At 40.9% G+C, this 111872-nt stretch overlaps 1 protein-coding gene across 2 annotated transcripts; it reads left to right on the forward strand.

Moving 5' to 3' along the window:
* Positions 1-25359: 25359 nt before the first annotated feature.
* Positions 25360-96785, forward strand: nol11 (nucleolar protein 11). 2 transcript variants are annotated; one of them, XM_051706669.1, is made up of 18 exons: positions 25360-25528; positions 27870-27983; positions 28061-28117; positions 55956-56104; positions 72406-72460; positions 72559-72700; positions 72790-72993; positions 77783-77859; positions 77942-78065; positions 78173-78270; positions 78394-78456; positions 92485-92669; positions 92769-92894; positions 94044-94283; positions 94397-94475; positions 96141-96233; positions 96332-96439; positions 96542-96785. In XM_051706669.1, the coding sequence occupies exons 1-18, from the start codon at positions 25382-25384 to the stop codon at positions 96653-96655; spliced, it is 2175 nt and encodes a 724-aa protein (XP_051562629.1). In that variant the 5' UTR covers positions 25360-25381; the 3' UTR covers positions 96656-96785. The 2 variants fall into 2 exon arrangements, with proteins under 2 accessions (XP_051562629.1, XP_051562630.1); XM_051706670.1 differs by having other exon boundaries at positions 77942-78056.
* Positions 96786-111872: the final 15087 nt, after the last annotated feature.

Here is a 111872-nt window from a genome sequence, read left to right on the forward strand (position 1 = left end):
AAAACCAGAAGTGGCATTGTTGTTTTACAAGTCCGACACTCCACCTTTGGCATCTTAGCAAACTCCTCTGCTGAGAATGGCAATGGATCAAGACATAACTCATCTTGAAGAGGGACCATGTAGAGTGCTGTTCTTCCAGTGGTCATTGCCATCTTGATAAGACTGCCTGTATAGCCCTCTGAGTCTGGAGGGATAATTGTAAGCTTTCTTCTTCCATTGCCACCTGCCAATTCAAAAACACATTACAACATGTGCAGCGATAGTGGGCCCTTACAGTATAATTAGGTTTAACTCTGTAAAGTGCAATCTATAAACAATAATAATAATAATAACCAGGGCTTTCTACCCATATCCTAATATCCCTTCCCTGTGCAATGCTATAAAGGATTCAGTTCTAATGTATACATATGTCAGCTTAGGGATGTCAAGAGAAAGGTTCAATACTAACCCTGTGTCTATAACACCACTCAAGATATCACTTGTACAGTTTGCGCTAAAAATTTTGTGTTTAGCTCTTCACGAGCTGGGGTCTGGTTTGGATGACAATACAGTGCACCTGGGGCCTTATAAAGCAGCCAACCTCCAGTAATGATCTCATTTTGGGAAATTCAGCTTCAAGTAGCTTGCATAACTACAGAGAACATGAAACAGAACAAAGGTTCACAAACAAATGCACAAAATTAAAACTAAATGCAGACATAAAGCAATGTTATGTAAATGCATGACAAATATAAAACAATAAATTGTGGTTATGGATCTGAAACATTAGTGAATACATTAATAAAAATTAGATTAATTAAATTCCTAAAATGAATGCAACATTACAAAGCATAATATAAACATGCTATTCAGATATATTGTTCTCAATGATCTTATTGCAATTTTATCATCAGTATTTTTTTTTTTTTATTTAAATCATCATTTGAAAGAGTTAAAAAAAAATATATATATATATACAATAAGCCTTTCCATACGTCAAATTTGGAATGCCCAATTCCCAATGTGCTCTCATCTCAATCTGGGTGGCGGAGGATGAATTTCAGTTGCCTCCGCGTCTGAGACCGTCAATCCGCGCATCTTATCACGTGGCTCGTTTTGCATGACACCGCGGAGACTCACAGCATGGGAGGCTCACGCTACTCTCCGCGATCCACGCACAACTCACCACGCACCCCATTGAAAGCGAGAACCACTAATCGCGACCACGAGGAGGTTACCCCATGTGACTCTACCCTCCCTAGCAACCGGGCCAATTTGGTTGCTTAGGAGACCTGGCTGGAGTCACTCAGCACACCCTGGATTTGAACTCGTGACTCCAGGGGTGGTAGTCAGCGTCAATACTCGCTGAGCTACCCCCATACTTCAAATTGTTAACCTAGGGTAATTTATAACCAAGGGGATTCAGGTTTCACACTGCATATTTACAAAACCAGGGTTAACACTACTATTAGCATATTTATGAGGTCAAAATCACTGATTATGTAAATACAGCTTGTGATGGGCACACAACAACTATTAATAACTGCTTATCAGTGGAACCGCTCATCTATGTCACCAAGTTATTCTGTGTTTATTTCCTTTCTTTGCAACGAAAACACATGTAAAACATTTTCTTTACAGTTTCCCCTCAGACTATGACTATGTGCATAATTTTCCATAAACATAAATTTTTGGAGGGTTTAAAAGCAGATATTTTAAGATTTTAATTTCATAAAATCACTTACATTGCTTAGTCTTTTAAAACTTGCATATTATTTAAGCTTTAATGTTTATTAAATTGTAATTTTTACAGTAATTTTAGGGTTTATTGACATTACATCGTCATGGCAACAAAGTTGTAAAATTGTGCACAACTTCACAGAAAAGGTAAGTGATTTTATCACACTAAAATAATTTTTACATGCAAATTGTTTATGTCTTTTGTTTATACTTTTGAATCAGTGAGTAAGTGCCTTTCTGTACCCCAGAATTTTTCATTTATAAAGAAAATAATAGACGAGTCAAAATTAATTTCAAATTTTCAAACAAATGATGTTGATTCAGCTTAACTTGTTTTGAAACCGGAATATTCTTTTAATAAGATGTCAACCCAATGTTAACTGCAGTGTGAACAGCTCAAATGCTGCTTTGTTGTCAGATGGCACTGACATAAATTTACATTGGTACTGTAAAAATGTACTTACTTCAGAATGGTTCACGTTGGAAGAAATTGTAATAGTCTTTTTTCTCAGTCCTGCCTGGAGTAACTCCAACTCTTCGTATTGTGAACATGAGGTGTCAGTGTTTTTGTTCATGAGGTATATGTTAACAGAAAATGGCCAAGGTGTCACTTTCTGATTTATTTGAGGGTTTGCTATTTTCTTTTTTGCCTTTTAAACATCACGGGAAACGATCTACAAACAATAAAAGAACATCACTTATAAAGTTAACTGTGCAAAAGCTTAACAAATTGAACAGTTTGATTAAGAGTGGGTACTGATAACCTGGCTATATCCTGCTTTATTCGAGGCTGAGAAACAGCAGGAGAAGGCTGCTGCTGTTGTTGTTGTTGTTGCTGCTGCTGACCCTGAGCTGCCTGAATATGACCGAGGCTTTGGGTCAGAACACTAATAAGATTCTGTGCTGCCGTTACGACACCTGGATATTCTCTCTGCTAAATGTGACATGGCAAAATAATTACATTACAGTGAGCATCATAAGTTCTTAAGAAGCTGTATAACGCAGAGTTAAGAAAATAGGGGATGTGAACCTTTTAAAAAAACTTGTTTTGAAATATAAAAAGACAGAACACATGAACATTTGTTACGATCATTTTACTTTTTATTTGTAATCTATTTATAGTCTACTTCAACAGTGATAATATAACATCTATTTATTTATATTTTGCTTAATATGGAGTTTATAAAATGTTAGAAGCCAACATACGGGTATAGACAATAATAATTAGCATTTATATAGTAAACATAAGAATCCATCAATAGTCCAATCGAGAGAAATATTTCAGACATGTTAGCGAGTATGGCTAATAAATCCACCGCTTTAACTGATCTCTAACTTCTTTATCTGAAGCAAACACTGTTAATACACATTTGATGCTAGTTAAATAAAAGGAAACGATCAACTTTACATACCTGAGATCCACCCGCATGCCTCCGCTCGGCCCTGATGACTTGATTTGTTGTGATCTGATCCGTATCTCAAGCTAATGATGTAATTTCCAGGTAGGCATCCCTGAGCCCGTTGTACACGCCCCAATCCCCTGACTCCACCCCCATGTCAAAACAGTGCCATAAAGTGAAACGCACAGAAAAGTGAAGCGCAAAGGGAAAACGGTATCACGAGCTCACACTTGACGGAAATGCAGATTAAATGGAGCCTTGCAAAATAATTAGGAGGTATCGCAAAGGAAAAGATGTGTGGCAAAATCATTACTGATAAAAATCTGTTGCAGAGATAAAAAAGGATCAAAGTTCTTAAGTTCCTTTTACAACAGTCATTGATTTTTGCTATTAATTATTTCTTTATTTTTGCTATATTTTATTTATATTTTGCAATTCTTTATTTTTGTTTGCAAAACTTTATTTTTTTCTCAATACTTTATTTTACTTTTGTGATACTTTATATTTGTGCAAATATATGTGGCATGGATTTGACTCCATAATTGTATGCCAATTTACTATCACAAATTTTGCATGTTAATTGAGCAACACGTTCTCACTCCCAAGGCGTCAAAAACTGACGATTAGGGAATGAAAACGGGTTGTAATTGACTAAGTTTAATCCAAAGTAAAATACTGGCAGACTATACTGGAAAATGTTGTGGAGCGTGGAAGACTTTTCTTCCCTCTCTGTAAGAAAACTCTCAAACTCAGGAGTTCCAGGTGTCAAAGGTTAGAGTTTATTGAGCAAACCAACAAACCCGAGATGGCAGCTGAGATCTGACTCTCTTGGTCAAACCCTCCTTTTTTATACAGTTTGTTATCTAGCATTACCTCATGTCTACGCCCTCTTAATATTTTTTTGTATCCAATGGATTCTGTTTCCCACCATTATTTCACAGAGCCTCTGACCTCATTTCAGTGGTGGGAACCTGGCTCTTAGTCCATTTAAAAAAAATAACATTTTAAATTCATTTTGTCATGAAAGTATACATTCTGAGTAAACAATACATCACAATCTGAGCATAATATAGTTACTTTTGATTATTGGTTGTGTTAATCTTTAACTTTTGCTGTGCTTCCCAGAGTTTGCTTGTATCATTGTATCCATTGTCTCTGCTAAAGCTGAGGACACAGAGTGTTTCTTGCAACATCTCTGCTACAGCTTAGTGCACAGAGTGTTTTCTTGCAACATCAGCACTGTCAGTAACCTCATATGCCCTCTCCTGGGTCACACAAAGTCCAGGCTATTCTATATTAGTACTTTTCTACATTTGATATATAAAAATCTACTATAAAAGCAGATATGCTGAAGGGCTTGTGTGATTGCTTCACAGATGAACAAACGGAGCGGATATACAGATGCTTACGGAATACAAATGACTCAAGATGCAATCATTTGTAAGACTTTTGTAAAATTTTTTAGTGCTGTTAGACTTCTGAAATGTGTAGTAGTAGTTCAGTGGTCGAGGAAATAAACACAGTCCGAAAATACCAACTGGTTTCCCCGAAAGGAATTGACTCCAGCTTTGGAATCGATTCCCAGGCCTAGAGTGCACGAAGTGTCCAACAATCCACTCTCAGTTTTGATGGTTGAAAAAGTGCATCATCCGGATACTCATAGTACACTTCTTACTGTTGCATTTTCAGTGTAAACATACTACTTACACTTCAAAATGACATAAAATAGTGCGGTTTGGGACGCACCTATTCATTTCGACATGTGTGAGGTTGCCAGATTTCTACAGGTGAAATCCCTCAATCAGATCTTCACACTTGTACATTTTGGATATATTCTGCCAGGGTGACACATTAGTCACGCAATCTGGCAACCTTGAGCGCGCGAGCTCTTTCTTCACTGTGAAAAGATGCCAATGCTGCATTCAATTCAACTAGGAAAGTCTGATTTTCCAACTTCCGACTATAAAAAGTGTAATGGAACGCCACTTTAAGTCGGAATTCTAAGTTGGAAGCTTGTGCAGAAATTTTCAACTCCAATTTCGCCGAGATGCAGGTGCATGACATCACACAAACATATCGGCACCCTGGGAGATATACAAAGTAAGTGACATTCAATTTTATTAAGTAATATCGATAAATGAGATCAAGTTTTAACATAACATGATATTAAGTTTAATTTACCATGTTTTATACACCTGTTTCTGCAGGTGATTGTTAAACAAGCTTTAATATCATGGAATGTAGAAACTTGAACTCATTGTTAGTAAAATACGATTTGGATGCCTTCCTCGCAGTCCCTCTTCCATCAGGGGATGAATTCACCGGTGGGAAGAAATACACGGACACAGAGTGGCACAAGCAGTTCTTCGATTTATTAAAAGCAAGCAAGGGGTTTATATGGTTCTTGTCACACAAGGCTGGTTACACCCCCCACCTCGAATCCCTCCAATCCTCCATACATCGGGTTGTTTCCTCTCGCTTACATAAGTACATTCTTGTCAAGTACATGTTGTGCTCAAGACAGTGCCGAAAACATAGAAGCAGACAAGCAAGCATCAGCATAAAAAGATCACATTGTTCCATCTGAGGCCTTTTTCCTCACATTGCCCACTTTTGTCTCGAAGAGACGAGTGCCTCAGATGGCTATTCAAAATTCACATCCTGTTTACCTTACATTCTGTCTTTTACTCATTACCATCATATTCCTCCCAATGTGTCCCATAACCATTTCTGTCAGCAACTTCAAGGTTTATCAGTGCGTAATTAGCATTCAAAGCATTATCAATGGTCCTATTGACCAATGCTTTAGCACATGGAATCACACAACAAATCAGTAATGCTATAACAAGTCAAATTACTCCTATAGGTATTAAAGCATTCCAATTTTTTTTTTTTTTTTAACCATGTCAATAAGTCGCTGACATCATCTAAAGTTTCTCTCACTGTCAAGTCTGCTGCTATCTTTGTCATGTTTTTCAGGCCCATTTCTATGGCATGTCCATCTTCATCGTTTTCTGGAATGAAAGTACAGCAACTCGTTCCCACGATAACGCATACTCCTACACTGGCTGCTGTTAACTGGTCAAGCACCAGTCTATTTAGTAGTGCTGTTAATCTTAGGCCTTTTAGTTCTTGGCATACTGCGTCAATCATTGTTTTTATCAAATTTATGAATGATATCAGTTGATATCTAGTCATTTCAACTTCTTAACATATTACTGCAACATCCACTTGTGGGAACAGTGCTCCAAAGAATTTCTCTGTTCCTGTCCATAATCTGTGTTCTCTCGGTGTGGTATTGGGTCGACTTAGACTATTTCTTCTGTTTGTTGTTTTCTCAATAGCTCAGACCACCATGGTGCGGTTGCTTAATTCTTCCATTGCACATCTACCTGTCCACAATTACGGCAGAACAGTGTACAAATTATGACCACATCGCCAATATCGGTCTCCTATCACTCGTGTTCCTTGTTTAGTAGGTGTTATGGGGTTACCTTTACTGCTGGTGTAGATGCACTATGCAGCATATGCGTACATACATAACAACTACCTTTCTTTCCCGTGTTTTTGGCCGTAAAGTTAGCTAGTTTCCACCACAAATTGGCAGCATTGGTATGTGGTGCATCACCATCATCTATCCATGTCTCACCGCTAGATATACGAGTCTCAACTACGGTCATAAGACAGAGCAATATAATAAAGAACTTCATTCTTCATCCCTTCTAATTCTCAAGTTCCCGGTTAGGCACTGGTGCTGCATGTTCAGCTCCTCCAGTACTTTCACCGTTCGCTTTCGAAATAGTCAGGCTGTGGTTGCAGATCTGTCAGTACCCCCATCCTGGTTACTGCCAGAACTGTTGTTGGATCCAGATACTTGGGCTCACCGAGTTTCGTTGGTTTCAGACACTTCACTAGGACCTGCTGGTTTGGAACAAATGGGTGAATGGGCTTTTCTGTGGGTATAGGGAGAGAAAGAGAAACATCACCATTTATGCTATTCAAAGTTTTGACAAGGGAATACATGTAATCAGCTACTACTACCTTCAAATCACCTGTGGACAAAGAGCATGTGCGGCCTTTGGTATCCCATTCACCTATGTGTGGGCTATGAATTACTTCTTTTGCTGCCCACTTTGCTACTTCATCTGCAAGCCTGTTGCCCTTGCCTTCTTCTGAGTCACCAGTGGCATGGCCTGCCACTTTGATTACTGCTAATTTGGAAGGCAGCTGTGCTATTTTAATCAAATCAGCTACCACATTGTGATGTGATACTGGTTTTCCATCCGAAGTTTTATAATTTCTTCCCACAATTTTGCAAAATCGTATGGAGTGCTGGAGTGCACTACTACATATGCATACTTTGAATTTGTGTATATATTTATGCATTGGCCTTTCGACAAATGACAGGCTCTCGTTAGCACTACTAGTTCAGCGGCTTGCGCTGATTTGTATGGTAACGAGTATGCTTCTATAATTTGATTGGGTAGCTCTGTAATTGCATAACCACACCAGTACACATTGTCATTTGGTTTATAGCATGAGCCATCTACATACCAGTGTCTCCCTTCTTGCAGAGCGGATGCATCCTGTCTGCATGAAGTGGAAACCTATATTCTCTCCATACAATCATGTGAGTCCGGCTCGAAAGTGCCTTGAACCAACAAATCATGCAAATGAATCATTGGTCCATGAACCACACTGGTTGATTTTAGAGTCAAATTAGCAATAGATGTTAAAATAGCTTCACAACCAGACCGTCTTTGTGCAGTCATGTTTTGTGTTGAAATATTGTGAAATATTGTGCATAATAACACTTATGTGGTGAGTTGTGTGCACAGTCAGAGGATGTGAAAGCACAACTCGTTCTACATCCTGTACCATCATCGCTGTTGCAGCCACTGCTCGCAGACAACCAGGGAAGCCCTTTGCAACTGAATCCAAAGTTTTAGATAAATACGCCACCGGTAAGAACCCCCATGTTCCTGGGCAAGGATTGCAGCAGCAGTCCCCCCAGCCTCATGCACATACAGACGGAAATGCTTGCTGTAGTCTGTAAGACCCAGCGCTGGTGGTTTCCCAAGGCATTACTTCAGATGTTTAAATGCCAAGTCCATTTCCGTAGTCCATTGGATTGCATCATCATTGTTCAGGGTTGCGAAATTGTCTTGATTCGATCTGCAGACATGCGTACATTCCCCTTTGTTAGCACATGTCCAAGGTATTCAACCTTTTGTTTGACCCACTGTAGCTTCAATAAATAATTGATGCTTTTCTGCTTTTCTGCAATCCTTTGATTTTTTTCAGCAGTAACCAGGATGTCGTAGGCATACTGAAACAGGCATGTGTCAGGTGGCAGTTTCACATCCTGTAATGTACAGTGCACCACAACGGAGAACACGGCCGGCGAATCTCTGTACCCTTGTGGCAATCTCATCCATGTATATTGTTGTCCCCCGTAGGTGAATGCGAACAATGGCTGGGTCACAGGTGAAACAGGTACACTGAAAAAGGCAGAACATAAATCATTTACAGTAAAATGACCATGTGTTGATGGTATTGAATTAATAATTGTTTGTACATCTGGGACTATTGGAGAAAGTGGTTCAATTAAATAATTCTTGTGTCAATCTCCAAGTTCGTTAGCCTTTCTCACAGGATTTATTGGAGTATTTTATAGAGAGTGTGTTGGTGTTAGAATACCTTGTTCAATCAATTGCTCAATGATTGGCCTAATACCTTCTTCCTTTTCAATTGATGTGGATAATGCTTACAGTATACTGGAGTGGTTACAGCTAATTTAGCTGTATATGGTTTCACATCTATAAGGCCAGCTTCGTCTTTGTGCTGGGCCCATAGTCTGGGTTAATTATTGCTTCATTAGCCTCCAGCAGTTGCGGTCGGCTCACTTTCTCCCCCACATGTCCTGTAGGCACAGTAACTGAATACACAGCAGGAAACTTGAGTTGCAGAGAAGCATTGTCAAAAACAATTTGTGCACCAATTTTATGAAATAAATCTCGGCCCAGTAAACAAAATGGAGAGTCTGGTTTGATTACAAAAGCGTGCATTTTGAACAAATCTGGCAAAAGATCTTGTTTACGATCTGATAATTTTATATGTCTGAACATCTGTGGGTTAGCCCATTTAAAATCTAGTGTTCGTTTTAACATTATCTTACCGTCTTCCCCTTTTTGTTGTGATCCTAATTTCGTGGATTTGGCTTCTTCCATTTTTATTTCCGGTAGATCATGCGTGCTAGCCAATTCGGGGACTTCGTCAATTAATTCTTTATCGGTCACCTCAAACAATTTTTCATATATTTAAAATCCCATTCTGGGTTACCCCATCCTTTGTTCACCACTGAATTGCCGTTGTCTAAATCTATTGTGGCAGCGGGGGCGTGGTCAAGCATCTCTCCGGAGAGAGAAAAAGCGGTAAGGGCGCTTACACCTGAGCTAAATTATGTATAACACCTGCCTCTAATTTCAGTGAGCACGGGGAGAGCGGCATAAATAGAGACACACCGCAAATAGGAGGGGAGAGAGCCTGGGCACGACAGACCCGAGCAAGAAGCAAGGAGTTTTTGATGAGAGTTTATTTTTGTGAAGCGGTGTGTAATTGTTGATTAACTTTGTGCATAACGCAAAGACTGGGAGACCGTAATTTGTGCTGCAGAGAGAGAGAAAATAAACCCTTACCTGAACCAGGAAAACTGCTTCTCGCCTCCTCTTTACACTGGTGCCGAAACCCGGGAACTGAAGTTTTGGGTCGAAGATGGATGGCGGTCGTCCCGTAGAGTCCTCCCAGTTGGCGGAGATCCTCCAAGCCCTCGCCAGCCTACATCGGAACCACCAACAAACGCTGCTTGAGCTCCGGCAAGATCAAGACCGCCGGTTTGTCGAGCTCATGCATGCTCAAGCCGAGGACCGGCAGGCGATCCGGAGCCTCCTCATCCAGGGGGCATCCTCAGCCGCGACCCCGGACACACCCACGCCGTTACCCCCGCCAGCATTACAGAAAATGGGGGCGGCGGACGACCCCGAGGCTTTCCTGGATTTGTTTGAGCGGACCGCCGAGATCTGGGGCTGGCCGCTCGGCCAATGGGCAGCCCAACTGATCCCACTACTTTCCGGGGAAGCCCAGCTCGCGGCTCAACAACTGCCAGCATCGAGCCTCCTGGCCTACGGAGATCTAAAAAAAGCCATCTTGCAACGGGTTGGTCGCACTCCGGAGGAAAGTCGTCAACTCTTCCGGAGCTTGAAGTTGGAAAGCTCTGACCGCCCGTTTGCCTTTGCCCAGTGGCTCCGTGACGCCTGCCAAAGATGGCTGTTAGCGGGGGATCGCGATGTCCAGGGAATTATCGACCAGGTGGTACTGGAACAGTTCATAGTTCGACTGCCAAAAGGAACGGCGGAGTGGGTCCAGTGCCACCGCCCGGCGTCATTGGAGGAAGCTATCCGACTTGCGGAGGACCACATGGCGGCGATCCCGAGGACAGAAGATCCCTCCTAACTTCTCTCTCCTCCCTCTGTTTCTTCCCCCTCCCCTCTCTCTCTCTCGTCTGCTCTCTCTCCAAGTCCCGTTCCTGCCCCACGCAGACGAGGAGGAACCCAGCCCCTGAGACCAGTTCCCCGGGTGTGGGAGGCGACACCTTCCCCTACTCCAGTGGCTCGCCGCTCTCCCCCTTAGGGGCCGGCCTGCTGGAGGTGCGGAGACCCGAGCTACTTCCGAGATCAGTGCCCTCTGATGGAACTGGGGACGGTGGTGCGGGTCTCTGACCTCCCACAGGCTGCCCCCGACCGGGCCGGAGCATACCGGATACCGGTAAGTGTCAAGGGGGGTACTCGCCAAGCGTTGGTGGATATCGGGTGTAATCAAACCACTATCCACCAATGCCTGGTTCAACCCGAGGCATTGGTCACATCCAAAATGGTGAAGGTGAAGTGTGTACACGGGGATATTCACAAGTATCCAGTGGTGACCCTGACAATTTAATTTCGGGGGAAAAAGCATAGAGTGGAGGCTGCGGTTAGTTCCCACCTCACCCATCCGCTGATTTTGGGGACTGATTGGCCTGATTTTAAAGCTTTATTAAAGGGAATTTGTGCGGATGGGTCCTGTGTGAGAATAGGGAGATGTGTGATGTGCGATGCTCTGGCAGGGGAGGCGGAGCCGGGGCCGTCCTCGACAGCTCCACGTCATGATGACGAGAGAGGGGGAGAGGCCGCGGCCCCTCCCCTTCTCAGGGAATTCCCTGAGGGGGATTTCCCTTTGAAGCAGTCGCGAGACGAAACCATCAAACACGCCTTTGACCAAGTGAGAGTTTTCGATGGTCAATGACTCCAGACTGACATCGCACTTTCATATCCCTATTTTGCAATTATAAATGAGCGGTTGTATCGAGTGACACAGGACACTCGAACCAAAGAGGATACAACCCATCTTTTGATTCCAAGGAGCCGTCGGGAAATGGTATTCCAGACGGCTCATTATAATCCTATGGCAGGTCACCTAGGAGAAAGGAAAACACTGAACCGTCTAATAGCCCGTTTCTATTGGCCGGGCATTGGCGGCGATGTCCGCAGGTGGTGTGCGGCATGCCGCGAATGCCAGCTTGTTAACCCACCGGCCACCCCAAAAGCGCCATTGCGCCCTCTCCCTTTGATCGAGGTCCCCTTTGAGAGAATTGGAATGGACCTCGTCGGGCCATTAGAACGGTCAGCACGCGGACATCGCTTTGTATTGGTCCTAGTGGACTATACAATGCGATATCCGGAAGCAGTGCCTCTTCGCAACATCTCAGCACGCAGTGTTGCGGAGGCACTCTTCAAAATAATCTCCCGGGTGGGGATTCCGAAAGAAATCCTCACCGATCAAGGCACAACGTTTATGTCACGGACACTACGCGAACTGTACGAGTTATTAAATATTAAATCGATTCGCACCAGTGTATACCATCCTCAAACGGATGGCCTGGTGGAACGATTTAATAAAACTCTCAAAAACATGATTCGTAAGTTCGTGCACGACGATGCTAGAAATTGGGATAAATGGCTCGACCCCCTGTTATTTGCAGTACGAGAGGTCCCGCAAGCCTCCACTGGCTTCTCCCCATTCGAGCTGCTGTATGGGCGACGCCCACGCGGCGTGCTTGATGTATTGCGAGAAGCCTGGGAGGAAGGACCTTCGAACAGTAAAAATGAAATTCAGTACGTTCTTGATCTTAGAGCAAAACTCCACACCTTGGGGCAACTAACACAGGAGAATTTGCTCCAAGCTCAAGAACGACAGCGCCGACTGTATGACAGGGGAACTTGGCTAAGGGAATTTGCACCGGGAGATAAAGTGCTTGTATTGCTTCCCACATCGAGCTCTAAATTACTCGCCAAGTGGCAAGGACCCTTTGAGGTCACACGACGAGTGGGAGATCTCGATTATGAGGTTAAACGATCCGATAGAGGGGACGCACGTCAAATATACCACCTCAATCTCCTAAAATTGTGGAGGGAGGCGGTCCCCGTGACGTGACGAGAAGGCGGAGCTCGGACCGGAGGTGAGCTCAAAACATAAACAGTTCACCCCGGTCACTTGCGGAGACCACCTCTCACCGAGCCAACTCGCGGAGGTTGCCAGGTTGCAACAGGAGTTTGCAGATGTGTTTTCCCCTCTACCGGGACGTACAAACCTCATCCATCACCACATCGAGACCGAGCCGGGGGTGGTGGTACGTAGCCGCCCCTATCGACTACCCGAACACAAAAAGAAAATTGTTCGGGAGGAATTGGATGCGACGCTTGATATGGGGGTAATAGAAGAATCCCACAGTGATTGGTCCAGTCCAGTTGTTCTAGTGCCTAAGAGCGACGGGTCTGTACGGTTCTGTGTGGATTATAGAAAAGTCAACGCGGTGTCTAAATTTGATGCATATCCAATGCCTCGCGTTGATGAGTTGCTTGATCGGTTGGGCACTGCTCGTTTTTATTCGACATTGGATTTGACGAAGGGTTATTGGCAGATCCCCTTGACACCAATTTCCCGTGAGAAAACCGCCTTCTCCACACCGTTTGGATTACACCAATTTGTAACACTTCCGTTCGGTTTGTTTGGGGCCCCGGCTACGTTTCAGCGTCTCATGGATCGAATCCTCAGGCCGCATTCAGCTTACGCCGCTGCCTATTTAGATGACATCATAATTTATAGCAATGATTGGCAGCGGCATATGCAACACCTGAGGGCAGTTCTGAGATCGCTGCGCCGGGCGGGGCTCACAGCGAACCCGAAGAAGTGTGCGATTGGGCGGGTGGAGGTACGGTATCTGGGGTTCCACTTGGGCCACGGGCAGGTGCGCCCCCAAATTGACAAGACAGCGGCGATTGCGACCTGCCCGAGACCCAAGACCAAAAAGGGGGTGAGACAGTTCCTGGGGCTGGCTGGCTACTATAGGAGGTTTGTGCCTAACTATTCGGACGTCACCAGCCCGCTGACTGATCTCACTAAAAAGGGAGCTCCAGACCTGGTCCAGTGGACGGAGCAGTGTCAACAGGCGTTCACGCAAGTTAAAGCCGCACTTTGCGGGGGGCCGCTGTTACATTCACCTGACTTCTCTCTCCCTTTTGTTTTACAGACAGATGCTTCAGACAGGGGGCTGGGGGCCGTGCTCTCGCAGGTGGTGGGAGGGGAGGAGCGCCCGGTGCTGTACATTAGCCGTAAGCTCTCGTTAAGGGAAACTAAGTACAGCACCGTGGAGAAGGAGTGTCTCGCCATCAAGTGGGCGGTCCTCACTCTCCGATACTACCTGTTAGGGCGGGCCTTCACCCTCTGCTCGGATCACGCCCCACTCCAGTGGCTCCACCGCATGAAAGATACTAACACCTGAATCACCCGTTGGTATCTGGCTCTTCAGCCGTTTAAGTTCAAGGTGGTCCACAGACCGGGGGCGCAGATGGCTGTCGCCGACTTCCTTTCCAGGAATGGGGGGGAGTGGTAGGCAGGCCGGATGTCGCCCCGGCCTGAGTCGGGCGGTGGGGATATGTGGCAGCGGGGGCATGGTCAAGCATCTCTCCGGAGAGAGAAAAAGCGGTAAGGGCGCTTACACCTGAGCTAAATTATGTATAACACCTGCCTCTAATTTCAGTGAGCACGGGGAGAGCGGCATAAATAGAGACACACCGCAAATAGGAGGGGAGAGAGCCTGGGCACGACAGACCCGAGCAAGAAGCAAGGAGTTTTTGATGAGAGTTTATTTTTGTGAAGCGGTGTGTAATTGTTGATTAACTTTGTGCATAACGCAAAGACTGGGAGACCGTAATTTGTGCTGCAGAGAGAGAGAAAATAAACCCTTACCTGAACCAGGAAAACTGCTTCTCGCCTCCTCTTTACATCTATCTTTTTGAATGACCCCTCTCGTGGAAACGGATCTAATTGCGTTTTTCCCTCTGACCATCTGGCCAGGTTACTGACAAACGGTTCGGTTCCGAAACCTTTATTTCTAAACATCCAATGTACGGGCGTTTCACCTCGTATTGGTCTACTTATCGTTTGTCCCGTTTTGTTCAAACAACAAAAATGTCTCTTGTTGGAGGTCACATGACGCCATGTGAGGAGCAGAAGTGTGAATGACGAGCTCTGCACACTTTGCTAGTTTTTAAAATTATTTTCATGTTATAATCTGGTGAAATTCGATACACCTAGTTACATATTTGTACTGTGAGGTAAACATGGCAAAGAAGTCAAAATCCATGGGCTCTGGAGACAGTAAAAGACACTTACGTGCTCAAGCTGAAACCTCTGACGGTCCTGCAGACCGGGGACTCGATTTGGATGGCGTGGCAGGAGAGATTCAGCACTGGCTGTCTGGCATGTCTGTGGTGTTGCGGGGGTTGTTGCTGACTTGGAGGGTCTCGCTGTAGTGCGTTCGTTCCTTGTGTTATGCCTCCTGTTGGCTGGAGTATTTTTGCGGGACATTGGAATGATAACGTCATCTGCTGCACTCATAAACAGCTGGCTCACTGAACACTTGTTTGTCTGTCCGAGGAAACTGAACGGCTTTATATCAGCTGGAATTTGTTTTATGGAGGAACACACCTTCGAGACAGAACATGTAGATTCATTCATCGAACTTTGTTTATTCGGCCTATTGGCTGGGGTTTGTTTTACAAAGTATTTTCTGTTATGTACTTTTGCCTTAATGTGTGCAGAAGTACCGGACTTGAGCAGTCCGATGGCAAAGTTGTCACGGAGGCTCTTGTAGGTGTGCATGGACCTTTTGAGGGATTGATGCCGGTTGGCGCTGTCGTGAACAGGGTTAATGCGCACGTTTTTCTTTTTTCTGTTTGTTTGGTTCAGGGGGGGTTCGGGGTTTGATTGTTGCACTAATGTTGGAATGTGGTCTGTATAATCTTGTTTTTGACACACAATTTATTTTGTCTATTATATCAAAATGTCAAATGTTAATATGAGTGGGTTATCTTTTTCCACATGGAATGTGAATGGATTGGGGCACCCCATAAAAAGAAGGAAGTTTATTTCTTTTCTTAAGTGTAAGAAACGTGATATAGTGTTTCTTCAAGAAACGCATCTTTCCCCGCAGGAAGCTGAAAAAATTGGGAATATATGGGGTGGGCATGTTTTCTTTAGTGCTGGCTCAAGTAAGAGTAGGGGAGTCATTACATTGATAAGTAAACGCCTACAATTCAAATCTCTCAAACAGATTAAAGATAAATTAGGGAGAATCATTATTGTTTTAGCAGACATTCAGGGGCAAAGTTTGGATTTGGCTAATATTTACGCACCTAACATTGATGATCAGAGCTTTTTTTATTGATCTTGAAGGGATGTTGCAAGCCGCTGGCACCCCTCATGTTATAATATTGGGAGGAGACTTTAATCTTTTGATGGACTCAGTCCTTGATCATAGTGAAGCAAAAGTGTGTAAGCCCCAAAGAGCAACATTTACCCTTCACAGGATGTGTAAAAATCTTGGTCTTGCAGATATTTGGTGACTTTTGAACCCATTTGGTAGGGAATATACATTTGTTTTCATCAGTCCATAAGATTTATTCTAGAATAGATTTTTTTTTTTAATTTTTTTTTTTTTATCTTGGTCCCTCATTTCATCTGTTGTTGATTGCTCAATTGGAAACATCTTAGTCTCAGATCATGCCCTGGTGAATTTAGAGATGTTGCCACATATGGAGAAAAGGAAATCATATAGTTGCCGCTTTAATGTATCCCTGTTGCAAAATCCTGATTTCCAACAAATGTTAAAGACTGAAATAAATGTTTATATGGAGACCAACTGGTCCTCAGTATCTTCTGTGGGCATGGCTTGGGAGGCACTTAAGGTGGTTCTTAGGGGCCGGATCATACAGTATGCCTCATTTACCAAAAAATCCAAAGCACGAGAACTCATGGAGTTGGGAGGGAATATTAAAAGTGCCGAGGCAGAGCTGAAGCACCGAATGTCGTCTGATGGCCTCAGAGAATTGACCCGATTGAAATACAGATATAATGCTATTTTGTCACGGAAAGTGGAGTTTTGGTTATTCAGGGCAAGATAGTCATACTTTGAGTCGGGGGACAAAGCAGGGAAGCTTTTGGCTAGATATATAAAGCAGAGAGAGTCTTTTATGGAAGCAAATCTGTCTCACCAGATTTTGACATTTAAAAGCCAATTTTTTTTAGCACTGAAATGTTCAGCATTGAAACTATGTATGTGAATTTTTTTGTCTCTGAATTCAACTCTTCAAAATTTCAATAACTCATTTTCACTTTTATTTTTCAATGTTCACAAATTTAGAATCAAAAATCTTCAGGTAGGCCAACACAAGTATCCCATTATCTGTTTTTTTTCTGATTACATTAAAAGAAGACAGTGTTACAATAAGCGTTTTGAACATTGCCTTGCATGACACAGATGAAAATAGAAAAACGTGGCATTTCATAAACCATGATATTTTTTTCTTTTCATAAACAAATTTCACATTAGCTTAAAGTGATACAGGTCTTTATTTTACTGATGGTCACAAAACATCAAATGCTTTTTGTCTACAGTTCACTAACTTAGATTTTAATGTCATGCAAGGCAATGTTCAAAAACACTATTGTAACATTGTCATCTTTTAATGTAATTAGAAAAAAACAGATAATGGGATACTTGTGTTGGCCTACCTGAAGATTTGTAAAGCAGCCACCCACCAGTAACTGTCCCCAGTTTTGGAAATAAAACTTTGAGGGCATCACATAACTGTAAGCAAAAATGTATATGACAAACTAGCAAGTCCTGGGGGGTGGATGGATAAAATAAAATCTGCCATGTATTTAAGATTAATACTCTGAAACAAGGTAGCTTGTTTAAACCAGATGTCTAGTAAATAATGTTACCAGCATTTAAAAGAATAGAGGTTTGATTCACTCATTCCTCAATCTATGGACTTATGTTTCTGTGAGGTACTTTGGATATAAAGTTATCCTCAAAATGGCATTCATCCTAATTCATAATTAACCCTAACCATGAGTTTTGTCCATTTAACTTAGGCAAACATGACTGTATCTTTGGTTCTACACCAAACCTATTTGAGATGTATGTGTGCTTCACAGCATATCAGAATGCAACATACGGATTCTCGTTTTTTGTACAGCTAGCCTAAATAATTAATTGCATGTTATTACCTCTTCATATGTTGTGCTCTCATCTAGATAAGCAGTCCTACGGCCCAACCCTGCCTGCATATGGACTATTTGCTCCTGCTCGTTTGGTGTTTTTTCACACTGCTTTGGCAATAATTAGAAAGCCACTTCAAGTTGTTTAAGTCTCTTGGCAGGAACAAGTGCCTCTTTCCTCTGCTATTGGTAAAAATACCTGGAAAGGACCTATAGAAAATAAGCATTAAAACATGAACTATCACTACTATCCCATTATCTGTTTATTTGTAATTACATTAAAAGATGACAATGTTACAATAAGTGTTTTTGAACATTGCCTTGCATGACAGATGAAAATAGAAAAATGTGGCACTTCAAAAACCATGATATTTTTTTCTTTTCATAAACAAATTTCACATTAGCCTGAAGTGAAACAGGTATTCCACAGTTCACTAACTTAGATTTGAATGTCTGCAATATTGGTAAGAAGTAGAGCATGCAACACAATACTATGTGTATCATTACTTACTGTAAGTAACAGGTGGAATTTTGCCTGTACAAATCAACAGTATGCCAAAATATGTATACAAACGGCTTGCATTTAAAACTTGTGCTTTAAGTCTTAATCTGGTCATTTCCATTTAAAGTAATGGTCTTTCTGGCTGAACTGCTGTGACCTCCCTGCCTCTGTTCTCTGCGGAATCCAAGAATATTTATTAACCATCAATAAGTCTAGAATATGTAAAAATAAGCCATATGTATTTGAGACATCAAGTTGTCTTTCAGACGATGTTAGTAATACAGTCATCACAAATACAGACAAAAATAAGGATATTACAAAGATGAAGTTTTAAACGTTACTAAACTTTAATAAGCATAATATTAAGGGTTTGGTTACAGTTACATTATTGGCCATCCCTGCATGTCTATGCTAACAACATTTTAATGAACGCCACCTCATTAAAAGTTCCGCGTAGATATTGTCCAATACATTCTGTTAATGTGCAACGTGTCAGGTATTATCTGTTTCTGAATCTTACAAATAAAACAGTTAATACACTCACCGAAGCCTTATGGTTTGGGTTTGTTTGATTCCTTGTTTGATTGTTGATTCCTATAATTCAAGCATCGGCGTCACGTGACCAATGGAGCGTAACTTGACTGGATGTTGATGGTTCGATTTCATCCAGATTCGATTGCTTGCCTTGGTGTCCCAGATGTTTCATCTGAAATTTTTAACACCGAATTTTGGCATCTGAATTTGGCCTGTCGAATTCGAGCAACTCGAATATAAATGATTTGAATTTTTAAACTTGAATTTTTGATTCTGAATTTGTGAACATTGAAAAATAAAAGTGAAAATTAGTTATTGAAATTTTGAAGTTGAATTCAGAGGCAAAAAAATTCACATACATAGTTTCAATGCTGAAAAATGCAATGCTAGAAATTCAGTGGCTTTTAAATGTCAAAATCTGGTGAGACAGATTTGCTTCCATAGTCTTTTTCTACCATTCCCTCAGTGAAATCTGCTGGTGGTGAAATTTTTACCTCGGCCATTGATATTAATAATACCTATAAAGAGTTCTATCTTTATCTTTATAGTTCCACATCTTCATCTACTGATGAAGATATTAGAAAATTTGTGGAACCATTAGAACTCCCTAAGTTGATGACTGAGCAAAAAAATTCTCTTGATTCAGATGGTTTTGCCGCTGAATCTTTTAGATCTTATGCTACAAAATTGGCTCCACTTTTGTTAGAAGTTTATATGGAATCATTAAAGAATGACACAACCTGGATCAGTCTGATTCTTAAAAAGGACAAAGATCCAAGCGAGTGTAAAAGTTACCATCCAATTTCCCTGATCCAGCTAGATGTAAAAATTTTGTCCAAAATTTTGGCTAACCGGTTAAGTTATGACATCTCTTATACATATAGATCAGGTGGGGTTTATTCGGGGCCATAGCTCTTCTGATAACATTAGGCGTTTCAACAATAACGTGGTCAGTAGCAAATGATCAGTCTCTGGTCACTGCCATCTCACTTGACGGCGAAAAGGCATTTGATATGGTAGAATGGGATTATCTTTTTAAGATTTTGGAAATGTATGGGTTCGGGAGTACATTTATTGTTTGGATTAAGTTACTTTGTAGACACCCTGTAGCAGCGGTACAAACAAATGGATTAATTTCTGATTATTTGACTTTGAATAGGGGCACTCGGCAGGGTTGCCCTCTTTCCCCATTATTGTTCTGTCTTGCCCTGGAACCATTAGCAGCCACGATAAGAAAGGAGGATGATTTTTCAGGGGTGAGGGCAGGAGGTGTGGCGCATAAGCTTCTGCTTTACGCAGATGATATTTACCCTACTAGATCTATGCCTTGCCTCCACAGAATTATTCATTCCTTTTCCAAGTTCTCAAGATACAAAGTCAGTTGGTCTAAATCCGAAGTATTGGCTCTGACAGCGTACTGTCTAGTAACGGCCTTCCAGCCGGGCGCCTTCCAGTGGCCCAAACAGGGCATAAAGTATTTGGGTATTTTATTCCCAGCAAATTTGTCTGATTTAGTTAGAGTTCATTTTGACCCTTTTAATAAAAAGGTTTTCAAGCGATGTGGACAGGTGGGCTTTATTACATTTATTGATGATTGGGAAGGTTAATGTTATTAAAATGAACTGTATTCCAAAATTCAACTACCTGCTACACTCACTCCCTATAGATGTCCCCCTCTCTTATTTCAAGCAATTTGATAGCATAGCGAAGTCCTTCATTTGGAATGGTAAATGTCCCAGACTACATTTCAACAAATTACATAGACCGATTGACAAAGGTGGGCTAGGCCTACCCAAGATTTTGTTTTATGATTATTCGTTCAGTCTCAGGCATTTGGCTCATTGGTCGCTTCCACCTGAAAGAGCCCCTCCCTGGTTTTCTACTGAACAGGAAGTCCTCGCCATTGTAAAGCCTTTCTATCAAACTAACCGGAGAAGTTAAGTCACACCCCGTTATTTCACATTTGCACGTGATTTGGACAAGAGTGGCCAGAGTATTTAATTCAGACATTTTTTTAAATGTTGCCTCGAGCATATGGCTGAACCCCAAATTATGTATCAACAAGTCCCCTTTTTGCTTGTCAGAGTGGATTGGGAGTGGGGTTACTACACTCGGTGACCTATATGAGTATGGAGTGTTGAGATCCTTTCAAAATTTGGTTCAACTTTTTGGGATTCCCAGATCTCAGTTCTATAAGTATTTACAGCTGCAACACCTGCTCTGTACTGTTTTTGGGAGTAGTTTACACCCCCCTAAAGCGGCAGATACTCTGGGAGTGGTGATTACTGCTTTTGGAAAAGGTCATGAGGCATCAGTGTATTACTTCCTGCTAATTCTGAGTCTGGGGGATGGAACTTCAACTTCTCGTAAGAGATTATGGGAGAAAGATCTAAACTTGGCATTGGAGGAGGTAGAGTGGGCTAGGATTCTAAAAAACATCAAGTCTGCATCTAGAGATGCAAGGGTTCGCCTTATGCGATTTAAGATTTTACCTAGAGTCTACTGGACCCCCTGTAGATTGCATAGGCTTGGTCTTAAAGACACACCCTCCTGCTGGCGATGTCAATCAGAAGATGGAGACACAACCCATGTCTTGTGGGGATGTGTTAAGATTCAAGAATTTTGGTTGAAGATTCAGAGTTTTATGTGCAAGGTTTTGGCCTCTCAAATTTTATTTTGCCCCAGACTCTGTATTTTAGGAGATGTATTCAAGTAAGGGTTAAATATTGATTCTGTATGTATATGTTTTGCTGTTATTTAATAGATGAATCAATAAAAAATGTTAATCGAAAAACAAAATGTATCTTGTTTTGGTTTTTGGTATGAACAATTCTCTGATTTCATGAAAGTTCATTCCTATCACGAAGAGTGAATGCGGCATTGAAACTCCTACTGACTTTTAGTGGAATCCGCCGCACTTCATCCACAGGACTGGCCCTTTAACTGTCTTCAATAACAAAAGATCCTCACATCTCGTGAGATCTAACCATGGTTTTTGTGAATTTATCAGTCAACGACTAGTGACACACCTGCAGTTGTGTCACGGACGAATCCTGACCGTCGTAGAGATACAAGGAGTTTAACTGGAATTGTTCTATAACAATGTTTAATATATATATCTCACAGACAGGCAGATAAATTATTAAAAAGATCTTATCTGTCCAGAGATACCCCACTTTCTGACACCAGGACTGTTAGTAAAATACGATTCGGACGCTTTATTCTCCCTTCCTCGCAGTCACTCTTCGATCAGGAGATGAATTCACCAGTGGGAAGAAATACACAGACACAGAATGTAACAAGCAGTTCTTCGATTTATTAAAAGCAAGCAAAGGGTTTATATGGTTGTCACACAAGGCTGGTTACACCCCCCACCTCGACCCCCCCCCCCCCCCAATCCTCCATATATGGGGTTGTTTCCTCTCGCTTACAGAAGTACATTCTTGTCAAGTACATTTTGTGCTCAAGACAATGCCGAAAACATAAAAGCAGATAAGCAAGCATCAGCATAAAAAGGTCACATTGTTCCATCTGAATACTATTTCTCAAACTCAATTATCGATATTAGTTAATAAAGTGAATGTTTATCACCAGTGGCGGATCCTAACATAGGCGATATAGGCAGCCACCTAAAGCCCCGTACACATATGCAGTGACTTTATCCCTCGGTGTCTTTTACATTTATTGGCAGTTGGCAACCAGCTTAAAGGTGCATTTCCGCCACCTACTGGACTGGAGTGTGGAGCATTGTGGATGAAAAAAAAAAAAAAAAAAAACTAAATCCTATTAATCAGACCAGTTATTTTTAAATACTTTATCAGTTATTTATAAACTTTAAATTGTTTCGGGGCATTATTCAATATAGTTTTATGTGACACGTTCCAAATTTCCAATAAGCTTAGCTCTTCTACCAATTGTGATCTTTCACTTTCGTATGCTTCACAGTATAATATCATATGTTCTACAGTGGTAAACCACATTTACTGCAATTACCAGATTTGTGCTTGCCAATAATAAAAAGCTTATCATTAAGAGCAGTGTGTCCAATGTGGAGTCGAGATATTATTGAGTCTTCCTTCCTATTTCCAAAGTTTTTCCTTCCAATTCCAACCAGTTTTTGAATTCTATATAGGTGATGACCCCTTAACTCCCCATCCCAAATCTTCTGCCATTTCTTAATCACTGCCCTTCTAATTATTCCTTTCATTTCTTCTTTATTTAATGCTACATTTATATCTATATTTATATGACCTAATGCATTCTTAGCCAGATGATCTGCTACCTCATTGCCCTCTACCCCTACATGTGCCGGTACCCATAAGAATTAAACGATTAATCTATATTGTCTAATTCTAAACATCGCTTGATGTCGCTAGTCTCTGTACTGCGAAGTCGCTAGTGGGCGTTCCTTCTGCTGTCGTTCTAACGTTAATGGTGGACTGCACGTCTGGCCATGTCTTTTGAAAACATGACTACAGATGAGGCATTTTGCTAGTAAAATTACGATTTAATTTCTAATTTAACAAGGAATCCATTTTCTTGTCCCTAGCAATGCACATTCTGCAGGGGAGAGTGTTTTTATATGAACTGCAGCAGTGCTCACTGCATCATAACATTAATAAGACGAACAAACTATTAATGTACAAATCAAACTCACTCAGACTACCGACAATTTATTTTCCATGCATAATTTTTTATTATATCCATGTATTTGGTTACAGACTAATCATATCGAACAGTGAAATTTCTCACAGAAACTTTAAAGCCCCCGTACACGCAGCGACATCCAGCGACAAAGCGACCTCATCTCATTCATTGTCTATGAGAGCTGGCGACTTCCTGTGACTTTCTTCTCTGATGACTAAATGTGGGCATGTTGAGTGACCCGACAAAGTTGAGAAAAGTTTAACTTGATGCAAATGAGGAGCGACTTTCGGGAGCTACAACCAATAGGAGTGAAGACTGTGCCCGTGGAGCTCACGTCATCCATCGCCTTTGAGATAATGGAGTCGAGTGCAAGCAGTCTTCACTCCTATTGGCTGTCGCTCCCGAAAGTCGCACCTCATCACTGTCCCTGGAAGTCGCCAGCTCTATTTGACAATTAATGAGATGAGGTCGCTTTGTAGCCCCGTTCACACTGTCAGCGATTTTGTCGCTGCATGTGACAGGAGACCAATAATTTTCAATGAGAGCTGGCGACTTCAAGCGTCACGAGCGACAGCAACCGTTGGCGACAGGATGTGGGCGTGTCAAGGGACGAGACAAAGTTGAGAAAGTTCAGTTTGATGCAAATGCAGAGCAATATCACAGTGACAGCCAATGAGAAAAGACAGTGAAGCTCACATCATCTGTCTCCTGTGATATAATGGAGACGAGTGCAGGACAGGCGGAGTTGTTGTTGTCACTGATTTCACTGTTCTTTATCATGTTTCTGTAACAACTTGCATGGATATAATAAAACAGTGATGCATGGGAAACCGTGGCAGAAATTGTCAGCATTCTGAGCGAGATTGATTGATACATTGAAAGATCGATCTTTGTGTTGATATAATGCATTTAGTATTGATGCAGTTTATAACACTTTCCCATCCAGAATGCTCATTTTTAGCGGCAAGTAAATGGATTTCTTATCAAATTGGATAATGTACCAGATTGTCGACATTGTTAGTGAGTTTAATGCATACATTAATAGATTGTTTGTCTTGTTCATGATAAGGATGCATTGAGCACAACTGTAGTTTATATAAATGCACTCTCCCCTTCAGAATGTTCATTATTAGAGGCAAAACAAATGATTCCTTGTCAAATAAGTGATACATTTGTTTTACTGGCAATCTAGCTCATCTGTGAGCCAGTTGTGCAGACAACCAATAACGTTAGAGCGACAGCAGTAGGAACACCCACTAGCGACAAGCAGTACAGAGACTAGCGACATCTAGCGACAAAATCGCTGACAGTGTGAACGGGGCTTATTCTTATCTTAAGATTTCCTTATCACAAAATTGCAAAGAGCAAGTTTTACTAAGTTGCAAAACTTATGCAAAACACTCCTAGCTAGGAACTCTTTGGAAAACTTCTAGTGGTAAGATAAAAATCTTTGTGAATACGGGCCCTGATGTTTAAGATGCCGACGCAGTGTAATGACGATCCTGTCGAGATGGCTGTCCGACAAGTGGACAAAGTGGGAAATTACCATAGGAACTGTACGAGACAATATGTCATTTTTATGAAAAAATATCTCGTTATTACGATAAAATGTCGTTTTTACTACATAACTGAGTGAACAGAATAATAAGCATGTGGCAGCATTGCACCACCGTATGGAACAGAGACTTGAGATTAATTAGTTAGCAGTTTTGTGAATAGGTTTTAAGCAAAAACTCTTAAATAGGAACTCTTTGGAGAACTAGTGGTAAGATAAAAATCTTTGTGAATACGGGCTTGATCTTTACTCCAAACCACAGTGAGGCAGTGTTGCGACAATTGTCTGGAATTCTCTCTTTCTGCTTCTACGGGGGACTGTGTAATCTCGCGATAGTAGAAATCGCGTCAGGCGTGCAGAAACATGGCAGCGCTTTATGAGGGCTATACGCTGTGTGGACTCGTACCAACGCAAAACCCCTTGTTTTCGGGAATTTTGGGGATTGAACTGGACGGAGATGTTGATCATGTCCTTGTCACAGACTCGTCGAGATCTGTCACCGTTTACAAGGTAAAATGATTCAGAAAAAACGGTCTGTCTAGTGACGCGCTGCTGGGGAGTTTTTTTTTTTATTACTTTCTGTATTCAGTAAACAATATTATACATTTGGATATACAAATATTAAACATTATATAGCAAGATATGTATAAAACTACTTAAAACAACAACAAAAATGCACTTTTTCAACCGTTAAAACGGAGTGTGGCATGTTGGCCATTTCGTGCACTCAGCGCACGTGGCTAGCCGTACATAGCGGATGGGGCGGAGTGACCGGCAGTGATGGTGAACTGGCAAAACAATTGCAAATAATGAATATAACAACTAGCGAAACTTATGTTAAGACAGCACCTTACAAAAGGGAGTTAAACGCTTTACCATTATACCATGCTGTGTGAATATGTATGGTATTTAGATATAAGTGTTGAACTGAGGGTGAATACCGCGCTAAAGCTAGCGGCAACACAACGCTCGGGTTTGAAACATCACTTCCGTCAGCTGTTAAACGGCGAACGCTTCCGTGTAGTAAAAATCCGTTAAGTGTTCCATTTGGGATGATACTAGTGATGGGAAGTCCGATTATTTTCCGCGAACTGGTTCTTTCGGACGGTTCGTTTCAAAGACGATTCACCAGTTCATTTACGTCATCACCTAATGACGTCACTATATAGAATGCTAATTCTACGACGCCGGCGTATACGCACAAACACATTCAATAAAGCCATATGTAAGGGCATTTTATTTAAGTTATAATAATAAGGGTGTTTTATTGTCATCAGTGTTTCATTCAGTGATCTTACAATACATCCTACATTAAAGTTTTGCACCCAATACAGACACTGATATACAAACGTGGATGTTCTACACATGTTTAAAGCATAAAAAGTGATTAAACTAGTCTTAATATACTCACCCTTTTTTAACAGAAACCATGATCCAGCTCATCACAGCTACAGATATAATCTGCATGCACAATACTCAATAGTAAAATTTGTTTACATATATCTCGACTGAAACGTTTCGCCCCCTCATTCAAGTCCTCGATTCACGCATGCTCATCAGCTGCTCACTGATCAGCATTTCTCAGTATTATGTCCGAAAGAGGCGATTCTCAGTTCAGTGTACTGGTGACTCGCAAACTGCTGTGATCGACTCAGTGTACTGTTGACTCGAGAGCTGTAGACTGGATCATCTTCATTTGTTGACAAAACGATAATACAATCAAGTCAAACACATTTCCAGTATGTTTTATTTGTTACACACTCTGTTGTTCAGCAAAATACACCTGAAACATACATTTTGCCCCTTAATCACACACATGCTCAATGTCAGCAGCTCATCGGTTCTCAGTATGTCGGACACCTCCGAAAGAGGCGATTCTCAGTTCAGTGTACTGTTGACTCGAAAACTATTACAAGCAATTCATTGTACTGTTGACTCGAGCTGTTGCTAACCGAGCGTTCATTCCGATTTGTGAACTAGTTGGAGCACTTAATTGCAAAGAAGAGTTGGTAAAAGCAGATATCACCAGTTATAGGATCACATTACTTCAGGTTATCGGCTCATTTTGATTCGGAGTGTCAGGCACATCTGAGAGAAAGGACAGGTTAAGGAGTAACTTGTGGCTCAGTGTTGACGCAAACTGTTTCAAACGATTCAGTCCGATTTGGTGAACCAGTTCAACTTGTTCACTAAAAAGAACGATTCGTTCACGAACTGGACATCACTAGATGATACTACACTGAAAATTCATACACTACGTCTAAGTGCATAGGACATTTTGTACGTGTATAGTGTGTCGTTTGGGACACAGCTTATTCTGACCGGCTAATCGCCCTTATTTAAAGTCTGTTATTTATCAAACATAGTAAAATTAAATATTTTACTTGCATGATTAGTTCTAAGTAATGCGGTGGGACTGTCTAATCTCGTAATAGTAGAAATCACGGCAGGCGTACAGAAACATAGCAGCGCTGTATGAGGGTTATACGCTGTGTGGACTCACAGGGCCAAATATCAGGGCCCGTATTCACAAAGATTTTTATCTTACCACTAGAAGTTCTCCAGAGAGTTCCTAGCTTGGAGTTTTTTGCTTAAAACCCCTTGAGTTCGGGAATTCTGATGATTGAGCTGGACGGAGATGTTGATCATGTCCTTGTCACAGATTTATCAGGTTATCAGCATGTAAACGGAAGCACAAGAACGCATTTGAGGTGTCTCCCACATTCAAGTATTATTAAAAGTCAATAGTTCCGCATAATATTAATCTTTTGTGTAAATGTTAATAAATAATCAATCGACTAGCACTTTGTATGTGTAATATTATCTAAATGATGTTGCCTAATATTTCCAGGTGTCTGATCAGAAGCCTCTGTGCAGCTGGACGGTGAAGCAGGGACAGATCATAACCTGCCCTGCAGTGTTTAACACACTGAACCAGGAATATGTGGTCATTACAGATGACAAAGTGAGTAAGAGTAAAGCTGTGATTTGGTGAAATACTCCACACACTTTGAGATTTAAAGTTTGCTTCTTTTTGTTTAGGTTGTTAGAGTTTGGAAAGATGATGATGTCAACATAGACAAGGCTTTTAAAGCAACAGTAAGTGCTCTTTTTAAAACTACACCTTCAATAGAAAGTGAGAGAGTGCAGCTATAGACTCTGCTGACTCCATTAAGTTTTGAGTTAGGGTACTGAACTTTGAAAAGCAGGATCTTTTAAGCCTCGTGCATTGTTTTTTTTTTTGTGTGTGTTCCATTTATCTTAAAACACTTTAGTTACTCTTTTATAATAATGAGGTGAGTATATTAACCTTGCCATTTTATTTCATTATGAAAATATTTAATTAACAGTAATAAAATAAAAAACTTTAATATAATGCAGCAAAATGCCCTACAATGAAAATTACAAAAAGTACATTTTTGTTATGTCAGCATTTATTGCCATTTATGCAAAGCGGATATATGATGCGTTCTGTTGTCACAATCAAAGATCATTATGACACGCTGGTTAACTAGTATAAACACACCTACACACATAATGGTTATACTCTAAGGTTTTGTTTAGGTTAGTTATGCAAAATCACTAAAGCATTTAGGAGAGGACATCTAAATGCTGCTATTCATGGTAAACATTTTTTTTAAAAACTGTACGTGAGGGGCATATTGTTGAGCACTTTAAATGGTTTGACACCCATAGACTTGCACTGTGGCAGTGATAAATGAAAGAGACATGGGACGAAAAATACTATGCAAGTAGGTGAAGCGCAGACGCATCTTGCAACGCAAGCTGAATTTCACGTGTCTGCGTTTTGAAATGTGTCAGACTGCAATTCATAACGCAACACAACAATGCGTTGCATTCTCAGCGTTGCTGCTAGGGGTGCTATAGCGAAATGTTGTTAACTGTCCACTTCTACAGTGAGTTTTCTATTTAAACTCAACTACTGTTGATGTCCCACTCCCACCTCTATGCTGAGTGATGACTACTAACCAGTGATGCGACAAAATTCTGGAGACTCTGCATCTTTTTATTTTGACCAGTTGTCATTTTCTGCAAATAAATGCTCTAAATGACAATATTTGTATTTGGAATTTAGATGAAATGTTGTCAGTACTTTATAGAATAAAACAAAAATGTTCATTTTACTCATAAGTAATAAATCCAGAGAAACAGGTAATTTTGCAGTGGTCTCTAAATTTTTTCCAGAGCTGTATATACACTCACCGGCCACTTTATTAGGTACACCTGTACATTTACTTACTTCTGCAATTTATCTAATCATCCAATCGTGTGGCAGCAGTGTAATGTATAAAATCATTCAGATATGGGTCAGGAGCTTCAGTTAATGTTCACATCAACCATCAGAATGGAGAAAAAAAAATTTAGACCGTGGCATGTTTGTTGGTGCCAGTCGGGGTGGTTTGAGTATTTCTGTAACTGTTTATCTCCTGGGATTTTCATGCACAACAGTCTCTAGAGTGTATAGAGAATAGTGAGAAAAACAATCAGTGAGTGGCAGTTCTGTGGATGAAAATGCCTTGTTCTGATTAACACTTTTTTAGTGATTCAGACACATGAAACAGAAAAGCAAACATATATATACACCGAATCAACTTTTAACCCCCATAATTCCCTTTCACCCTTCCAATCCCCAACCCCACCTGACCCCCAACAAACATCCCTGTGGTCCAACTTGAGAATACCAAAAAAAAAAATATATATATATATATATATTACACAAAGGCACACACTTTTAAAACTACACATCTATCTCCACTTACCCTCCCTGAGAGCCCTCCAAATATGCCGAATAGCTGCCCCATTTTCCATTAAACAATTCAAAGTTTCGCTGTCTTCTATATGACATTTCTTCGAATGCCGCCATCCTGCCCATCTCTATGCACCACTCCCGAAATGAGGGCACTCCAGCCGACCTCCATCCCCTAAGGATGACCCGCCTGCCGATCATAACACTGGCTAGGACCCAATTTCTTTATATATTTGTCCCTATATTAATTTGACTGCCCAATACGTCACACATAAAACTCTGAACCCTCAATCAAAAATCTTGGATCTTAACACACCACCAAAAAACATGGGTTGTGTCCCCATCTTCTGATTGGCAACGCCAGCAGGTGGGTGTGTCTTTAAGACCAAGCCTATACAATCTAGAGGGGGTCCAATAGAATCAATGTAAAATCTTAAATTGCATAAGGTGCACCCTTGATGTTGTTTAGAATCCTAGATCACACTTCCTCCTCCAATACCAAGTTTAAATCTTTCTCCCATAATCTCTTGAGAGAAGTTGAAGCTCCATCCCCCAGACTCTGAATTAGCAGGGAGTAATACACTGAACCCTCATGGCCTTTACCAAAAGCAGTAATAACACATAATTTTGGGTTCAGCCATATGCTCGAAGCAACATTTAGATATGTCTGAATTAAACACTCAGGACACTTTTGTCCATACCGTGTGCAAATGCAAGATAACGGGGTGTAACTTTTCCGGTTAGTTTGATATAAAGGCTTTGCAGTGGCGAAATATGGGCAAGAACTACTTGTTCAATACAAAACCAGGGAGGGGGGCTCTCAGGTGGAAGCGACCGATGAGCCAAATGTCTGAGACCGAACGCATAATAATAAAACAAAATCTTGGGTAGGCCTAGCCCACCTTCGTCAATCGGCCTATGCAACTTGTTGAAATGTAGTCTGGGACGTTTACCATTCCAAATGAAGGACTTTGCTATGCTATCAAATTGCTCGAAATAAGAAAGGGGGTCATCTACAGGGAGAGATTGTAGTAGGTAGTTACATTTTGGAATGAAATTCATTTTAATATTTTAAATTCATTTAATCTTCCCAATCATCGATAAATGTAATGAAGCCCACCTGCCCACATCGCTCGAACCTTATTAAAGGGTCAAAATTAACTCTAAATCACACATTTGCTGGGAATAAAATGCCCAAATAATTAATGCCCTGTTTGGGCAACTGGAAGGCACCCAGCTAAAAAGCAGTTACTGGGCAGTACGCTGTCAGAGCCAAAGCTTCAGATTTAGACCAATTGACTCTAATAATTCTGTGGAGGCAAGGCATAGATCTAGTAGGGTCGGAGACAAATGATAAAATATCATCTGCGTAATGCAAAACCTTATGCGCCATACCTTCTGCCACCACCCCTGGAAAATTATCCTCATCGTGGCTGCTAATGGTTTCGGGGCAAGACAGAACAATAATGGGGAAAGAGGGCAACCCTGTCGGGTGCCCCTATCCAGAGTAAAGTAATCTGAAATTAATCCATTTGTTTGTACCACCGCTACCGAGTGTCTATAAAGTAACTTAATTCATCCAATAATCTTAAAGATAATCCCATTCTACCATATCCAACGCCTTTTCGGCATCAAGTGAGATGGCAGCAATCCGGAGTCTGATCATTCGCCACTGATCACATGATATTGATGAAACGCCTAATGTTATCAGAAGAGCTACGGCCCTGAATAAACCCCACCTGATCTATATGTATAAGAGATGTCATAATTGGTTAGCCAAAATTTTTGACAATATTTTAACTTCTAGCTGGATCAGGGAAATTGGATGGTAACTCTTATACTCGTATTTATCTTTGTCCTGTTTAAGAATCAGACTGATCTGGGCTTGTGTCCTGGTTGGAGGAAGCTTTCCATTCTTTAATGATTCCATATAAACTTCTAGCAAAAGTGGAGCCAGTTCTGTAGCATAAGATCTAAAAAATTCAGCGGCAAAGCCATCTGGCCCCGGAACCTTGCTGTAGGCAAGGCCTTAATTACCTTGCCAAGCTCCTCCAAGGTTATCTCACAATCAAGAATTTTTTTGCTCAGTCATCAGTTTAGGAAGTTCCACAAAGTTTTTAATATCTTCATCAGTAGATGAAGACGTGGAACTATAGAGATCAAGATTTCTTTAAAAGCCTTATTAATATCAATGGCTGAGGTAAATATTTCGCCACCAGCAGATTTCACTGAGGGAATGGTAGAAAAAGACCCTCTCTGTTTTATATATCTAGCCAAAAGCTTTCCTGCTTTGTCCCCAGACTCAAAAGTATGACTGTCTTGCCCTGAATAGCCAAAACTCCAACTTCCACGATAAAATAGTGTTATCTGTTTCAGTCGGGTCAATTCTCTGAGGCCATTAGACGACATTCGGCGCTTCTGCTCTGCCTCTGCATTTTTAATATTCCCTTCCAATTCCACGAGTTCTTGTGCTTTGGATTTTTTTTGGTGAATGAGTCATACTGTATGATCCGGCCCCTGAGAACCACCTTAAGTGCCTCCCACTTGGTGTGTTGCTCTACAAAATAAACTCCAGCCACTAGGCGGAACCAGCACAAAAAGAGCGTGCACAAACCTTCTTTTACTCATCGCAACGCAACACAAGATCTTTATCGGATGATCTCAGAAATTTGGCCAGAACTGATCGTGGCCTTTCTCCCTCAGTGGATCGCCAAGCCGGAACCCTGTGAGTTCGCTCTATTTACAGCTTATGGCCTCATGTTGAGCAGACTCGGAAATATTCTGTCCCGCTGCTCCCTCCGGGACTCCCACGATACGGACGTTATTCCGCCGGCTACGGTTTTCCATGTCCTCCAACTTCTCCCAGACATGCTCCAAATCCACCTTGGTCACTAGCGGATTAGCAGATAATTCCCTCTCCGAAGACTCCAGATAATCAATCCGTTTCTCGACATCCCACACTCTTGTGACCATATCAGTAAATTTCACCTCCATGGCAGTGATCGATCGACGTATTACAGCAAGATCCTCCCAAGTCAGCAACAACCTTCATCTGCATTGTCGACATGTTCAGCATCTCTCGCCAAATTTCTCGGAACTCTCCAACCAAATCGGCTTCCGGGCCCGCGGCCTGCTGCTCAGAGGTGTCAGCCTGAGCACGTAAGTGTCTTTGTCTCCAGAGCCTGAGGATTTTGAATTCTTTGACATTATCCCCCTAGAACAGTTATGGAACAGAGTGTATCGAATCTCACCGGTTTATGTCATTAAAAGGTATCAAAACCAGCAAATTGCACAGAGCTCGCCATTCACACGTCCGATCCTCGCATGGCGACCCATCGAAAATGCCTTGATGACAGAGGTCAGCGGAGAATGGCCAGATTGGTTTCAGTGTATGTATGTATGTGTATATGTGTGTTTATATATACACACACACACACACACACACACACACACACACGTATATATACACGCACACACACAGACGACAATATATATATATGCGTGTGTGTGTGTGTGTGTGTATGTGTATATATATATATATATATATATACACTAGTGTATATAGGCCTGTATACATTTGATGTCAGAAGTTTACATGCATCTTAGACAAATACATTTAAACTCAGTTTTTCACAATTCCTGACATTTATCGTAGAAAACATTCCCTGTTTTAGGTCAGTTAGGATCACTACTTTATTTTAAGAATGTGAAATAGTAGAGAGAATGATTTATTTTGGCTTTTATTTCTTTCATCACATTTCCAGTGGGTCAGACGTTTACATACACTTTGTTAGTATTTGGTAGCATTGCCTTTAAATAGTTTAACTTGGGCCAAACATTGGGCCTTCCACAAGCTTCTCACAATAAGTTGCTGGAACTTTGGCCCATTCCTCCAGACAGAACTGGTGTAACTGAATCAGGTTTGTAGGCCTCATTGCTCGCACACGCTTTTTCAGTTCTCCCCACAAATTTTCCATTGGATTGAGGTCAGGGCTTTGTGATGGCCACTCCAGTACCATGACTTTGTTGTCCTTAAGCCATTTTGCCACAACTTTGGAGGTATGCTTGTGGTAATTGTCCATTTGCGACCAAGCTTTAACTTCCTGGCTGATGTCTTGATGTTGCTTCAGTATATCCACATAAATTTCCTTCATGATGCCATCTATTTTGTGAAGTGTGCTGTATTGACGTTCAGGCTGTCGGTTGATAGTCAGTTGCCAGTGTATTGTTAAGAGAGAATATATATATTTATATATATATATATATATATATATATATTAAGAGTAATAAAATGCAGTGCTGATGTATATTGATCATGAGAGATCAAGAGTTCAAAAGTCTAATTGCTTGGGGGAAGAAGCTGTCATGAAGTCAGCTGGCGCGGGTCCTGATGCTGCGATTACCACCTGCCTGATGGTAGCAGTGAGCGCAGCCCATGTCTCGGGTGGCTGGAGTCTCTGATCCTCTGAGCTTTTTTCACACACCGCCTGTTATATATGTCTTTGAGGGAGGGAAGCTCACCTCCAATGTTGTGCCTGGCAGTTCGCACCACCCTTTGCAGGGCTTTGCGGTTGTGGGCGGTGCTATTGCCGTACCAGGCAGTGATGCGGCCAGTCAGGATGCTCTCTACAGTGCTGCTATAGAACTGTGTGAGGATGTGGTGGTTCATTCCAAACTTCCCCAGCCGTCTCAGGAAGAAGAGGTGCTGGTAAGCCTTCACAACGGCCTCAGTGTGGCCAGACCATGTGAGTTCCTCAGTGATGTGGACGCCGAGGAACTTGAAGCTGCTGACTCTTTCCACTGGTGCTCCATTGATGGTGATGGGGCTGTGTTCGCTGTGTTTTCTCCTGAAGTCCACCACAAGCTCCTTGGTCTTACTGACGTTGAGGGAGAGGTTGTGCTCCTGACACCAGCATGTCAGTGTGTGCACTTCCTCTCTGTAGGCTGATTCATCATTGTCAGTGATCAGACCTACCACCGTCGTATCATCAGCAAACTTAATGATGACATTGGAGCTATGTGTTGCCACACAGTCATGTGTGTACAGGAAATACAGGAGTTGGCTGAGAACACAGCCCTGCGGGGCTCCAGTGATGAGATGTTACTGCCCATTCTAACAACCTGGCGTCTGCTTGATAGGAAGTCCAGGGTCCAGCTGCACAGTGAGCCGTTTAAGCCCAGAGCCCGGAGTTTCTCATCAAGCTTGGAGGGCGTTGAATGCTGAGCTGTAGTCTACAAACAGCATTCTCACACCTATTCCTTTTTTCCAGGTGGGAGAGAGCAGTGTGTAGTGTAGATGCAATGGCATCATCAGTGGAGCGGTTGTTGCGGTATGCAAACTGCAGTGAGTCCAGTGAGGGAGGCAGCACAGAGCAGATGTAATCTCTGATTACTCTCTCAAAGCATTTGCTGATGATGGGGGTCAGAGCAACAGGATGCCAGATATTTAAGCAAGTAATTTTGGATTGCTTTGGTACAGGCACAATGGTGGACGTTTTGAAGCATGTGGGGACCACAGACAAGGAGAGGGTAAGGTTGAAAATGTCTGTAAAAACACCAGGCAGTTGGTTCGCGCACGCCCTGATGCGGCCTGGAATGCCGTCCGGACCCGTGGCTTTACAGATATTCACCCGTCGGAAGGATCGGGTTACAACCACTACCGAGACGGAGTGAACTAACCTCTGTAGCTTCGGCTGCGGGAGCTCTCTCCGTGAGGGTGGTGTTATTTCCCTCGAAATGACCATAAAAAGTATTTAGCTCATCTGGCAGAGAGGCAGCGGTGTTCATGGCAGAGTTTTTATTCCCTTTGAAGTCTGTGATGATATTAATTCTCTGCCACATGCTTCTAGAGTCCGTGGTGTTGAACTGTCCTTCAATCTTGTCCCTGTACTGGTGTTCGGCTGCTCTGATAGTTTTGCGGAGGGCATAATGCTCCTCTGCATTCCCGGAATTAAAAGCGGAGGTCCATGCATTAAGTGCCGCATGAACATCGCTATTAATCCATGGTTTCTGTTTCGGTAGAGCCGTATAGTTTTGGTCGGTACAACGTCTTCTATGCACTTACTGATGAAACACGTTACGCTATCAGCATATACCTCGATGTCGTCATCAGAGGCGGACCGGAACATCTCCCAGTCTGCGTGATCAAAACAGTCTTGTAGCACAGAATCTGATTGGTCCGACCAGCACTGGATCGTTCTGAGGGTGGGTGCTTCCTGTTCCAGATTCTGCCTGTAAGCGGGCAGAAGCAGAACAGAAGAATGCTCCGATTTGCCAAATGGTGGGCGGGGGAGGGATTTGTAGCCATCCCGGAAGAGAGAGTAGCAATGGTCCAAAACCCGGTCCCCTCATGTGTTGAAACTGATGTGTTGGAAGTATTTCAGTGCGATTGATTTGAAATTGGCTTTATTAAAGTCCCCTGTCACAATGAACCAGATCAAGAGAGCAGAAAGACTTGATAGTGTACATTCCTCTGATAACACCAGGATTTGTTGATCATAAAACTTATATCACCACCTCTGCTTTTACCTGAATTCTTTCACTCTATCCGCTCTGTGCACTGAGAACCCTGTGGGTTCATTGACTGAGTCTGGAATCTCCGCAGACGTCCAAGTTTCTGTAATGCAGATAATGCAGCAGTCCCTCGTCTCTCGTTGGAAAGAGATCCGCACTCTCAGCTCGCAGAAATTGTTGTCCAGAGACTGAACATTTGCCAGTAGAATACTGGGTAGCGATGATCGATTTGCGTAACGTCTTAGTCTGATGAGAACGCCGGCTCTCCTTCCCCTTTTCCGGCTGCATTTCCATGGCCAGGCTGCCCAGACAAAGGGCTCTGCTGGCGTGTTAGTAAACAGCGGGTCAGCATTGAGGAATTTAAAGTCCAGTTTTCGGTGTGCTATTGCAGAACCAATGTCCAAAAGTGTTTGTGTATCATAGACGATAAGGCAGACAACATCCAAGACAAAAAAACATAAGAACTGTAGACAAAACAAACAAAAAACTGCAATGTTGGGTCGGAGCTTGCAACGCAGCAGCCATACTCGGCGCCATCTTGAGCATTCTCAGTTTGAATGACTTCAACCTAAGTGTATGTAAACTTCTGACTTCAACTGTATATAAACTGACTTTTGCCTAACAAAAGCTAATATTTACCCTACAAAGTCCTAATAAAGTACTTATGAATACACAACAAAGGTCAAAAGCATACCTTCCTATTCTAAGTTTTCTTCTATATGTCCATCATCTATGTTGTCAATATTGTTGTGAATGGGGAAAAATAAACTAACTGTGACAGTGTCACTCACTGTTCCAGTTTCAGACAAAAAGCACAAATTTGCTCCTTTTGCGTGAGACCGTGAGTGGCGGATGCAAAGTGGGTTGAATTGGACTAGTTTTTGACACCACTGATTTAGAGTGTGGCTCGGCTCGAACAGTAGGTGGGGATATTTTACCATGATATGTGATCGTGGCTCAAGCTGAACGGCCTCACAGCAACAGCCTGAATATGCACAGAAAAACACTTTTAATGCGCTGATATTCAAGAGAGCGATCGCTTCATTACTTTTGGGAATGTAGACTTTTATTGGCTACTAGTTAATGCAAATACCAACAGCTGTTTACATCTTTTCACATTAAAATGCTACATTTTCTTCATGTCAGTGTTTCTGTTACTTGATTTTAAAGTTTTTGTTCAGATCTTCAGCAAGATCTTCAGCTTTTCTTTTTTTTTCTCTCTCTCTTTTGCCAAAAAACGAAAATAAAATTTTCAACCGAAAAGTTTCGGTGGACGAAATTCCGGTGCATACCTACAACTATCTGCAGCTTGTGCCAGCCAAGACATCACTTCAGTCTACTACGATGGACTGCAGAGAATGAACTGCTGTCAATTCAACCGTAAGACATAGGATACAAGCTTCCAGCCGGACTGCAATGCACCTTACTGACCTCTGCCTGCATCATCTTGATCATAGGATGGACTACACTCTCTTAAATTGGAATGGATAGACAATAAATTAATCCCAACTAAAGCCTTCATCAGCCAAATAACAGAGGACACTGCATCTACGTGTACTTCCGCAGTTAATTCAATATGGACTTTTAGTCATTAATCTTACAGTTTATACAAAATCCTTTTGTTCTAACATTGGCCACCAACATCTACTTGGTTTACTAATTTAAACCATGACTTACATTATGCCTAGTTAACTAATATTGGCATTATATTGATGATGTTTAGCCAGAGGGGAACTTTTCACAGCTGCAGTTTGTGTTACAGCATACTTTTCTGTAAAGCTGCTTTGAAACTGTGTTTTGTGAAAAGTGCTATACAAATAAAATGACTTGATGTGGTGGAGCAACAGTTTAAACAGAATATTGCTGAGCAAGTTAGTCAAAGGGTTCTTTTTCATTTCTGAAATTGTGTTTCCTTTCCTTGCTTCCTTACTCCACCCTTTTTTTTTTTTTTTTTTTCTCCCAATTTGGAATGCCCAATTCCCAATGCGCTCTAAGTCCTTGGTCAAGTAGCTTCACGCCATCCACCGCGGCGACCATGCTCAACTCGCCACGCTCCCCACCGAGAACAAACCACATTATAGTGACCACGAGGAGGTTACCCCATGTGACTCTACCCTCCCTAGCAACCGGGCCAATTTGGTTGCTTAGGAGACCTGGCTGGAGTCACTCGGCACGCCCTGGGATTCGAACTAGTGAACTCCAGGGGTGGTAGCCAGCGTATTTTACCACTGAGCTACCCAGGCCCCCACACTCCACCCTCTTAGGAAATGAGGAAAGGATGCAAGGAAAGGAAACGAGAACAGAGGAATTGAAGCTTGATGTGTTTGTATAATGGATTTTTGCTTGCGCATTACATCGAAGCCCTTGCCGTTATGTTGAAACTTGATTTATTAATATATTCATAATAAAAACTAATAATTCTAGATGCCTGCACTGTTAAAGTATGTGACAATTATGGTTTATTTAAACCACAAAGGTGAAACATAAAATAAAACTGTTGTCAGATGTGAAGGTGGAGAATTTATGCACGCGTCAGGTGCTTTGACCAAAAAAATCATCCACATAGGATACTCCTTTGCTTCCTCACTCAATCCTCCTCTATAAGAGTCCTTGCCTCCTCGCGGTGCATTTAGAGCAGTGTTTCTCAATCCTTTCCTGGAGGGCCGCTAACACTACACATTTTAGATCTGAATCCTTTATCTAGCACACCTGATTCTACTGATTAGCTTATTAGTAGAGTGCTCCGTGATTTGAACTGAGTGTGTCAAATAAGGGAGACATACAAAATGTGTAGTGTTAGTGGTCCTCCAGGAAAGGATTGTGAAACACCAATTTAGAGAATTGACACATTTGATCGGTTTCCGGGTCACAGACTTGAGGATGGAGGAGCGAGGAAATGAGGATGCACCCAGTGAGAAGCACCCAATAAATTTATAGCAACTTGCAGTACCTCAATAATAACACATCCAGTTTAATGGCAAAGACGTTTGAAGGTAACTATCACCCCCTTGAGTACTGATGTTTTTCCCGCCATGGTAACACAACAATGCACATTGGCAACATGGTGGTCTAGCGCTCGCATCTGCGTTCACGTACTTGCATAGAGTATGTTTCGACCTTTAGGGTGTGCATGTTTGAGTGAGTACGCACAAACTGTTTATCAACACAGGTGGACAATGATGATTATAATCAGATTTATATTCTCACCATCATTTACATTACATTTATGCATTTGGCAGACGCTTTTATCCAATGCGACTTACAGTGCCCTGCTTACCAGTTCAGTCCACTACACCACCACCACTCCGTCATGTTTAATTCATTCTTTACATTTCATTTGCAGTTTCTTGATACTGAGGATTGCAGAAAATGTTCTAGAACAGTGTTTCCCAATCTTTCCCAGGTACCCCCACAGCACCACCAGTAAGGCTGAAATGCCCCTTTATCGAGACAAAAAAAAACATTAACATTTTGAATAAAAACAATGGATTCCTATGGAGCTATTCACACCTGAAGCGAAAGTTTGCAGTCGATTTTATTTTTTTCCTTGAATGAAATGCCCTGACCAATAAAATATGAGCTTTGGATGAAATGTCAGAAGCTGCTGCAGTTACCAAAACCAGTGCAACTGGTCGAGCTGAAGCACAGAAAACTGGTTTGACAACCCATATTAAAAGCAGAAGGAATTCTAGGAAGAAATCCTGAACCAGCAGTGAGGATGTGCATTTTATTTGCATCAAATGCCTTAACTGAAAAAAATATATCTCTCATGGGTTCTCTTTAAGGGGTCATGATATAATTTTTTGTTAAATATAAATTATCTTCTCTGAGGTCAACTGATAATGTTAGTAAAGTTTTTTTTATATCATAATTTAGCAATACAGGTGCATCTCAATAAATTAGAATGTCGTGGAAGAGTTCATTTATTTCAGTAATTCAACTCAAATTGTGAAACTCGTGTATTAAATAAATTCAATGCACACAGACTGAAGTAGTTTAAGTCTTTGGTTCTTTTAATTGTGGTGATTTTGGCTCACATTTAACAAAAACCCACCAATTCACTATCTCAAAAAATTAGAATACATCATAAGACCAATAAAAAAAACATTTTTAGTGAATTGTTGGCCTTCTTGAAAGTATGTTCAATATCTGTATATGTACTCAATACTTGGTAGGGGCTCCTATTGCTTTAATTACTGCCTCAATTCAGCGTGTCATGGAGGTGATCAGTTTGTGGCACTGCTGAGGTGGTATGGAAACCCAGGTTTCTTTGACAGTGGCCTTCAGCTCATCTGCATTTTTTGGTCTCTTGTTTCTCATTTTCCTCTTGACAATACCCCATAGATTCTCTGTGGGGTTCAGGTCTGGTGAGTTTGCTGGCCAGTCAAGCACACCAACACCATGGTCATTTAACCAACTTTTGGTGCTTTTGGCAGTGTGGGCAGGTGCCAAATCCTGCTGGAAAATGAAATCAGCATCTTTAAAAAGCTGGTCAGCAGAAGGAAGCATGAAGTGCTCAAATTTCTTGGTAAACGAGTGCAGTGACTTTGGTTTTCAAAAAACACAATGGACCAACACCAGCAGATGACATTGCACCCCAAATCATCACAGACTGTGGAAACTTAACACTGGACTTCAAGCAACTTGGGCTATGAGCTTCTCCACCCTTCCTCCAGACTCTAGGACCTTGGTTTCTAAATGAAATACAAAACTTGCTCTCATCTGAAAAGAGGACTTTGGACCACTGGGCAACAGTCCAGTTCTTCTTCTCCTTAGCCCAGGTAAGACGTCTCTGACGTTGTCTGTGGTTCAGGAGTGGCTTAACAAGAGGAATACGACAACTGTAGCCAAATTCCTTGACACGTCTGTGTGTGGTGGCTCTTGATGCCTTGACCCCAGCCTCAGTCCATTCCTTGTGAAGTTCACCCAAATTCTTGAATCGATTTTGCTTGACAATCATAAGGCTGCGGTTCTCTCGGTTGGTTGTGCATCTTTTTCTTCCACACTTTTTCCTTCCACTCAACTTTCTGTTAACATGCTTGGATACAGCACTCTGTGAACAGCCAGCTTCTTTGGCAATGAATGTTTGTGGCTTACCCTCCTTGTGAAGGGTGTCAATGATTGTCTTCTGGACAACTGTCAGATCAGCAGTCTTCCCCATGATTGTGTAGCCTAGTGAACCAAACTGAGAGACCATTTTGAAGGCTCAGGAAACCTTTGCAGGTGTTTTGAGCTGATTAGCTGATTGGCATGTCACCGTATTCACATTTTTTGAGAGTGAATTGGTGGGTTTTTGTTAAATGTGAGCCAAAATCATCACAATTAAAAGAACCAAAGACTTAAACTACTTCAGTCTGTGTGCATTGAATTTATTTAATACACGAGTTTCACAATTTGAGTTGAATTACTGAAATAAATGAACTCTTCCACGACATTCTAATTTATTGAGATGCACCTGTATATTATAATTTTCCACATTGTCTCTGGCCCTGTCTGAAATGTACGGTTTTGGCCTTAGTGCCTCATTTAGACTTCAGCATAAACGCTTACAGTTATGATTGGCTAACGCATCAAAGTGGTCAAAGATGTCCATTTAGTGCATGTTTTCATACACCAACAATTAAAAATAGTGCAGATGGGCATAAGAAAGCATCCAGGACGCATTTGTGCTCAAAACAGCAAAACCCAGAGCAGCTGAATGAAACCAAATGAGGTCTCCTTTTCAGAGTTTAACTTGACACCACGTCTTTTAAAAATGGTGCGAGACACATGGAAATGGTCAAAGACGTCTGTCTACTGCATGTTTATATATAAAAAAGAATTCAAAATTGTCCAGATGGGTCCCCTTTGGTGTTCAGGAATAGTTAGTAGGCCATTCTATGCCTTTCTGTCCTGCACTCTCCGTTTATGAATGGAACACCAATGGGCGGGACCAAGGGTGCGATGATATAAAGTAGGCCAGTGGTTCCCAACCCTGTTCCTGGAGACCCCCACACTACACATTTTGGATATCTCCCTAATCGAACACACCTGGTTCAACTCATCAGCTCGTTATTGGAGACTCCAAGACCTGAATTTGGTGTGTCAGAAAAGGGAGATATACAAAATGTGCAGTGTTTGGGGGGCCTCCAGGAACAGGGCTGGGAACCACTGAAGTTAGGCATTGTTGTTGCTATAGAGGCAGTCAGAAATTAATGAGCCCCCTAGTAGGGATGTGCTCGACTAGTCGTCTAAACTGTTCTGATGCTGCTAGTCTACACTGGAATTTCTAGTCGGTTAATATTTCCCCCCCATTAAACTGATTATAATTTGTACACATTTACGTTTGGCTATATATTTTTACAGAGGCTGCGCTTAAATTACTGTCATATGTTACATATTTTAAATAGAATTAATAATGGATTAATAATCCATCCTTTCCCGGATTTTGAATATTCAGACGTTTTGTTTGACATTTTAGTCGGAGGTGCGGCTGTGTTGTTTAAACGTGCTATGAGACGCAGGCGAGGTAGAGGAGCAGGCGCGCCGGTCAAGCTCCGACGGCGTGGCTTTGCGAATCTCCGCTCTCTCCCTAACAAAACGGACGAACTACATCTCCTCACCCGCACAAACAAGGACTTTTCAACCTCTGCTGCCTTGTGCTTCACAGAAACCTGGCTGAGTGAGCCATTCCGGACAGCGCGTTACATCTGCCGGGCTTTCAGCTTTTCAGAGCGGATCGCATCACGGAGTTAATGGGGGGAAACGAGAGGAGGTGGAACATGCTTTTACATCAGTGAAAGTTGGTGTACAGATGTAACAATGTTAAAGAAGATGTGCTGTCCTAATTTGGAAGTGCTCTTTATTAACTGTAAGCCGTTCTACTCGCCGCAGGAGTTTTCCTCGTGTATTCTGGTGAGTGTGTATATCACGCCAAACGCGTGTTTGAATGCTGCGTTGCAACAGCTGACTGATCAAATCACATACACAGAACAGCAATACCCGGACTCAGATATTATTATTCTTGGGGATTTTAACAAAGCAAACCTCACACGTGAACTGCCCAAATACAAACAGCACATTACATGCCCCACCAGAGACAGAAATATACTGGATCACTGCTACACAACAATAAAGGATGCATATTGCTCTGTTCCTAGAGCAGCTTTGGGACTATCTGATCACTGTCTGGTTCATCTTCAAACCTACAGACAGAAATTAAAATCTGCTAAGCCTGTAGTAAGGACTGTAAAGTATGGACCAACGAAGCAGAGCTGGAACTACAAGCCTGCTTTGACTGCACTGATTGGAGTGTTTTTGAAGCTGCAGACACCAATCTGGACGAGCTCACAGATACTGTAACATCAGTTTCTGTGAGGATATGTGCATTCCTACTAGGACTTATTTAACGTTTAACAACGACAAACCATGGTTTACAGAATTTTCACAGAATCCCTCATCAGTGTGAACAAGTGAATAGGCATCTGAAGTCAGATTCATCTGCCAATCAGATTGATTGATTTGTTCTTGGTGGGTGTGGTCTTTAGGATATGTCCCAGTCCAGGCCTTCTAGCTGGCCTTGAGTGACGCAATCACGCTTTAAGTGATGTACGTAATTTGAAAGCGAAGAACGCGAGATCTTGCTGACGAGTCGGCTGTCATCACTGCCTCATCACCATTGAGAGAGATCCTTATGGATTTAAAAACCTAAGATGTTCTGCATGATCTTACGATTGATTAATTAAACAGGAAAGGAGGGCTGATTTTCACTTTAAGCAAATTGGTAAGTGCTTTTTGCATTGTTATAGCAACATCAGGAAATTTCTAAGTGTAAATTAGGCTACTTGAGCATTCAGTGTTGGATCAAGTTTTGAAAAGTAACAGTGTACTCTGACGAAACAATTTATTGCAAGCAACATTTAAATCGCAGATATTATTAGAGAGCTTTTTCTTGGTATTAGACCTCCTTGGTTCTGGCGTTCGTGCGTGGACGTGTTTTTAAAATGTCAATTGGTATTATTAGTTGACTGCCACGTAATGTATGATAGGCATACGATGTCTTATTCATTGTGAAACTGTGTTTTCTTAATGGCATGAATAGCACTGAAGGCCTAGACTTAAAATGCATGGCCTGCGGCTGTGCGCACGTCATGTTTAGAATCCATTAGGTTTATTGTAGGCAACCTCTCAGGCCTATTTTATTTTATTTTTTTATACATTGTAACGGTTATTGGTTAACGTTCTTTACCGAACAGCTGTCATATTAGATCAATGGCTAATGCATGACTGCATATCGTGAAATACGCGCAACTTTTCAGTGCATTTTTTTTTTTTCTCTCGTAGGTTTGGCTTCGTCTGCCTGTTAATTATTTTCAACAATGAAATCTTTACTGTTTTAATGTTAAGAAACTTATGTGGTGAGTTCCATTTAGAACAGGCTGGGTTGCTCCACTGGTCCTGTACTATTCAATTGATTTCAATAAAAATGTAATGTTAAATATTCGCTAACATTGATTCAGTGAATGCATGTCATGTTCTGTATTTAATGTACAGTGATGATGCAGGTGAGCACGTCGCAGATAAATGCCCCTTTTCAGTGGAATTTAGCTTCGGATTTGGAATAAAGTATTTTAAATGGGTCGCATAAACACATTTTTTGACTGTTTTCTGTAAGTTGATTTCTTTTAGACAAGTCGGCATCAAAATTTCACTTTAAACATCAGTGAAATTAGTCGTTCAGCACATCCCTACCTACTAGTGATGTAGGTAAGTCACAGAAATGGAGAATGGGGCATTTCTGCAGCTTTGTTTCAATAAATGCTTTTATTGCATTAGAGATTAAAGTCTGAGTTATGAAATTTACAGGTTTTTTTTTTTTTTTTTTTTTTTTAAAATAGTAGAATGACCTCAAATCAAGTCAAAATATCAAGGAATATTTGATTCTTCAAGACATGACTAATTTAACATTTCAATAATATTGCTGGATCTCTGCCTTGCATCCAGTTAAAAAAAAAAAAAAAAAGTTTCTGAAATGAATTGTCTTCATATTGGGATATCACTTAGGGATGCAAATTTGAGCAATTTCTTTTAACTGACTAAACGACAGTAACCGGTGATTAACCACGAATTAAACAAGTGACAAAACGGGCATGACAAAGGTCTATACTGGCTGAAACAAAACAGGCTCGCATGACGTAAATATTTAGCAATAGTTATTACATCAACGTGAATGAACAGCTGAATATTTCCTTATATTTCTTAAATTTTTAATGGATCGCTTGCGCAACAAATTAACCTACAAGTTGATAACTTTAACAATGGAAGAATAAAAACAGTCTTGGCCTACTGCAAATTATGTTGCTTGTCAATCCTAATAGTTTTTTTTTTTTTTTTTAGAAAAATCAGCATATTTACATGGCAGGGGTCAGTATGGTAAGCAGCCAGATGACAGCAAGCCAGGCGATTGAAACCCGCTCCGAAAGCACTGACGTCTTGCTTCGATATATGTATCGCGATACATGTTAACTTTGAAAGAATTTTTGCCTAAGCATTTAGTATAACAGTGGTTTATACACTGATACATATCAAGGTCTGGGTAGATTAGATGGTAAGCGAACAATCACTTCTTGTAGTCAACATGTTGAATGCAGGAGAAATGGGCAGGAGTAAAGAGCCTTTGACATGGGCCAAATTGTTATGGCCGGACGAGTGGGTCAGGGCATCTCTGAAACGGCAAGGCTTGTGGGGTTCTCCCAGTCAGCAGTGGTGAGTACCTACCGACAGTGGTCCGAGGAGGGACAAACAACAAACCGACGATAGGGTGTTGGCCGCCCATGGCTCATCGACGCATGAGGGCAGCAAAGGTTATCCGGTAAATTTTAATGATGGTTACGGGAGTACACACAGTGCTTCGTACCCTGCTGCATGTGGGGCTGCGTAGCCGCAGACCGGTCAGAGTGCCCATGATGCCCCAGTCCATCATCGAAAGCACCTACAATGGGCACGCGAGTGTCGGAACTGGACCTTGGAGCAGTGGAAGAAGTTTGCCTGGGCCGATGGGTCCCGTTTTCTTTTACATCACGTGGAAGGCATGTACAGTGTGCGCCATTTACCTGGGGAAGTGATGGTACCAGGATGCACTGATTATTTTGATAATCGATTAATTTTTGAATATTCCTTCAATTAATTTGAAAAAAAGCCACTTTTTATTTCCATTATTTTATTAAAGTAAAAAAAAGTAACAAGTAAATGTTACAATCCACAACATAAAACCACGGACAGGTGAAGTGAATAACATTTATCTCTATACACTGGCACCTGTCAAGGGGTGGGATATATTAGGGCAGCAAGTGAACAGTCAGTTCTTGAATTTCATTTGTTGGAAGCGTGAGCATCAGAACTGGACCATGGAGCAGTGGATGAAGGTGGCCTGGTCTGATGAATCATGTTTCCTTTTAGATCATGTAGACGACCGGATGCGTGTGCATCGTATTTCCTGGGGAAGAGATGGCAGCAGGATGCACCATGGGAAGAAGGCAGGCTGGTGGAGGCAGTGTGGTGCTCTGGGCAATGTTCTGCTGGGAAACCTTGGGTCCTGGCATTCATGTGGATGTTACTTTGACACGTACCACCTACTTGAAGATTGTTGCAGACCACGTACATCCCTTCATGGCAACGGTATTCCCTGATGGCTGTGGCCTCTTTCAGAAGGATAATGCGCCCTTCCACACTGCAAAAATTGTTCAGGAATGGTTTGAGGAATACTACAGAGTTTAAGGTGTTGACTTGGCCTCCAAATTCCCCAGATTTCAATCCGATTGAGCATCTATGGGAGGTGCTAGACCAACAAGTCCGATCCATGGAGGCCCCACCTCACAACTTACAGGACTTAAAGGATCTGCTGCTAATGTCTTGGTGCCAGATACCACAGGACACCTTCAGAGGTCTTGTGGTGTCCATACCTCGATGGGTCAGAGCTGTTTTGGTGGCACGAGGGGGACCTACATGATATTAGGCAGGTGCTTTTAATGTTGTGGCTGATCGGTGTATATAATGTTTACTTGAGCCTGACCGATATGGGATTGAGACCGATACCGATTACCAATATGGTTGCCGATATAGTTAATTTTTGAGCTGGAATGAAAACAGACCTTTTCTATGTGGATTTTTCACTGATTTTTGCACCAATATGACTATGCAAAGGTACTCGGAAGGCTGCTTTCTTAAATATTTTTATCAAAGGATATTTGACATTAATATTATGCATTGTCAACAAATTCTAGAAATGAACACTGAGAATTAAATGAACTGAGAATAAATTAAAATACAATAAATAGCTTAATAAACATTAGTACTGTATGTTTAGTGTGTCAATTGCTGACCATTCAAATAAAGAATAAAAAAAAAATTAAATAGGTAAATAAACATCAGTGCTGTTTAGTATCAGTCAAATGCTGACCATTAAAATAAATAAATAAAAATACAATAAATAGCTAAGTTAACATCAGTAGTCAAATCAAATCAAAAATTAATTTTGTCACAACCATATACACAAGCGTAATAGTGTGTGAAATTCTTGGGTGCAGTTCCGAGCAACATAGCGTGACAGTGATGAGACATACCAATCTACAATAAACATCAAATTTACACAACGCAATTTAAAACCTAATATACACATAATTACACACAACACAATATACAAATAATAATACAATACACGCAATATAGAATACACATTATACAATATTACAATAAAAATAGTATATATAGTGTATATATAAAATGTACAGTAGTTTGTATTGTACTGTATTGACATTCAGGCTGTCGGTTGATAGTCAGTTGCCAGTGTGTTGTTAAGAGAGAATATAATAATTTATGACAGTCCAATGTGAGATAATAAGATTAATAAAGTGCAGTGCTGATGTATATTGATCGTGAGAGATCAAGAGTTCAAAAGTCTGATTGCTTGGGGGAAGAAGCTGTCATGGAGTCGGCTGGTGCTGGTCCTGATGCTGCGATACCGTCTGCCCGATGGTAGCAGTGAGAGTAGCCCATGGCTCGGGTGACTGGAGTCTCTGATCCTCCGAGCTTTTTTCACACACCGCCTGGTATATATGTCCTGGAGGGAAGCTTACCTCTGATGTGTCTGGCATTTCGCACCACCCTTTGCAGGGCTTCGCGGTTGTGGGCGGTGCTATTGCCGTACCAGGCGGAGATGCGGCCAGTCAGGATGCTCTCTAAAGTGCTGGTGTAGAACCATGTGAGGATATGGTGGTTCATTCCAAACTTCCTCAGCCATCTTAGGAAGAAGATGCGCTGATGAGCCTTTTTCACAACGGCCTCAGTGTGGACAGACCATGTGAGTTCCTCAGTGATGTGGACAACCAGGAACTTGAAGCTACTGACTCTCCACTGGTACTCCATTGATGGTGATGGGGCTGTGTTTTCTGTCTTTTCTCATGAAGTCCACCACAAGCTCCTGTCTTGCTGACGTTGAGGGAGAGGTTGTGCTCCTGACACCAGCGTGTCAGATTGTGCACCTCCTCTCTGTAGGCTGTTTCATCATTGTCAGTGATCAGACTTACCACCGTCGTATCATCAGCAAACTTGATGGCATTGGAGCTGTGTGTTGCCACAGTCATGTGTACAGGTAGTACAGGAGTGGGCTCCTGTGGGGCTCCAGTGTTGAAGGACAGTGATGAGATGTTGTTGCCTATTCTAACCACATGGCGTCTGCTTGACAGGAAGTCCAGGATCCAGCTGCACAGCGAGCTGTTTAAGCCCAGAGCCCGGAGTTTCTCATCAAGTTTGGAGGGCACTATGGTGTTGAATGCTGAGCTGTAGTCTATAAACAGCATTCTCACATAAGTGTTCCTTTTCTCCAGGTGGGAGAGAGCAGTGTGTATTGTAGATGCGCAATGGCATTATCAGTGGAGCAGTTGTTGCGGTAAGCAAACTGCAATGGGTCCAGTGATGGAGGCAGCACAGAGCAGATGTAATCTCTGATTAGTCTCGAAGCATTTGCTGATGATGGGGGTCAGAGCAACAGGGCGCCAGTCATTTAAGCAAGTGATTTTTGGATTGCTTTGGTACAGGCACAATGGTGGATGCTTAGTACTGTTTAGTATCAGTCAAATGCTGACCATTTAACATAAATAAAAATACAATAAATAGCTAAATAAACATCAGTACTGTTTAGTATCAGTCAAATGCTGACCATCAAAATAAAGAATAAATAAAAATAGCTAAATATCAGTACTGTTTAGTATCGGTCAAATGCCGACTATATTAATACTGCCGAGTCGAGAGAGAAGCAGCGGTGTTGCACCGTATTCTGCTATACAAGTTCAGGGGAAACTTTTAACAGTGGAAAATGTACTCTTCACATTTTCTCAACCAACTTCTTGAGGTATCACCCTGGGATGCTTTTTAAGCAGTATTGGAGTTTCCATCTATGTTGGGCACTTATTGGCTGCTTTTCTTTATTATTTGGTCCAAGTCATCAATTTCAAAAAAAAGGTTTATAATGAAATAAATTAATATGGTGGCATAATTTGATTTTTGTCTACAAAACGTAATTTCAAACATTTAAGCCTTCAGATCAAAAGATTTTTAAGATCATGAGAAACATTTCAGTCAGGTGTTTCAAAACTTTTGACCGGTAGTGTATATACCGAAAATCAAGTGTACAAATGACGAATGTTGAGTTAGATTGCTAAAAAAAATCGCATTAAATCTGACCTGGCTGTTCACATTTCCACATGAAAGTGGCCCACATCACATTTGAAAATGTCATATTGAAAGCGCTTTTGGCTGTTCACACTGTCATCCAATTAACAGATCTGTGTCACAAGTGAGTGAAAAAATCTGATTTAGGCCACATTCATCTGTGGTGTGAACATAGCCTATTAGTAGACTACTGAGTTGGGACTGTGCTACTAGAAATGTTTGTTCCCTAATCCACAGCAGATAGTGGTTTTCAGGCTTTCAATTATTTAGGTAATTTTTAGAAATATGATGTCAAACCAGGTCAGTTTGTTTCCTAATATCAAACATCATTAGAAAGGAACATGTAATAAACACAAGGAAAACTTTATCTGTAATTTGTTCATAATTCTTAAAGGTTCAGACTTTAAAGTCCTTTTATTGTGCTTGCCCATATATTTAGCATACTACCTTTTTTTTTTATTTTTATTTTTTTTTTTTTTATACAGTGGCATTTGTTAAATACTGTATAATAACCACAGGTAAGACCATGGATGGCTCCTCCTTACTGTAGTTTGGTCAATGTAGCTGGTCTTTACAAAAAATAAATCAATAAAAATATTGTAGTATTATAATAGTATTAGTTTTAGAAACACCAAAGTCTAATAGATTCTTTCTGAGGTATTATTTAATATGTAACTATTTCAAAAATATTTTTGGTATAGTTTACCTTGATACATTTTAGAAGCCTAATGTGGTAATGTGTAGTTTACAAAGCCTTGCAGTTTATGTTAGTGCATGGTAGGCTTCAGTGTTCTCTGTGGTTTTTTTTTCGTCAGTCATGTCTAGCTATTTGAGAGTTTTGACTTCCTCCATAGTGCTTTGAAGTAGAAAATTCTCAGTCTAATTCACAAATTGCTTAAGTTTTGTGGTGCTCCAGAGACAGGATAGCTCAGAGCAGATAATTTGCACGAGTGTTTGAGTGGATCGCGCGTCACGCACACATGCTTGTTTCAGATTAGAAGCATATTTAACGCTTGCGTCAAACGCGAGATGAATCATTAAATTTGGTTCGCCGGCATGAAATTTCGCATGGGCGTCTCCCACAAAATTGTCAGTGCAGGAAAAACCTTGTGATCAGTTTCAGTTGACGTGGGTGCATGCGCGCTCGCTTGGACATTGAAGTTTGACAGAGACACTCTTGTGGTAAAGACGAACAGTTTTGCGAGATGGAAATGCATGCCTGATTTTGAATTAATAACATTTATACATTGTAAAACATAGAAAATAACAGTAAAATGTAAGTTATGCTCTGGAGAGAAACAACTTTCAACTGCATCAAACAGCACAAGCACTCTTAACACACTTGACGCAGCAACTGGTCCACATTAAAATGTATGCTATAGACCTTCTTTGAAGTGTTTAACAAAGTGTTCTTGTGTGCTGGATAACTGGTTGTGTTTTTTCCACTTCAGCATGTCTCATGTCTCCGCCATTTTTCACTACTGTAAAGTGACCACAGACGGAACCTCTCCGTGCATGCCGCACATCCAGTTAATCAATAATTACATTTGTTGTCGATGATTTTCATTATCGATTTTATCGATTGGTTGTTGCAGCCCTTATCATAACATAAAACTGTAATTAGTCAATTTAATCTCATTTAGCCCATATTTTAGGCCACATTCATAAATACACAGGAAGTGTCAGGCAGTGCAAAATATTCTGTGCTAAAATCAAGTGAAAATACATTAGCCTGCAAGTGTTTTCTTAATATAGTACAGGTAAGTGTAACTCACCCTCGCATGTGACATCCACGATTCCTCTTCTACACTACAGTTTTTACAGCCACCTTTATCTGATTTATACAGTATATAGGCTATTCATATACACTAAAATGCATGATGCTGGATTTAAAGTTATTTAAACTCAGAGCACCTCCTGAGATGGCCTGAGATCATTAGCAGCACTCACATTAGGGATGTAACTGTTTCACGGTATACAGCGGTTTTAAAAAGAGACTGTTATCATACCATTGACATTTTTCACGGTATTTGATCTTTTTTTTTTTCTAAAGTCCAAGTAAAGGGATGAAAGTTTCCATTGTAAATATCAGTTAAATTAAGAGAATCGGCTACATTTACACAGCATTATGTAAATGTGATCAAATAAATCTCTAAATTGTGATGTCCTCCTGTTTCACTCAATCATCACTTCATTTTAAAAGCCACACACGCAAACTGCACGGCAGAGAGAGTGCAGTACACTGAAATGTCAAAGCCTGAACCTTTATTTTCCCCTACCAAGCAGCTGAAGTCTGTGGTGTAGGAATATTTTGGTTATTTGAAAGACCCAGAAGGCACCATCAATGTTGATGGTTACCCAATTTGTAAACTTTGTCAAAAAAAAAAAGTGTCCGCTTAGGCAGGGAACACTTTTTACCTGAAGAGCCATATCCATGATCATCACCTCAAGGAGCGTGTTAATGAATGTAAGTGAAAATAAAGTATATAGGCTAATAAATTATAGACCAGATATACAAGATTTGTAAGACTGATTAGGTTTATAGGTAGGCTAACGTTATGTTTGTGCTTTCTGTCCGGCAAACGGAATTATGCGCATATATGCTCTCTTGTTATAAGCCAATTGTTTCTTCATGCATATTTGCTTAAGTGCAGCAAAGCAATAGGCCTACAATGCATTAAATATTAATAATAATATGTTTTATGTGTAAAGTACTATTAAAAAACATTTATAAATATTTATAAAGTACTTTAGGCAAACAAGAAATGGACAGTGATAGTAGAAAGTAATGGAAAAATTGTCAAGAACCTAAAAATGAATAAAACATTTGATTAGTAATTTTGAATAAATAATAGAGCATAATTAACAAGTACGCATCTTGTCCATTTCAAGTTTTCTTTATTCTTCAGTAGGCATTAGTATTACTCAAGCTAAATTACAAATGCAACTAATTAATCAAATGCATATCTGAACTGTTACCCTGGGGAGACTTTATTTGTATTTTTTTTTTTTTTATTGAATGTAATTTTCATATTGCTATTTTCGTAAATCTTAAAATATTTATAAAGATTTCAAATGTATTTATCCATCCAGAAAACTGCCCCAACATCACATCATGGGCCATCATCCAGTCAGATGACTCAGACCACTGTTGCAGAGTCTTTTGCCAAAGGTGTAAAATTTTTCCTCAACATCAAAACAATCAAAAGAGCTAAATGAGGTTGTGGCACACTTTATTATCATACCGTGAACATTTCATACAATTACACCCCTAGCTCACATGTATTTGCAGGCCACTGACATAGAGAAGAAAGAACTCTTCATTAGTGGTCGACCGATATATTGCAGAGGCTGATGAATCAATGTTCCCGTTTGGCCGATTAGTTTCTCAAGCCGCAACGTCACAGAGAATCGCTTGCTCGCACATGAAGGGGCCATCTGAGACATGTAAAGGACTAATCACAGTTCATTTTGTTGTTACATGCCATCGTGTTACCATAATAATAGATTGGTGTGCAGCATGGTCTCATTTAAACGGTCCCGATTTCAGAGTTGCGACCGACCTGTTGTTTAAGGGGTGTTGGGGGCCTGGGTAGCTCAGTGGTAAAGACGCTGGCTACCACCCCTGGAGTTCACTAGTTCGAATCCCAGGGCGTGCTGAGTGACTCCAGCCAGCTCTCCTAAGCAACCAAATTTACCCTCCCTAGCAACCGGATTGAGTCACATGGGGTAACCTCCTCGTGATCACTGTAATGTGGTTCGTTCTCAGTGGGGCGCGTGCTGATGTCTCCGTGGCAACGCGCTAAACAAGCCACGTGATGAGATGCGTGGTTTGACTATCTCAGATGCGGAGGCAACTGAGATTCGTCCTCCGCCACCCGGACTGAGGCGAATCACTACGCGATCACGAGGACTTAAAAGCACATTGGGAATTGGGAATTCCAAATTGGGAGAAAAAGGGGAAAAATCAAAAAGAAAAGGAAAAAAGTGCTAGGGTGTTTCGTTTTCTCTCTCTCTCTCTCTCGCTCTCTCTCATATCAAAAGTTCCTTGTAACTGTTAACTATCTTGTCTAAGGATAAAAAGGCAAATATCAATAAAACTTTGATCATATACCACCTGCAAATACAGTATGCGGATATCTCGTTTAAACCGATTTATTTCACAAACCTCATGCGTTTCATTCTCCCTCTCTCTCTTCTCCACATTTCCCTGTAACTGTTAACTATCTTGTCTAATGATAAAAAAGCAATTATCAATAAAACTTCGTTTATATACCGTCTGCAAATACAGTATGCAGATAGCTCGTTTAAACTGATTTAATTCACAAACTTCACGAAACTTGTGCAAATCTATTTTCTTCTGTGGAGCACTTATACTGTATACAGTATATTCCTCTTAAGTAGGTTTTATAATAGCCTGGATCAAAACTGTGTGTCATTCTGACTCCCGAATGTTGTGCGACGGTCAGTCCGGGACACTCCAAGCAGGCTATCTGGGCCGAGTTAACTGGATGCAGTCAGTAAATTGCTGCTCTAGCTGAATGCGCACAAGAGCGATAGAGCAAATTCAAAGTAAAAGCGCTTCACGTAAGCTATAAGTAGGCTAAGTGTCATTCACTGTGCACTGTATGTACAGTTAGTTTGATCTGGTCTTTATGTGAGAATGCGCACATACCGTCCGTGGTTGATGGACTACTGTGTGTACTGTTATTTCTTCCTAATGTATTACAATTTATTTGTGCAAACAATTACTAAAATGGGAAGACTAAACAAAAACCTGAATACAGGTGCAAACGGGGTCTGAAACGTACAGGTCGGTGGGAAGATGAGCTTAACATGCAACTGTTCAAAAAGTACCCACCTTTTGGTTAATTTCATACACTGGTTGAGAGTAAAAGCAGCGCATATCGCCGGCTTTATCTTGACAGTACTAGTAGATCTGGAGGTTCATCGTGCTACGCGTTACTTCATTTTAGCAGTATTTGGATATCGCGAGAGTTGTCGTACTCCCAACTGCCGGGTTTAGGCAAAAAGCCAAAATGCACATTTATATTAGATTATAGTTTTGCCGGCCATAGCAAGAGTCTCGTTGAATTTAAATGTGGTGGTCTACTACTGCTCAGGTGATTACACTTCAGCTTGCAATGTGCTGCATAATATTGATATGGACGTAGGAGCATTGATACGTGCATTGGCAAGGAGAACATTGATGTATCGTCATATCTATAGTTTGTACACAGCCGTAGAAGCCAATGAAGGCCTCTGGGTTCTGATTAAACTTGTCAAGTAGTTCTTCGCATCCGTGATTAGGCAAATGGCAGAATTTTACCCCGGTAAGGTAAGTGCCGCAAAGCACCTTTCAGCTGAACGTACCATACCAGAGTAAAATTGCTTGTTGATTAATGGCACCTGTTGTAAATGTGTTAACGGCGATCATCCGCCTCGCTTTTGATGTGAAAGGGCCATTTGCTGGTGATTCGTTTTGCATTGTATTTTGCATTCTGGTGTGCAAGGCCTTAATGCTGTTAATTATACAGGGGACCTTCCAACTTGGTACATTTCGAAATATTATTTTTTATCAGTTTTTCAACATTTTGGTCATTTTGGTACACAGTATATACAGTATGAGAGAGTTGCGTGAGTATTTATCAATTAAATGTTTTGTTTTGTTTTTGTCAGTGACTGACTTTAAAGAAAGGAAATTGGTATTAAGTAGACATTTATCAATGACAAATTAATTGCATTAATCTCGTCTTTGGGGACACATTACACAGATAAGTCAAACCAAGCTTTTACTCAAGTCTCAACACACAGTGAAAGGATCTCAATGTTTAAAAAGATCAAAATGAAGTCACCCTAGGGGATAGTGTACATAGTGCCCCAATTTTGTCAACAATCTAATCTGTCTTTGATCAAATGTCGAGATGTAATTTTCCTGGCTGTTTGCAGGTTTCAGCTGATGTGCTCCGAGTGCTCTCAGCTCCTGAGTGTGAACCTGTGGTGCTGTTTCGTCGTGGGGCTATCCGGTTCCTGGACTCACTGCTGGCTGCCCCACAGCAACCCATAGAGGAAGTTTTGTCAGAGGAGGAAGTCATCAGGTCAGAGATCACAGACTTCTGGTTTTGATCAGGGGTTAAATTTGGCTGTAATGGTCCATAGTGGCATTTTTGCACCATTGAGTCAAATAAAAAAAGGAATCAAAGTTGCCGCCTTAGTCAATTCCATTTCTTGTACGGTCCAGTCCAATTTTTACTTGATTCATTTCACATTACGTAAGGTGTTCAAGGTTTGAAATATACTTGAATTTGGAATATGTTCCTTGAAAATGCTTCATTTTTCCTTAGGTTGACTGTTATAAAAGATCCAAAGTAATTTTTAATTTGAAATGGTTATTATACAGTCGTTATATTCGTGGTGTCTCATGAGCACATGTGCGGTGCTCCGCACACAGAAGTTCTGCGCGTCTCAGTGTGGTAAATTGACACCCAAGAAATTATACCTGCAGCTCCTGCTTCCATCAACATGCTGGGGTGCCATTTCAATGACGCTGGCTGGAAGGGGAGACCTAAAATATGGTTATGCCGAGGAGAGAGCAACAACAAGGAATTCATTAGTTTAAAGCTGAAGTGTGTAATTTTTGTGCCACTAGCGCCACCAAATGGAATTGCAAAAATAAGCATAGTTTTCAAAACAACTTCCTGAATACACGCCCCTTCTGCCGTTGAGCGATCAAACAGATAGTCCCGCCCTCAACTCACGCCATTGAGCCATCAGCCCTCATCTGCCTTTCTGAAGACAAAGATTTTGGAATATTTTACAATCAATATGTAAAATTGCATGAATACTTGGAAGTAGGGCAGAAAGTTAACGCATGTGTTAAGTTTAGGGCTGTACAGTTAATTTAAATAAAATCGATATTGTTGTATGGACCAGTGCGATTTATTAAACCCCCAAAAGGTTGCAATTTCATTAAATACATTTACATATAGTCTGGATTAACATGATCCAAGCAAACCCACTGTATTTTAAACCGTCTCAGTGACTCGTAAACTGTGTAGGGCCCACGCAAACTCCATCTATCCAGTGTTTTGAGTTTGGTTTGCTATTAGTGCGCAATGTGTTTTTCTTAAAACGTGCATTGGGAATGCAAAGTGCTACAAAATCACTTGATTTTTTTTTCTTCATGTAATTCAAACCATTCTTGTAATGATGTGACAATGGGGCACAGAAGAGGAGGTGGCATTTCACCACATTGTAAATGAGGAGCACGTTTAAAAAATCTATGCAAGAAATACAAATGTCTTCAGTTTACTGTATAAAGGCTTGATGGTTTAGCAGGACCAGTGCCGTGTGAATGTAGAGAAATTATGTCAGAAATATTACTGTTGTTCCACATGCATCTCATATCTTGTCTCTGAATTGCTTGTATTTTTCAAAGCTTTAGCTTTTATTCAAATGGATGGTGACAATATCAGTTGTTGAATTTTTGTTTTTATTTTTTTAAGTGAAACACACGTGCATGCACACACACAAACTTAAAAAATTAATAGCCAAATCTATTTTATTTCTTTTCGTTTTTGCATAGAAATGAATAAGTAACTACAGTAACCAGGATTTGTTTTCCCCCACGGTAGTCCATGCCCTATAGATAACCGGTGTTGCCGACTGTATCTGTGTGATAATGCAAGACTTTTGTTGTAGTCATATTTAAGATTCCAGTCTTAACTGTGGGCGTAAAGGAATTCTTTGAAATCACAAAGAATATTTTGGTAACATTTTACGTAAGATTTCAAACGTTAACATTAGTTAATGCATTAGGTATCATGAACTAACAACGAACAATATATTTTTGCAGCATTTATTAATCAAGTTCATGTTAACTAATGTTAACAAATAGAACCTTATTGTAAAGTGTTACTGATGATGTTGTTTTATTGCATTTTTGTGAAGTGGTTGAATTTCACTCTTAAAGGAGAATTCCAGGTTCAATACAAGTTCATCTCAATCAGCAGCATTTGTGGCATAATGTCGATTACCACACAAATATATTTAAACTTGTTCCTCAAAAAAAATAAAAATAAAAATCAGTTACAGGAAGGCACATACAATGGTAGTGATTGGGGCAATCCGTAAATGTTAAAATACTCATGGTTTCGAAAGTATATCAACAACATGTAACCAATATGCATGTTAACATGATTTTAGTGTGATAAAATCGCTAACTAACTTTTTCAGTGTAAAGTTATATCTAATATTACAACATTGTTGCCTTTGACGCAACTCCATAAACCCTAAAACAATTGTAAAAACAACAATTTAAACAACTTTACAGCTCAAATAATACAAGTTTTAACAGAATAATTATTCTAAGTGCTTTTATAAAATTATAAGCGTCTCACTTCTGCCTTTTAAGCACTCCAAAAAGGGGCCCCATTCACTTCCATTGTAAGTGCCCCACTATAACATTGATTCGGAAAAAAAAAAATTCTGTGGTAATCGACATTATGCCACAAATGCTGTCGATTGAGGTTAACTTGTATTGAATCAGAATATTCCTTAAAAAAAAAAATTGTATGAACCCTGCTCACATTCCGTCTACCGAGTGTAGGCCTACTTTCTCTGAAACCTTTCAGGTTCATTATGCTGCGTTCTAGTCAGTTGTGGACATTGGTTGAGGTGGCATATTAACTAACATAGAAACCCCATTTCTAACATCCATGGATATTCAGTTAAAATTAAAAAGCCTTGTACCCGGAGGGGTTTTGAATCCAGGACCACTCGCATCAAAAACAAAGAACATTGGCAGTCCTGATTCACATGGTGCCCTGGGTGAGGTCAGACATGAGTCATCCCCCCCAGTCTGTTTTTATTAAACTTAAATCCTTTACTCACTGAAAGCTGCATATGGACATATACTTTCTATGGTAAGCCCCGAGAGGAAAAATACAAATTCAAACCCATTGACGGTAAATATATTTCACGAACCACATGCCAAATCACTCTATTACAATTGTTTGTTCACGAGGTACTCCTGTTGTTATTTTGGCAAGCTCTGCTTGGAAATTCAGAAGTAGTCCACATGTTTGTCAGACCTCCACCATTCTGAATTGGCAAGTTTGACAGACCTGAGCAAAATTTCAGCAAAACAGTGTGTATGTGTGACAATGTTGGCCAAAATTGAGTTGTTTGGATTGGCTAGTGTGACGGCAGCTTAAAATGAATTGGACTTCCCAATGCCACATTATGGTGAAATGTTCGTTTAACCGGTTCATTTATTAACTATCCACATAAACTGATTCACATAAGTTTTAAACTTCCCATGTGAAAGACAGGATGGTTGAGGCAAGTGCATTTGATCACTGTCTCTGTTTACTCGGCTGCTGCGCAGTACAATGTCACAAAAAAGCAATGTAGTGTTTTGTCATGTTACACCATTACTCATTAGAAAAAGTAGCTCATTACAGGAAAAGCTACGCTGTTGTGAAAATAGTTGTTCTCAACAGGCAGCTACCCATGAACCATCTTTTTGTGTCCCGTGTTTGATGTTGTCATCATACAAAATTATTAGGCTAAATGTACTCTGGTGGCCAAAAGTTTGGAATAATGTACATATTTTGCTGTTTCAGAAGGAAATTGGTACTTTAATTCACCAAAGTGGCATTCAGCTGATCACAAAGTATAGTCAGGACATTACTGATGTAAAAAAAAGTCATTTTTGATCTAATCTAGACAGGCCCCGTTTCCAGCAGCCATCACTCCAACACCTTAGTAATCATGCTAAATTGCTAATTTGGTACTAGAAAATCTCTTGCCATTTATTTCAAACACAGCTGAAAGCTATTTGGTTTTTTAAATGAAGCTTAACATTGTCTTTTGTGATTGTTTTTGAGTTGCCAAAGTATGAAGTAGACTAGCATGTCTTAAGGTCAAAAATGGTAAAAAATAAACATCTTTCTCTAGAACTCGTCAGTCAATCATTGTTTTGAGGAATGAAGGCTATGCAATCCTTGAAATTGCCAAAAAACAAGATTTCATACGAAGGTGTACATTATAGTTTTCAAAGGCAAAGGACAACTGGCTCTAACAAGGACAGAAAGCGATGTGGAAGGCCCAGATACAACTAAGCAAGAGGATAAGTACATCAGAGTCTCTAGTTTGAGAAATAGATGCCTCACATGTCCTCAGCTGACAGCTTCTTTGAATTCTACCCGCTCAACACCAGTTTCATGTACAACAGTAAAGAGAAGACTCATGTGCAGGCCTTATGGGAAGAATTGCAAAGAAAAAGCCACTTTTGAAACCAAAAACAAAAAGAAAAGGTTAGAGTGGGCAAAGAAACACAAACATTGGACAACAGATAATTGGAAAAGAGTGTTCTGGATCTTAACCCCATTGAGGTTTTGTGGGATCAGCTAGACTGTAAGAAGCATAAGAAGTGCCCGACAAGACAGCCACATCTATGGCACATGCTACAGGAAGCGTGGGGTGAAATGTCACTTGAGTATCTGGACAAAATGACAGCTAGAATGCCAAGGATCTGCAAAGCTGTCATTGCTGCACATGGAGGATTTTTTTGATGAGAACACTGAAGTATTTATTTATTTATTCAAATTGTAATAGTAATTTTTCACGTTATTAATGTCCTGACTATACATTGTGAACAGTTGAATGCCACTTTGGTGAATAGAAGTTTCTATAAGAGCAAAATCTGTGCATTATTCCAAACTTTTGGCCGCCAGTGTACATACATTTTTTATTTTTTTTTATATAGAGCATTTAAGTTAATTCTCAGTATGGCTGAACTGAGGTGACTCAAGATGGCGCCGAGTATGGCTGCTGCGTTGCGAGCTCCGACACAACATGGTAGTGTTTTGTTTGTTTTGTTTACAGTTCTTATGTTTGTTTTTTTTGTCTTGGATGTTGTCTGCCTTATTGTCTACGACAGACAAACACTTTTGGACATTGGTTCAGCAATTACACACAGTAAACCGGACTTCAAATTCCTCAATGCCGACTAGCTGTTTACAAACACACAAGCGGACCCCTTTGTCTGTGCTGCACGGCCGCGGAAACGCAAAAGGAAAAGGGGAAACAGAGCCGGCGTTCTCATCAGAGTAAGACACCGCGCAAATCGACCCCCATTACCCAGTATTCTACTGGCAAATGTTCAGTCTCTGGATAACAAGCTCTGCGAGCTGAAAGCGCGGATCTCTTTCCAACGAGAGACGAGGGACTGCTGCATTATCTGCCTTAAGGAAACTTGGATGTCTGCAGAGATTCCAGACTCAGCCATTGAACCCGCGGGGTTCTCCGTGCACCGAGTGGACAGAGCGAATGACCTCTCAGGTAAAAACAGAGGTGCTGGTGTATGTTTTATGATCAACAAATCCTGGTGTGATCAGAGGAACGTATATTCTATCAAGTCTTTCTGCTCTCCTGATCTGGAATTTCTCATGCTTCTGTGTCGACCATTCTGGCTACCGAGGGAATTCACAGCGATCATTATCACTGCTGTGTACATCCTGCCACAAGCCGAAACAGACCGGGCACTCAAGGAACTGTATGGGATTATAAGCAAGCAGGAAACCGTGCACCCTGAGGCCACATTCATTGTGAGCGGGGACTTTAATAAAGCCAGTTTCAAATCAGTCGCACCAAAATACCACCAACACATTAGTTTCAACACACGAGGGGACCGGGTTTTGGACCATTGCTACTCTCCCTTCCGGGATGGCTACAAATCCCTCCCCTGCCCACCATTTGGCAAATCGGACCACTCTTCCATTCTGCTTCTGCCCGCTTACAGGCAGAAACTGAACCAGGAAGCACCCACCCTCAGAACGATCCAGTGCTGGTCGGCCCAATCAGACTCTGCGCTACAGGACTGTTTTGATCACATGGACTGGGAGATGTTCCGGTCCGCCTCTGATGACGACATCGAGCTTTACGCTGATAGCATAATGTGTTTCATCAAAGTGCGTAGAGGACGTCGTTCCGACCAGAACAACACGGATCTATCCGAACCAGAAGCCATGGATTAATAGCGATGTTCGCGCGGCACTTAATGTGCGGACCTCCGCTTTTAATTCTGGGAACAACGTGGAGGAGCGTAAACAAGCCGGTTATGCCCTCCGAAAAACTATCAGAACAGCAAAACACCAGTACAGGAACAAGATTGAAGGACAGTTTAATACCACCAACTCTAGAAGCATGTGGCAGGGAATTAACATCATCATGGACTTTAAAGGGAATAAAAACTCCGCCATGAACACCGCTGCCTCTCTCCCGGATGAGCTAAATACTTTTTATGCTCGTTTTGAGGGAAATAACACCGCCCTCGTGGAGAGAGCTCTCGCGGCCGAAGCTACAGAGGTTAGTTCACTCTCCGTCTCTGTAGCGGATGTAACCCGATCCTTCCGACGGGTGAATATCCACAAAGCCGCGGGCCCAGATGGCATTCCGGGCCGCGTCATCAGAGCGTGCGCGAACCAGCTGGCTGGTGTTTTTATGGACATTTTCAATCTTTCTCTCTCTTTGTCTGTAGTCCCCACATGCTTTAAAACATCCACCATTGTGCCTGTTCCAAAGCAATCAAAAATCACTTGCTTAAATGACTGGCGTCCTGTTGCTCTGACCCCCATCATCAGCAAATGTTTTGAGAGACTAATCAGGGATTACATCTGCTCTGTGCTGCCTCTCTCTCTAGACCCATTGCAGTTAGCTTACCGCAACAACCGCTCCACTGATGATGCCATTGCATCTACAATACACACTGCTCTCTCCTACCTGGAAAAAAAGAACACTTATGTGAGAATGTTGTTTGTAGACTACAGCTCAGCATTCAACACCATAGTGCCCTCCAAGCTAGATGAGAAACTCCGGGCTCTGGGCTTAAACAGCTCGCTGTGCAGCTGGATCCTGGACTTCCTGTCAAGCAGACGCCAGGTGGTTAGAATAGGCAGCAACATCTCCTCATCACTGACCCTCAACACTGGAGCCCCACCGGGCTGTGTTCTCAGCCCACTCTTGTATTCCTTGTACACACATGATTGTGTGGCAACACATAGCTCCAATGCCATCATTAAGTTTGCTGATGACACGACGGTGGTAGGTCTGATCACTGACAATGATGAAACAGCCTACAGAGAGGAGGTGCACACTGACACACTGGTGTCAGGAGCACAACCTCTCCCTCAACATCAGTAAGACAAAGGAGCTTGTGGTGGACTTCAGAAGAAAAGACAGAGAAAACAGTCCCATCACCATCAATGGAGCACCAGTGGAGAGAGTCAGCAGCTTCAAGTTCCTGGGTGTCCACATCACTGAGGAACTCACATGGTCTGTCCACACTGAAGCCATTGTGAAGAAGGCTCATCAGCGCCTCTTCTTGAGATGGCTGAGGAAGTTTGGAATGAACCGCCACATCCTCACACGATTATACACCTGCACTGTAGAGAGCATCCTGACTGGCTGCATCTCCGCCTGGTACGGCAATAGCACAGCCCACAACCGCAAAGCACTGCAAAGGGTGGTGTGAACTGCCAGACACATCATCGGAGGTGAGCTTCCCTCCCTCCATGACATATATACCAGGCGGTGTGTGAAACGAGCTCGGAGGATCATCAGAGACTCCAGCCGCCCGAGCCATAGGCTGTTCTCACTGCTGCCATCAGGCAGGCGTATCGCAGCATCAGGACCCGCACCAGCCAAATCCATGATAGCTTCTTCCCCCAAGCAATCAGACTTTTGAACTTTTGATCTCCCACGATCAAAATACATTAGCACAGCACTTTATTACTCTTACTCTTATATCTCACACCGGACTGTCATAAATTATATTATTATTATATTATATTCTCTCTTAACAACTTACTATCAACCGACAGCCTGAATGTCAATACAGTACAATACAACCTACTGTACATTCTATATATACTTTTTTTTATTGAATAATGTGTATGTATATTGTGTATTGTACTGTACATTATTATTTGTATATTGTGTTGTTAATTTGATGTTATTGTAAATTGTATATGTCTCATCACTGTCATGACTGCTATGTTGATCGGAACTGCACCCAAGAATTTCACACTCCATTGCACTTGTGTATATGGCTGCGTGACAGTAAAAGTGATTTGATTTTGATTTGGTTAGAGAGGAAAATAAACTGCCAAGAGAATGAATTGAATGCGAAGACTTATAAATCTGATTGTAGGCTACTTTGAAATGAGTGTTGCCTCAGTCTGTGCGTGTACTCATACGAGTTCTGAGCCTATAGTATCTTACACACTCACTCGTCACTGCCACATCCCGAGTCAACGAGTGTCAGGTGACAAACAGTTTGAAGAGCTCAATGGAGATACAGTTGCTATAAAAAGTCTACACACTTAAAAATTAAAATTGCAGGGTTTTGAGATGTAAAAGATGAATCAAAGATAAATCATGTCAGATCTTTTTCACCTTTAATGTGATAATGCAGTTAACCAAGTGAACAACAAATGGAAAAATTTTAGGGGAAAAAAGAAAACATGAAAGACATTTTGCCACAAGGTTTTGGGTGATTGGATATTCTGGATGTTTTGGCAAAATGTAGGTGGGCATGGATGTTTTATTTTTGGTAAGTAATGGCTTCCTTCTTGCCACCCCATCCCATAGCCTAAAAAAATGAAGAAATACGGGATATTGTTTCACATGCATCGAGTGAAAAGTATTTGCCAGATATTCTTAAAGCTCTTTTAATGTTGCTGTAGGACTCTTGACATCCTCCATGATAAGTTTTCTTGTTTTTCCATCAGTTTTTATGGGCACCTTGTACTTTGGAGTGCCATTGTGGTGCCCCATTTTCTCCACTTGTTGATGATGGCCTTCACGGTGTTCCATGGCACTTCTAATGTTTTGAAAATTGTTTTGTACTCTCCTGATTGGTGCCTCTTTACAATGAGATCCTGCACATCCTTTGAAAGCTGTTTGTGGACCATGGCTTCAGCATTAAGAGGCAATCAAGAAGATGCCAAGAAAATCCTACAGAAACAGCTGCTTTTTATTCAGGGTTAATCAGCATTGCTTTATTAATGACCGGAGGATTATGATTACTTTAAGAGTTTGAATGTGATTTATTTAATTTCAAACAGTCACATGCTCCATTATAGAAGGGTATGCACACTTATGCAACCAGGTAATTTTACATTTTAAATTCTTTTTTCTTTTTCTTTTTTCTTTTTTTCTTAAGTATCTTTGTTTGTTCCTTGAATTTTGTTGATTTCAATATCACATTAAAGGTGGAAAAAGTTCTGACATTATCTTGGATTAATCTTTTACATCTCAAAAACCTGCAATTTTAACAGGGGTGTGTAGACTTTGTATAGCAACTGTATATGCCCTTTTGCAAACAGTAATTACTGTAGTAGTTAAAAAATGTTTGAGAAATGACTGTGACATCTTTGCTAAATGCTTCATTAGGCCCATTAGTGATTTGTGTTACTAACTTAAACCTAGCCCTAAAAATGGGTAATCATAGTAATGAATTCTCATTGAAGCGCTATTGGAGCTGGTATATATATCCGTTTTGTTTTTAGGGTATCTCTTTTGTATGTGTCTGTGTGTGTTTATACTACAACCCCAATTCCAAAAAAGTTGGGACAGTATGAAAAATGCTAGTTAAAACAAAAAGGAGTGATTTGTAAATTATGTTCACCCTTTGCTATATTGAAAGCACTACAACTACACATTATATTATGTTTTACCTTGTGAATTTCAGTGTTTTGTTTTTTGTTTTTTTTTAAATGTACAGTAGTTTCAAATCAGTTGATTGCAACACGCTCCAGAAAAAGTTGAGACGGGCAATTTAAGACTATTAACAGATATTAAACAGGTGAGGCAATTGTATCATTGTACTGTATAATGGTAAGGAGCCTCCAAAAACAGCCTAGTCCTTCAAGGGCAAGGATCGTTCAAGACTTGTCAATTTTCCAAGAGATGCTTCAGCAAATAATCCAGCACTTTGAGAACAATGTTCCCCGTAGACAAATTGGAAGGATTTTGTGCATTTCACCCTCTACAGTGCACAATATAGTTAAAAGATTCAAGGAATCTGGTCAAATCTTGGTGTGTAAAGGGCGAGACGAAAACCACTTCTGAATACGCACTATCTCTGATCCCTCAGACATCACTGTCTTAAAAAACGGCATTCATCTGGAGTGGATATCATGAACATGGGCTTTGGATAACTTTAGTAAACCTTTGTTGGTCAACACCACTCGCCGCTGCATCCACAGATGCAAGTTAAGACTTTACTATGCAAAGCAGAAGCCATAAATTAACATTTTCCAGAAGTGCTGCCAACTTATGTGGTCTCGGTCTCATCTTAGGTGGAAAGTAGAACAGTGGAACTGCGAATATTTTTTTTTTTTTTTTTTTTTGGTTCGAAGAGTCCACATTTCAAAAAGTTTTTGAAAAACACAGCCGTCGTGTTCTACGGGCCAAAGAGGAAAAGGACCATTCAAGCTGTTATTAGCATCAGGTCCAAAAGCCAGTGTCTGTATGGGCCTGTGGTGTGTCCGTGCACATGGCATGGGGAATTCGCACATCTGTGAGAGAACCATGAATGCAGACAGATACGTAAAAATTTTGGAGCAACATATTTTGCCATCCAGCCCCGTCTTTACCAGGAACGTCCCTGCATTTTCCAGCAGGACAACTTCAAAACCACATACCGGATTATAAGTGCATGGCTGTGTGTGCAGAGAGTGTGGGTGCTAGATTGGCCTGTCTGCAGTCCTTACCTGTCTCGGCAATGAAGACCCTGTACATTCGTGCAGCTAAAGACCTACATAATGGATGAATGGGGGAAAATTCCACTTTCTAAACTTAACAAACTTGTGTCTTCAGTGCCCAAATGCTTGTGTTATTAGAACAAATTATGTTTCACAGTAGTAAACACTCGACTGTCCCAACTTTTTTGGAGCGTGTTGCAATCATCTGATTTGAAATTACTGTACATAAAAAAAAAAATGGAATTCACGGGTTAAAAAATCATAATGTGTACTTGTATTGCTTTCAATGTAGCAAAGGGTGAATATAATTTACAAATCACTCACTTTCATTTTTATTAGCATTTTTCATACTGTCCCAACTTCTTTGGAATTGGGGTTATAGGTTGCCAGTGTAGTAATGATCTTTGACAGTGACAACAGAACTGATCATATCTGCTTTATTAAGCAATAAATGTTGAAATTTTAAATGTACAGTTTTGTCATTTCTAGCATGGGGTGTTTTGCTGCTGTATATGGCCTACTTGTAAAAATGTGTTTTTTTTTTTTAATTTTTTTTATGATTAACAATTTTATTCAAACACAGAAAGACAAAAAATAAATACACGGAATCAACTTAACGCCCACTACCACCCCACCCCGACCCTCAACAAACACCCCTGTGGTCATACATGAACACATACAAAAGAAAACAAAAATAAAACAAATATAAAAATCACACATTAACAACTACCCCTCTCTCTCCACTGTTCCACCCCGAGAACCCTCCAAGAACGCCAAGTATCTACTCCATTTCCCAACAAACAAATCCAAATTCCCCAGTCTTCTATATGACCCTTCTTCTAAAGCTGCCACCCTCCCCAATCATTCAAACATTTAAACCCCACAACCACCCCTCCCAACCCCGCCCTGACCTACAACAAACATCCCTGTGGTCACACAAAAGTATATACACATGATTATAGACACCCAAAAATAAAAAGATAAAAAAAATTAAAAAATATAATAATTACACGTCAAGTAATGTCAGGTATCCGCCCCATTTCTCGACAAAATTTTCCAAGCCTTCTAAACGACCCCTCTGCAAAGGCCGACCTCCAACCCCTTAAAAGAACCTGTCTAGCGATCATGATGCTAGTTAGGACCCAACTCTTTATGTGCCTATTCTCAACGACGATGACCGCCCCATCGCTCAAAATAAAAGAGTCTGCATCGCCAGCAGGTGGGTGTGTCTTTAAGACCAAGCCTATACAATCTAGAGGGGGTCCAATAAAATCTATGTAAAATCTTGAATTGCATAAGGCGCACCCTTGCATCTCTAGATGCAGACTTGATACTTTTTAGAATCCTAGCTCACTCTCCCTCCTCCAATACCAAGTTTAAATCTTTCTCCCATAAGCTCCGTTCCCCCAGACTCTGAATTAGCAGGAAGTAATACACTGATGCCTCATGACCTTTTCCAAAAGCAGTAATCACCACTCCGAGTATTTGCCACTTTAGGGGGGTGTATGCTACTCCCAAAAATAGTACAGAGCAGGTGGCGCAGCTGTAAATATCTAAAGAACTGAGATCTGGGAATCCCAAAATGTTGAACCAGATTTTCTAAAGATCTCAACACTCCACTCTCATATAGGTCACCGAGTGTAGTAACCCCCATCACGGTCCACTCTGAACAGCAAAAAGGGGATTTATTAATACATAATTTGGGGTTAAGCCATAAGCTCGAGGCAACATTTAAATAAATGTACGAATTAAACACTGGACACTTCTGTCCATACCGAGTGTAAAAGCGAGAGAAAGGGGTGTAACTTCTCCGATTAGTTTGATAGGATTTGCAATGGTGAAATAGGGTCAAGAACTTCCTGTTCAATACAAAACCAGGGAGGGGCTCTCTCAGGAGGACATAACCAATGAGCCAAATGTCTGAAACCGAATGCATAATAATAAAACAATCTTGGTAGGCTTCGCCCACCTTTGTCAATCGGCTTATGTAATTTATTAAAATGTAATCTAGGACGCTTACCATTCCAAATGAAGGTCTTCGCTATGCTATCAAGTTGCTTGAAATAAGAGAGGGGGACATCTACAGGGAGAGATTGTTGCAGGTAGTAACATTTTGGAATACAATTCATTTTAATAACATTAACCTTCCCAATCGTAGATAAATGTAATGAAGCACACCTGCCCACATCACTCAAACCTTTTTGTTAAGGGGTCAAAATTAACTAACTAAATCAGACAGATTTGCTGGGAATAATATGGCCAAATACTTAATGCCCTGTTTGGGCCACTGGAAGGCACCTGGCTGGAAAGACGTTACTGGGCAGTACGCTGTCGGAGCCAAAGCTTCGGATTTAGACCAATTAACTCTGTATCCTGAGAATTTAGAAAAGGAATTAATAATTCTGTGGAGGCAAGGCATAGATCTAGTGGGGACAGAGACGAATAATAAAATATCATCTGCGTAAAGCAAAAGCTTATGCGCCACACCTCTCGCCAACACCCCTGGAAAATCATCTTCCCTTCTTATCATGGCTGCTAATGGTTCCAGGGCAAGACAGAACAATAATGGGGAAAGAGGGTAACACTGCCGGGTGCCCCTACCCAGAGTAAAATAATCAGAAATTAATCCATTTGTTTGTACCGCTGCTACAGGGTGTCTATAAAGTAACTTGATCCATCCAATAAAAGTATTCCCAAACCTGTATATTTCCAAAATCTTAAAAAAATAATCCCATTCCACCATATCAAATGGCTTTTCAGCATCAAGTGAGATGGCCTCGACCGGAGTCTGATCATTCGCCACTGACCACATAATATTGAGGAGACGCCTAATGTTATCAGAAGAGCTGCGACCCCGAATAAACCCCACCTGATCTATATATGATATCATGACTTAAAAATGTGGATCTTTAAAAAAAAAAAAAAAGGGTTTAAAATATATATATTTTAATTTAAGCAATATCACATGAGCAAGAGTGCGATATGGCCCTACATCAGCACTGCAGTGATTTGGCCGCAGGCACAAGGTGTCAGGCCGGGTGCTGTAGGTAATCACAGCAGTGCTGGTGTAGGGCCATATCGCACTTAAAACAGCTTAAAAAAGTTCAATGAATAAGTATATTTTACAAAAATTAGGAAAAAAGGAGTATGGTCACAAAAAACGCATTTGTGCGTGGAACTACTTTCTTACGTGATGGATCAGAATCTGCCATTGCTGGTTCAAACCAAATGATGCGTCCAAGCCTCTCAAAAACAACTTCGGAACTACTAGTATCACAGCTTGGGCTAACATGTTATTGGAGAAACAAGGGTGGGTGTGTTTGTGTGAGAGAGAGAGAGATGGAGCGTGTGTGATCACCTGTTGATGATGCTGTAGTCTGTTAGTCAGCTTTCTGAAAATAATGTCATTTTGATGAAATGCATCCTATTTTCTCAGTGGACAAATAGCCGTCCAAGTGGGGGTATTCCTCCCTTTTTCATTCGCTATAGAAACCGCAATCTCTTCCGCCATTTTTTCCTCTCCAATGTGGAAAGGTAAGCGCCTTGAGTTTGTGTAATTAATCAGTCTGTTGTGTGTCTCAGCTGTGATGAGCCTTAATGCTGAAGTTGTTAAAGATGATTAAAACTATTTCCTAGCTTTAATAGTGTAATAGTAATACCAGCGATCACAGAAGTGCTGTTGTATATAAACACTGACACTGACTCGCTTCATGTCACCAACTGGCTCATATTACTCACATAAATGGTCTTTTGCCTCCACCTGCTGGCTAAAATAGGTAATGTCACAATATTAAATGTAAAGAGACATATTTCTTAACACATCTGCACTGCTCTTACACTTTAGTTTAGAACAGCACAAAGCAGAGTGATACACACAGTGATGATGGTGTGAGACCATCAGCACTCATGGAACGTCTCGTCCAATCAGAATCGAGGACCAGAACTAACTGTCGTGTGTGTGTGTGTGTGTGTGTGTGTGTGTGTGTGTGTGTGTGTGTGTGTATATATATATACACACACACACACACACACACCGATCAGCCACAACATTAAAACCATGTGTCTAATATTGTGTAGGTCCCCCTCGTGCCACCAAAACAGCACCAACCCAAATCTGAGATGCTATTCTTCTCACCACAATTGTACAGAGCAGTTATCTGAGTTACCGTAGACTTTGTCAGTTTGAACCAGTCTGGCCATTCTCTGTTGACCTCTCTCATCAACAAGGCGTTTCCATCCGCAGAACTGCCCCTCACTGAATGTTTTTTGTTTTTGATACCATTTGGAGTAAATTGTAAAGACCGTTGTGTGTGAAAATCCCAGGAGATCAACAGTTACAGAAATACTCAAACCAGCCCATCTGGCACTGCAAAAGGGCCCACCATGGGAGTTGTGGGGCCCCGGGCTTCAGCCTGTGTAAGCCTGTGCGTTAATGCGCCCCTGGTTATGTTGGAGCAGCTGAATGATCTCCTTGCTTCGGGGAGAATTTTTATTTGCAGGATTGGAGCAATTGTGCCTCATTCTATTAAATGCTGCCATGAGACGCTGCAGAATAAATGTAATATCTGATATAAGGAGTACTGAAATTGGCTACGACGCTGGCCTCCGCATGTCTGGGAACGCCTGCACTTTTGTAATTTTTTTTTTTTATTAAATGTGCACTCGGTAACTTGTCATCTTGGACTGACACCTAGCGGCTTGGATGGAGCATCATATAAAATCAATAGTTTTCAGTTTAAGATGCCATTGTAGAAATTTAATATTCACAGTCAGCCATGATTACTGTAATGAGTGAAAGTGTCAAATAACAGGATGGTTACTGAGATTAAGCGAGTAGTATTTGGCTGGTCATGTGATTCTAATATGGCAGCCCCCATGTGCGGACCCTCTCCATGTAGAATTAAGCTGCATTTATAAGGTTGCTGATATGACTGGAGTCTTCATCTTAATGTGAGTGGTCATGATTTCCTACGTGTATTGCAAATTTACAATTAATGTCTTTTAGTTGTTAAACTTTTTTGAGGAAAAAGATTACTGAGTGCAACTGTAATTAATATTTAAGATATATAGTTGCATTTCGTGTTTGTATTGTGTTTTTTTTATCACCTGAGCATCTAGAAACTTCTGAATTTAACTGTTTTATGTACTTAAAGGTACTGTGGAAAATCAAACTAACTTAACACCTTATTTCTATAGGGCTATTCATGAGTAAACCACTTTACTGATTTGGGACTGTGCTTCTATGGTGAAATTTCTTAGGGAAATAAAATAATAGCCTAAACACATTTAAAAACGTAACTAACTATAACTGCCACCATTGTAATGATAAATTGTTACAGTTTACTTATGATAAATGTTAGTTAGGGTGTTGATTGTGAAGATTTGAAAATTCTTGTAATTTGATGCAGGAATAAAATTATATTAATTTAAAGAACTATAAAGAAATTAGTGTTCTATAACAGTGTTCTATGATAAGTTTCAGTTTTGCAAATAGGGTAGTTACCATTTTTGGTAGTGTTGAGTTGCTACTTTATGCCCATGTAATATCTGGGTGCTGATGCAAAGCCACTTGAGAACAACTCGTATAAGGTTTCATATATTCTCACCATCTTCTCTCTTTTCCTCAGGTGGAGTACTCTCATTAAGGCAGAGCAACCGATTGTTTTGTTCAGCACAGAGCAGGTTCTCTCTGAAATGCATTATTATTAGAAACTTGATAAACCTTTAAATCCAGTCTGTAAAATAAGTATAATAATATTTTCTCTGCATTTGTATTTTAGAGAGGAGAGTACTTCCTGTATGCTCAGAGATTTAACCCCAACACTCTGGTGAAACACAGGTTTGAGACTGAACCCAGTCTCTCTGCACCTCTCAGTTTCTCTGCTGCATGCAGGAACGGCAGCATACACCTGTTTTACTTGTGTAAGTCTCTTTCTATTCATCCTACCTCCCCATTCCCACTGGCATTTTTGTACTAATGGCAATTCAGTTTCTTCTCTCTTCTGGCTCAGACTCAAACGGTAACTTGTATGAGAGTGTGCTGCGAATCAGAAGTTCAGCTAATGGAGCTCAGGGTGTCCAGGCTCTGCCTCGCTTCCTGCGTCTCAGTTTGCCTGTCGGGCAGGGAGAACAAATGTCGGGCGCAGCTGTTGTGCTTGACGAGGCTCATCTTGCTGTGGTTCGATTTTCCCACCCTTCTGCTGGAGCTAGCAAAGGTGACACAGTACATACACATCCATCATCTTCACGTTCTCTTGAACTGCATCCAGCTCTTTTTTTTTTTTTTTTCATTTTTTCTTTATTCACTAACCCTCAAGCGATTTTGAGATTGACTATGCTTTGTTTGTGGTCCCAGAGATCAATGTTTAAAAAATGTTTTTTTTTTTGTTTTTTGTTTTTTGTTTTTTTTATATAAAACACACACCCTCATACCATTCCAAACCTGTATAACTTTATTTCTTCTGCAGAACACAAATTAAGATATTTTGAAGAATGTCTGAGCTGTTTTTCCAAACAATGCAAGTCAATGGAGATCAGAAATTCCAAAAAGGACATAAAGGTATCATTAAGGTTATACTTACAACTCAAGCACTATATTCCAAATCCTCTGAAGCAATTTGATACGTTTGGGTGAGAAACAGACTAAACTTTGTTATTTAAGTCCTTATCACTAAAAATCTTGACATCCGCACTAGCTCTCCTTGGTGCATACATGAGAAGCTCGTTCACACCATGTACGTTTGTTTTTTGTTCCAAGTCTTTTTTGATAACACAAGCATACAGAAATAACAAACCACTTCTACAAATCATAGTACTGCACCCTTGAAATATACATACAATACACAAGTGTGCTTAACACGTAAAACTGGTAAGCTACAAAAAAAAAAACAATAAAAAACGAATGAAAAATTCATAGATTCAAAGAGTCGGAGTCCATAATTTCCATAAATGAAAGTACAGGCTGCCAGATAGTGTGGAATTTAAGAGCACTTTTGTGTAGTGATTTTGTTGCAATGCCAGCTGATGCATGAGATAATTGATCCAGTGTTTAAAGTTAGGTGGGGATTTATCCTTCCATTTAATTAGAACAAGATGTCTAGCCAGCAATGTTGCAAAAGCTATCATTTCTTTACCTGGGCTACATATGTTTAGTTCTTATGGAACAACCCCGAACACTGCCATAATGGGAGAAGGCTCAACACACAATTCCAGAACTTCTGAGAAAAAGGAAAACATTGATTGCCAGAAAACATAATTCTGAACATGACCAGAACATATGCAAGAGAGTGCCTGGTTCTGTTCTACATAAGTCACACACATTGTCAACATCTGGTTTAATTCTAGCCAACTTTACTTTAGACCAGTGCAGATGATGAAAAATGTTGAACTGGATAATTGAATGTCTCAGACACACTGAAGATGAGTGTTCTGAGGATATCCTGCCACAGCTCATCTGATAGTTGAATGTTAAGTCCTCCTCCCACTGCTGTCTTAATTATGTCAGAGGTTTAAGGTTATCTGAACCAACAAGAGAGTACACTATGCTATCCTTAAGTTTTTTGGGAAATGATCTAAGAGTGAATCAGGTGGTAATGATGGAAAGCAGGCAGAATAAGATTAAATCTCAAGTTGTAGATATCTAAAAAAAAAAAAAAAAAGTGATCGAGGAATATAAACATTTGTTGTTAGATATTCAAAAGAGGCAAAGTACCATCCACATAAAGGTCTTTATATGTATTAAGCCCATTTTTAACCCAAATTTTAAAAGCATCCACAATAGAAAGTATAAACATGTTATTTCCGACTATAGGGACATAGTTTGATAGGTCATTAATGGAGAAAGCTTGTTTAAACTGACTAAATTTGTAAAGATTGTCTCACAACTGGCTTTTCAGAATACCTTGAAGGGCTCAGAGAGAGGAATTTTAGAGCAAACTAATGCATGTAAAGAGGTGTGACTTCAGGATGCATATTGAAGTTTCAGCCACTTAGGGTTATTTTAATCATTGGAGCAATGCATCTAGTACAACACATCCTTATATTGGCAGCCCAAGAATAATATCTGGGTAAAGCTAGCCCACCATGGAGACGGTGCCACTGTAGTATTTCTTCCTGTATCCTAGGATTTCTTTATTCCAAATAAAGCTGGATACAAGTTTGTCTATCTGTAAAAAGAATGGTTTAGTTAAGAAAATTGGGATGCATTGAAATAAAAACAAACATCTATGCATGACATTTTAATATTTATTCTCCCCCCAGTGATGATGTTATTAGATCCCAGCATTCCAAATCTTCCTTTAAACTGGTTATGAGTAGCAGAAAATTGGCATTGTAGAAGTTTTTTAATTTATTGGTAAACCAAATTATAAAATACAATTTTCCAGTACATATTTTATAGGATAAAGACTGGAGTGCTGCCAATTGGGTTGTTAAATTTATAGGCATTAGCTGACTTTTCTGTACATTAATATTATATCCTGATATTCTACTAAAGGTGTCCAGCAGGTCAAGCAATCTTGGTAAGCTTATTAAAGGATCAGTCAGGTATACAAGCATATCATCAGCATAAAGTGAAACTTTTTGTTCAGTTCCCACTCTCGGTATGCCCTTAATAGCAATCTCACTGTGCAGTGCTATAGCTAGTGGTTCTATTGTCAAGGCAAAGAGAAGGGGTGATGAGGGACAGCCTTGCCAAGTACCACAATGCAGAGGAAAAGAGGACAGATTACTATTTGAGTGGACTGCTGCCACAGGTGAACAGTACAGGTCCTCAATCCAATGCACATATATTTGACCAAAGCCTAATTGTTTCAGGTTATAAAAAAGGTAATCACACTCCACCCGATCGAAAGCTTTTTCAGCATCTAAATATAATAATGCCTATGTAGAATCGGATGAAGTTGGACTATAAAGAATATTAAAAAGCCGACGTATGTTAAAAAATAACTGCCTGTTTTTAATGAATCCCGTCTGGTCATCCGATACCTGAGAAGGAAGCTCCAAGCAAGCATTTTAGCAAGTAACTTGCTATATCAACATTGAGGAGATTGTTTATCACTCACCTAAGAACAGGATAGACCCATAATACAAAAGTCCATTCATTACCTAGCATCAGTTCAACCATTCTTCATTAGAACTATGGGTACTGTCGTTTCAGATACTGTTCGACTTTACATAGTTAATCGCTTCCACCGGGTCCTGAAAGTCTTTTTCAGTGACACTATTGAGTATGGAACTTGGCAGGATGGAAAACACTATAGCAGATGCCTTGGCGTTCTTTTTATCTTGTTGAATGCGGATCTAGCGCGGGCTACACTTGGGGGATAGTCAGGAAAAACAGAGATTGTAGTTTGCCCATATTTCAGAGTGCCACCTGCCTGCCTGGCCTTGCGTAGAATTTCGACACAGTCCTGATAATAATGTAACTGCAACAATAATACGGGGTTTGCCATTGGGTTTCTTTGGTTGAAGACTGCGGTGCGATCTGTCAGCAATCACATCTTTGTCCATGCCGAACACTTCTCTAAGCAATGTCGAGACAGGATGGAGAGCTCGAACCGACCCCCTCTGATATATTCAAAATGCGGATATTTGACAACCTCATTCGACCCTCCATATCATGGCATTTATCCTGTAGTCCAGACACCTCTGCCTCAAGCCTGCATACAGTACTCTGCAGGTTAGTTACCTCATCCAAACATACGGTCAGGCTGTGTTCCACATCTGTCACTGTCCGTTTCATCGTGTCCTGGTCTGAGCTATGTAGCGCTATACTGTTGACAACCTCTGTCTTAACGGATTGTAGCTCGTTTTTAATTCGTCAGCAAGGACACTCTTTAACTCTGTTTTTTGATGCAACCGGAAGACCAGTGCTATTTTATGACAGAAGGACCACTGTTTACAAGCTTCATTGGTTGCGCTCCAAATTAAGTTGCTTTAGATCTTTTATTTTTTCAAAGTGGTGTATATATGTGCTTTTCCTCAATCACTAAAATGGCAATGGTTTAAGTGCGAGGGTGCTTGAAAAAGCTTCTCTTATGCGCAAAGGAGAGCTAGGGCAGATGTCAAGATTTTTAGTGAATAAGGACTTAAATTTTGTTTAGTTTCTGACCCAAACCTATCGCAGCACTTCAGAGGACTTTGAATATACCACTCGAGTCGTTTAGATTACTTTAATGCTACCTTTTATGTCCTTTTTGGAGCTTGAAAGTTTTGATCCTAACTGACCCCATTTAAATAAACAGTTTTTTTAAAAAAGACAGTTCAGACATTCCTCAGAATATTTTTGTTTGTGCTCCACAGAAGGAAGTCATTACAGGTTTGAAATGACATGAGGATGAAAATGATAATTTTTGGGTATACCATTCTTTTAATTGTTGCTCTAACCCAGGGGTGTCAAAATCATTTCCTGGAGGGCCACAGCCCTGCAGAGTTTAGTTCCAGCCCTGCTCCAAAATGCCTCCTTGTAATCTTCAAGCACTCCTGAAGACCTTGATTAGCTGCTTCGTGTGTTTAATTAGGGTTGGAGCTAAACTTCGCTGGACTGTGGCCCTCCAGGCACCGAGTTTGACACCCTTGCTCTAACCCAATTAAAGGTTATTTGATAGATATTATTAAATCTTTAACCTTGTATCACAAGAATTTTTTTTTTTCTCCAGAAATGCGACTTAATATAGCGTAGTAGTAGTGTTTCTATTTTGGGTCAATTTAACTCCAGGAAAAAGAAAATCTTGCTCATGTTTAATATGTTTGCGGCCTCTGAGAGCCCAAACATAAATGGAATGTAATATTTTTAATGAAGGACAGATGAAACATGTTTTCAAGATAAAATTGTTTACAATTATTTATAATTTTTAGATTCTCATCTTAAAATTAGGAAAAGTCATGAAGTGTCAGCCTTCAATTTTATGCTTTTTTGAGATGCTAAATAGCCCTAGTGGTCTTTCAGACCAGTCTCAATGAACATTCCAACAATCAGACACTGAGTTATTGTGTCACCTGTAGATTATCTGAGCATCTGGAACATGCATTTCCAAACTCTTCAGGCCAGTAAGGAGATGGCAGGATGGATCTATAGCCAGGTGTGCTTAATTTTTAACCTCTCAAAGTTTCTGTCTGTTTAATCCTGTCGTGAGACTAACACAGTGTTTCCCCCTTTTACAGTTGTGGTGTTATTATGGGAAGCTGTACATACCTCATGGCAAAATTCTGTCTGTAATTCCCTTTGAGTGCCAGAAGTCATCTCTTGCAGCTGCCATGGGAAAACTGAAGCAATCTGGTCAGAGTGGTAAAGATTTTTCTGGTCAAATATAAAAAATGTGACCTATTTTAGCATGACAAACATGAAAGGCTGTTGAAAATGTAAGGAATGGTCTTTGCTTGTGTTTTCATCAGAGTCCAAGTCATGTGCTCTTGCATCCTCCTGGACGCAGCCTTATAGTGACATCACACAGACACCAGGAAACAGCAGCAATTTAACAAACAGACAAACTGTAAGACACTCTTGTCTGAGCTCTACTGCATGAACTTATGTTTCACCAGTATATGGGTTGTGAGCATTGATGGATTGTTGGTCTTTGTTACTGGCACTTTATATATAATACTTTTTTTTGCAGGTGTCTAATCTAAAGACCAAGTCCTCTGCACTGACAGTGGACCAGCTTGCAGAACGCATTAAGGTATCAGGCAGCCTCAGTCATTAAAGGAATTGTTCACCCAAAAATGGTCAAATATTCAAACTCATGCCGATGCATTCCAAACTTGTATGACTTTCTTACATGGAACATGAAAGGAAATATCTTCAGGGCTCGAAATGTAACACTTGTCCGGGACAAGTGGATTTTGAAGGGGCAAGTGAAAGAGAATTTTACTTGCCTGACCGAACAAGTAGCCTGATTAAAACATCAATAACAGAAAAAATAACCGGCTATATTTTTGATATAGCCTATGCCTGTCACTTTTTACAAAGTGCTTATTCTGCAGTTGAAAATAATCCAGAGCTATAATAATCCATAATTTTATAATTTGCTAGATATCTAGTAATAGCTGAGCGCTGTTTGACTGACAGGTGGCTTATGTGTGTGCGCTGAACATGCATGTCTGCTCCGAGAACGCTTGTGGAAATGCGGATACGCGCCTGAAGGGTCATATTAATTTCAAAATTCTGCCAAAATGACCATCTTGGTGAGGTATTCATGTAAACCAGTGGCTTGTGGTGGACTTTTGAAATGAGGCGGCAGAATTATTATTATTTTTTTTTTTTTTAAAGACCAATGTAAATTCATATTTCAGTTATATTTGACGTTTACTTTTTGAATGGAAGGTATATGATACACCTTTTATCTTATACTGTTTATAAGCATACTATAAAATGTTTGGATGTTAATCAAACTTTTAAAGTCAAATCAAAGACTCAAGTTTTGCATTTTATTATTTTTTACGCTGCTTCAAAAATACTACCTACAATAATACAGCAACAGGCATGTTTCATGTATCTTTTATCTGTTCGCTTATTATTTTTTTATAGTCACCTTATTTTTGGATCAGTCAGCTACTCCTCTGTAATGATGGCACGAAGCTGTATCTTTAACAGTAAGTGCTCACTAAAAACCAGCTCACTGACACACCAATTTAAGTAATTTCAAGTTCATTTTAATTTGGACATGACCAAAAAGTGGAGTTGTCAGAGTCGGTTAGTTGCTTACTCTGTAAATATCTCTCCACTTCCATCAGCTCGTCCCTAGCTCATAGCTATCTGCGGAGACAAGCTGCGAGTGCGAGAGCACGAAAGACGGGCACTATCACATTGATTGATTGACAGTTTATTGAACGTATCGGTGCAAAGTTGAGGCAATGTCTCCCCTCACATGACTTTTCGCCTGTACCCTGCTGTTTTAGGAGCTCAATGAGATCGCAATGCGCTCAAGGGAGTCGTGAGAGACGCTGCCTCCCTCTGAAACTTTATCCGCTGGTGTCGCTGTTACACACAGTTACTTTGGAAATATGTCTGTTATACCCATGATTTGAGTTCACATTTTGTTCGTTTTTTATTTATTATTGTACAGTCAATTATATTACATATGATGTAAACACAGTGTGTTATGTCTAACGTGAACAGTAGAGAAAATGTATTTGTATCAAAATATCAGACTTGTAATTGTAATCTAATAGACCTGATGTTGTTTAGTGTGTCGTTAATATTAATCAAGCAACCATAACAAGAAAAAAAGAAAAATCCCTATATAGTATTTCTTTCGTAGAGAGTCGAGTTGAACGGACAACCAAATGCTTGTCCGTCATTGTCCAACGGACAAGCACATGGCGATGCTTAATGTCGAGCCCCGTCTTCATCTTTTTTCCATATAATGAAAGTGAATAGTGACTCCAGGCTGTCAAGCTCCATAAAGAAAACAACATAAAACCACAGCAAAGTTGGTTGATGCAACTCATGCTCTGTTTTCCAAATCTTAAGGAAAATAGCCCTATGAACACTTTGCATTATGAATAGACCGAAATTAATGTTTCTATTGACTCCAATCAAATCATTGATCAATTCTTTTGTCGTGACATCACGATGTCATTTACATACCTAAATGTCCTGGAAAAATATTTTTCCTGGAAAATATTTTGGTTTAAAAAAAGATATTGTGGTTTTTGTTACACATACAAAAACACTGGTAACAAACGGGACTTAGGATAGGTGTCAAATACACACATTCGTATTGTTTTATCCAAAGCGATTTACAAAAGAGGAAAACATAAGCGAATCATCTTAAAGAGACAGTGGTATGGAAAGTGCTGTATTACAAAGTTTCACTAGCATCATAATAGTATTCAAAACAGAATAAAGTGCAACAGGAATTATTTTTTTTTTTTTAAATGACTGGTTAAGTGCTCATGGAAAAGATGTGTTTTTAGTCGTTTTTTGAAGACCGAGTGAGTCAGCTTCACGGATGGAGTTGGGAAGGTCGTTCCACCAACGTGGTATGATGAAGCTGAAAGTTCGGGAAAGTGTTTTGATGCCTTTTTGTGTTGGTACAACAAGGCGACGTTCCTTAGCCGACCGCAGGCTTCTAGTTGGCACGTAGCTCTGCATAAATGATTTTAGGTATGCTGGAGCAGACCCAGTGACTGTTCTGTATGCCAGCATCAGAGCCTTGAATTTGCATCAACCGGCAGCCAGTGGAGAGAGACGAGCGGTGTAACGTGCTCTCTTTGGTTCATTAAAGACCAGACGTGCTGCTGCATTCTGGATCATTTGCAGGGGTCTAATTGCACATGCAGGGAGGCCTGCAATGAGAGTGTTACAGTAGTCTAGTCTAGTTATGACAAGTGACTGGACAAGTAGTTGTGTGGCATGTTCAGAGAGGAAGGGTCTTCCTGATATTGTAGAGTAAATCTACATGATCTTATGGTCTTTGAGATGTGGTCTGTGAAATTTAGTCTGTTGTCAATGGTTACCCCTAGATTTCTGACTGATTTGGAAGGCGTTACTGTAGTTGCACCCAGCTGCACGTGATGTTGTGTTCAACAGCAGGGTTGGCTGGAAAGACTAGGAGTTCAGTCTTGGCTGGGTTGAGTTGCAGGTGGTGCTCCTTCATCCAGGCCGAGATGTCTGCAAGGCAGGCAGAAATTCAAGCAGTCACTGTGGTGTCGTTGGGCTGGAAATACAAGTAGAGTTGCTTGTCATCAGCGTAGCAGTGGTAAGAGAAACCATGTGCCTGAATGATGGGTCCCAGTGATGTTGTGTATATAGAGAAGAGAAGTGGCCCAAGCACTGATCCCTGAGGTACCCCAGTAAGTAGCTGATGTGGCTTGGATACCTCACCTCTCCAGGCTACCTTGAAGGACCTACCTGAGAGATAGGAATTAAACCAGTCAAGCACAGTTCCTGTGATGCCCAGCGAGGAGAGGATAGAGTGTAAGATCTGATGGTTGACTGTGTCAAAGGCTGCAGAAAGGTCCAGCAGAATCAGGACGGATGATCTGGATTCAGCTTTTGCCCATCTCAGCAACTCAGTGACAGACAGCAGGGCAGTCTCGGTGGAGTGTCCACTTTTGAAGCCTGACTGATTGTCATCCAGCAGCTTGTTCTGTGAGAGAGGCAGAGATTTGATTGAAAACTGCCCTTTCAAGTGTTTTTGCCATGAATGGGATGAGAGAGACTGGTCTGTAATGTTCTATTTGTGTGGGATTAAGTGCGGGTTTCTTCAGCAGCGGGGTTACTCAAGCCTGCATAAATGTAGTGGGAAAAGTGCCTGTAAGTAGAGATGTGTTAATTATGTGTGTGTGTGTGTGCAGGTAGGATGGACGGAGAAATGGCCTGGAGAAGGTGAGAAGGAATGGGGTCAAGGGAACAGGTGGTGGGGTGGTTGGAGAGGAGGAGTTTAGAGACCTCAGTGTCAGTCAGAGGCGAGAACATAGAGACAGAAGAGTTGCATACAGGAGACAGGTGTTTGACAGGGTGTGGTGCTGAGAATGTATTGCTGATGGTTGTAACCTTATTAGTAAAAAATGTGGCGAAGACATCTGCTGTCAGTGATGTGTCTGGTGGTGGAGGGGGAGGGCAGAGAAGTGTGTTGAATGTTCTAAACAAGCTGCGAGTGTCTGTGGTGCTGTTGATCTTGTTCTGGTAATAGGAGGTTTTTGCAGATATGACATTATCTGAAAAAGTTGCAAGCAGAGACTGATATTTACCTAGATCTGCTGGATCTTTTAGATTTCCGCCATCTCCTCTCAGCTGTGCTGAGGTCAGTCTGATGTTCATGAAGGACGTCAGACAGCCAGGGGCTGGGTGGTGTAGCACGTGCTGGCCTAGAGGAGATAGGACAGATGTTGTCTAGACAGGTTGTTAAAGTAGAGCTTAGTGTGACTGTGGCAGTGTTTACATCAAGCGTGGTAAATACATTTAGTGTGGGAAGAGAGGTAGAGACAGCAGTGGAAAGGCATGAGGATGAAAGAGAACGGAGGTTACAGCGAAAGGAAACCAAAGGTGGAGACTGTTTTAATGTAGATGGGAGGGTAATGTTGAATTGAACAAAGTAGTGATCAGAGACATGTAAAGGAGTAACAAAAATATTTGAGTTGGTACAGTTGTGTGTAAAAATGAGGTCCAGCTGGTTGCCCGATCTGTGAGTTGCTGTGGTGTGTAGTTTTTCCAAGTCAAATGAGGCCAGGAGAGTATTCAGTTCAGTGGCCTGGGGCTTGTCTTGGTGTATGTTGAAATCACCAAGAATCACAAGTGGCCTACCATCCCCCGGCAAGGAGGACAGCAGGACATCCAACTCCTCAAAGTTTGTCAGCTGACCCGGAGGGGGCGATAGATGACAACATGTATTTTTGTGGGTTGCATTGTAGTAATAGCATGGAATTCAAAACTAGTATTGTTACATAGTGAAGAGTGTGGTGAAAAAGTCCAGTTGTTATGAATGAGCAAACCTGTTCCCCCCACCCCTACCGGTGTGTCAAGGGGTGTGAGAGGAGAAGTTGTTGGAGAGAGCAGCAGGTGTTGCTGTATCCTCTGGACGTATCCATGTTTCTGTCAGTGCCAGGATGCTGAGGGTGGACTGTGTTGCAAAGGCTGGAATGAAGTCTGCTTTGTTCACAGCTGACTGGCAGTTCCAGAGTCCCACTGAGAATGAGAGCGGAGCAGGTGCTGAAGTGCAAAGTAGCCATAGGTTGTGTGGGTTGCGTTTGGTCTTGCATCGATATCATGTAAACGGTCTGTAACGGATAACAGGGATGTGCTTGAAGGCATGTTATTCGTGAAGTAGACATGTTAGTATATAGAAGGAAAATAAGAAAAGAGACACAATAACAAGATACTTAAGTGCTATGGTGAGTGGCACCTTGTCGGTGTCCTTGCCCGGTGGACTTGCACAGGTAGACTCGCTGGTCTTTACACAAGTAGGTCTTCACACGAGGAGGGCTTTACATGAGGGCTACCACTTCCGCTGCCGCTTCAGCATTCAAGTCAAATATATACACGATGATAATGAGCCATTCATTGAAAAAAGCAGTGACTTCCATACACTGCAAATAAATTATGCTGCACTTTAGCAATAAATAATACTCTAAAACAAGTGAAGCACTGTTTATAGACACTAAAAACCACAATAGTTTTACACACACTGGACAACCAACGTTAAATCTAGTAGTGAATAACCTGGGACAAGTCAAAACAATATAGCATACACACACACCAACCCACGTTTAAGCGACGCAAGTTCAAGACAGTAAACAAACAGCACAAGTTCAAGACAGTAAACAAACAGCACAAGTCTAGCAATGAATACCACTCTACAACAAAGTCAAGCAATGAAATAAACACATGCAACTGCAGACTCCTGTAGATAGATTGCTTCTCTTGTAATACACTACAGATCAGCAATATCGCAAACTATATTGCTTCATTATATTTATACTTCATTAATAATGAGAGGCAGAAACCGTAATCACAGTTAAAATACGATTAATTGTGCAGCCACAATTAAGCATGATCGTACATACAAATACGCGTGTGTGTGTGGTAAGACTGTTTAGCCTGAGATGGAGCACTTGTATTAAAAATAAATGGGAGAAATTGGAACACTCAGTATATGGTGGATGTAGAAAAGGAAGTCCCAACTTACAGGTCAAAAGAGCCAATCACCTATCAGATGCAGACTCGCCTGTCAACCATCAGAATGGGGAAAAAATGTGATCTCAGTGATTTTGACCATGGCATGATTGTTGGTGCCTGATGGGCTGGTTTGAGTATTTCTGTAAATGCTGATCTCCTGGGATTTTCATGCACAACAGTCTTTAGAGTTGACTGAGAATGGTGCCAAAAACAAAAAAACATTAATTGAGCAGCTGTTCTGCGGACAGAAATGCCTTGATAATGAGAGAGGTCAGCGAAGAATGGCCAGACTGGTTCTACGTCTACGGTATCTCAGATAACCACTCTGTAAAATTGTATTGAGCAGAATAGCATCTCAGAATGCACAACACGTCGAATCTTGAGGCGGATGGGCTACAACAGCAGAAGACCATGTCGGGTTCCTCTTCTGTCAGCCAAGAACAGAAAGCTGAGGCTGCTGTGGGCACAGGGCAGGCTCACCAAAACTGGATAGTTTAAGGCTGGAAAAACGTAGCCTGGTCTGATGAATCTCGATTTCTGCTGAGGCACACAGATGGTACGGTCAGAATTTGGTGCCAACAGCATGAATCGATGGACCCAACCTGCCTTGTGTCAGCAGTCCAGGCTGGTGGCGGTGGTGTAATGGTGTGGGGAATGTTTTCTTGGCACACTTTGGGCCTGTTAATACCAATCAATCATTGCTTGAATACCACAGCCTAATTGAGTATTGTTGCTGACAATGTGCATCCCTTCATAGCCACAATTTACCCATCTTCTAATAGTTACTTCCAGCATGATAATGCACCATGTCACAAAGCAAAAGTGTCAATGCATCGATCTGATGCCAACCAATGATGCAATGTCATCGATGCAACGCATAAACGTCTAAAATATATATATATATATATAAAGATGCACCTTTATTTTGATACTCTAATGGAAGCCATGTCCATACGCATTTCCGTCAAGTGATGCAGCAACCTTTTCCAACCAATTCATCTGGCTTTATAAGCACTAAATATGCTTCTCATATGGGACACGGATGTGAGTGAAGTGATTAAAGCCTGAAATTGCGCTGTGTTCTATCTGTGCTCAATCAACAGGGCTGTGAGCTTCGGTGACAGGATAGCGCAAAGCCGATCACATGTGCAATTAAATTGAGCTTCCCTCGACATTTGCAACATCCTTATTTTGTTGTGGATGTTGCAATGTGTGTATACTGGATTTGAACTTTTCAGAGTGCTCAATAAAATATTCATATTACATTTTGGTTACATTTGCAAGATAAAAAACATGTAATTCATTGTCTAAAATAGGCACATAAAATTGTAATATCGATCACAGGCCCCTGAATCGAATCAAAATCGTATTGCGGCAGACTTTGAGATCAGCAAACATCGGATCGCTGACTAAGAGAATCGATATAAGATTGTATCGTGATGAAACTGTTTATTTACACCCCTAATCTCAAACTGGTTTCATGAACATGACAATGAGTTTACTGTTCTTTAGTGGCCTTCCCAGGCATTGGATCTGAATCCAATAGAACACCTTTGGGGTGTGGTGGAACAGTAGATTCGCAGCATGAATGTGCAGCTGACAAATCTGCAGAAATTGCATGATGCAATCATGTCAACATGGACCAGAATATCAAAGGAATGTTTCCAGCATCTTGTTGAATCCGTGCCACGAAGAATTAAGGCTATTTTGAGAGCAAAGGGAGGCCCTACCCAGTATTAGTATAGTTTTCGCGTGACGCCATGCAAGGGTCGGACGTGTGAACGGCGATCTCTGCGCACTTTGCTAGTTTTTAATATTTTTATGTCATAAACCGGTGAGATTCGATACACCCTGATTCTTAGCTGTTTTATGAATACAATGTCAAAGAATTTAAAATTCTCGGGCTCTGGAGATATTAAAAGACACTTATGTGCTCAAGCTGAAGCTCCTGAGCAGCAGGGAGAAATTCAGCGTCAGCTGTCCAGTATGTCTGCAATGCTGGCGAAGGTCGTCACAGATTTGGAGGATCTTGCTGTAATATGTCGATCGATCACTTCCATGGAGACTAAATTAACTGAGTTGGTTACAAGATTGTCGGACGTCGAAAAACGGATTGATTATCTGGAGTCATCAGTGAGGGAATTAGCTGCTAATCCACTAGAGACCAAGACAGACTTGCAGCGCGTTTGGGAAAAACTGAAGTATTTGGAGAATCGTAATCGATGAAGCAACATCCGAAATGTTGGAATTCCTGAGGACGAAGAAGGTCGAGATATGGTGAAATTCCTGGAAGGGCTCTTCCCAAGTCTGCTTGACATAACGAGCCATAAACTGGAAATCGATCAAGCTCGCAGTGTACCGGCTCGGAGATCCGCTGAGGAAGACAGGCCCGATCAATTCTGGCCAAATTTCTGAGATCATCCTATAAAGATCTCGTGTTATGCGAGGCGAGGAGTAAAGGAACGCTTTCTTGGAAGAACCACAGCATTTTCTTGTTCCCAGACTTTGCGAATTCAACGAGAGAAACGTGATCGATTCGAGGAATGCAAGAAACTCTTACATCAATGGAAGGTGACTTTCGAGAATTTACATGCCCACAGCAAGCATTGTCTTTCATAAAGACATTGGAGTGATTTTCATGTTGCTGCTGGAATGTGTTTTGTGTAATATTTCTTCGGGACAGCTTGTGGATAAATCTGCACGTTTTTGGTGCTTATGCCTCCTGTGGCCTGGAGTTTGTTTTGTGGAATATCTCTTGCAGGAAATTGGAGTGATGGGGTCTTTTGTTGCACTCATGTATCGGCCGAATGGGCCGGCATACTGAATATTCGTTTGACTGCCCAAAGAACTGAACTTTTTTTATTTATTTATTTGTGCTGGTTCTGCTAGCGGCTGGAGCTTGTTCTGTGGAGGAACATACCTTCGGGACAGTTATGTGGATGAATCTACAAGTTTTTTGGGTTTATTCCATTTATTAGCTGGAGTTTGTTTTAAAGACAATTTTTTGCCGTGTAATTCTGTCTCACAAAATTTGTATAGAAACACTGGGCTTGAGCAATCCGACGGCGTACATGGACTGTTTGAGTTTAGAGGGATGGACGCTGGTTGGCACTGTCGTGCTCGGGCTTAATGCGCACATTTTTCTTTTTTCTGTTTGTTTGGTTCGGGGGGAAATTTGGGGTTTGTTGCACTAATGTTGGAATGTGGTCTTTTATAATATTGTTTTTGACAATTTTTTCAAATATGTCAGATGTTAATATGAGTGGATTATCTCTCTCCACGTGGAATGTGAATGGGCTGGGGCACCCCATAAAAAGAAGGAAGGTTATTTATTTTCTTAAACGTAAGAAATATTATATAGCGTTTCTTCAAGAAACGCATCTTTCCCCGCAGGAGGCTGAAAAATTTGGGAAGATTTGGGGTGGGCATGTTTTCTTTAGTGCTGGCTCGAGTAAGAGCAGGAGTCATTACACTAAGTAAACATCTACAATTCAAATGTCTCAAACAGATTAAAGATAAATTAGGAAGAGTCATTATTGTTTTAGCAGAAATTCAGGGGAAAAGGTTGATTTTGGCTAATATTTACGCACCTAACGCTGATGACCAGGGCTTTTTTATAGATCTTGAAGGGATGTTGCAAGCCGCTGGCACCCCTCATGATATAATATTGGGAGGAGACTTTAATCCTTTGATGGACTCAGTCCTTGATCATAGTGAAGCAAAAGTGTGCAACCCCCTAGAGCTGGGGTGTCAAACTCAGTTCCTGGAGGGCCACAGCCCTGCAGAGTTTAGTTCCAGCCCTGCTCCAAAATGCCTCCTTGTAATCTTCAAGCACTCCTGAAGACCTTGATTAGCTGCTACAGGTGTGTTTAATTAGGGTTGGAGCTATACTCTGCTGGACTGTGGCCCTCAAGGAACTGAGTTTGACACCCCTGCCCTAGAGCAACATTTACCGTTCTCAGGATGTGTAAAAATCTTGACCTTACAGATATTTGGAGACTTTTGAACCCATCTGGTAGAGACTATGCATTTTTTTTCATCAGTCCATAAGATTTTTTCAAGAATAGATTTTTTTTTATATCGAAGTCCCTCATTTCATCTGTTGTTGATTGCTCATTTGGAAACATCTTGGTCTCGGATCACGCCCTGGTGAGTTTAGAGGTGTTGCCATATACGGAGAAAAAGAAATCATATAGTTGGCCCTTTAATGTATCCCTTTTGCAAAATCCTGAATTTCAACAAATGTTAAAGGCTGAAATTGATGTTTATATGGAGACTAACTGGCCCTCAGTATCCTCTGTGGGCGTGACTTGGAAGGCACTTAAGGCAGTTCTTAGGGGTCGGATCATACAGTATGCATCATTCACCAAAAAATCCAAAGCACGTGAACTTGGAGAGTTGGAAGGGAATATTAAAAGTGCTGAGGTAGAGCTGAAGTGCCGAATAGCATCTGATGGCCTCAGAGAATTGACCCGATTGAAATACAGATATAATACTATTTTGTCACAGAAGTTGAGTTTTGGCTATTCAGGGCAAGACAGTCATACCTTGAGTCTGGGGACAAAGCAAGGAAGCTTTTGGCTTGGTATATAAAGCAGAGAGAGTTTTTCTACCATTCCCTCAGTGAAATCTGCTGGTGGGGAAATATTTACCTTGGCCATTGATATTAATAATGCTTTTAAAGAATTTTATCTTGATCTCTATAGTTCCACATCTTCGTCTACTGATGAAGATATTGGAAACTTTGTGGAAAGATTAGAACTCCCTAAATTAACGACTGAGCAAATTGATTCTGAGATAACATTGGAGGAGCTTACCATGACATGGTAACAAGACACAAGCCTGGATCAGTCTGATTCTTAAAATGGACAACGATCCAAGCGAGTGTAAGAGTTACCATCCAATTTCCCTGATCCAGCGAGATGTAAAAATATTGTCAAATTCTGGCTAACAGATTAAGTTATGACATCTCTAATACATATAGATCAGGTGGGGTTTATTCGGGGCCGCAGCTCTTCTGATAACATTAGGCGTTTCAACAATATCGTGGTCAGTGGCGAATGATCAGACTCCGGTCGCTGCCATTTCACTTGATGACAAAAAGGCGTTTGATATGGTAGAATGGGATTATCTTTTTAAGATTTTGGAAATATACGGGTTCGGGAAAACTTTTATTGGATGGATTGTTACTTTTTAGACACCCGGTAGCGGCGGTACAAACAAATGGATTAATTTCAGATTACTTTACTCTGGATAGGGACACCCGGCAGGGTTGCCCTCTTTCCCCATTATTGTTCTGTCTTGCCCTGGAACCATTAGCAGCCACGATAAGAGAGGATTTTCCAGGGGTGGTAGCGGGAGGTATGGCGCATAATCTTTTGCTTTACGCAGATGATATTTTATTATTTGTCTCCGACCCTACTAGATCTATGCCTTGCCTCCACAGAATTATTCATTCCTTTTCTAAGTTCTCAGGATACTGAGTCAGTTGGTCTAAATCTGAAGCTTTGGCTCTGACAGCGTACTACCCAGTAACTGCTTTTCAGCCGGGCGCCTTCCAGTGGCCCAAACAGGGCATTCATTATTTGGGCATTTTATTCCCAGCAAATTTGTGTGATTTAGTTAATTTTGACCCCTTTATAAAAAGGTTTTCGAGCGATGTGGACAGGTGGGCTTAATTACATTTATCTATGATTGGGAAAGTTAATGTTATTAAAATGAATTGTATTCCAAAATTTAACTACCTGCTACAGTCTCTCCCTGTAGATGTCCCCCTGTCTTATTTTGAGCAATTTGATAGTGAAGTCCTTCATTTGGAATGGTAAACGTCCCAGAATACACTTCACTTAGTTACATAGGCCAATTGACAAAGGTGTGCTAGGCCTACCCAAGATTTTGTTTTATTATGCATTCAGTCTCAGACATTTGGCTCATTGGTCACTTCCACCTGAGAGAGCCCCTGCCTGGATTTGTGTTGAACAGGAAGTCCTTACCCCTATTTCGTCATTGCAAAGCCTTTCTATCAAACTAACTGGAGAGGTTAAGTTACACCCCGTTATGTCGCATTTGCACTCGGTATGGACAAAAGTGTCCAGAGTGTTTAATTCAGACATTTATTTAAATGTTGCCTCAAGCATATGGCTGAACCATAAAAGTCCCCTTTCTGCTGGTCAGACTGGATTGAGAGGGGGGTTAATACACACTGTGACCTATATGAGAGTGCAGTATTGAGATCTTTTGAAAATCTGCTTCAGCATTTTGGGATTCCAAGATCTCAATTCTTTAGGTGTTTACAGCTGCGCCACCTGCTGAGGGGAATAGCATATACCCCCCTAAAGTGGCAGATACTCTGGGAGAGGTGATTACTGCTTTTGGAAAAAGGTCATAAGGCATCAGTGCATTAATCCCTTCTAATTCAGAGTCTAGGGAACGGAACTTTAACTTCTCTCAAGAGATTATGGGAGAAAGATTTAAACTTGGTGTTGGAGGAGGGAGTGTGGGATAGGATTCTAAAAAACGTCTGCATCTAGAGATGCAAGGGTTTGCCTTATGCAATTCAAGATTTTACATAGATTCTATTGGACCTCCTCTAGATTGTATAGGCTTGGTCTTAAAGACACACCCACCTGCTGGCAATGCCAATCAGAAGATAGAGACACAGCCCATGTTTTTTGGGGGTGTGTTGAGGTCCAAGAGTTTTGGTTGAAGGTTCAGAGTGTCATATGTGGCGTTGTGGACATTGGAATTTTTTTTTAGTTTTGCCCCAGACTCTGTATTCTGGGCGATGGGGCCCTCATAAATTTGGGGGACAAATACATAAATTGGGTCCTGACCAGTATTATGATTGGCAGGCACATTATTTTAAGGGGATGGAAGTCAGATGGGGCTCCCTCAATTCTGGAGGGTGGCGGCTTTTAAGGAGATGTTGAGCAGAGGGCTGAGGGTTCAAGATTTGCTAGGAAGTGGGTCAGGTATTTGGTAGGACTCTCGGGGAGGGGCTGTGGAGAGAGAGGTTTAGTTTTAATTATATGATTATTTTTTTGGAGGGGGTTCTTTTTTTTTTTAATGTTGACTCAATGTATATATTTTATGTTTTTTCTTTGTTATATATTTGTCAATAAAAAAGAAATGATAATTGAAAAAAAAAAACATCCATAGAACCACTGCAAACGTGATGAGCAGATTTTTTTAATAGAAAGCACTAAAGAAGCACTATACTGTATAGCAATTTTTTTTTTCTTTAAAAAAATAAATAAAATAAAAATAAAAACAGCACCAACCCGCATCTCAGAATAGCATTCTGAGATGCTATTCTTCTCACCACAATTATACAGAGCGGTTATCCGAGTTACCGTAGACTTTGTCAGTTCGAAACAATCTGGCCATTCTCTGTTGACCTCTCTCATCAACAAGGCATTTCCATCGGCAGAACTGCCGCTCACTGGATGTTTTTTGGTTTTGGCACCATTCTGAGTAAATTCTTGGGACTGTTGTGCGTGAAAATCCCAGGAGATCAGCAGTTACAGAAATGCTCAAATCAGCCCATCTGGCACCAACAGTCATCCATGCGATTATCTAATCAGCCAATCGTGTGACTGCAGTGCATAAAATCCAGCAGATATGGGTCAGGAGCTTCAGTTAATTTTCGGGGGAAAATGTGATCTCAGTGATTTGGACCGTGGCATGAAAAAATTGAAAAATTACATTAAAATAATTGTTTTTTCATTTGATTTAAAGTTTTAATGAATTCATTTAATTACACAATTTTGATAAAATTGAATTAAACTGTGGAATATGAATTTCAGAAAAAATAACTATGTATTGACCACAATTTACATCATAACCTCATGTCTTTTGCCTACATTTTACACTCTTTGGGCACAAAAAAATTTCTGGAAATATCCTGGAAAATTGTGCCTTGAGTGGGAACTCTGACATGTCTCCATTTAGGTGCTGTTTACAAGGAGTTGATCTTTGTGACAGCAGGTGGTCTTTTATTTCAATAAGTGTACTATTCCTTGAATAACACTGCTGACTCTATTTAGCCAGTTCTGTTTTGTGATGTTGTAATGTGTGTTTTTGCCAGACGGGTGCAGTAGATGATGTTCAGTCATTGGTGGATGAGTTTGTTTGTCGGACCCCTCAGACTGACCTCCAGCTGGAAGCAGGCAGGGTGGCATTAGAACTAGTGTCCAGATCTCAAACAGACAACAACTTCTACCCTCACAGTGCATTTTTACTGCTGTTGCAGACACCGTACCTCTGCCATAGGTTTGAGCACAACACTGAATTCTTGTCATTCATCAGCTCTGTTGACAGAATCATCTACCATCTGCTAATGTATACCTTTGCTGATTGTGTTTTATGCAGTGTGTGTCCTGAACTGCTGCCACTGGCTCTGGAGAAGAAAGACTTCTGTGTCTGTCAGATTGCTTTCCAGATTTTCCCTGATATCCCTGAAGCTGTCACCTGCGCCTGCCTTAAAGCTATTCTCAGGTGAAGTTCCCAGTACTTCTATAACTCTAATCCTTTTTATTGCATGAAAATCATTTGAAGAGCACTTTTTATTTTTATTAATTTTTTTTATGTAAGGTGTACCGGACAGTACTTATGCTCATGTGCATGAATAGTTGTTATTCGGTTAACCATTTGACGTGCCTGTATTCGAATGACAAAACCACTACTCGTTTATTCTACACATGCAAAACAGGTCTTCAACCCGACCCGAGGCCGGCAGTACCCCATATTTTGGGTGGGGTTTGGGTCAGGTTTTAAAGGATAGGGTGAGTTAGTGGCTCTTCGCACGTTTTTGCGTGCATCCGCACTGTTATTCAATTGTTTTTCCCTATGTAAACGCGCAGGACAGACGCCTTTGACCGTTGCACCGCATCTCACTTTTTTATTTTCTCAGCATCGCGCGCAGGATCAACGCATTTTTAGATTGTGTCAAGTTTATGAAGTTCTTTTAACGCATCTCAAGATACATGCGTTCTGTTTCATTCGTTGTGCTTTAGCTGCTTTTAGCGCAGGTGTCAAAGATTCAACGTTCTGAAGAAGTTCAGGTAGCAAAGAGGACTTCATGTGATTGTTACATATGATTCTAGATTTATTTGTATTTGTTTTTTGTTTTTTTCAAATTCTGCTAATTTTTACCTGGCAAAGTTTCAGTGCTTGATAAATGGTAAGTCAATGTTTTCCTTTTTGCTCTGGTGTGCAGACAATAATTCCACAAGTTAAATGCCAGATCCTTTAAAAATCAAAGCATCCCGTAGAGGCTAATAAACTGAAGCAGTGTAACTCCATGCACATGACAAAACTAGCTTTCACTGCCTTGTGAAAACATGAACCTGCCCAGGCAGAGCACATATGTTTGGCACTTAAATTACGTATTTTCCGTTGGTTAAGAATACTATGTTGCAGGCAGTGACATGTCTGATTATTTTTTCTGAATTTAATGTGTGGTTTTATCATTTGGAGATATGTATGTGTTGTGCTACTTAGGCTCATAACTCACTATGCACTTTATTGCCTGCTGTTTTTCATCGTGTTTGACGTATATCCATTGCAATAAACATTTTTATTTACCGAGTATTACAAACGGTTACTGTGCATATCCCTATATCTTATTTGTGCCTCTGTCTGTAGTACTCCTGACTCTGAGATGGAGACCGTGAATCTTGACACGGAAAATATGATGTTCATGAAAGCTCTGACCCAGTCTGGTTGCTCACCAGAGGAGGAGGGTTGCCAACCTAACGGCTTCTGCCCCCCAGCACTAGAGGATGGTGGACCTGAAGCCCCTGTGGCCTCTAGTAGCAAGCCACAGAGAGATCCCTTAGCCCTGGATATGAGCTGTCCTGTGGGGTTACACAAAAGTGCCCTACTGTATCCTTTATCCATATCGGTTTACTAAACTAAAAACAACTCTGTATTTGTCATGTGTTTCTCTGTTTCTGGGCGTTTTTCAGTTCTAGTGTTTTCTTTAACTTGTTTGTTAGAAATGAGGTCTTGCAAACAGCGTACAGTGACCGACTCCTGCTGCCTCATTTAAAGGATCTCACAGTTCCACAGGTCATAGTGAGTATCGGCACACCAGCTCATTTATAACTCCTCTAAAATCAAGTACTATCTTTATTTAATTTTTTTTAGTTGGTATATGTTGCTCCAGAACAGGCAATTTCCATTCTTAGCAATTCACTTAAAGTAGCCCAGGCTCATGTCTAGATGTTAACTCTCATTCTTGCAAGGTTCACATTTGCTGTTACCAGGGTTAGGGTTGGGTTATGTTTGCTGCAGGACTATATGAGTGAATTGACTATGTGCGTGCCTGTGTGAATGTTGTATGTGAGTCTTGTGAGACTTTTTCCAGAATAAGGGTTACCATCTAGACATGATCATAGTTCAGGCAAAGATAAAGCCATGTCTTCTCAATCATTGTAATTTTTTCAGGTATTGTTAAAGAAATATGTTGACTTGGCACTCATTGTAGATGTGACCCTATCTTTTTGTGTCAAGAAGACTTTCATTATATAAAAAAACAAAAAACAAGTGGCTTTTTTTCCCCACTTTTTATGCAGTCTGGAATGCTACCTCTGGACAGGCCCATACAGCGCTTTAGGGTCACTGAGATTTAAGATTTGAATTTCTCCTACATCAAACTTTGTTTAAAGAGAGTCAGGGGATGTTTACTGCTGAAATCTGAGCCTAATAGCAGTTCCACAGATGGCAGCAATGATGATATTCAGTAGGGATGTGCAAAACTACCAATTTTCATAATTGACTAGTCGGTCAGTTGGTGTTAAGGATAATAATGTATAATTAGGCTCCGTTATGGTCACGTGACCCTGATTAGACACATTAAGAGGGAAATGCGGATGCCGCAGCTATCTATTTAAGCAGTATCAGACAGAATCCGCAAAAGACTTTGATCTCTCCAAAGCACCTCACAAATTTGGGAATATTACTCACAGAGGATTTAACATCCAACTGACACTTGGTCGTCTTGTATTGTTGATGCTGCACTTTGATGGCTGTAACAGCAGTATTGCATAATTGGACTTAACCTAAAGTATTAAAGAGATGGAACTTCTTGCAGAAGGTTTTACTGTGCTGACTTATTCACTTTTAAGCACAGCAAGCCATCATGCAAAACGCTCTCTAAGAAGTTGCATCCTTAAATTAATTAGAGAATCATGTCTCCCATTAAAACCACCACCACTAAAAATATTAATGTTGGTAGTCAACCCCACTAATCTACTAGTCACTTGTTGGACGACTAGTCGATTAGTCAACCACCATGGCACATCCCTAATATTCAGTCATTTTTCTAGCCATGCATCCATTTAGAAGACTAGTCCAGATAACACTATCAAAATGAGCACTGCAAAAAATTATTTTCAAGACAAGTATCTTTGTTTGTTTTCCTGTAAAATTATCTAAACATTCTTAAAACGTAATTTACAAATAAAGTTTATTTTGCTTATCCCATTGGCATTTTTCTTGTTTTAAGCATAAATCTCACTCAATTTAATTAGATTTCTCTCAAAACAAGACTTAAAATCTTATGCAAGTTTGCTTGTCAAGTACATTTTTAAAAATGGAAAACAAAACAAAAACACTTGTCTTTTTTTGCTGTGAGGATCCACACTATGTATAGATTAAGAATGTATATAAAGTCCAGAAGAATAAAAGCAGTAATTTGTTGCAGTGGCTCAGGATTAAACTTGTTTCTGCATTTCTCAGCTCTTTTTACAGTATCTTCAGTTCCTTTATCTTAAATATTCTCATGAGGCGCCCACACACATCCAAGCTGTGCGAATCCCAACTATGTCCCAGGTCTGTCACCAAGCTATGAATTTTATTTAAAATAAATTTGGTTTTGTTGGAGAAAAGTTGGAGCTGTTTGTTAAATTGGTGTTTGTTTTCTCTTCAAGATCATGGACTGGGTTTGCTTATTACTAGATGCTCATTTCACAGTCTTGGTTATGGTGAAAGAAGCTAAACGAGTGGTTTCTGATCTTCACAAGTTTGTGAGATCACAGGTAAGATGTGTGCCAGTTAATGCAGATGAGAAACCACTGTGTAGTTTTTCATTTTTATAAAGCTGAAATTAAAATCCAAAAATTTTTTGCAACAACTTTCAGGTAAAACTGTATGCTGAACTGGTCAAAATTGAGGGAAGTCTTCAAGGGCTCAAGAAGTCCAAACAATCTGAAGATTTTGGGCTGTACTCCATAGAAGTTATTGAGCTCTTTTAGATGATCTGTACAGTTTATTTTTAATAAAATTCTGCTCATTGGCTCCATTGTGTGCCAAATCATTGACATTATTTTAATAATTTGTTTTTGTTTTACAGGAAAGAGATTGTAATTTTTTTTTTTTTTTTTTTTAAATAAAGTTATTGGCTAATGACATTTCGCAAGATCATCATCCAGAATGAGCTCTCTTTTTATTCTTTCTGTGCTATATTTTTAAACTGTTAATGTTTTTATTGTTGACTTGTTTTATGTATGAATTTGTGTCCTGTGGGAGCTCATTTGTGTCACTCCAGTAGACAAATAGTTAATCATTGTGAAATGGCTAAATGTGAAGAAATAGGAAAAGTAACCAACAACTTGCTCATCCAAAAAAAATTAACCATGTAAAAGGTTTACTCTTAATCATTAAATCGTCTATTTTTGCATAGGAGTTCCTGCACCTCAACTAGTAGAGCATGGTGCTATCAATGCCAAGGTCATTTGTTCGATTCCCAGGGAACACACAAACTGATACAATGTATACCTTTAATGTGCTGTAAGTCACTTTGGATAGAAACGTCTGCCAAATGCATAAATGTTAAATGTATATGACTGGGCTGGTTTGAGTATTTCTGTAACTGATGATCTCCTTGGATTTTCATGCACAACAGTCTCTAGAATTTACTCCGAATGGTGCCAAAAACTAAAAACATCCAGTGAGCAGCAGTTCTATGGATGGAAATGCCGCCTTGATGAGAGGTTAACAGAGAATGGCCAGACTGGTTCAAACTGACAAAGTCTACAGTAACTCTGATAACCGCTCTGTACAATTGTGGTGAGAACAATAGCATCTCGGAGTGCTAGAAATTTGGTGTCAGCAGCACCTATTGGTCAAAAATTATAATTAATTGAATTAAAATGTAAGCACTTCTACCAGTTTTTATGCTGCTTTTCTTAAAGTCATGTTAAGCGATGCTTCCTTACATGCAGTTGATGTGCTTGTCCCCATAATTGCTGCTTGCAGCTATAATTATTCTTGGGGGCCAAGCACCAAAGGTGCATAGGCAACTATTGTATCCATTGGTTTTCTTATTATTATTATTATTAGGGGTTCAAGCCTATAGGGACGAAACCCTATTGTAATTGTTAGGATTATTAGGGGTTCAAGCCCAATGGGCTAGAAACCCTATTGTTTTTGGTAGGATTATTTTTATTATTATTCTGCCCTAAAACCGATTTTGCAGACCAAACAATAAGGCCTAGAGACTTGAAACTTTAGGGAATGGTAGTACTCCAGCTGGCTAGCCATACGCATCGAATTGGCCCATAGGTGGCTCTATAGTGAAGAAAACAAAGAAAATTTACTTTTTGGGCCATAACTCTTGAACTGCAAGTGCTATAAACAAAATTCCCCTTCCTGTGATTCCTTGCGTGATGAATTATAGTTTTGCCCACGTTAAAAATACAGGTGCATCTCAATAAATTAGAATGTCGTGGAAAAGTTCATTTATTTCAGTAATTCAACTCAAATTGTGAAACTCGTGTATTAAATAAATTCAGTGCACACAGACTGAAGTAGTTTAAGTCTTTGGTTCTTTTAATTGTGATGATTTTGGCTCACATTTAACAAAAACCCACCAATTCACTATCTCAAAAAATTAGAATATGGTGACATGCCAATCAGCTAATCAACTCAAAACACCTGCAAAGGTTTCCTGAGCCTTCAAAATGGTCTCTCAGTTTGATTAACTAGGCTACACAATCATGGGGAAGACTGCTGATCTGACAGTTGTCCAGAAGACAATCATTGACACCCTTCACAAGGAGGGTAAGCCACAAACATTCATTGCCAAAGAAGCTGGCTGTTCACAGAGTGCTATATCCAAGCATGTTAACAGAAAGTTGAGTGGAAGAAAAAGATGCACAACCAACCGAGAGAACCGCAGCCTTATGATTGTCAAGCAAAATCGATTCAAGAATTTGGGTGAACTTCACAAGGAATGGACTGAGGCTGGGGTCAAGGCATCAAGAGCCACCACTCACAGACGTGTCAGGGAATTTGGCTACAGTTGTCGTATTCCTCTTGTTAAGCCACTCCTGAACCACAGACAACATCAGAGGCGTCTTACCTGGGCTAAGGAGAAGAAGAACTGGACTGTTGCCCAGTGGTCCAAAGTCCTCTTTTCAGATGAGAGCAAGTTTTGTATTTCATTTGGAAACCAAGGTCCTAGAGTCTGGAGGAAGGGTGGAGAAGCTCATAGCCCAAGTTGCTTGAAGTCCAGTGTTAAGTTTCCATAGTCTGTGATGATTTGGGGTGCAATGTCATCTGCTGGTGTTGGTCCATTGTGTTTTTTGAAAACCAAAGTCACTGCACACGTTTACCAAGAAATTTTGGAGCACTTCATGCTTCCTTCTGCTGACCAACTTTTTAAAGATGCTGATTTCATTTTCCAGCAGGGTTTGGCACCTGCCCACACTGCCAAAAGCACCAAAAGTTGGTTAAATGACCATGGTGTTGGTGTGCTTGACTGGCCAGCAAACTCACCAGACCTGAACCCCATAGAGAATCTATGGGGTATTGTCAAGAGGAAAATGAGAAACAAGAGACCAAAAAATGCAGATGAGCTGAAGGCCACTGTCAAAGAAACCTGGGCTTCCATACCACCTCAGCAGTGCCACAAACTGATCACCTCCATGCCACGCCGAATTGAGGCAGTAATTAAAGCAAAAGGAGCCCCTACCAAGTATTGAGTACATATACAGTAAATGAACATACTTTCCAGAAGGCCAACAGTTCACTAAAAATGTTTTTTTTTTTTTTTATTGGTCTTATGATGTATTCTAATTTTTTGAGAGCGAATTGGTGGGTTTTTGTTAAATGTGAGCCAAAATCATCACAATTAAAAGAACCAAAGACTTAAACTACTTCAGTCTGTGTGCATTGAATTTATTTAATACACGAGTTTCACAATTTGAGTTGAATTACTGAAATAAATGAACTTTTCCACGACATTCTAATTTATTGAGATGCACCTGTATATTCTGCCTATGACAGTAGATTGAGGATAAATCCTATTTTGAGGCTCTGAGGATTTACATGGATTGGAATTTCAATGCCAAAACTATATGCCAAGTGTATCTGTGAAGGTTGCACAACGGAGATAGTAGCAGATCTAAGGATTTGTTCAACAAGGTCTAGGTAGACCAGGTAAGCTGGAATCCTTCCACAACTCAGACTGTTGACTGAGAAGCTAATTTCCCTGAGGAGGTCCTGCATTAGATCTCTAACGATACACGCATAAGTTGTTTTCTCTGACAAAGTCCCTAAAGCATGCAAAGTGTTACTGATAAGAACGGATTGCAAATTTACAGTGACTATAGTACCCTGAAGGGTTTTACCCAGGCCCTGTAATTGTTCTTATTGGAGTCGTCATCTCTGCTGGATTTTTTGACGATGGCGACGTGTGCATCTGAAGCTGGCGAACTGTTTTCTGGATCAAGTGGTCTCAGTATGTCAACCTGAGCCCACGTGTCCACGACGGCAGTCAATGAGCGGAGCCAATCGGTTCAGTAGTTCCTGGCCAACTAACAGTGGTTCCGTATTAATGGGACATATGTAAACAGGGTCTGTTAGCATCATCCCTTGAAAGGTGTCAATCCAGTCCCATTTTGTGATAGACGACCTATCTTGCATGTAGCTTGTGATGCTTACGTTGTAGGTCTCTGTCTATAACGGTTTGCCAAGGGAGAGCTTTGCTCTAGCCACCTCTGCGAAGGTGTTGGAACCCATTAGACTATTTCGGAACCGGTGTCGAGTTGTGCGTGGGAGCTGAATGACCCATGTGGCAGGCGTTGCCCTTAGAGTATAGATTGGCCAAGAAGGTCAGGAAAGGAGGATGTGGCATGTTAGGAGTGACTGTTTTGGGGAGCAACGTGGACACTGTTCCCCTTTTCCCGACCTACAAAGTAAACTTTGGCATTAACGGGAGGGGGTACATTGTCTAGTCATACTGACGGGGTTTCAGTGCCGTGTTCCTTTGAGGAGGTCGACGAACCTGGTGAACAACGGAGCACGTCAAGCTTAGTTACTAACTCAGTCAAGCGTCTCCTTATATCCTCCATTTCCTCTCTCAAATCTTGTTCTCTGAGGGGACTTGAAACCTTGCCTACCCGCTCACCTTCTTGTTTGGGTTTTCGTTCGAAATGCGCATTTCTTTTCGGCCGGCGAACTTTTTGTTGTTTAGGCCTGCCGTGACCCTGGGGGTATGTCTGGTCACCACCCCCCTGGTTCTGTTGTCTACCCTGCTGGCGGGGTGATCGGCGCCTCTGGGGTCCCGCTCTAGCATTCACCTTAACGCGAGGCATTTCGTTGCCTTCAAGCGCTAGGTCTGCATATGAGGCTTGGATCCCCAGGGCTCTGGCGTCGCCTTCATGCCCTCGGGCAGGGCACACGCGTGTCTCCCATGCCAGCTGCGCGTACTTTCTGATTTCCTGCATGGTGGGGTTGCCCATTCTGCAGTGCATCGTGACGTCATATCGCACGCACTCGTGGAGGTTGTGAAGGAAAAGAGACTTGAAAGCTCGTTCCTCCTCCAGACCTGGTGCGTTACTTCCTTGGAAGTACGTGGTTCTCAGGCGTCTATAATACTCACGCGGAGGCTCGTGCCTCTTCTGGGTGATGGCAAAAGCAGCTTTGGTAGCGGAGGCTTCGTCGATATACAGCGAATACTCCTCGCGTAGAGCTTTACACAGAGCTGAGTAGCGGTTCCGTGTACCAGTCGGTAGCGTTTCCATGAACGCATGGACACTCCTTACCGTGGTCTTCCATATGAGCTTGAGTTTTCCACACGACGAAGCGTAAGGCAAGTCAATCAGGCAGTGCTCAATTTCCCTAAGATAATTGTCGATGTTTGAATCTCGATTACTTGGGTCAAAACGTTCTATGTCCCCTGCGAGGGACTCGAGTTGTCGGATGTGCAAGCGTTGGTGTCGGTATGACCACGGGTTGTCCGAGTCATCCGAAACATCATAGTCACTTGGATCGCTATAGTGATGAGGACGACTTCCTCCTCTTCGTGGTGGGGAAGGAGTCCAGTCGACGCGTGGGGGTGGACCCCGGGTTGCGTACAGCTCCCTGGCTAATGGGATATTCGAGCCGCTTACACCACTCTGGGCTTGAAAATAATTGTCCCCCCTCCATGGTGTGGAATCAGTCGGTTTGAAACGCACGGTGGCATGACTGAAAAATGACTGAGGAGGGCAACTATAAGGAGGGGCACCTGCATCCAACCAGCGGGCCGCTGGAGGATTTTGAATGGTGTCTTGGAGGACGAAGTCAGAGACTGTACCACTAGGGGCAGCTCGGCTCCTAGCGTGTGTCCCTGGGCTTCTCAGGGGCACATTCCTATGCGTATCGCTAAAAAGGGAGCCCTCTTCTATGTCAGATGTCGTGCGGTGCATTTCAGCTGCACTTACCTGATCTGACTCTACTTTTAGCTGGGCAGCTTGAAGCTGCCTGCGCAGGGTTTCATTTTCCTCCTGCATCCGGGCATTATCTTCCTGTGCCTGGACTTTCTCAGCTTGGGTGCACCTAATTTCTTGGTGCAGGCTGAGATTTTCCCTCTGCACCGCATTGTAGCTGCTCTGCAGCTGGGCGAGCTGGGCCTGGTGCTCGGCGGTTTGCAGTTGGGTTTTGCGTTGACGAAGAAGGAACATATGGCCCACAAGGTCCAGGATTGTGCGCATTGGCTTCCTGACCGGGTTGTTGACATAATCAACTAGTTCCTGCAATGCTTCATCACAACGACTAACATTGTAGCCGTTAAGGTTATTTCTCTCCTCTATGGAGAGACGGAGGACAGCAGCAACTACATCTTGCAGTGCTGGGTCGACTAACCTCTGTGGAGCTTTAGCTCCAGTCACGCAGGGCGATTGGTGACTCATTTTACTGGGGCCGTATAAATTCTTGTGATATGGGCTCTGACAGCTTGTTGTTTTACAGTTGATATAATGCTAGCACAAAAGCACAGTTGAGAGGCTTCGACCTGTGGCTTACGGTCTACTGTTATGTAATGTGCAAATTTCACTGCGTTCTCTCTTTGGTGGATGTCAATGAAGTGACTTGGCACCTCTCTGTAACATTTAAATGAAAGCGTTAGGAGTTAAATAACAACAACAGCAGGTTTTAAGCAGACTATAGTTAATTTACCAACCCCTAATTCACTCTTAAGAGCACTTTCACACCACACTGGCTTACGTTTGGCAAGTTTTGAGAAGTAAATTGTCAAACAGAACCAAACTTTGAAGTAAGGATTCAAATTATTACTTTGGATTCTTATGCATACACACTGTGACAGAACTGGCATATAGGATTCCTCACACGGGGCACCAATTATTATGTCGGGCTTTACTGGTTATTTAGATCAGTGTTACTATCAGAAATAATTAATAATTATTTCTGTAGTTATTAATTAATATTTAAATTAATTAATTGGATCTAACTCATTAAAACCTCATATGGGACTCCAGTAAATGTAGTGTGCTACGTTTAGGAGCAAGTTTGGTTATTAGCAATAATTAATAATTATCAAAGATAATTATTAATTATTAAAATCAATAGAACATTGATGAGAATCAATGTTAGCTTTTTTAATCCTTTAAATCAACAATTATCAAAGATAATTGTTAATTGTTAACATCGATGAAACATTAATTAAAATTAACACTAGCTTATTGTTCATTCAGATTCAACAATCATCAAAGACAATTATCAATTATCAAAAATCAATAGAATATTAATAAGGATTAACATTGACGGGGCACCACCCTGGAATCAGGGACTAAAAAACGAATATTAAAACAGTCTCAATATTAGATTGTTTTCTTAGGAAAATCGACATCCGAAGAATATCGATTTTCGAGAAAAAAACAATGAATGAAGGTTTGAATCCGAGCACTGACATCACGTCAGCATGACACAGGCATATGCAAAACAAACCAAAACACTTCTCTTTGTAATATAAACAAAGTTTATTTATGCAGTAATATCAATTAATAATTAATACAATGCAGTCAATAAACTTCCGACTTACAACTACAAACTAAACAGTGACATGATTAGATATGGAAATAAAAATAATCCTATAACACATAAGGTGTGTGTGTGTGTCAGTGTGGTTAGTGAGAGAGAGAGAGAGAGAGAGAGATTATTAAGTGACAGCCCGAAAGCTGATTTCGTGATAGCTGGAGAGAAAGCAGCCGTGTTCATCACTCAGAGACGCGGTTTTACGAGCAGGGCTCGTAAAAGTCCTGCATTATTTGACTCTAATGGATGAACTCAGTTTCTGTCTCACCCGCGATGGCGAAAATGCACAACAATCCAATTTGGTTGGACCACAATACAGCAAAACAAATTCGTGATAATTAATACCCTGAGTATTAATAATGAGCGGACATGGCGGTCCGTAAACTGTACAAGCAAAAACCTTGAAACACAAGAATAACACACTATAATATTCTATCTCTGCCCAGACGTAACCTCTTACTTGAATCGCATGAGGACACAGGTAGAATGTGTTTTCCTCCGTCCTTTAACTTTGACCCGGTTCCTTGAGGCTCGGGTGATGACGGGAGGCTGTTTCCTCGCTCTGTTGGCGGGCGGTACAGTTGTTGATTGTCGGCGGGCGGTACGGCTGTTGATTCTCGGCAGGCTGGCAGAGAACTCAGAAATGTCGACTTGATTGAAGATGGAAGAGAAATCTTTAATCTCTTCTGTAGGCAAACGGATGAAGATGCGAATTGCTCGGCGGTCTCCTTCGGATCGGTTAGAGTGTTTGGTTGAACACAGAGTAATCTCAACACGTCCAGCGAGATCAGCAAAAGCTATGTCTTTATTTGGTGAACGAAGTCGCTGGAAGCAATTCTGGAAGCATTTCAGAATTATTTGAACTCCTGATGATGTCATGTTTGAGGGACGTTCTGTTGTGTGCCTCATCCAATAGGAGTTGAGAATTCGATCCTTTAGTTAGCAAGGCTCCATGGATTTGTAGTCTGTTTTGGACTCCCTTTGTTTGATTTTGGCACGATTTTTATCAGTAAATTTACGACATGGAATGTGTGGGGACTGAGTTAGGTTTATGACTGTTAGGCCTGCCTTTGTCTTCTATCTGAATACATGAGGCCCAACAAGACTAATCAGAGATTACATCTGCTCTGTGCTGCCTCTCTCTCTAGACCCATTGCAGTTTGCTTACCGCAACAACCGCTCCAGTGATGATGCCATTGCATCTACAATACACACTGCTCTCTCCCACCTGGAAAAAAGAACATTTATGTGAGAATGTTGTTTGTAGACTACAGCTCAGCATTCAACACCATAGTGCCCTCCAAGCTAGATGAGAAACTCCGGGCTCTGGGCTTAAACAGCTCGCTGTGCAGCTGGATCCTGGACTTCCTGTCAAGCAGACGCCAGGTGGTTAGAATAGGCAGCAACATCTCCTCATCACTGACCCTCAACACTGGAGCCCCACCGGGCTGTGTTCTCAGCCCACTCTTGTATTCCTTGTACACACATGATTGTGTGGCAACACATAGCTCCAATGCCATCATTAAGTTTGCTGATGACACGATGGTGGTAGGTCTGATCACTGACAATGATGAAACAGCCTACAGAGAGGAGGTGCACACTCTGACACACTGGTGTCAGGAGCACAACCTCTCCCTCAACGTCAGTAAGACAAAGGAGCTTGTGGTGGACTTCAGAAGAAAAGACAGAGAACACAGTCCCATCACCATCAATGGAGCACCAGTGGAGAGAGTCAGCAGCTTAAAGTTCCTGGGTGTCCACATCACTGAGGAACTCACATGGTCCATCCACACTGAAGTCGTTGTGAAGAAGGCTCATCAGCACCTCTTCTTCCTGAGATGGATGAGGAAGTTTGGAATGAACCGCCACATCCTCACACGGTTCTACACCTGCACTGTAGAGAGCATATTGACTGGCTGCATCTCCGCCTGGTACGGCAATAGCACAGCCCACAACCGCAAAGCACTGCAAAGGGTGGTGCGAACTGCCAGACACATCATCGGAGGTTAGCTTCCCACCCTCCAGGACATATATACCAGGCGGTGTGTGAAAAGAGGATCATCAGAGACTCCAGCCACCCGAGCCATGGGCTATTCTCACTGCTACCATCAGGCAGGTGGTATCGCAGCATCAGGACCTGCACCAGCCGACTTCATGACAGCTTCTTTCCCCAAGCATTCAGACTTTTGAACTCTTGATCTCCCACGATCAAAATACATCAGCACTGCACTTTATTACTCTTACTCTTATATCTCACACCGGACTGTCATAAATTATATTATTATTATATTATATTCTCTCTTAACAACTTACTATCAACCAACAGCCTGAATGTCAATACAGTACATTACAACCTACTGTACATTCTATATATACTATATATACTTTTTTTATTGAATAATGTGTATGTATATTGTGTGTATTGAATACTGTACAGTGTATGTTTTTATTTGTATATTGTTTTGTGTGTAATTATGTGAATATTAGACTTTAAATTGTGTTATGTTAATTTGATGTTATTGTAAATTGGTATATGTCTCATCACTGTCACGACTGCTATGTTGATCGGAACTGCACCCAAGAATTTCACACACCATTGCACTTGTGTATATGGCTGTGTGACAATAAAAGTGATTTGATTTGATTTGATACAGCATTATTACAGTTGTAAAAAAAATAGCTATTTCTTATGTTATAGCTTTGTCAAATTGATGATGGCATGTTACCTCAGAATGTTCTCAGAAAGTTTTGATAAGTTTGAATTTTTCGCTGCCTGGGGACACCATGCGAGAAGCAGACGTGTGAGACACGAACTCTGTCTGTTGGCTGGGGTCTGTTTTACAAAGTATTTTCTGTTATGTAATTTTGCCTACAAAATTTGTATAGAAGTACTATAAGTTGTCGTGGGGGCTCTCGTATGCGTACATGGACCTTTTGAGTTTAGAAGGATTGGTGCTGGTTGGCGCTGTCGTGCACGGGGTTAATGCGCACATTTTTCTTTTTTCTGTTTGTTATGTTCGGGGGGAAGTTCGGGGTTTGATTGTTGCATTAATGGGGAATGTGGTCTGTACAATCTTGTTTCTGACACACAATTTATTTATTTTTATTATATCAAATGTATCTCTCTCCACATGGATTGTAAATGGGTTGGGGCACCCCATAAAAAGAAGGAAGGTTTTTTCTTTTTTAAACGTAAGAAATATGATATTGTGTTTCTTCAAGAAACACATCTTTCCCCGCAGGAAGCTGAAAAATTTGGGAAGATATGGGGTGGACATGTTTTTTTTTAGTGCTGGCTCAAGTAAAAGCAAGGGAGTCATTATATTGGTAAATAAACATCTACAATTCAAATGTCTCAAACAGATTAAAGATAAAATAGAAAGAGTCATTATTGTTTTAGCAGAAATTCAGGGGCAAAGGTTGATTTTGGCTAATATTTATGCACCTAACGCTGATGATCAGGGCTTTTTTATAGATCTTGAAGGGATGTTGCAAGCCGCTGGCACCCCTCATGATATAATATTGGGAGGAGGGTTGGGGGGGGGGGGGGGTAGTGGGTATTGTATATTGATTCTGTATATGTGTGTTCTGCTATGTATATATTTAATGGTTGAATCAATAAAAAAATGTTAATCGAAAAAAAGTTTCAGTTTTTCGCTCACAAGATATAGGCCAATTAGTAATTACATGCCACACCCAAAAATGTATTCGCTTATATCTTTAAAACGATTTGACATATCAAAATTCTTTTTGATAACTTTTTGTCAGGAGGGTCGGCAGATGATGTATTGTGCGAATAGGACAAACGTCCTAAGACGAGTTTGGAAAAAGTAGGTTTTTCAAAAAAATCTAAATGGTAGAAAAGATTGCATGTGGAAATAAAAATCCATGTGATCATATCCTTTAACGGATTTGGAGAAACAAAACAAAACAATATATATTCTAGCCTATACAGTTCCGAAGTTATTAGCAAAAACGAAAATGAGCTTATTATAGCACCACCATGTGGCTGATTCTCACGAAATTGAATATACAGCTTCCTGTAGAGACCCTCCTTGAGGGTAATAAGTTTCAGGACCATCAGCTATTCACAATTCAAATTATTACGTGCTGAAATTTGATTGGCTGCTGGCGGCCATTTTTTTAATTTGTCGTATCGATTTTTTAAGGATATGTTAGTATTTGAACCAAAGAAGATCCATATTAAATTTTAATGTTGTCGCTCAAATGGCTGAAAAGTTATCACAGTTTCTTAGTTGTAGCGCCCCCTAGGGGTGGAATTGTACAAAACTTTGCTGACATCTTCTAAACGTCCAGTTGACTATGTGTCCCGAGTCAGTTTGGTTACGTTTGGAGTTTCCGTTGAGTAGATATTTATCAATTACTCAAATCGCGTTTAACCGAAGGAATTATATCATTAATATCTTTGGAAAGATTTTACATATTGAAATTCTTTTGATAATTTTTGTCAGGGGGATCTTCAGATGATGCATTCCAAATTTCGTGCCGATCGGATTAACGGACTAGGAGGAGTTCGAAAAAGTAGGTTTTTCAAAAAATTCAAAATGCCGAATTTTTATTCTAGCCCTTATGGTTCCAAAGTTATAAACACAAACATAAAGGTGCTTATTATAGCGCCACCTAGTGTCTGACAGATGGGTGTGTGGGTGCCGTGGGGGCGATTTGGAACCATCCTGCCAATTTGGAATCTCTATGACTTACGGTCTCTGATGCCCAGACACTTTTAGGGCAGAAAAAAAAACAAGAAGAAGAAGAAGAAGAAAAATAATAAGAAAATCGGAACAAATACAATAGGGTTCCTGCACTTTCGGTGCCTGGACCGCTAATAATAAGAAAATCGGAACAAATACAATAGGGTTCCTGCACCTTCGGTGCTTGGACCCCTAATAATAAGAAAATCGGAACAAATACAATAGGGTTCCCGCACCTTCAGTGCTTGGACCCCTAATAATAAGAAAAATAATAAGAAAATCGGAACAAATACAATAGGGTTCCTGCACCATCAGTGCTTGGACCCCTAAATACCTAAAGAACTGACAACTGGGAATCCCAAAATGTTGAACCAAATTTTTAAAGGATCTCAACACTCCACTCTCATACAAGTCACAGAGTGTAGTAACCCCCCTCACAATCCACTCTGACCAGCAGAAAGGGGACTTATTAATTCATAATTTTGGGTTCAGCCATATGCTCGAGGCAATATTTAAATAAATGTCCGAATTAAACACTCTGGACACTTTTGTCCATACTGAGTGCAGATGCGAGTGTAATTTAACTTCTCCGGTTAGTTTGATAGAAAGGTTTTGTATTGGAGAAATAGGGGCAAGAACTTCCTGTTCACTACAAAACCAGGGAGGGGCTCTCTCACGTGGAAGCGACCAATGAGCCAAATGTCTGTGACCGAACACATAATAAAAAAACAAAATCTTGGGTAGGCCTTGCCCACCTTTGTCAATCGGCCTATGCAGCTTACTGAAATGTAATCTGGGATGTTTCCCATTCCAAATGAAGGACTTCGCTATGCTATCAAATTGCTTGAAATAAGAGAGGGGGACATCTATAGGGAGAGACTGTAGCAGGTAGTTGAATTTTGGAATACAATTCATTTTAATAACATTAACCTTCCCAATCATCGATAAATGTAATGAAGCCCACCTACCCACATCGCTCGAAAACCTTTTTATTAAAGGGTCCAAATGAACTCAAATTTGCTGGGAATAAAATACCCAAATACTTCATGCCAATTTTGGGCCACTGAAAGGCTCCCGGCTGAAAAGCCGTTATCGGGCAGTACGCTGTCAGAGCCAAAGCTTCGGATTTAGACCAATTAACTCTGTATCCCCAGAACTTAGAAAAGGAATTAATAATTCTGTGGAGGCAAGGCATACATCTAGAAGGGTCAGAGACTAATAATAGAATATCATCTGCGTAAAGCAGGAGCTTATGCGCCACACCTCCCACCACAACCCTGGGAAAATCATCCTCCTTTCTTATCGTGGCTGCTAATGGTTCCAGGGCAAGACAGAACAATAATGGGGAAAGAGGGCAACCTTGCCAGGTGCCCCTATCCAGAGTAAAGTAATCTGAAATTAATCCATTTGTTTGTACCGCCGTTACCGGGTGTCTATAAGTAATTTTATCCATCCAATAAACGTACTCCAAACCTGTACATTTCCAAAATCTTAAAAATATAATCCCATTCTACCATATCAAATGCCTTTTCGGCATCAAGTGAGATGGCAGCGGCCGGAGTCTGATCATTCGCCACTGACCACATGATATTGATGAAATGTCCAATGTTATCAGAAGAGCTATGACCCCGAATAAGCCCCACCTGATCTATATGTATAAGAGATGTCATAACTTTACTTAATTGGTTAGCCCAAATTTTTGACAATATTTTAACGACTAGCTGGATCAGGGAAATTAGACGGTAACTCTTCGCTTGGATCTTTGTCCTTTTTAAGAATCAGACTGATCTGGGCTTGCATCATGGTTGGCGGAAGGTTTCCATTCTTTAATGATTTCATATAAACTTCTAGCAAAAGTGGAGCCAATTCTGTAGCATAAGATCTAAAAAACTCAGCGGCAAAGCCATCTGGCCCCGGAGCCTTGCCTGTAGAGAATTTTTTTGCTCATTCGTCAGTTTAGGGAGTTCTAATGGTTCCACAAAGTTTCTAGTATCTTCATCAGTAGACGAAGACGTGGAACTATAGAGATCAAGATAGAATTCTTTAAAAGCATTATTAATATCAATGGCCTAGGTAAAAATTTCACCACCAGCAGATTTCACTGAGGGAATGGTAGAAAAAGACTGTCTCTGCTTTATATATCTAGCCAAAAGCTTCCCTGCTTTGTCCCCCGATTCAAAGTATAACTGGCTTGCCCTGAATAACCAAAACTCCACCTTCCATGACAAAATAGTATTTTATCTGTATTTCAATCGGGTCAGTTCTCTGAGGTCATCAGACGACATTCGGCGCTTCAGCTCTGCCTCGGCACTTTTAATATTCCCTTTCAACTCCACTAGTTCTCGTGCTTTGGATTTTTTGATGAATGAGGCATACTGTATGATCCGACCCCTAAGAACCACCTTAAGTGCCTCCCAAGCCACGCCCACAGAAGATACTGTGGACCAGTTGGTCTCCATATAGACATTGATTTCAGACATTTGTTGGAATTCAGGATTTTGCAAAAGGGATACATTAAAGCACCAACAATATGATTTCTTTTCCTCCGTATGTGCAACATCTCTAAACTCACCAGGGTGTGATCTGAGACTAAGATGTTTTCCATTGAGAAGTCAACAACAGATGAAATGATGGACTTAGATATAAAAAAAATCTATTCTAGAATAAATCTTACGGACTGATGAAAAGAATGTATAGTCCCTTCCAGATGGTTTCAAAAGACCAAGATTTTTACACATCCTGTGAAATGTTGCTCTAGGGGGCTTACACACTTTTGCTTCACTATGATCAAGGACTGAGTCCATCAATAGATTAAAGTCTCCTCCCAATATTATATCATGAGGGGTGCCAGCAGCTTGCAACATCCCTTCAAGATCTATAAAAAAGCCCTGATCATCAGCGTTAGGTGATATTAAATTTAACCTTTGCCCCTGAATTTCTGCTAAGACTCTTCCTAATTTATATTTAATCTGTTTGAGACATTTGAATTGTAGATGTTTACTTATCAATGTAATGACTCCCCTGCTCTTACTTGAGCCAGCACTAAAGAAAACATGCCCACCCCATATCTTCCCAAATTTTTCAGCTTCCTGCGGGGAAATATGCATTTCTTGAAATACACTGTATCATATTTCTTACGTTTAAGAAAAGAAATAAAGTTCCTTCTTTTAATGGGGTGCCCCACCCCATTCACATTCCACGTGGAGAGAGACAATCCACTCATACTAACATTTGACATTTTGACATATTAGAAAAAATAGATTGTGTGTCAAAAACAAGATTATAAAGACCACATTTCAACATTAGTGCAACAGTCAAACCCCGATCTTCCCCCAGAACCAAACAAACAGAAAAAAGAAAAACGTGCACATTAACCCCGCGCACGAGAGCACAAACAGTCCATGCCTACGAGAGCCCTCGCGACAACTTTGCCATCGGATTG

The sequence above is a fragment of the Myxocyprinus asiaticus genome, chromosome 9 (assembly GCF_019703515.2).
Source record: "Myxocyprinus asiaticus isolate MX2 ecotype Aquarium Trade chromosome 9, UBuf_Myxa_2, whole genome shotgun sequence".
Lineage (NCBI taxonomy): Eukaryota > Metazoa > Chordata > Actinopteri > Cypriniformes > Catostomidae > Myxocyprinus > Myxocyprinus asiaticus.

What these genes read in the sequence shown, in the direction of transcription:
- nol11 (XM_051706669.1), top strand. Translation starts at nt 25,382, where the DNA reads ATGGCAGCGCTTTATGAGGGCTATACGCTGTGTGGACTCGTACCAACG. An exon ending in TTCTGCTGGAGCTAGCAAAG is followed by an intron (nt 72,994 to 77,782) that starts GTGACACAGTAC and finishes TGTCACCTGTAG; the next exon opens with ATTATCTGAGCATCTGGAAC. An exon ending in CAGGATGGATCTATAGCCAG is followed by an intron (nt 77,860 to 77,941) that starts GTGTGCTTAATT and finishes CCCCTTTTACAG; the next exon opens with TTGTGGTGTTATTATGGGAA.